The sequence below is a fragment of the Hypanus sabinus genome, chromosome 26 (assembly GCF_030144855.1).
Source record: "Hypanus sabinus isolate sHypSab1 chromosome 26, sHypSab1.hap1, whole genome shotgun sequence".
Taxonomy (NCBI): domain Eukaryota; kingdom Metazoa; phylum Chordata; class Chondrichthyes; order Myliobatiformes; family Dasyatidae; genus Hypanus; species Hypanus sabinus.
The window spans coordinates 15,239,636-15,367,744 of NC_082731.1; the positions used below are offsets into that span (position 1 = coordinate 15,239,636).

At 47.2% G+C, this 128,109-nt stretch overlaps 4 protein-coding genes across 11 annotated transcripts in view; 1 reads left to right on the forward strand and 3 right to left on the reverse strand.

The window, feature by feature from the left end:
* Positions 1–6,228, reverse strand: part of LOC132381640 (histone-lysine N-methyltransferase PRDM9-like) — a 13,995-nt gene extending 7,767 nt beyond the window's left edge. For both annotated transcript variants that reach the window (XM_059951222.1, XM_059951221.1), the window contains exon 1: positions 5,879–6,228. The gene's annotated coding sequence lies outside the window, so the exon portion shown is untranslated. The remainder of the gene's footprint in view (positions 1–5,878) is intronic.
* A 41,447-nt stretch (positions 6,229–47,675) lies between these two features.
* On the reverse strand, positions 47,676–120,620 carry LOC132381659 (zinc finger protein 850-like). Its single transcript, XM_059951262.1, has 3 exons — positions 120,542–120,620; positions 71,060–72,880; positions 47,676–49,789 (listed from the first exon to the last, which is right to left on the reverse strand). The coding sequence occupies exons 2-3, from the start codon at positions 72,091–72,093 to the stop codon at positions 48,421–48,423; spliced, it is 2,403 nt and encodes an 800-aa protein (XP_059807245.1). The 5' UTR covers positions 72,094–72,880; positions 120,542–120,620; the 3' UTR covers positions 47,676–48,420.
* Positions 68,203–97,067, forward strand: LOC132381625 (gastrula zinc finger protein XlCGF7.1-like). Of its 6 annotated transcripts, none has more exons than XM_059951160.1 (3): positions 68,206–68,283; positions 90,968–91,163; positions 95,897–97,067. In XM_059951160.1, exons 2-3 carry the CDS (start codon positions 91,054–91,056, stop codon positions 96,816–96,818), a joined length of 1,032 nt encoding a protein of 343 aa, XP_059807143.1. In that variant the 5' UTR covers positions 68,206–68,283; positions 90,968–91,053; the 3' UTR covers positions 96,819–97,067. The 6 variants fall into 6 exon arrangements, with proteins under 6 accessions (XP_059807146.1, XP_059807143.1, XP_059807145.1 ...); XM_059951158.1 differs by lacking the exon at positions 68,206–68,283 and adding an exon at positions 76,123–76,494; XM_059951159.1 differs by lacking the exon at positions 68,206–68,283 and adding an exon at positions 77,096–77,370.
* On the reverse strand, positions 114,466–120,547 carry LOC132381598 (zinc finger protein 585A-like). Of its 2 annotated transcripts, XR_009508073.1 has the most exons (3): positions 118,497–120,547; positions 116,458–116,567; positions 114,466–115,559 (listed from the first exon to the last, which is right to left on the reverse strand). XR_009508073.1 is itself a non-coding variant. In XM_059951100.1 (2 exons), the coding sequence occupies exon 1, from the start codon at positions 120,094–120,096 to the stop codon at positions 118,546–118,548; it is 1,551 nt and encodes a 516-aa protein (XP_059807083.1). In that variant the 5' UTR covers positions 120,097–120,547; the 3' UTR covers positions 114,466–115,559; positions 118,497–118,545. The 2 variants fall into 2 exon arrangements, 1 of the variants encoding a protein (XP_059807083.1); XM_059951100.1 differs by lacking the exon at positions 116,458–116,567.
* Positions 120,621–128,109: the final 7,489 nt, after the last annotated feature.

The window sequence follows — 128,109 nt, forward strand, 5'->3', positions numbered from 1 at the left end:
AGGACCCATCTGACCCCATTCCCTTCCTTTCTGTCTAAACGTTCCAATTGTATCTGCTTCCCATCACTTCCCCCAGCAGCCCATTCCAGGTATCTTAACATCTATTGATCTCTGTCTTAAATGTACTCGGGGATTCAACCTCGAGGGCCGTCTGGGGTGGATCTTACCGCAGGCTGGGATGGAGATCACACTCATATGCAATATTCCAGAACCCATCTCACCAGGATCTCGATACACTGAGTGGCTACTTTAACAAGTACACCTGCTCATTAATGCAAACATCTAATCAGCCAATCATGTGGCAGCAACTCAATGCACGTGGGGTTCAGACCAAACATCAGAATGTGACTTTGATCGTGGGATGTCTGTTGGTGCCGGAGTAGTCTGAGTATCTCAGAAGCTGTTGTTTTCATAGACAACCAATCTCCAGAGCTTACAGAGAGCGGTGCGAAAAAATAAGCAAAACATTCAGAAAGTGGCAGCTCGGGGGATGAAAATGCCTTGTTAATCAGAGAGGTCAGAGATGCGTGGCCAGACTGATTGACACTGACAGGAAGGCAATAGTAACTCAAATAGCCGCTCACTTCAACAGAGTTGTTCGGAAGAGCATCTCTGAAAACACATCAATCCTGGTCCACAGCGGCTGAACGGCACAAACACACATTCAGTGCCTACAGGAGATACCGAATAAGTATAACTGCAACATTATATATTTAAATTACTTCACAACACCTTCTGTCATCTTAATTGCAAATTCGCTTTCGGTGACTCAATGCACAAAGCGCCCAGGTCTCTCTGAACACCCTCACTTCTGAATCAGTAAGCTCTGTTTATTTCACTGAATTGGATGTGCTCACTTCGAGCCAAAGTCACAGATTTCTCAGTGTAATATTTAATTTGCCCTACTCTCATCCACCGGGGATAGTAGCACCGGTGAAAATACTTGTCACGTCCCGTCTCTGGGCAGTTCACTCACCTTTGCTCCCACTCGCGTGTCACCTGTGGCTCAAAGTAACGACATGCCTGCCCGAGCGTGCAAAGTCAGCTGCAGCAGACTGATCCGACAGTGGGATCAATGGTGAGATCTAGCAGTCAGGAGATGGTTCTGCAATGCTTCGTGAGGGGCGAAGGGCATGGCACGGCACAGAAGTCACTCTATCCTCTGCAAACAAGGAAGACCCCTGTTGTGACACTACTCGTGTGACTGGGCTCGGAGCTCTGAGGCCGACAATGGAACTGTGCTTCTCCACTTTAACAACTTGCCCGCACCAGTTTTGCGGTCACAGTCAGATAGGATGGACAATCCACCAGTCAATCATTCTCACCCACACATATCCTGTGCACTCAACCACTTTCTGTGTCCTTGTCGCAGTGCACCCAGCTCTGCACCAGCAGCAACTCTGCATACAAGGCACTCGGCCCCAAAATCACCAGTCATGGCCTGTGCAGGGTTGGGGCCCCCTGCATCCGCGTGGGTTTCCCCAGGAGCTCCCACATTTCGAAGACGTACCGGTTGGTGGGTTCGTTATAAACTGTCCCGTGATGAGGTTAAACGGGCGCGATTGTCCCAGCAGCACGGGCTCGTTCGGCTGGAAGCGCCCGCCCCATGCAGAATTGCTATGTTGGACAACCAGCGAACTCCAGGTTTCTGGCTGGCAGCAGCTCGGAGCGTGGAGTCACAGGGCAGGTGGTGAGGGGCGGTTTACGCAGCACAGGAACAGGACCTTCAGCTCACAATGCTGTGCCAAACCAGCTAAAAAGCAAATCAAAAACACCCGACCACTAATTCCTTAAAAGCCTCTAATGTGCTTGCCTCTACCATCATACCAGGCTGCACATTGCAGGCATTCGTGACTCGCTGCGTATAAAACTTACACCCCCCCCTTGAACTTACCCTCTCTCACCATCAATACATGCCCTCTGGCATTGACATTTCAACCCCGGGAAACAGACACTGTCCACTCTTATGCCTCTAATAATCTTATAAACCTCTAACAGATACCCCCCCAGCCTCCGGCACGCCAGAGAAGACAACCCGAGTTTGTCCAGCCTCTCGTGATAGAACCTGCCCTCCGAAACAGGCAACATCCTGGTAAACCTCTTCTGCACCCTCTCCAAAGCCTCAACATCTTTCCCAGAGTGGGGTGAGCAGAACTGTTTGTACTGTTATACCAGGGACGCAGCCTAACCAGAACTTCATAAAGCTGCAATGTAACCTCTTGACGCTGAAACTCAATGCCTTGACTAGTAAAAGCAAGCATTCTTAAGCACCTTATCTCCCTGCGTAGCCACTTTCACGAAGCTGTGAACTGGAACCCAAGATCTCTCTCTGCTCAGCAACACTGTTAAGAATCTTGCCCCTAGACAATAGGTGCAGGAGTGGGCCATTCAGCCCTTCGAGCCAGCACCACCATTCAATGTGATCATGGCTGATCATCCACAATCAGTAGCCCGTTCCTGCCTTCTCCCCATATCCCTTGACTCCACTAAGAGCTCTATCTAACTCTCTCTTGAATGCATCCAGAGAATTGGCCTCCACTGCCTTCTGAGGCAGAGCATTCCACAGATCCACCACTCTCTGGGTGAAAAAGTTTTTCCTGAACTCCGTTCTAAATGGCCTACCCCTTATTCTTAAACTGTGGCCTCTGGTTCTGGACTCCCCCAACATCGGGAACATGTTTCATGCATCGAGCATGTCCAGTCCCTTAATAATGTTTCAATCAGATCCCCTCTCATCCTTCTAAATTCCAGTGTATACAAGCCCAGTCGCTCCAATCTTTCAACAAATGACAGTCCCACCATTCCAGGAATTAACCTCGTGAATCTACGCTGCGCTCCCTCAATAGCAAGAATGTCCTTCCTCAAATTTGGAGACCAAAACTGAACACAATACTCCAGGTTTGGTCTCACCAGGGCCCTGTACAGCTGCAGAAGGACCTCTTTGCTCCGATACTCAATTCCCCTTGTTATGAAGGCCAACATGCCATTAGCTTTCTTCACTGCCTGCTGTACCTGCATGCTTGCTTTCAGTGACTGATGAACGAGGACACCTAGATCTCCTGTCTCCTTGCATTTGAAAAACCTCACATTTCTCTAGTCTAAACTTCACCTGACACTTCAGAGTCCAGTTCTCGACACTCTCCACAACTCCACCGATCTCAGCATCACCAGCAAACCTACTAACCCACCCGTCTACACTTCCATCCAGATCACGTACATAAATCTGTAACGCCCTGGCAAAGGTTTCCCTGCCTTTCTGTGGAAGCAGTGTTTGGGTTATGGTTCGAGATAACAGGTGCTTTGGAATGTGAGCTGGGTCTTTTGTTCGACGGGAGATGGAGAGAGAAGATGCTGGAGAGAACCAGTCGTAGGATTTGACCCATTGGGGGAGGGCCGTGATTCGATGGAGCCAGGCGCCGAGATTGGCTGAGGATCAGTGAATATGTATGTTGGGAAGAGTTGAGCTCTAACTTCTGCACATTTGATTGTTTAATTATAATAGTTCCTTTTTGTTTTCTCTTTTTTTCCCTCCCTACTAACCCTTTACTTCAGTTAAGGTTTGTAAATATAATTCCTTTGATCGTACGCAGTGTGCTGTCTGTCGTTCCTCGGCACTGAGCTGTAACAGGGTAGCGTCCACACAAACCGGGGTTTGGGGTGGGACAGCCGTCTCAATCTCATGGGTTTGGCAGGGCTGGAGTGACTCAGGCAGCCAAGGAAACCGGTGGCGTTTCACACCAGGGACAGAAGAGGTCCCAGCACAGATCCCTGCAGAACACCACTTATTACAGACCTCATTCTCCAATAAGCCTCTTCAAGTATTCAGCTCTGCCTTCTAAGCACAAGCCAGTCCTAAATCCAAGCAGCGAATTCACCGCAAACTACATGCATCTTAATCTTCTGAATGAGCCTCCAATGAGGGACTTTGTCAAATGCTTTGCTAAAATCCATTGCCCTACCTTCATCAATTTCTCATGTCACTTTTTCAAAAAAACTCAATCATGTCGGTAAGACACGACCTGCCCCACACAAAACCTCATTAGGCCATACATTCCCTCATTAGGCCATACATTCCCTCATTAGGCCATACATTCCCTCATTAGGCCATACATTCCCACATTAGGCCATACATTCCCTCATTAGGCCATACATTCCCTCATTAGGCCATACATTCCCACATTAGGCCATACATTCCCTCATTAGGCCATACATTCCCTCATTAGGCCATACATTCCCACATTAGGCCATACATTCCCTCATTAGGCCATACATTCCCAAATCTTTATACATCTTATCTCCAAGAAATTTCTCCAGGAACTTCCCTACGACTGACTTGAGACTCACTGGTCTATAGATGCCAAGCTTTTCCATTGTTCCCTTCTTAAATCGACATACAGTATTAGCCACTCGCCAGTCCTCTGTGACGTATTCTGTTGCTGGAGAGGACACGAGGATACTAGTCAAGGCAACATCAATCTTGTCTCTTGCCTCCTTCAATTACTTTGAGTTAATGGCACCAGGCACTGTACAACTCTCATTAAGTACCTGACACACATACTCTGCATCCACGTACACATTCCCTCCTTTATCTTTGAGTGGTCTCACCCTCTGCCTGGTTATCCTCTTGCTCTTGATGTAGGTATAGAATGCCCTTGGATTCACCTTAATCCTACTGGCCAAGGACTTTTCATGACCCCTCCTAGCTTTCCTAATCTCCTTTAGTATTTTTTTTCTATATTCTTTATACTCATGTGCTTCATTTGATCCTAACTTCTGAATCTTTACATACTTTTCTCACTTCTCCTTGACTATATTCATCACTTCTCCAGACATCCAAGGTTCTCTTATCTTTCCTTCTACCAGAAACATACCTTATCTGTGCTCTGTGCAATTGATGTTCAAACTCATATCTGATGAGGACTTGCCATGAGAAAAGGTGTTCCCAAATAACTCTTCTTAGTTCCTGCCTAATGTCTTCATAATTTGGTACGGTCCTCCCACAAGGGCTAGACCTATCCTTAAGGTTGAGCTGTGGTCACCATCCCCAACTGCTCAGCCACTGAAAGGTCAGTCACATGGCCAGGCTCATTACCCAACACCAGGTCCAGTACCGCACCACCTTTCACTGGACCTTCCACATATTGATCCAAGACTCCCCCCCCCCCCCCCCCCGGATACTCTCAACAAATTCTGCACCATCTAAACCCCTTACACTAAAAAGGCCCTAGTTTATATTAGGGAAGTTGAAATCCCCCACAACAACACAACCCTATTATTATTTCACATTTCCTTAATCTGCTCCTCAGAGTCTGTAGTAAAATCCCATCAGTGTGATCGAACCCTTCCTATTCCTGAGCTCTACCCAGTGCCCGACCCCCTCCCTGAGTTGAGCTGTGCCACTGATATCTGCATTCCTTTCTGCCTTGTGATCTGTTATTGTAACGTCAGGAAAACATTAACAGCAAGTCAGAGAGGTGAGAAGTTCTACAGATTTTTAAAGTTTAAGATAGAGGCATTAAATCACCCATTCCTGTCCCCTCTCTACTAAGTTTCAGCAATGACAGGAGGAGCATTCCTAACTACTCCGTATTAAAAAGATTCATCTCCTCCTCACTGTGTCTCCACCTATCCACGCCAAAGCACGTCCAACCAAAGACTTCCCACTCTATCACTGGCACAATCTGACCAAGGCCGCTCCGCTGTTGCCTACATTCCTTGTCCAGGAGCTGCAGCTGAGTTCGGGCCTCCGAAGCCGGCGCTTGTGCCGACCGTATCTGAACCTGCCCCTTTCTCCCACCGACCCCACCGTGCCCGAGCCTTACCCCAACCTGCGCTTCGATTGCACTCGCACTGCAAGGCCGCTGACGGCCGCACTTACCGCGGCTCCAGTACCGGCCCGTCCTCACTGGCACTGCAAGGCCGCTGACGGCCGCACTTACCGCGGCTCCGGTACCGGCCCGTCCTCACTGGCACTGCAAGGCCGCTGACGGCCGCACTTACCGCGGCCCGCGATCGCCGCGGCTCCGGTACCGGCCCGTCCTCACTGGCACTGCAAGGCCGCTGACGGCCGCACTTACCGCGGCTCCAGTACCGGCCCGTCCTCACTGGCACTGCAAGGCCGCTGACGGCCGCACTTACCGCGGCTCCGGTACCGGCCCGTCCTCACTGGCACTGCAAGGCCGCTGACGGCCGCACTTACCGCGGCTCCGGTACCGGCCCGTCCTCACTGGCACTGCAAGGCCGCTGACGGCCGCACTTACCGCGGCCCGCGATCGCCGCGGCTCCGGTACCGGCCCGTCCTCCGCCCGGTTCCGAACCGGCCGGTGACGTCGCCGCGCGTGCGCGCTATGGCTTCCGGTTTCCTCGCTGCCTTTCGCTGCGTTACTGCAGATTCGGGAGAGGTGGAGGAGCAGACCGTGGGGGACGCGGAACCTTCAGCAACACGCAGGAAATCAGCAGATCGGGCTGCACCTCCGGAGGGGCATGAACTGCCGCCGTTTCGGGCCGAGACCCTCATCGGGACCGGAGTGGGAGGGGGCAGAAGCCAGAACACGAAGGTGGGGGACGGGGTGGGTCACAGAGGGGTAGCAGTGACAGAGGGTCTGCCCGAATTTCCCTCCATAGTCACTGCCCGAGCTGTTGAGTTCCTCCAGCATTTTGTGTGTGTGGGTCGACAGACAGCCTCCCGAAACGACAAGGTGACCATGAAAGGATCTGTAATGTTCACTGGGGAGGAAATGTTATCCCCATCTCTGGTTCACGTAGTTGGGGATCTTTTGTGTTTCAGTTGAGAGAACAGCTCTAGTGTAGCTTGTTAAATAGTTCAGTAAAACTTGTATGTTTATTGTTTGATTAAGCACTCTTTGTTTACAGAAGTCTATGTGCAATGTTTGTGAATGGCATAGGCTATTACGCCACCAGGTCATGTGTGAGCGCCTCATGAAAGTTAAACTAAGTACGTGAGCACCTTCGGGCTCCGTGCTTTCCTCTCTGCTAGTTTCTGAGGTTACAGGACGTAACAGATGCAGTGCGAGAACCTGTCATCACCGCACTGGAGCAGGGGGCTGCACTTGGTCAACTCTTCCCAATTGGCCTGTGAACTTGTGAATGTTCAGAACAGACCCTTCAGCCCAACCCGTTCACGGCTCTCTACACTAATCCCACTTGCATCAACATAGAATAGCTACAGTATAGTACAGTACGGGCCCTTCGGCCCACAACGTTGTACTGACCTTCTAATCTTTTCTAAAGTCTTATCCTTGCCACCTATACAGCCTTCCATTTTTTTGTCTGATCGAAGAGTTCCTTAATTGACCCGGATGAATATCCCTCCGACAACTAGCTGATAACACACCAGCAAAAGCATATGAAGAAGAGGCATCCATCAATATGGGAGGAGTTGGACTCAGTCGTTGAGGATTACGGCACAGCAGCAAATCCATACTGGAGGGAGGGTGTTCACTGACTCCAAGCGGGGGGAGGGACCCACTCAGTCAGCCAGTCTGTGGAATCACTGGTGAGTCTGCAAATGACTGTAGGAGCTGGATTCCAGAGTCATTGCTCCTCAGTATCCGGGACTGGACTGGGATTCTATCCCAGCCTGGCATCCTGATTATGTTTACGGCTCCTGTAACTGGGATGAATTTTAATCTTCCTCAGCAGTGCCCAATAATTTTTCTAGATTTTGAGCGCATAGCATTTAATTAGTGCAAGTGCTGTACTCTTCACAATTTAGAAATATAACACGAGACATCATTGTTGTCTTGTGGTTTTTGAGTTTTAGATGGAATCTATTGTAGTAATGTGAGCTTTTTGGACCAGTAAACCAGGCCAGGTTGGTGGAACATTTCCACTTGGTCTAATTATGAAGAGTCCCAGTTATCTTGCATTCAGAGTCACTGGACCCCGACACTCTTTGATCTATCAACGACTGTGCATCAGCCTCCCCATGATAAACCAAGTCACGCACAGGCATTTCCCATGAAGGGATTCCACCCTAACATTTGCAGAAACAATTACAAAATCTATCCATAAGTGGGAATTCATGACGGGTGAACTGTATCTGAAACATGTAAACAACAAAATAATATTCCAAAGCTGCACAGTGAACGTCAATCAACACACACAGTGTGGAACACAGCAGGCCAGGCAGCATCTACAGGGAGAAGCACTGTCGACATTAACAACAACACACACAAAATGCTGGTGGAACACAGCAGGCCAGGCAGCATCTACAGGGAGAAGCACTGTCGACATTAACAACAACACACACAAAATGCTGGTGGAACACAGCAGGCCAGGCAGCATCTATAGGGAGAAGCACTGTCAACATTAACAACAACACACACAAAATGCTGGTGGAACACAGCAGGCCAGGCAGCATCTATAGGGAGAAGCACTGTCAACATTAACAACAACACACACAAAATGCTGGTGGAACACAACAGGCCAGGCAGCATCTACAGGGAGAAGCACTGTCAACATTAACAACAACACACACAAAATGCTGGTGGAACGCAGCAGGCCAGGCAGCATCTATAGGGAGAAGCGCTGTTGACATTAACAACAACACACACAAAATGCTGGTGGAACACAGCAGGCCAGGCAGCATCTATAGGGAGAAGCACTGTCGACATTAACAACAACACACACAAAATGCTGGTGGAACACAGCAGGCCAGGCAGCATCTATAGGGAGAAGCACTGTCAACATTAACAACAACACACACAAAATGCTGGTGGAACACAGCAGGCCAGGCAGCATCTATAGGGAGAAGCACTGTCGACATTAACAACAACACACACAAAATGCTGGTGGAACACAGCAGGCCAGGCAGCATCTATAGGGAGAAGCACTGTCGACATTAACAACAACACACACAAAATGCTGGTGGAACACAGCAGGCCAGGCAGCATCTATAGGGAGAAGCACTGTCGACATTAACAACAACACACACAAAATGCTGGTGGAACACAGCAGGCCAGGCAGCATCTATAGGGAGAAGCACTGTCGACATTAACAACAACACACACAAAATGCTGGTGAAACACAGCAGGCCAGGCAGCATCTATAGGGAGAAGCACTGTCAACATTAACAACAACACACACAAAATGCTGGTGGAACACAGCAGGCCAGGCAGCATCTATAGGGAGAAGCACTGTCAACATTAACAACAACACACACAAAATGCTGGTGGAACACAGCAGGCCAGGCAGCATCTACAGGGAGAAGCACTGTCAACATTAACAACAACACACACAAAATGCTGGTGGAACACAGCAGGCCAGGCAGCATCTACAGGGAGAAGCACTGTCAACATTAACAACAACACACACAAAATGCTGGTGGAACACAGCAGGCCAGGCAGCATCTATAGGGAGAAGCACTGTCGACATTAACAACAACACACACAAAATGCTGGTGGAACACAGCAGGCCAGGCAGCATCTATAGGGAGAAGCACTGTCGACATTAACAACAACACACACAAAATGCTGGTGGAACACAGCAGGCCAGGCAGCATCTATAGGGAGAAGCACTGTCAACATTAACAACAACACACACAAAATGCTGGTGGAACACAGCAGGCCAGGCAGCATCTATAGGGAGAAGCACTGTCAACATTAACAACAACACACACAAAATGCTGGTGGAACACAGCAGGCCAGGCAGCATCTATAGGGAGAAGCACTGTCGACATTAACAACAACACACACAAAATGCTGGTGGAACACAGCAGGCCAGGCAGCATCTATAGGGAGAAGCACTGTCGACATTAACAACAACACACACAAAATGCTGGTGGAACACAGCAGGCCAGGCAGCATCTATAGGGAGAAGCACTGTCGACATTAACAACAACACACACAAAATGCTGGCGAAACACAGCAGGCCAGGCAGCATCTATAGGGAGAAGCACTGTCAACATTAACAACAACACACACAAAATGCTGGTGGAACACAGCAGGCCAGGCAGCATCTATAGGGAGAAGCACTGTCGACATTAACAACAACACACACAAAATGCTGGTGGAACACAGCAGGCCAGGCAGCATCTATAGGGAGAAGCACTGTCGACATTAACAACAACACACACAAAATGCTGGTGGAACACAGCAGGCCAGGCAGCATCTATAGGGAGAAGCACTGTCGACATTAACAACAACACACACAAAATGCTGGTGGAACACAGCAGGCCAGGCAGCATCTATAGGGAGAAGCACTGTCGACATTAACAACAACACACACAAAATGCTGGTGAAACACAGCAGGCCAGGCAGCATCTATAGGGAGAAGCACTGTCAACATTAACAACAACACACACAAAATGCTGGTGGAACACAGCAGGCCAGGCAGCATCTATAGGGAGAAGCACTGTCAACATTAACAACAACACACACAAAATGCTGGTGGAACACAGCAGGCCAGGCAGCATCTATAGGGAGAAGCACTGTCGACATTAACAACAACACACACAAAATGCTGGTGGAACACAGCAGGCCAGGCAGCATCTATAGGGAGAAGCACTGTCGACATTAACAACAACACACACAAAATGCTGGTGGAACACAGCAGGCCAGGCAGCATCTATAGGGAGAAGCACTGTCGACATTAACAACAACACACACAAAATGCTGGTGAAACACAGCAGGCCAGGCAGCATCTATAGGGAGAAGCACTGTCAACATTAACAACAACACACACAAAATGCTGGTGGAACACAGCAGGCCAGGCAGCATCTACAGGGAGAAGCGATGTCAACATTAACAACAACACACACAAAATGCTGGTGGAACGCAGCAGGCCAGGCAGCATCTATAGAGAGAAGCACTGTCGACATTAACAACAACACACACAAAATGCTGGTGGAACACAGCAGGCCAGGCAGCATCTATAGGGAGAAGCACTGTCGACATTAACAACAACACACACAAAATGCTGGTGGAACACAGCAGGCCAGGCAGCATCTATAGGGAGAAGCACTGTCAACATTAACAACAACACACACAAAATGCTGGTGGAACACAGCAGGCCAGGCAGCATCTACAGGGAGAAGCGATGTCAACATTAACAACAACACACACAAAATGCTGGTGGAACGCAGCAGGCCAGGCAGCATCTATAGAGAGAAGCACTGTCGACATTAACAACAACACACACAAAATGCTGGTGGAACACAGCAGGCCAGGCAGCATCTATAGGGAGAAGCGCTGTCGACATTAACAACAACACACACAAAATGCTGGTGGAACGCAGCAGGCCAGGCAGCATCTATAGGGAGAAGCGCTGTCGACATTAACAACAACACACACAAAATGCTGGTGGAACACAGCAGGCCAGGCAGCATCTATAGGGAGAAGCGCTGTCGACGTTTCGGGCTGAGACCCTTCGTCAGGACTAACTGAAAAGAAAGATAGTAAGAGATTTGAAAGTAGTGCGGGGAGGGGGAAATGCGAAATGATAGGAGAAGACCGGACGGGGTGGGGTGAAGCTAAGAGCTGGAAAGGTGATTGGCGAAAGTGATACAGAGCTGGAGAGGGGAAAGGATCATGGGACGGGAGGGCCAGGGAGAAAGAAAAGGGAAGGGGGGGAGCACCAGAGGGAGAACAGGCGGAGTGATGGGCAAAGAGAGAGAAAGAAAAAAGGGCGGGGGAATAAAACAAAAACAAAAAAAAACTAAATATGTCAGGGATGGGGTAAGAAGGGGAGGAGGGGCATTAACGTAAGTTAGAGAAGTCAATGTTCATGCCATCAGGTTGGAGGCTACCCAGCCAGTATACAAGGTGTTGTTCCTCCAACCTGAATTTGAATTCATTTTGACAGTAGAGGAGGCCGTGGGTAGACATAACAGAATGGGAATGGGACATGGAATTAAAACGTGTGGCCACTGGGAGATCCCGCTTTCTCTGACGGACTGAGCGTAGGTGTTCAGCGAAATGGTCTCCCAGTCTGCGTCGGGTCTCACCAATATATAAAAGTCCACACTGGGAGCACCTGGCGCAGTATACCACACCAGCCGACTCACAGGTGAAGTGTCGTTTTGGATTGAGACCCTTCTTCAGGAAACCACGATGGGAATCGGAAATAACAAGACAAAATGCAGGACGTGTTCATTTTAGTTCACGATGTAGCACAGTAACAGGCCTTTTTGGCCTAAGAGCATGGCACCACCCAAGTACACCCACATGACCAGTTACCCATGGACATATACATCTTTGGAATATGGGAAGGAAGCAGAGTACCGGGAGGAAACGCATTTGATCATACACAGCAGCAGAATCGAACCTGGGTCACTGTAACAGTGTTATGCTAACTGATACACCACCATATAGAACCCAAAGTCAACAGATTAGTCAAGAACTCGCAGAAGTGATTTGGGTAGATTGTTTGGAGGGAAAGGGCCACCTGGGGGCAGGAGACATTTCAAAGTTTGAGGCTTTTCTCGAGAGGTCTTGGCCTGCGTGTTCCAGTTAAAGTGAAGACAGGTCTGGCAGTAGGGGAGAACTATGGAGGAGGTCCATGGCTTTCTCTACTGCCATGAGGAGATCACTCTCAGGTTAGAGGAGAAACACCTAATATTCTGTCCGAGTAGCTTCCAAAGGCACGAATATTGATTTTCCCTTCTCCCCCTTCTCTCTATTTTCATTCCCCTCTATAACTCCCTTCTTACCCCTTCCCTTCTCCTCAGCTCTCTATCACCTCCCTCTCGATCCTCTCCTCCTGCTTGTCCCCCCATGGTCCATTCTCCTCTCCCATCAGATTCCTTCTTCCTCTTCAGTCGTTCACCTTTTTCACACTTGATGGGTCCTATTTCCTCACATCTACTTCTCTTGCTCTTCACATACTTGTAGAATACCTTGGGGTTTTCCTTAATCCTGTCTGCGAGCCTTACAATCTTCAAGATCTCTATCATTACCTAGTTTTTTGAACCTTTCATAAGCTTTTCTTCTTGACTAGATTTACAACTGCCTTCGTACACCACGGTTCCTTTCATCCTTTCCCTGTCTCATTGGAACGTTCCCATGCAGAATCCCCCAAATATTTGCCACATTTCTGTCATACATTTCCCTGAGAACAACTGTTCTCAATTTGTGCTTCCAAATTCCTGCCTGATAGCCTCATATTTCCCCTTTCTCCAATTAAACACTTTCCTGACTTGTCTGCTTCTATCCTTCTCCAATGCTATTGTAAAGGAGATAGAATTGTGATCTCTATCTCCAAAATGCTCTCCCACTGAGAGATCTGACACCTGACCAGGTTCATTTCCCAATACCAGATCAATTACAGCCTCTCCTCTTGTAGGCTTATCTACATATTGTGTCGGGAAACCTTCCTGAACACACCTAACAAACTCCACCCCATCTAAACCCCTTGCTCTAGGGAGATGCCAATCGATATTTGAGAAATTAAAATCTCCCACCATGAGAACTCTGGTATTATTACACATTTCCAGAATGTGGCTCCCTGTCTGCTCCTTGATGTCCCTGTTACTATTGGGTGGTCTATAAAAAATACCCAGTAGAGTTATTGACCCCTTCCTATTCCTAACTTCCACCCACAGAGACTCCGTGGACGATCCCTCCATGTCTTCCTCCTTTTCTGCAGCCGTGACACTATCTCTGATCAACAATGCTCTTGTCTCCCACCGTGTTCTCTCTGAAACATTTGTACTTACATGTATAATCTTGAATGTGACAATAAAGATGAAGATTTGGAGGATATAATTGTCAAAGGCATTGGCTTTACTAGAAGAGAGATCCAGTCAACCAGCAGGGCTGAGGCAGGATCATCATGGGTGTGGACCAAGTACGTCCAGAGGGGCAGATAGTCGGACAGTGTATCCATCTTTTGTAAACGCTTCAGTAGCTGCATAGTTACCTGAAGAGTAGACTATCTGTTGGATGGAAGTGACCAACAACTCTGATAGGGGCAGATGCCAAGTTGTTAAGCTCATCCGTGGGAGGTGGTGCTTTCGCACTGCTGGACCACCACCTCGAGGGAGTCTTGATCATAAACGGGCCGAAACTCCTGAGGACAGGTGGCAGATCAGCTGATGATAGCACAGGACAGTTAACATCTTAGTCCACGTGTATTCTCAATTCTAAAGGCAGTCTATTATCCGCACTGATTTTGTTCTTTGACAGTCAATCAAAAGAACACAGCAGCGTATGCTGCCCGAATTCGAATGTTGATAGCCTTGAGGAACTAATGCACAGTTTTATCATATTTTAGTGGCATTGGCAGTGTTCTAATTTGTTCTGTATTTCATTCATAGTACTAACTTGTTACTCAGTTAAATGGCAGTTCATCGTTTTTAGAGCTTCCAAACTATTTTCATGAAACTTCGGCTACTCGGGGTGTTGCTAAATTGGGCCGAAACGTACCGGTCCCGATGCTTCCCTTTGAATTGGAACCCACAGTATTTGAAGCAGAGTTTGAAAGGTTCTTGATTTGTAAGGGTGTTGAAGGTTAGGAGAGAAGGCAGGAGAATAGAGTTGAGAAAGAAAATACATCAAACATGATCTCATGGTGAAGGCTCAATGGGCTGAATGGCCTTATTCTGTTATTGTCTAATGGTCTTCACGGATTTCCTACAGACTGTTCTGACTCTGGTTGTTAACCTTCAACTGTCTGGGACAGGAGTGATTTGAGAGAGTTTTGACCTGTTTCTCCTCATTCTTTCTGTTTCAGTGATCCTTGGGGCTGAGGATGCTAAGATCAGCTTCATTCGTCACACATAAATCAAAACGTACATTGAAATGCCATGCTTTGCAATATCGACCAACCAGTCCAATACCTGTGTAAATTACACCAAACTTCCAGCACTAACATAGCATGGCCACAACGTACTGATGTTAACTCTTACGTGTTTGAAATGTGGGAGGAAACTGGAGCATGTGGTCACTGGGAGAATGTACAAGCTTCTCACAGACAACAGTGGGAACTGAATTCCAATCTTACAGCTGGTGCTGTGAAGTGTTACACTGACCGGTATGTTACTATGCTGATCACATATGTATACACTTACATATGACAATAAACTCAACTTCGATTTTGAAAACTGCAAAACAGGAACTGAGTTTAGCTCTCATGAATAAACAAAACCCTCTGATTGTGTTTGCAAACAAGATATAACTATATAACAATTACAGCACAGAAAGAGGTCATCACGACCCTTCTAGTCCGTGCCGAATGCTTATCTTCTCCTAGTCCCACCTACCTGCACTCAGCCCATAACCCTCCATTTCTTTCCTGTCCATATACCTATCCAATTTTACTTTAAAAGACACTACCGAACCTGCCTCTACCACTTATACTGGAAGCTCGTTCCACACAGCTACCACTCTCTGAGTAAAGAAATTCCCCCCTCGTGTTACCCCTAAACTTTTGCCCCCTAACTCTCAACTGAGATACCAGTTAACCATGTCAACTTAGAGGGAAGATGTGGCTTGAGGCCTTGCAATAATTAGCTCAGAAAGTCAAAGGAAGGTCTCTCCTTTTTCTGTATCCCAGTATTTAGTTCGGAGGCAGAAAGGATCAAGGATCAACTTCCTTCACCAAATACATTTCCATATTTGATGAATTTGCTGTGGTGTGCTGGTCAGCATTAAATATGCAAAAAAATCAATAATCATAAAAAAAATAACTCAAAAGTTAAAGCACAGATAAGGAATGAAATGCAAAAAATGTGGTTTAATGTGCTTTCAGTTCAACATCAAATTTCTGAAAGTTTACCTTATTATTCTATTTTCTTCTCCACTATTTAATTATTTTGAAATATATATTTTTGTGTTCTATAGCTGTCACTAAACAATAAATAACATATCATATAAGTCAGTGATAATGAGTCTGATTCTGATTTTGTACCGGGGAGACAGGAAAGATTTGAGAGGAGTGTTCCATGGAATTTGTTGTCATGGGCGGCAGTGGAAGCCAAGTCATTGGGTGTATTTAAAACAGATTGATAGGTATCTGAGTAGCCAGGGGATCAAAGGTTATGGTGAGAAAGTGGGGGAATGGGACTAAATAGGAGATTGGATCAGCTCATGATGAAATGGTGGAGCAGACTCGATGGGCTGAATGGTCGACTTCTGCTCCTTTGTTTTATGGTTTCAGCTTTGATGAAAAGCCAACTTGTTATGTTGGCTGTTTGTTCCTTTGCTATCTGAATCGCTGAGCTCCCCCAGAATTTTATGTGTTGCTCAAGATTTCCAGAATGCACATAATCTCTTGTGTTTCCAACTTGAATGTTTTAGTTGGCCTAGGTCGAGGCCGTTGGTGCTGGGGGATTGGGGAATTAAACAGGCTGTAAGGACTGGGTGGGGGGGGGGGTGGAGATGGAAGTGGGTCGTTCAGGAGGTAGAAGAACAAGTTCAGGTGAAGGTACTGTGACTCTGAAACCAATGGAAATCATGTTACCATGGATACAGATAGTCATGTAATTGAGCACCAATCTTCAAGAAATAAAATCTCTTTACTATTTAACTATTTAAAAGGCAGTTAAAACCTATAGTTGGGTGAGGGACATTTTGATTGGGAACGATTGAAACTGCAGCTGAAGACAATAGATGAGCATCCATCGTAATTGTTAACCTTCCAGCTGTGGTCGGGAAGGCATTATGTGCCCATCTCCTGTATTTAACACATTGTTTAAGCAGCCGCTTCATGTACAGTGGAAAACGGGTCTGTTTTGTGATTTAGTAATCTGGATAGTGGTATAACTCTGTAACAACAGAGCTCTGTTTAGGTGCCAGAGAGTTAGTGCTCAGATCAGCTAAAATGCCCTGGGCCCCTTTAGCAGTCCGGTGAAGCCGATAGACCCCATTCACAGAAAAATGTATCTAAATATATAAAATAAAATAAGATTACAAAAGAAGCAAATTATATTGAAATCCAGTTATCAAAATATTTTTTAAAACTCATTTGTGATATAGTCACGTGTGCTTCCGTATTGAGGTATTAAATAACAAAACTATACATTTAAAATAATTAAATTTTATTTCTAAAAGACAGCAGTGTGAAGGCTGCTTAGTTTGAACCCGAACATTAAACTGTGACGTTGTCTTTGACAAGGCAACAACCATATCATGTTACATTTCAAATTGCACATCCAACTTCAGTATGTTGTTTTAATTTGTTTTCAATGTTAAGATTTCTGATTCGCAAAGGGACTTTGATGTTCGGCTCTGATTTGGACAAGGACGGGAACGGAAAGTCCCAGAAACGGTTTGTGGGATCCCGGTGACAACGGGATAAGCCATGGGGAGTCCAGTTAAAGACGAGCTCGCTAACTACCTGTGAATGTATTCGCGATGGCTAAGGACAATGAGCTCCCGGGGTCGCTACATCACCTCTAACCGGCTGATGAACTGGTAGTGTCAGGGTCGCGGGGCTTCCCTTACTTGGCTAGCCGGGATGAGGCGATTAGAGAATCTCTCGGGACACTCGGACTGATCCAGAGTTATCGAGGGCACTGAGGCTGCGGATGGTGCTCCGGAAATGGCGAATCCCTCCCGGGGACCGCAGGTAAAACACTCGCTGCGCTCTGCTCGCCGCGGCTCAGACACGAGTGTGTTCGGGTGATGGCGGCTGCGGCTCGGAATAAAACGTCAACTTCAGACAGTCGGGTGAAGTAGTGGACAGGGTCAGTCTGGGACAGCGAGTCTGCTGGATTTAATGGTTTCATGGATTTATCCGGTGTAGTGTGGACGTAGCATCCTGAGGATAATTCCGTCACGGGAGCTTTCTCTCTTCGTTTTTACCCTCCGTCCACACTAAAACGGAGTTTTTGTTTTCTTGAACTCAACCTAAAAATCTCAGAACAGTCGGCAACGAGACTGAAGTCACAAGAGTTAGAAATGTACTCACCTAATACTTTGACCCGTAACTTATTGAATAAATAAGTATACTCACTTTGCCCTGTTTTCTGTCCTTGCTCGTATGGAGGTGGTTTACCAATTTATGCAAGCACTTCTCTGACAATAGATGCGTAACAGCCTAATGTAACATTGTATGGATATACAAGAGAACACTGATGCAGGCATGTTTTATACATTTAACAAGGTGCTTTATTAATGCAACAGCGTTTGTCGTCAGCCGGGTCAAACTGTCCGTGAGCTCCCTGTTGGTTGTCTCAGTATTGTTTTTTTTTAACTTTTAAGTTCTCCTGCGCGAAAGCCAACAGCTGTCGGACGTTTTAAGTTTTTCTAGTCTGTAACTAGACAAACGGCGAGATTCGACACCGAACATGCCGCTTGTTTTCGGTGGGCGTGTCCTGCGCGTGCGCAGAAGATTCACCGAAATCTCCGTTTCAATGTGGACGGAGAAGTTTTTAAAAACGCCTAGTGTGGGCGCCTATCGTTTTTACGCGAAACCGGCATTTTCAAAATGATCTGGTCTTGTGTGGATGTAGCCTAAAAGAATGAGCACAAAAGCATCAGTGCTCCCCAGCAAGCAGTCAAGCTTGCAACAATGCATCATTAAAGACACAGACTTGCAGTAGGCCAAAGATTACTTGTTCACCCGGAAGCTCGGCATACCCGGTAAATTCATATATTTACTGCCCTCTTCATGGAAAAATATGGGCCCTCATGTTGTTTCAAATCTCTCCCCAACCACAAATCTATGGCCCTGTTTGTGGACTCCTCTATCTTGAATATGATGCTTAACCTGATATTTACGGGTGTCAGAGCAGATCGGTGATGATGAACAGCCTGCCTGCTTTTCCAATGTATTTGACCTGTATAAATAGAAGTAATGGCTGCCGCTGGGCCCAGGCACCCTCAAGCTTCAGTCCCCTTCAAGTTCCATCCCCTTCCATCCAGGTCCTATTGTGACAGAGAATGCCCCGATTTTGCTCCATTGGGGAACCATTCCTTGGCTCCTACCAGTAGCTGAGCTGCCGCAGCCTCTCTCTGCTTGGGGAGGGAACGAAACCTGACGTGGCCACCCTCCTTCCCACCGAGACATTGTCGATCTTACAGGGTCACTCAACCAGGAGCCACTCAATTTCTGAAGTTTCATCGACGTTCCGTTAACATTGATAGGGTGCTTTCTGGGGCACAGGTGCTTCTGGTTGATACTGGACTCCATGAAAAGTACATTAAAGTGTTTGGATGGAAGTCCCTGGTGTATTTGGACAATGTGGTTTACAGAAGTCACTAACTGAGAAAACTCCTGTTAACAAGGTCTAACCCTGAGGACAAGAGTGAAGCCAGAGTCCTGGCCAACAGACCTGGTGAGAGGGAAATGGATGCTGGAGAAGTGGAGAGAATGGGCGACTGGGGGAGCTCGTGGGACATGGCGTCTGATCCAAAGTTGTCAGGGGTGCTGAGGCTGCAGGTCGCACTGCAGAGATTACGACTTCCACCCGGGAAACACAGGTAATGAAACACACGCTGGGCTCGGTTTCCACGGTTTAGACATTGGAACGTATCAGGTCTTGGTGGTTGAAAACAGAATGTCACCGTGGGTCAACATTAATCATTTCACATTCCAAAACAAAACGTCACCGTGAGTCAACACCAATAGTTTCAGATTCCAAGCCGGTCGAGTGTATTGTCCTGTGGACACGTGCATGTCTGTACAGGTGTAATGAAAAACATAGCCCAGCATCACAGGTACCTGGTTTCATATAGGCAACATTCACAAGGAAAACAGAAATTAAACATGAGTTGTAACAAATTTCTACCAGAAAAGTCACATATAGAACAAAAGTGAACTTTACTGCAAAGTGGTCTGTGTTCCCAGACGGGTGATGAGGGTTGTGCTGGTTGGTTCAAGAACCCAGTGGTGAAAGGGGATTAGCTGTTCTTGATCCTGGTCATGTGGGACTTTAAGGTTCTATTACCTCTGGTCTGACAATAGAGGATTCGCTTGATGGTGAATCCAATTATGATAAACAAGGAGGGGCAATTAGTGAGCGACTGGACTTCAAGGGTGAACTCCTGTTTGGGATCTCTCTGGAATCTCGCTCCAGGGAATAGAGACCTAACCTTTGCAACCTTTTCCTATAACCCGGGTCCTAGTGTGACAGAGAATGCCCCGATTTTTCTCTGTTGGGGAACCGTTACTTGGCCTGACATTCTGTTCCTGCCAATAGCTGAGCTGCCGCAGCCTCTCTCTGCTTGGGGAGGGAACGAAACCTGACGTGGCCACCCTCCTTCCCACCGAGACATTGTCGATCTTACAGGGTCACTCAACCAGGAGCCACTCAATTTCTGAAGTTTCATCGACGTTCTGTTAACATTGATAGGGTGCTTTCTGGGGCACAGGTGCTTGTGGTTAATACTGGACTCCATGAAAAGTACATTAAAGTGTTTGGATGGAAGTCCCTGGTGTATTTGGACAATGTGGTTTACAGAAGTCACTAACTGAGAAAACTCCTGTTAACAAGGTCTAACCCTGAGGACAAGAGTGAAGCCAGAGTCCTGGCCAACAGACCTGGTGAGAGGGAAATGGATGCTGGAGAAGTGGAGAGAATGGGCGACTGGGGGAGCTCGTGGGACATGGCGTCTGATCCAAAGTTGTCAGGGGTACTGAGGCTGCAGGTCGCACTGCAGAGATTACGACTTCCACCCGGGAAACACAGGTAATGAAACACACGCCGGGCTCGGTTTCCACGGTTTAGACATTGGAACGTATCAGGTCTTGGTGGTTCAAAACAGAATGTCACCGTGGGTCAACATTAATCATTTCACATTCCAAAACAAAACGTCACCGTGAGTCAACACCAATAGTTTCAGATTCCAAGCCGGTCGAGTGTATTGTCCTGTGGACACGTGCATGTCTGTACAGGCGTAATGAAAAACAAACAGCAGCATTACTGGTTTGTGATGTTGTTGCCTGGCGAACTTGTCTGGGGTCAGAGGTGAGCTCTCTGACACCTCCTCCTAACTGCCACATGTCGGGCCCCTGTCTCCCACAACATCACTGACTTGATCTCCTCTGGGGGTCTCCCCACTACAGTCTCCGTCCTCATCATACTCCAGCACCGCTCTGCCCATTTCTACCTCCTACTCCAGATCCACAGATATAACTGCCCCAGTTGGACTCTCCATTTCCATTCTGGCTAACAGACCTGATAATTGCCCTCCACCACGATCAGAACTGCTGCTTATCCTCGGGAGCTTTTCTTTTTTGGCACCCTCACTTTCTGAGGGGGAAAAAAAAAGCTATAGCTGTCGACACTGCCACTTGCCCCAGGTCTACGTGCCTTTTCACTGGCTGTCTGGTGCAATCCATGTCCAAACCTGGAATGCCAGTACTCTGCATGTTTCTCTGTTATAGCAACAATTGCTTTCATGCTCCCCCACCAGCACCAGTGCGGCACTCGTCGATTCCTCAACGTCTCCGTCAACTTCCACCTCGCCCTCAGATTCACTTGTCGATCTCCAGCGCCTCTCTTCACTTTCTTCATCTTTGTCTCCATCTCAGAAGGCAGACCTTCTGACATATTCTAGAAAGCCACCGACTCTAGAATTCTATTGGGGTCTGGTGTGGTCGGATATCTTCCCTTTTTCAATATTTTTATTGATTTCTTGCAAAAAAGAATACAGAGTTCAGGAGGATATATATCATATATCAATTACAATATATTTGAATCACACTTTGTCTCATTACCCCATATTCATCTAAATTAAATTGAATCACAATATTGAAAAGTAATAGTTTTATTATACAAAAAATACAAACCCACTACTACGAAAAGCTGTTTGGTAAAGAAAGAAAAAAGGAAAAAAAATCCTTAACATATAGTAAAACAAATTATTAGCCAATATCTATACGATAACAAATCAAAGATTTTGAAAATAATTCAAAAAAAGGTCCCCACAATGTTAGAAATCTTGTCTTGATTCAGAAATTGAACGACGAATCCTCTCTAAATTTAAGCAGGACAGAACATCGCTCAGCCATTGAGCGTGAGTAGGTAGAGCAACATCCTTCCACCCAAGCAGAATGCCCGCCCAGCTATAAGAGAAATAAAAGCCAAAATGTGCAAATCAGGTGTCTCCAAGATAATATCTTTTCCTCCAGCAATACTGAATAAGTCAGTCAAAGGGTTTGGTTTAAAACTTCCTTTAACAAGTACAGAAAAAGTTTGAAATGTTTCTTTCCAGTATTTTTCAAGGCTCAGTCATCTCCAGAATGTATGAATTAATGAAGCCTCTCCATTGTTACATCTGTCACAATAGGGAGATATATCCAAATAAAACTGAGACACCTCAACTTTAGTCGTGTGGGCCCTATGGACCACTTTAAATTGTAGGAGGGAGTGAAGGGCACATAACGATGAGGTATTAACCAATTTAAAAATTTCATTCCAAGTTTCCTCAGAAATTGAAGTCTGTAAATCTCGTTCCCAAAGATTTTGAATTTTGTCTAAAGGAACATTTCTTATTCCCAACAACATACCATAAATATTAGATAATGATCCATTATGAAAAGGTTTCAAGTTAAGAAGTTGGATTTCAATGAAACTATTGAAAGGCCTAGACAGAGTGGACATGGAGAGGATATTTCTGATAGTGGGAGAGTCTAGGACCAGAGAGTCCAGCTTTGGAATAGAAGGGCATCAGAATCAGGTTGAAGTGTCACTGGCATATACCATGAAGTTTGTTGTTACATGGCAGCATTCAATGCAATACGTAATAAAAACTGTAAATTACAGGAAAAAATACATCTTTTTAAAAAAGTCAAATTAAGCAAGTATTGCAAAAAGAGGCAGTGTTCATGTCTTCAAAGTTGATTCAGAAATCAGATGACAGAGAGGAAGGATCGTTGCACACGTGCTTTTGGGCTCTTTGCAACTGCACCGATACGTTGGGCTCAGGATAGATCCTCAAAGATGATCCAGAATCTTGAAATTGCTGGCCCTTCCCACTTTTGATCACTCGATGAGGACTAATGGGTGTTCCTTCATCTTCCCCCACACTGAAGTTCGCAATCAATTCTTTGGTCTCACTGGCATTAAGTGCAAGGTTGTTGCTCGGACAGTGAGGGAGTCGCAGGCCCAGTTGTAGTGGGATTTACAAGGGGCCCAGGTTTTGAAGCATTCTTGATCAGAACTGCAAGAAGCACTGTGCTAAACTTTGAGCTGTTGTCAACAAACAGCAGACTGGTGTGAGTGTTAGTATTGTCCAGATGATCCAAGGCTATGAGAAGGACAAACTAAATTGCATCTGCAGTGGACATCCTGTGGTGAATTTCTCCCCTTAAACCTTAGATGTAGGTTCTCTATTAGACATTTTGACCCTGGGGAGAACTACTGGCTGGCTAATCTATCTATGTCTCTCATAACCTATTACACCCTATTGTGTCTCCCTTTGGCCTCCACATTCAAAGATGGTGTCCTCCATTGACCTACCTTTCCTGTATGCAGTATAGACTGACTGGGTGCTGGTGCTATGTGGGCCATTACTAACCTCTCAAAGTTTTTCATTATGGTCAAAGTTAGTCACTTTAATTTAGCTGGAGAAAGTAAACCAGTTGGACTTTACCATGATCCACTGATATTTATTTTTCCAAATTTCACAACCCGCCTTTCATTCTTCTCTCTCTCTCTCTCTCTCTCTCCCTCTCCCCTCTCCTGTTTGAAATACATTTCACAGGATCACAGCGATGAAGGGAATTTCAAACCAAACCATGCATCAGGGTTCTGAGTGCAGACGCGGCTTCAGCCAAGCAACCGGACAGTTGCGACACCGGAATAGTCACGCCAGGGAGAAACCGTGGAAGTGTGGAGACTGTGGGAAGGGATTCAAATACCCATGCCTTCTGGAAATTCATTACCGCAGTCACACCGGGGAGCGGCCGTTTACCTGCCCTGTGTGTGGGAAAGGATTCCACTGTTCCTCCAGCGTATCGAACCATCAGCGCACTCACACCAGTGAGAGGCCATTTACCTGTTCTGTGTGTGGGAAAGGATTCTTTGACTCAACTGCCTTGAGGATCCACATGCGTGTTCACACCGGGAAGCGGCCATTTATTTGCTCCGTGTGTGGGAAGGGGTTCAGTCGGGCATCAAACCTCACAAATCACAGGCGTGTTCACACCGGGGAGAGGCCATTTGTCTGCTCTGTGTATGGGAAGGGGTTCAGGTGAGTATCTGTTTTGAAGAATCACATTCGTGTTCACTCTGGAGAAAAGTTGTTTGCTCTGTGTGTGGAGAGGGATTCACTGAAACTAACAAACTAAGGACACACCAGCGAATTCACTGCAAGGAGGAGTCTTGCATACCTACAGGGGAAAGGATTCTGTGGGTCAGACGTCATGATGACACACCAAGAAACCATTTACCCACACCGTGTGGGTAGGATCCACTCAGTCAGCTGCTCTGTGGAATCACCAGTGTGTCCACAGGTCGCTGCAGGAGCTGGATCCCCTGTTGCTCCTGATAATTGTATCCATGGTTGGATCCAGATCATTGTCCCAGTCTGAATTGTTTGCTGATGTTTTCAGCCACTGTAACTGGGATAGATTTAATGTTCATGGGTAACAATGAATAAAGGTCCCGAATACTGTTTTTTTTTGGTCTGTTTATGGCAGCTGTTCCACTCTTATGGATGACAGGGATTGTAAGGGGTGAATGGAGAGGACAAAGGGAACCCTGTGAGTGGTTGCAATGGGGATCAGAGTCTGTTTGCTAGTGGACACAGTTGGAAGCCGATAGTACAAACACAGGCAATTATTTCTGTTTTACATCTTTAATCTTAGATGCCTTCACTAATAAAGAACCTATCAACCTTCCTGTAGAAACAGTGTTTGGGTTACAGTTGGAGATAAGGGATGCTTAGGGGTGTGGGCCATCCTATCACGAGAGCAGGCTAAGGGAGTGTCATGGTCCCGTCGGGCAATGCCCCACGTTGCTATTACCTCAGTAATCCCCTCGTTTAATTCCCTATCATTTCCATTTCCACTAATTACACACACCTTCCCATCAGTAAATGCAGGATAAAAACCCTGGAATCACAACAAGGAACTGCCGGTTTGTTGGTTGACTCTTGTTTGAGTAATCCCGTTTCATGGTTCCTTAGGACTGTCGGTTCTAAGTTCCGCATCGTTTCCTGGATTCTCTACGTGAACCTGGTCTCCACGTAAAGACTCCCCTGGAAACCTATTCCACGCTCGCTATGCTGCTAACGCGTCCCGACTCTGTCTCTGTGCCTTGGTTCGTCCCCAGCCACGCCCTTGCAACCGGCGGTGGGGGGTCTTCGTCTCAGTTCAGCGGACGAGGAAGAGAGAGGGAACCAGGCGTGGGATTTCAGCCAGTTGGGGAACACCATTCGATGGAGGGTGGGGAATATGGCTTTTGGACGATTATAAAACTTAGAAGGAAGTATTAAAGGTTCTTTGCTCCTATGTCTTATGGTTGTGGTCTTAAAGTCTTACTTGACTACAATTACCGCAGGCTAAACTTGTCAGGACGTTGCTTTTAACTTTTACCTTAATATAACTTCCACACCATCACTGTCTGGCACGCTGCCTTTTCTCTGAACAACCATCAGGTATGCAGGATCCTGAAGACCCACACTTCAGGAACAGCTCCAGCCCCTCCACCAACAAATCTCTGACAGTTCCACGAACAACACCTCATCATTCTTCTTTTTCGCACTATTGATTTATTTTGTAATTAATGATCACTTTTATGCATTTGTGCAGTATTGCAGTCATTAAACAGCAAATATCATTTCAAGTATAAGTCAGTGAGAAAAAGTCTGATTCTGATTTTGTACTGGGGGACCAATAAGGATTTGAGAGAGAAGAGTGTTTCAAACAGTCCTGGAGAAGGGTCAGACTGATATGTTTGATTGTTTATTCCTCTTTGGAGAGGCTGCCTGTCTTGCTGAGTTCCTCCGGAATGTTATGTGTGTGCTCAGGATTTCCAACCACTGTGGAATCTCTTGTTTTAAACAGAACTGTTTATTGATCGAGACTGTAGAACCCCAGCCCGGTTACCGGGGTCACTAACATCAGCAGAGCAAACCCCAGCTGTGCCGGTGATCGGTGCGATGAGCAGCAGCAATAACTGTCAATCCAGTGTCTTTCTGACATCGCAGAGACAAGGCGTTGAACTATTCCACAGGACACATGTAAACCTTCTCCCCAGTGTGAACTCACTGGGGTTTCAGGAGGGTAGTCGGCTGATGGAGTGACTCCCTTCCCACACTGGGGGCAGCTGAATGGCCTCACCTCACGATCAATGCCCTGGTGTATCGGGGGAATGGAAGAGTATGAGAATCCATCCAGAGAATCAGAATCAGGTTTTATATCACCAGCACATGTGATGTGAAATTTGTTAACTTAGCAGCAGCGGTTCAATGCAATACATAATCTAGCAGATAGAAAAAAAGCAAAATAATAATAATAATAAGTAAATCAATTACAGAATATGCATATTGAATAGATTAAAAATTGTGCACAAAACAGAAACACTATATGTTATAAAAGTGAGGTGGTGTTCACGGGTTCAATGTCCATTTAGGAATGGGATGGCAGAGGGGCAGAAGCTATTCCTGAAACCATTGAGTGTGTGCCTTCAGGCTCCTGTACCTCCTGCCTGATGGTAACAGTGAGAAGAGGGCATGCCCTGGGTGCTGGAGGTCCTTAATAATGGACGCTGCCTTTCTGAGACACCGCTGCTTGAAGATGTCCTGGGTACTTTGTAGGCTAGTGCCCAAGATGGAGCTGACTAAATTTATAACCCTCTGCAGCTTCTTTCAGTCCTGTGCAGAAGCCCCCACCTCCCATACCAGACAGTGATGCAGCCTGTCAGAATGCTCTCCATGGTACATCCACAGAAGTTTTGAGTGTATTTGTTGACATGCCAAATCGCTTCAAACTCCTAATGAAGTATAGCTGCCGTCTTGCCTTCTTTGTAGCTGCATCGATATGTTGGGACCAGGTTAGGTCCTCAGAGATCTTGACACCCAGGAGCCTGAAACCACTAACTCTCTCCACTTCTGACACTTCTGATCCCTCTATGAGGATTGGTATGTGTTCCTTCGTCTTACCCTTCCTGAAGTCCACAATCAGCTCTTTCGTCTTACTGACGTTGAGTGCCAGGTTGTTGCTGCATCACCACTCAACTAGTTGGCATATCTCATTCCTGTATGTCCTCTCATCACCACCTGAGATTCTACCGACAATGGTTGTATCGTCAGAAAATTTATAGATGTACTTGAGCTATGCCTATCCACACAGTCATGGGTATCGAGAGAGTAGAGCAGTGGGCTAAGCACACACCCCTGAGGTACACCAGTGTTGATCGTAAGTGAGGAGGAGGTCATTGGTTATTAAGGGGAGAATCCAATTGCAGAGGGAGGTACAGATGCCCAGGTTCTGCAACTTCTCAATCAGGGTTGTGGGAATGATAGTGTTAAATGCTGAGCTATAGTCGATGAACAACATCCTGACGTAGGCGCTTGTGCTGTCCAGGTGGAAGTCGTGTGAAGAACCATTGAGATTGCATCTGCCATTGACCCATTGTGGCGATAGGCAAATCGCAATGGGTCCAGGTCCTTGCTGGGGCAGGAGTTCAGTCTAGTCATAACCAACCTCGCAAAGCATTTCATCACTGTCGATGTGAGTGCTACCGGGTGACAGTCATTAAAGCAGCTCATTATTCTTCTTGGGCACTGGTATAATTGTTGCCTTTTTGAAGCAAGTGGGAACTTCCGCCCGTAGCAGTGAGAGGTTGAAAATGTCCTTGAACATTTCCACCTTGTGAGGGTTCACTCTCCTTAAAGACGGCCTAACATCGGCCCTGAGACAGAGATCACAGGGTCATCAGGGATCTTCACAGCTGGAGTTCTGTTCTCCCTTTCAAAGTGAGCGGAGAATTCATTGACTTCACCTGGTAGTGAAGCATCACTGCCATTCATGCTATTGGGTTTTGCTTTGTAGAAAGTAATGTTTTGCAAACCCTGCCCCCAACGTCGCCTCCAACCTTGTTCAGAATTGTCTCTTCGCCCTTGAAATAGCCCTCTGCAAATCATACCTGGTTTTCTGGTACAGGCCTGGGTTGCCGGACTTGAATGTCACAGATCTGGACTTCAGCAGATGACGAACCTCCTGGTCCATCCACGGCTTTTGGTTTGGGAATGTACAGTAAGTCTTTGTGGGCACACACTCATCGACACAGGTTTTAATGAAGTCGGTAACAACTGCAGCAGACTCATCCAGGTTGGAAGATGAATCCCTGAATACAGTCCAGTCCACCGATTCAAAGCAGTCCTGTAGGCGCTCCTGTGCTTCCCTTGTCTATACCTTCTTGGACCTCACTACTAGTGCTGTAGTCCTCAGTCTCTGCCTGTATTCAGGGAGTAGAAGTACAGCCAGGAGATCAGACTTCCCGAAGTGAGGGTGTGGAAAAGTACGGTAGGCATTTTTGGATCAGGGATTGTCTGTTGACCTGCTCTGTTCATGGGAAGAGATTCATTCAGACAGACAGTCTGTCGAAACACCAACAAATTCACACTGTTGACACACGATTCCCCTGTGTGCGGGAGCACTGGGGGGAGGGGTCCTTCACAGCTTCATTTGCATGAGAATAGGTTGAAGGGCAACATCATGGGTTGAGGCACCTGTACAGTGCTGGTCTGCTCCACGTTCTATGTCCATACAAGATGCTGGAAGGGCTCGGTGTGGAGGGAAATGGAGATTCTCAGGGAGATAGTGGTGAGAGGGGCAGAAGTGGAGAAAGAGTTGCCAACTGGATGAGTGAAGAGTGGGAATGGCGATGGAGGCTGCAGGGAATGAAAGGCCGCAGGTGATGGGATCTGACAGAAAAGGGAGGTGGAGAATGGAATCTAATAAGGGAGGGGGAATGAGCAGAGAGGGACAATGGGGAGAGGGGACCATGGGTGCTGGGCCATTGCGTTTGCCACACTGGGAATGAAACAGCATGAGAGGTGCCGGAGTGGCAGTAGGTAGCTCAGGAGGTAGAAAAGCAAGTTGAGGTGAAGATACTGTGAATCTGAATCAATTTAAATAACGTCAGGGATTATTATGGAGAAATTATGGATAGTGGGTATTCATTAAAATGAGCAACAGTCTTCAGTAAAATAAAATCTGTTCACAATTTACCTTCAAAACTGTTTTAAGGCTATTGAAACCTATCATTGGGTGAGGTTCCTTTTGATTGTCAATCATTGAAACTGCAGGTGAAGACCATATTAATTGGCGACCTTTTGGTTGTGATAAGGGAAGGCATTAAGCGTCCATCTCTGAATTAACACTTCGTTTAAAGGTGTATAGCTGCCTCTTCTTGTACAGTACAAAACAGGTCTGTGTTGTGATTCAGTACTCTGGCTAGTATAATCAGGGAGCCATTCACAAACCCTATCTAGTGCATTCACCTTCTCCGCACTTTCATTCGGGGGGACCATTCTCCTCTGGACCCTCTCCAACGCCAGCACATGCTATCAGATTGTCTCTGAATGTGATTCAACAAATGCCTCATAAAGCCTCAGCATTATATCCTTGCATTTATTTCTAAAACTCTAATACATCTTGCACAAACTGGGTCACCAAGTGATCAATTCTGTTGTCTGGATAATTAACATATACAGCCTCTTTTGACTGTCCACCCTGTTGCCCCCCCAAATTCCAACAGATTTGTCAGTTCATCTGCTGTTTCGGTGTTCCCCATTACTAGCAGGGTCATTTTCTAATGATCTGAAGTACTGTTGCCTCTTTAGACATCTGAAGATGTACAGTACATCTGAAAAGCATTTCAGTTTACAAGTGACTTGGATGAAGAAGTAGAAGTAAGTTTGCTGATGACACAAAGGTCGGGGGTGTTGTCAAATGTTACAGCGCGACATCGATACGATGCTGGACATTGAAAACCTACAGCACATTACAGAGCAAACACGAGGAAATCTGCAGATGCTGGAAATCCAAACAACAACACACACAAAATGCTGGTGGAACACAGCAGGCCAGGCAGCATCTATAGGGAGAAGCACTGTCAACATTAACAACAACACACACAAAATGCTGGTGGGACACAGCAGGCCAGGCAGCATCTATAGGGAGAAGCACTGTCAACATTAACAACAACACACACAAAAGACAGGTATATGTAGTTCACCACAGGGAGACAGTGTGGGAGGAGCCACGGTCAGTGGGAGGGGCCACAGGGGCAGTCAGCAGGGGGCGTGTCCAGACAGGTATATGTAGTTCACCACAATCACCTTAATTGAATGCAACATGCACGGAGCAGTGGAGGCATGGTGATGTGATCTACAGTTTGACGATGTTTTCAGGCCTTTCGAGTGACCACCTCCAAAATGGTTCTGGGAGGCACGTGGCCTTAAGGCCTGGAAAATTAGAGACCGGGCGTTAGCCCAGAATTGGTTCTGTTTCTTGCTGATCTCGCCGATTAAAGTGTAGAGGAAGATTGAAAAGTTTGAGGCAAGTGAGGAAGCCCAGTGAGTGAGCTGTCGCCGGAGGAAGGTGTGTGCGTGTCTACGGTCTCCCTCTCTGCCCCCAAGGGGAGGTCCCTGCATTCGAAAGCTCTCTCTCTTCCCCTCGAAGCTGCCGGGTGTTCTGGGTCTGTGGTTTGGTCCGCAGTCCCTGGTCGCTTGTTTTTCCGTAGATAGCAAGCACTGTGATGAACTGAGTATGGGCTCCTTTGATTTTGTGTTTTAATTTTCTGTGTCTTTTGCTCATTCTTTCCTGTTGCTTTTTGCACGATTTTTTTTTGCACGTGGGGTGGGTGGATGTTCTTTTTCCTTGTTTCGTGGCTGTCTGTGGGGGAGACGAACCTCAGGGGTGGTCTTCCCCTTGTTCCTCTGTTTAAAAAGGGAACGACGTCAGCCTCTCACCACTCCTCCGGGAACTTGCCTGTGCCGAGAGACGACATGCAGACACTGATCAAGGCCCCATAAATCTCATCTCTTGCCTCCTTCAATGATCTGGAGTAAATCACATCAGGCTTTAGGGATTTATCCATCTTAACATTCCTTTGGAGGCCCAGCACTTCATCTTCCCTAACCTGTAAACACTCTAACATATTCATACACCCAGCACTGACCTCCTGCTCCCGCACATCCTTTTCCGTGGTAAATACTGAAGCAAAGTACTGCATTCACATTCTCTGCATCCAAGCTCTTTATCCTTGAGCGATCCCACCCTCTCTAGTAACTTTCTTGCTCTTGATGTATGTATAGAAAACTTTGATATTCACCTTAATCCTACTTTTCATGGCCCACCCTGACTTTCCTAATTCCTGTTTTTCATTTTTTGTTTTTTTTGTGTGTTTTTTTATTTTTTTTTCCTTTTTGTTCTTTTGTCCTTTTCTGCCTTCTTTATACTCCATGTGTGCTTCATTTGATCTTAACTTCTGACACTTTACATACTTTTCCTTTTTCCTTGACTAAATTTATCACCTCTCTGGACATCCAGAGTTCTCTTAACCTTCCATCCTTGTTCTTCCTATTAACAGGAAAATACTTTTCCTGAATCTGTGTAATTGACCTTCACTTGTCTGATATGAACTTGCCAGGGAATAGGTGTTCCCAATTGTGTAGGCGTGTGGCCTAGTGGATAAGGCATTGGCCTAGTGATCTGAAGGTCACTAGTTCGAGACTCAGCTGAGGTTGAGTGTGTGTGTCCTTAAGGCATTTAACCACTCATCGCTCTGCGACGACACCGGTGCCAAGCTGGTGCCCTTCCCTTGGACAACGTCGGAGAGCCGAAGGCTTGCAGCTTGGGCAACTGCCAGTCTCCCATACAACCCTGCCCAGGCCTGTGCCCTGGCACAAATCCATGGTCTCATGAGACTAATGGATGCCTATATAAATTTACTCTTCTTAGCTTACTCCAATTCAAAACTCACCCGCAAGGACCATACCTGTCCTTATCTCTACTATCCTGAAAGTTAAGGATGTGGTCACTGTCCCCTAACCGCTCACCCACTGAAAGCTCAGTCACCTGGCCAGGCTCATTACCCACCAACGGGTCCATTACGGCCCCTCCTCTCATTGGACGATCCGCACATGGATTTAAGACTCCCTCCTGAATTGAACCCTTCCATGAGTGCTACCCTAGTATTTTTACACCCTTCCTGATTACACGCCTGTTCCTCAGAGACCTGGTGGGGTGTGTCTGCACCCTTCTCATTTCTGAGCTCTATGTAAACAGACCCCTCCATTACATCTTCCCTGGGTACAGCTGTGGTATTGTCCCTGATTAGTAGTGCAACTACCCCTTCCCTTTTACCTGCTCCTCCGTGTAAAGATGCAAACACCTGGTACATTAATCACCCAGTCCCACCCCGCTCTCAATTAAGTTCATCCTCTTTGCCCATGATGAGTTAAAGTTAAAGTCTGTCCAGAGCCTTATAGGCTCATTAGGCCGGTGCTTATTTCCTGTTTCCGTGGCGTGAAGCGACTGAGAGTACGAGACTCTCCCCCGGATAGGATGCCACTCTAACACGAGGTTAACCCCCAGCATTTTGCCGGTACCCATTTCCAGCTGGGTGGACTGGAGCAATGTGTGGTTAAGTGCCTTGCTCAAGGACACAACACACTACCCTGGCTGGGGCTCGAACTCACGACCTTCAGATCGCTAGTCCAACGCCTTAACCACTTGGTCACGTGCCACACACTTGCCCATAATGAGCCTTGTATTAAAATATACAGATTTCAAACTATCCGACTCTTGTTATTTCACGTTTGCCTTTCAATATCTTCCCCGACCTCTACCATCCGGTCTGGTCCTTGACTTACTGACCTGCTGTTCTGGTTCGTAGCCCCTTGCAAAACGAGTTTAAACTCGTCTGAGAGGCATCAGCAAACCTGCCGGCCAGGGTATCGGTTCCTCTCCCGCTCAGATGCAATCTGTCCCCATTGTACAGGTCACCCCTTCACCAGAAAAACTCTCAATGATCCAGGAACCTGAAACCCTGTTCCCTGCACCATCTCCTCAGCCACTCATTCATCTAAATTGAGTCAAGTTAGGAAAAGGGGAAGTACAACGAGATCTAGGTGTTCTTGTTCATCAGTCAATGAAAGCAAGCATGCAGGTACAGCAGGCAGTGAAGAAAGCTAATGGCATGCTGGCCTTTATAACAAGAGGAATTGAGTATAGGAGTAAAGAGGTCCTTCTGCAGCTGTACAGGGCCCTGGTGAGACCCCACCTGGAGAATTGTGTGCAGTTTTGATCTCCAAGTTTGAGGAAGGACATTCTTGCTATTGAGGGAGTGCAGTGTAGGTTCACAAGGTTAATTCCCAGAATGGCGGGACTGTCATATGTTGAAAGATTGGAGCGACTGGGCTTGTATACACTGGAATTTAGAAGAATGAGAGGGGATCTGATTGAGACATATAAGATTATTAAGGGATTGGACAAGCTGGAGGCAGGAAGCATGTTCCCGCTGATGGGTGAGTCCAGAACTAGAGGCCACAGTTTAAGAATAAGGGGTAGGCCGTTTAGAACAGAGATGCAGAAATTCTTTTTCACCCAGAGAGTGGTGGATATGTGGAATGCTCTGCCCCAGAAGGCAGTGGAGGCCAAGTCTCTGGATGCATTCAAGAGAGAGTTAGATAGAGCTCTTATAGATAGCGGGGTCAAGGGATATGGGGAGAGGGCAGGAACGGGGTACTGATTGTGTATGATCAGCCATGATCACTGTGAATGGCGGTGCTGGCTAGAAGGGCCGAATGGCCTACTCCTGTTCCTACTGTCAATTGTCTGTGCTATCACCCCATTTCTACCTGCGCTGGACTGTGGCATTGGGAGCAATCCAGAGATTACTGCCTCAGAGGTAGTTCTCTCCAGCCTCTTTCCTGAGTCTATATATTCTCTGCCTTTTCTGCCCATACCAATGGTGCCAATATGCACCACCACCTGTGGCTGTTCACCCTCCCCCTTGAGAATATCCCACAGCCCCAGCATCTGGGAGGCGACACACTATCCTAGTGTCTGCTTTCTGTGCCCCTAACTATCATCCCCCGTAACGACAGCACTGTCTCACTTTACCATACCCTGCTGAGTCTGAGAGGTGGCCACAATGCCTCTAAACTGGCTGCTTCTGCCGAGCCCCAATGGTTCATTCTCACCCCCCCCCCCTCCCCACCGTCCATTAGTATTGAAAGGGGTTTGTTGTCGCTGAGGGGAATGGCCACAGGGGAACACTGCACTGACTTCCTCACCCCTTCACCCCTCCTGGTGGTCTCCATTCTGCCGCCCGAAGCCCGTACTCTGCGTGTGACCACCTCTTCAAAGGTCTCATCGATAATATCTTCAGCCTCCCAGATGGTCCTCAGGACATCCGACTCCAACTTCTTCACCCGGTCGGTCAGAAGTTGGCGCACCTCCTGCAGATGCGGTCATCAGGGAAATCGTCAGGTATCCTGAATTCCCACATCTGACAGGGGGAGCGTTGCTTCCTCTGTACTCAGTACTAAAAAAAAAGAAAAGGGCTTATCTCTTAACTGTTCCTCTGCCTGTCCACGCCGAAGCCAGTTGGGCCAAACCTTTCCCACTCTATCACTGGTACACTCTGACAAAGGCCATTCCACTTGACCCTGCCTTCCTGCTATCTGCAGCCGCGTTTCCACCTCTGACATCAACATTACCACGCCTGCACAGCTGAAGAAGACCTGCCTTACCTGAATCAGGGGTGTGTTAAAAGAGCTACACTTCAATCGGGACGGCAACCGAGATTTTAAAGGCAGAGTTTTGTGGCAGCTTCGCTGAGTTGAGGAGCGAATCATCCTCAACCTCATCCTCATCCTCATCCTCATCCTCATCCGGAAGAGGTAGTGCATAAAAAAGCTGCCTTTCGGCCAGGTCCGTGTTCAAGATTTTAAAAAGCAGAGCTATGAGCCAGTTTTCTTTGAGTTGGACAATCCATATCAGGGGTGTGTAGAAAGAGCTGCTTTTTAATCAGGACAGCAATCGAGATTTTCAAGGCAGAGTTTTCTGACTGTGTTTCTAGGTTGAGGACCGACCAATCAACAAGATGGGTCTGGTAAGACCTCACTTGGAGTACTGTGTGCCGTTTTGGGCTCCTTATTTAAGAAAGGATGTGCTGACGTTGGAGAGGGTTCAGAGAAGATTCACTGGAATGATTCCGGGAATGAGAGGGTTAACATATGAGGAACGTTTGACCGCTCTTGGTCTGTACTCCTTGGAGTTTAGAAGAATGAGGGGGACCTCATAGAAACATTTCGAATGTTGAAAGGCATGGACAGAGTGGATGTGGCAAAGTTGTTTCCCATGGTGGGGGAGTCTAGTACAGGAGGGCATGACTTGAGGATTGAAGAGTGCCCATTCAGAACAGAGATACGAAGAAATATTTTCAGCCAGAGGGTGGTGAATCTGTGGAATTTGTTGCCACGGGTGGCAGTGGAGGCCAAGTCATCGGGTAAAATTAAGACAGAGATTGTTAGGTATCTGAGTAGTCAGGGCATCAAAGGTTATGGTGAGAAGGTGGAGGAATGGGACTAAAGGGGAGATTGGATCAGCTCATGATGAAATGGCAGAGCAGACTCGATGGGCTGAATGGCCGACTTCTGCTCCTTTGTCTTGTCTTATGGATCCATTAGAAAGGGCCAATAAAAATCATTCAAGTTCAGGCAGACCAGCCATTGGTTTGGAGTGTTCCAGTCTTTAGAGGGGCTTTGACAACATATGATTTAGGTGAGGTAAACCGTCTTGTTAGTTACTCTCTCTTTGTACTTATTTGTTCATTCCTCAGGGCATAGTGGTTTAGTGAGGATGGCTCCGGGAGCGGTATTACGTACTCTGTGTGGCACCAGGGCCACTCAGTTGCAGCTCCTGGGAGAATACGTTGAGGAACTGGAGCCACAGCTTGCTGACCTCCAACTCACACAGGAGAATCAGGAGGTGATAGACGGGGGCTGTAGGGAGGTAGTTGTCCCTAGGTTGTAGGAGACGTAACTGGGTGACTGTCAGGAGACGGAGGGAGAAGTGCAGAGTACACCACTCCCCTCAGGAACAAGTGTGCAACTTTGGATACTGTTGAGGGGGGTGGCCTACCTGGGGGAGTCACAGTGATTGGGTCTCTGGTGCTGTGGCTCAGAAGAGCCAAGGTGAAGAGGACTGCAGAGTTAGAGGAACAGAGACAAGTTTCTATGGCGTGATAGAGACACACGGATGGTACGCTGCCTCCCTGGTGCCTGGATCAGGGATGTCTCAGATCAGGTCCATGGCATTCTCATGGCAAGGGTGAGCAGCCAGAAGTCTTGGTATATATTGGCACAAATGACAAGGAGGTCCTGAAGAGAGATTTTAGGGAGCTGGGTAGAAAGCAGAGAAGCAGACCCTCCAGGGTAGTAATCTCTGGATCGCTGCCTCTGCCACGTGCTAGTGAGGGTAATAATAGGATGATTTGGCAGGTGAATGTGTGGCTGAGGAACTTAGGGCTGGGGTTCAGATTTATGGAACATTGGGACCTCTTCTAGGGATGGGTTACACCTGAACCCATTGGGGACCAATATCTGAGAGGGCAGGTGGCTAGAGTTGTTTGGGAGAGTTTAAACTAGTTTGGTGGGGGGGGGGGGTGTTGGGAACTGGAGTGATAGTGGTGAGGATGAGGCAATTGGTTTACAAACATCGGCAACACGAAGTGAGACTCCTACCGAGGAGAGGCCGATAATCGGGCAAAATTATAGTCAACAGGATGAGTTGCAATGTAAAAGGTCAACAAAATTGAAAAGGGTGAATAGAGGACTGAAGGTTTTTATATTTAAATGTGTGCATTGTATGGAATAAGGTTGAACTTGTAGCAAAGTTAAAGAGTGGCATATATTTTAGCTGGGAGCTTAATGTCCAGGGATACGCGTTGAATCGAAAGGATAGACAGGAAGGCAGTTACTAACAGTTTTGCTCTGTTAGTAAAAACTGAAATCAGATCATTAGACAGATTTGACAAAGGATCAGAAGGTGTTGAATCATTGTGGATCGAGCTAAGAAATAGCAAGGGTGAACAACCCTGATGGGAGTTGTCTACAGATCCCAGAACAGTAGTAAGGATGTGGTCCACAAATTACAATGGATGATAGAAAACGCAGGCCAAATGGGAAAAGTTACAATAGTCAAGGGGGACTTCAAAATGTAGATAGATTGGGAAAATCAGATTGGTGCTGGATTTCAAGAGGGCAAATCTCTAGAATGCCTATGGGACGGCTTTTTAGAGCAGCTCGTCATTCAGCCCACCGGGGGAATCAGCTATTCTGGATTGGGTGCTGTGCAATGAACCAGTATTGATTTAGAGAGCTTAAGATAAAGGAAGCCAGCGGGCAAAGTGATCATAATTCACCCTGAAATTTGAGAGGGAGAAGCTAAAGTCAGATGTATCAGTATCACAGTGGAGTAAAGGGAATTACAGAGGCATGAGAGAGGAGTTGGCCAGAATTGATTGGAAAAGAACACTGGCAGGGATGACGGCAGAGCAGCAATGGCTGGAATTTCTGGAAATAGTTCAGAAGGCACAGGAAGTATTCTAAAGGCAAGATGATAACCGTGGCTAACACAGGAAGTCAAAGCCAGCATAAAAGCCAAAGGAAGGGCATATAGTCAGAAGTTAGAGGATTGGGAAGCTTTTAAATACCAACAGAGGGCAACTAAAAAAAGATATTAAGAAGGTAAAAATGGAATACAAAAATAAGCTAGCCAATAATATTGAAGAGCCAAAAGTTTCTTCAGATACATAAAGTCTAAAAGAGAGGTGAGGGTGGACATTGAACTGCTGGAAAACGATGCTGGAAAGGTAGTAATGGGAGACAATGAAATGGTGGATGAACTGAATAAGTATTTTGCATCAGTCTTCACTGTGGAAGACACTAGCAACACGGTGGAAGTTTCAGGTGTCAAGTTGTAAAGGTGTAAAACGACCATAATTAGATAGAATGTTATTGGGAAACTGAAAGGTCTGAAGGTAGATAGGTCACCCGGACCAGATGGTGTACACCCCAGGTTCTGAAAGAGGTGGCTGAAGAGGTTCTGGAGACAAAGTAAATGATTTTTCGAGAATCACTAGATCCTGGAGCGGTTCATGGACTGGAAAATTGTAAATGTCACTCCACTCTTCAAGAAGGGAGAGGTGCAGAAGAAAAGGAACCATAAGCCAGTTAGCCTGTCCTCAGTGTATGGGAAGATGTTAGAGCTGATTATTAGGGATGACGTCTCAGGGTAAAAGCATGATAAAATAGGCTGTCGTCAGCACGGTTTCCTGAAGGGAAAACTTGCCTGAAAAATCTGTTGGAATAACCTACAAGCCTGTGGTATTGCAGGAAAGATTCTAGCAAGGATGAAGCAGTGGCTGAGGAGGCAAAGAGTGGCAATAAAGGGAGGCTTTTCTGGTTGACAGATGATGACTGGGGGTGTTCCACGGGGGTCTCTGTGGGACCAGGTCTTTTTACATTATATTTCAATGACTTCGATGGTGGAATTGAAGGCTTTGTTGTAAAGTTTGCAGATGATGCAAAGATAACTCGAGGGGCAGGTAGTTTTGACGAAGTAGAGAGGCTTCAGGAGGGCTTAGGCAGATGAGGAGAATGGGCAAAGAAGTGTCAGGTGGAACACTGAATTGGGAAATGTATGGCAAGATACTTCCGTTGAAGAAATGCGACGTTAGCATTCATTTCAAAAGAACTGGACTATAAAAGCAGGGATGCAATGTTGAGACTTTATAAGGCTCTGGTGAGGCCTGACTTTGTGTATTGTGAGCAGGTTTGGGCCCCCTATCTAAATAAGGATGTGTTGACATTGGAGAGGGTTCAAAGGAGGTTCACGAAAACTATTGCGGGATTAAATGGCTGGTCATATGAAGTGCATTTGATTGCTCTTGGCCTGTATTCACTGGAATCCGGAAGAATTTAGTTTTTAGTTTGGGAGGGGTATGGTCCAGATGAAAGGAGTTGGGTTCCAGTCCGGGGTATTTTGGATGCTGATCTGAGCGCTGGTTTTCATCAGCTTCACTGCGATCCCCCATAAAGTCACTAGGAGGCGGCTTTAAAAAGGGGAGGGGGGTGGGTGGCCTGTCACAAACGGGTTGTTTTAAAAGCTGAAGAAGAATTGTTCTTCAGTTACTGTTTTCTCAGTGTCACCCCGTGGGTTTGTGATGTCCTTGGATTGTTTATATGTCTTGTCTTTGGACTGACTGCTTTTTCACTTTATTCTGCAAGTGTTTCGGTTGATATCACGGGGATTTTCAAACTCTATATCTATCATTTTTATTCAATTTGGGATAATTTAACTAGCACTGAATTTTCAACGCATGGCGTTGTAGCTGTTGTCATTGGGCATTCTTGCTCCGTCCGGACACCGATGCTGTCCTCGTGTTCCTGGACGCCAGCCCCTCTATGCTCAGTCGTTGTCTGGTGAAACTCAAGCCGAGTCCCTCTGTGTATTATGCATGACTTCAGTTTTTCAAGATTCTGCATAGCTCGCCAGAGTTCTTGTTAGTTTTGCTGGTTATCCTTGTTTTGGTTCAATTGCCGAAGTCCCTGGGATTCCTGCACTAGTGGCCCCCGACAGAGAGAGAGCCCCACCTGCACTGGACTTAACCATCGAATGGATTTCTTGGTGTGTCAGGATGGGGGATGGCCAATTCAATCCTGTACCACATCTACAGGGACTGCGTCTCACAGTTTATATTATTATGTATTGGTCAGGGCACACCGGGTGGATGTCGTCTCCCGTGAAGTTGGAGATTGAAACTGTTAACTGAAACTGGAGACTGTTATCGACACCGCTGACCGGATCCTCTCCCGGAGACGTGTGAACTAGTACCAGAAAAAATTGGGTGCATCTTGATGAAGGGTCTCGGTCCAAAGCATCGACTGTTTATCAGCATCGGCCCTCTTCCATCGATGCTTCCTGGCCGGCTGAGTTCCGCCAGCACTTTGTGCGTGTTTCTTTAATTTCCATCATCTGCAGGTATCGTCGTGTTTATGAATGACCACTGCAGAGTGTTGGTTGACCTCAGTACATCCACTGAGATAATGATTACCAACCATTGACTGTGGAACAAGAGATGTTTTATTCTGGGAGAGTAAACCACAGCTCCAACTGGTTCTGTTGGAGAAGAGAGCGGCAGGGAGAACCCAAACGTGCCCTGCGTGTGGTGGGACTGTTTGACGAGCAGCCTGGGGAGCCACTATGCGAAATTCTATTACATCTCTGAAGGAGTAGCATGTCGTTCTCCGTAAAAGTACGAAATCAGTTGTACTGCTAGATCCTTGAAACGTGTGTACCTGTTTGGAGCCTGGACCCCATTCCATCTCTTCCCTTCCCGACACCCAGGGGTGCAAAACTGCCTGTTTGGGAGGTGAAGCTCCGTTGCTCCCGATTGTGACATAGCGCCACCTTCCATAACACTTCTTCTCGTTATTAGCATTTCATTGGAATTTTCAGAAGGGATGGGTAATTGTATCTCTGCACTCGGTCCCACCGTCTCTCCCTGCTGTGTCTGTGCTGATATGTTATGCAAATGCTCAATTAAAGGTTCAAACTGAATTTAAGGCAGGAAGACAGTGAGGGAGAAAGTAGAAAAGTCGGCTGTGAAATTTGGTTGTTTCCTTGTCCATTGAGATCGATTCAGTGATATTGGTATGACCTCTGAACTCCATTCCTCCCTGTTCCACCTGGAAAATGGTGCCAGGATGCTGTTTATCGAGTTCAGTTCGCCGTTTAATCCGGCCATCTTTCAGAAGCTGCCTTCGTCGGGTCTCAACACCTCTTTCTGTAAATAGATTTTGGACTTCTTGACAAAAAGACCAGAGTCCGTCCGTGCTGGCAGAGATATCTTCAGCTCCGAAACGCTGATTACCGGCACCCGCCTGAGCTGCGTGCTCGGCCCGCGGCTGACACATGTCTGATCCGCTAAACCCAGTTCAAACTGAGTCATCATAAAGTCACAACAGTGTGGTTGTGGCCTCATCGACAAAATGATGCGGACAGCGCCTCAACGTGGACTTGATGATTGTGGACTTTAGGATCCCTCCTCCTCTACCCCTCCCCCCCATAATAACCAACTTTTACAGGAGCACCATCGTCCGGTATAGGAATTGCGCGGCCTCTGACTGCGAGCTGCTGCAACCGTACAAAGGATTGCGAGGACAGGTCATGGGATCATATCGGAGTCGCTCTTCCTCCTCTCGGGATAGTTATCGGGAGTACTGCGTCCACATGGGCTGTCAGTGATCCCTCCCACCCATCCAACCCGTCTGGAAGGAGGTACAGTAACATTACGACAAGCACTGTTAGGGTGGGGAAGTGCTTCTGCCCCCCGCCCCCCAGGCTGGGAAACTACTGAACTTCCTGCCACCACCCAGGTCTCACCAGGTTTGAGGAGCCAGCCAGCCGAGTATACTGTCCGCTCGGTCCGCTAGAGAAAGCGGGATCTCCCAGTGGCCACGCATTTTAATTCCACGTCCCATTCCCATTCTGATATGTCTGTCCGTGGCCTCCTCTACTCGGGTGAAGACGAAGCCACACTCGGGTTGGATGAACAACACCTTATATACCGGCTGGGTAGCCTCCAACCTGATGGCATGACCATTGACTTCTCTAACTTCCGTTAATGCCCCTCCTCCCCTTCTTACCCCATCCCTGACGATATTTAGTTGTTTGTCTTTTTTCTCTCTCTCTGCTCATCACTCTGCCTGTTCTCCATCTCCCTCTGGTGCTCCCCTCCCCCTTTCTTTCTCCCGAGGCCTCCCGCCCCATGATCCTTTCCCTTCTCCAGCTCTGTATCACTTTCGCCAATCACCTTTCCAGCTCTCAGCTTCACCCCTCCCCCTCCGGTCTTCTCCTATCATTTCGCATTTACCCCTCCCCCTCCTACTTTCAAATCTCTTACTATTTTTCCTTTCAGTTAGTCCTGACGAAGGGTCTCGGCCCAAAACGTCGACAGTGCTTCTCCCTATAGATGCTGCCTGGCCTGCTGTGTTCCACCAGCATTTTGTGTGTGTTGTTGTTAATGTTGACAGTGCTTCTCCCTATAGATGCTGCCTGGCCTGCTGTGTTCCACCAGCATTTTGTGTGTGTTGTTGTTAATGTCGACAGTGCTTCTCCCTATAGATGCTGCCTGGCCTGCTGTGTTCCACCAGCATTTTGTGTGTGTTGTTGTTAATGTTGACAGTGCTTCTCCCTATAGATGCTGCCTGGCCTGCTGCGTTCCACCAGCATTTTGTGTGTGTACTGTTACTTTCTGACTTGTGTTGTAAATGCACCGTAAAGAGCACCACTGACTGGGTTGTCCCAACTGTATGTTCAGTAGTGTAGTCGACTGCCCTACTTGTGAGTGTCCGCTAATCCACTTAAAACAATAGTATCTTGTATTTCCCAACTCGGTACATTGAATGTGGATGTGTTTAGAGTAGTTTGAGAGTATTTTGTATTCCAAAGAAATTTCACAGGGCTATCTGCTACAGGGGATCTACCTGCACTATCCCACCTTGTGGTCCACACCCACATAACCGAGCCCTGACACGGTCACTGGGCACGCGGATTCCCCGTAGGTAACCCCAGAGACGGTCCTGGCATTCCATTGGTACCCCGGACGTTGTATTGACCTTCCGGAGACAATGGAGCCTTTGTTACATCCTCACCATTCCCTGCTTTGTCTGGGTTGTGGGCAATCCCTGGCAAAATGACCGCAGCTGAAACATTTCCACGGGGGTCTGGTATTCATAAGCGGAGGAATGTAGTCGTTCTGACCATGTCCTCGACTACCCCTTCTATTGCATGGTGCTGTCGAGCATGACAGTGACGTACCCTGATAGGCACCCCGTCTTCCTCCATCTTGCCACTGTTCTCTTATCGGGGCCATTTTAGAACCCTGTTTCCCATTGTTCTCCTTCGTACCTTCTCGTTCTTCCCAAACTCTCAGCATCCTTCTGAGAACCCCTGCTTCAGTATGTGTGGGACCCGTAGGGTCAAACAGTTCACACACTCCTCTGCTCTCCTCACTGTGTGACACCAGGGTCCTGAGCCAGCTACTACTCTGTCATTGAGTCAAATTCTGTCCATGGCCTCCGAAGCAGGACCATACACATGCAAGAAAACTAGACACAGCCTATCACAAATGCTCCCTTTTCTGCTCTCTGCACTCATGAAAAGCCTCCGCCAGGTCACCTCGATTAGTCCCTGAAGCTTCTAATATAGTCTCCTGTGATTTACCCAGAGTCCCCTGGCCACGTGCCTGTTTCTCTGGCAACGCCGAGGGTAACACAGAGCGTTAACTTCATCTAAACCACGAATTACCCTCTGCTGCTGAATATATTGGAAAAGTTCCCGAGGGTTGTCTCCCAGCCCACACTTTGGTACATTCGCATCTATAGGATTCAGTTGGGCCACAGTTGGCTATAGCACCCATTAAAAGGGGTAAAGTACAGTGTCCCGACTGGTCCCTCTGGCTCTGGTGACTCCTGAACTCTCTCCATCACCATGGATGCCACTGAGGCAGTGGGTGTTGAAGGTTCTACCCCCTCTGGGAAAAATCCACATGAAGACGGACCGCTTCCCTAATCATACTCACTATTACAGTGTGTCGCCTCAGACGGAGATCACCCCAGTCTACATCATCATCAGTCCTCACATCAAATACACACGTCACCCCTCTCTGAGCTGAGATGACTGTGCAGCCGTTCGATCTCTTTTAAACACTTGGTGTGATCAGAACGGCCTTTCTTTCCAGCTGATTTTCGCACGGCATTCACAGCACTCTGTAAATCCTGACACTGACTTTCCCACTTCTTAATCCCGTATTCACCCTTTCACACTCCTCTTCACTTTACTGTCTCTGCACAAACAACGTAACTATGTTGACCCCTGGCCAGCATGAATTCCACTGTTCCCCCTGTACCAATACTCACTCAGACCACTTCTCCCATTTGTAATACGGAAATAGAACCTTCCATTGGCCAGACAATTGGTCCTTTCTCTTCCAACCCCCAGCATGGGTTTCATCCTTGCAACAGTCAGTCTCTGGAATTCCTGCCCCTTTGCATTCGAAGCCCCTCATCCTTACAGTCTTCACGCATCAGTTCAATGTTGCATTTCAATCCTGTTGGCATCGTCTGACTGACCTGTGTCTGATTCCCATTGGATGTAGTCCAAGGATGACACAACCCCAGCCTTAAGTGACTTCTTTCGTCCTATTCGACTCGGGAATGAACCACTCTAACCAGGTCACAGAGGCACTAGGCTGAGATAACGAGATTACTTCTGTAAACCTGCCATTGTACATAATAAACAGCTTAACTGAGAATGATCTCAGCTTTACCAGATCAATAGCAGAAACCCCTGGTGTTCACGTTCAACTGCTCTGATGAAGTTATTCTAGAGGAAGAATCAGTTCTCCCTTGTCTCTCAGGTCCCAACATCAGCTCTTGGGTCCTCAGAAACTTCATCTTCCTCCCATCCCACCTTCCCTGCACAGCCCAGCCTTCCCCTCTCCTCAAACAATACCAACTCTCTTCTTCCCTCTAATCCCAGCTCTCAGCTGTGCCAGGTCTTCAGAACTCTCTCTGACCGAACCCTCTCCGAGACAGAATGTTCTCAGTAAACGGTTCACCCTTGTCTCCCTGTGCCCGCACCTCAGCGAGTTCCGTGCCCGTCATGACACCGAGCTCTTCTTCCACCACCTCCTCTCTGCACCGATGTCCCTTACTCCCATCTTCATTCCTGCTCCTCTTCCTGAACACCCCGCTCTGGATCCTTTTATTGCTAACTGCTGACGAGACATCAACTGTCTGCATTCTGAAATTCTAACTCACTCCTTCTGAAAGTGCTGCTCTCCACTCTCTCTGCACTGATCCTAACCTCACAACCAAATCCATCTTCCTCTTGTCCTCACCTACCATCCCACAAGCCCTCGCATCCGGCAAATAATTCTCTGTCACCTCCGCCATCTGCAGCGTCACAAAATGGCATTCCTTCGGGTAACACTGGAAATCATACAAAATGTTTAAAGCAGGTATAAAAGATGCAGAGCCAACTCGTGCACAGAGAGGAACAATAGGTGCTCTTGGATCTGAAACAGGAGAAGTGGAGGAACATGAAAACATGCGTTGGAACGATGTAGCAGATGAGATATAGTTATGACAAAGAGCCTCCTTGCGAGAATCTCCCTGCCCTGCCAATGTTAAACCAAAAGGAGCCAGTGCTACAGGCTGCACAATTACCCCTCCCCCCATTGTTACTATCAGAGAGGGAGGAGCAGGGCAAGAAATCGCATGCACTACCCTGTTCAAGGTACACCAGCTGAGGGGTATTGTTCAGCATACTGGGATACATGTGCCGGGGGGATGATTTTAGAGGGTTGTTCCAAATAATTAGTTACCAGAAGCACAGCAACATGCTAGGGGAATAAATGAGGAATTAAAGAATGCAGTGCTGTCTGTTTTGGGCAATACTAAAGTAGACCTAATAGATGAGTTATGTAAATATTACCAGAGGAAGGGAGAGCCCCCGCTGTACTTGCATCCCCTCTGTGGATGGTGTGTGGATCAATACTGAGATTACTTACAGTCAGAACTCACAAATAGATTGTTAAGAACACAACACTTAGGAGAACAATTAGAACATGGGAGCGAGAGCTGCAGGAGCTAGATTTTAACTTTAGGAATACTTCAGAAGCATCTAAATTGTTATTCCTTCGAGAAAATGTCAGCAAGACGAAGGAATTGGTTGTTGACTTCAGAAGGAGTAGCGGACCGCACGACTCCATCTACGTCGGTGGTGCACAGGTGGAACAGGTCAAAAGCTTTAAGTTTCTCGGGGTGAATATCACAAATGACATGACTTGGTCTAACCAAGCAGAGTCCACTGCCAAGAAGGCCCACCAGCGCCTTTACTTCCTGAGAAAGCTGAAGAAATTTGGCCTGTCCCCAAAAACCCTCACTAATTTTTATAGGTGCATCGTAGAAAGCATTCTTCTAGGATGCATCACAACCTGGTATGGAAGTTGTCCTGTCCAAGACCGGAAGAAGCTGCAGAAGGCCGTGAACACAGCCCAGCACATCACACAAACCAATCTTTCATCCTTGGACTCACTTTACACCACACACTGTCGGAGCAGTGCTGCCAGGATAATCAAGGACATGACCCACCCAGCCAACACACTTTTTGTCCCACTTGATGATTGTACGCTCTAGTATCAATTGTTTGGTGACAATAAAGTAGAGTGAATACACGGGATACCATGTGGGGTATGTAGGTCAAGGGAGAAGCCAGCAAAGAGAATGTAGAGGGAAGTAACACAGCCCTGGGGTGTGCCTTCACCCCATCAGGAAAGCTGTTGTCAGGGACAGTACAATTCTCAAATCTGCTGTTTCAGCTGTGGTAATTATGCTCAAAACCGTAGAGAAACTGTTCATGTAATTTAAGTCCTAACAAAAAATCAGAATCAGCTTACATAAGGGTCAGAATATGTTGGAATTTGCTTAATGTGGGGATTCCATGCTTGAAGCGTTTAATGTTGTTGACTATGCATGGTGAATCACTTCCAGCATTTCTTTGTAACACATTTCCTCAATGCCAGTGAGTTGTAACTGAATATCGTGTTAACAGTTTAAACTTCAGGAACAAGAGATTTTCTGTACTGTTTGAAGTGTGAATGGCTTGATGTAAAGTGTGGCCACACTGGTAGGTCATTTGGGGGAGACAGACACAGAGAGATGTTTTTAGGAGACTGTGTCTTTAAGAGGTTGCTTCAAAGTGTTTGGCTTGGGTAAGGAACCCCCACCCAGTAATTCTTTTTCTCTCTTCTTTGAAAAATGTGTGAAAGCTTTTCATGTTATTAACTGTCACGTTACAACTGGCCAGTTGTAATCTACCCATGTCAAACCAAACTTACCCGTTTCACTGGTAACATAAATAAAGTACGCAAAGCCTTGCGGGTGAATCAACGTTTTGATTCTCAGTCAGAGGGCCGAGTGGAAAGGACAAACAAAACAATTTAAACCTAAACTTAGTGAGGAAACTGTGAACACAGGTGCTGCCTTTGGTTCCAGTGAATATACAAGCCACTACTACTAGAACCGTTGGTTTGTCCCCACATGAATTCACAATGGGACAGTCCTTGTGCATGGCATTGGAGGCACCACTGCGAGGTAAGCAGATCAATGTACATAACCTGGACGTGAGTCATCTGAACTATTGTTTTGCCTCAAAAAAGTATTACCAGTTATAGACAATAGGTGCAGAAGTAGACCATTCGGCCCTTCGAGCCTGCACCACCATTCTGAGATCATCGCTGATCATCCGGTTCCTGCCTTGTCCCCATATCCCTTGATTCCCCTATCCATAAGATACCTATCTAGCTCCTTCTTGAAAGCATCCAGAGAATTGGCCTCCACTGCCTTCCGAGGCAGTGCATTCCAGACCCCCATAACTCTCTGGGAGAAGAAGTTTTTCCTTAACTCTGTCCTAAATGACCTACCCCTTATTCTCAAACCATGCCCTCTGGTACTGGACTCTTCCAGCATCTGGAACATATTTCCTGCCTCTATCTTGTCCAATCCCTTAATAATCTTATATGTTTCAATGAGATCCATTATCGTCAACCATTTGCAAAGACTAAGCACTGCGTCATCAAGCTCAGAGGTGCAGACATTTAAAAAGAAATTGTTTGGAAGCTCGATTTGATGAGCAGTTCAGGTATTGCTGGTTACTAATAGTCATCAAGGGAGAAAAAAAGCCACTGTGGATTCACTCTCGTCACTGTAAGAAGGTGTCTAACGGTGTGAACAAATGTAAAACCATAAGGAGATTATATTGCAAATGGGTACCTGTTGATCCAGAACAGAAAAAGGAGATTTTGTATAACTAAAGTTCTGAGTATGTGTCATTATACGAGTGTCCAAAATCACTTTTATTACTGCACTCATACCTTAACAATTGTTTCAAAGGTTATGGTGATGTCATGAAATGACCAAAAGCAGCAAATGTGAAAATATATCTGTAACCCTGAAGTCTTTATGAATTTGTAAGTTTTGTAAAAAGTAATGTAACAAATGGAACCTGAAGGATCCCAAGTCTGTGTAGGTTTTATCAAGATATGTGTCTTATGAAGGGAGATGGGTGTGTTCATGGCAGGAACAGGATAACAGATGAATGCTATTACAGAATGAAACTACCTCATTACTGTGCTCTCCAAAAGTGCTTTGAGACACAAGCTTGAAAACTGTTGTCCAGCTAATGTTGGAACCAATTTTCCCTTGCTAGTGAATAACAAATATACAAAAATGTGATCCACTCTGAATTGTGTTGTAGCTTGTTTCTGTATATTAGCTGAATGGTACATACACAAGCTCACTCCATTCACAGAGAACAGACTGACTCATAATTGATGCAGAATAAAATGTGCCTGCTGTCCTAGGGGCAAGAACCCCAAATGTGGCTGCCTGCAAGCCAATAGATCTCAAGGTGTATAATTTATACATTCTTTGATAATAAATGTACTTTGAATTTTTGAATGTGTCCAGTGACCTGGGTCCAAACCTGGATGTGATCAACAGCAGCAATAACTGCAGAATCAGTTCCTGCAGTCACTTGTGAACGCACTGCTGTCTCTGCACCTGCCGTGTTTAAATGCCCCACATAAGTACCGCACATTTGCACCGTCCCTTTAGTGTGAGCTCGCTGATGTTTCGAGAGGTGAGAAGACTGACTGAAGTTCCTCCCACAGTCGGGGCAGGTGAACGGCCTCTCCCCGGTGTGAATCCGCTGGTGCCTCAGGAGGTTGGACGACTGAGTGAATCCCTTCCCGCACTTGGGGCAGATGAATGGCCATTCCTTGGTGTGAATTCGCTCGTGCGAACGCAGATGGTACAAACGACTGAATCCCTTGCTGCACTGACTGCATATGAACGGCCGCTCTCCGGTGTGAACCCGTTGGTGCGTCAGAAGGTCAGAGGACCGAGTGAAACTCTTTCCACACTCGGAACAGGAGTAAGGCTTCTTTCCAGTGTGAGTACTTTGGTGTTTCCGAAGCTCCGATGACTGAGTGAATCCCCTCCCACACTCACAGCAGATGAATGGACGCTCCCCAGTGTGAATTAATTGGTGTGTCCGCAGTTGGGATGAATAAATGAATCCCTTGCCACACTGGCTGCATATGAACGGCCGCTCCCCGGTGTGAATCCGTTGGTGCTTCAGAAGCTCAGACGATCGATAGAATCCCTTCCCACACTCGGAACAGGTGTAGGGCCTCTCCCCGGTGTGAATGAGTTGGTGCGTCTGAAGCTCAGACGACCGAGTGAATCCCCTCCCGCACTCAGAGCAGACGAACGGCTGCTCCCCGGTGTGAATTTGTTGGTGCGACTGCAGATGAGATGAACGAATGAACCCCTTCCCGCACTCGGAGCACACGTAAGGCCTCTCCCCGGTGTGAATGAGCTGATGTGTCCGAAGCTCGGACGACCGAGTGAATCCCCTCCCGCACTCAGAGCAGACGAACGGCCGCTCCCCGCTGTGAATTAGTTGGTGAGACTGTAGCTGGGATGAACACATGAACCCCTTCCCGCACTCGGAACAGGGGAAGGGCCTCTCCCCATTGTGAACACGTTGGTGTGCCTTAAGCTCGGACGACCGAGTGAATCCCCTCCCGCACTCAGAGCAGACGAACGGCCGCTCCCCGCTGTGCCTTCGTTGGTGAGTCAGCAGGTTGGACGATCGAGTGAATCCCTTGCCACACACACGGCACTGGAATAGACGCTCTCCGGTGTGAATTTGTTGGTGCATCAGAAGGTCAGACGAACGAGCAAATCCCTTCCCGCACTCAGAGCAGATGAATGGCCTCTCCCTGGTGTGGACCAGCTGGTGTCTCTGTAGTCCGGAGGAGTTTTTGAAACCCTTCCCGCAGTGACAGGTGAACGGCCTCTCACCGGCGGAACTTTGCTGGTGGTTCATCAGGTCACCGAGTCAATTAAAGTCTTTCCAGCAAAAGATTCAGCCAGGAGGTAGTGAATCCTTCCACAGTGAGAGCAGGAGAATGGCCCCTCTGTGGTGGTTTCACCAAGTGGGATGAGAGTGAACCCTTTCCTGCATGCAAAGCAGGTTAACAGTCTCTCCCCAGCGCGAACTTGCCGGTGTCTCATCAGGTCGGATGACCGAGTGAGTCCCTTTACGCTCTTGAAGAAGGGTGTCAATGTTTCCCCGGGACCCCAGTGATCAGTCAGTAAAAAGATGACCGAATTAATTACTTTCCTCAAATGGAAACAAGGGAAAGAAGATTTGAATACTCTCAGGGAAATGGATCAAGTTTATCTCAGTCAAAAGAATGAATGTTTCACTGGTACAAAAACAAGGATGTGGTGAACACGTTCCCAGTCACAGATCAGGTGAGCTCACCTCCCCCAGCGTGTCACACACGGTCTCTCGTTGCAGTGGCTGTTCCTTTCCCAATCCGCACTGGAGTGATCACTGCCCGCTCCTTCACAGGCTGGAAGAGGTTACTCGGCTTCTCTGCAGATTGGCTCCTGTCCTCACATCAGTGGTTTCTCCCCTCTCCACTGTAGACAGTGTGTCTTTCCCCAGCTGTGTCACGGTCGGTGCCCTGTAACAGCCCTCACTGCCTGGGGTCTGAAGTGAAACAAACCAGCGTCTCTCCCTCCACGCTCACAGGCCGATGATATTCAGGTGCTGGGGAGCTGAGTGGGGTGTAGATCGGATGTGATATTCCGTCTGAGATACCCAGTCGCAATTCCTCCACCTTCGATGTCCTGTAAAAAGTTACAAAAATCATCGATAAGTTCAGGGTAGTGACAGAACAGATTATTTTAATCTCCTGGGTCTCTCTGACACTGATTGTAACAGTTATGAGAAGTTTAGATATGTACATGGGTAAGAGGGAAAGGAAGGGGTACTAGTACTATAATTCCTACTGGTGTAGAAATAGCAGGGGCTCTGACAGAAATATTTCTGCCAGTAATGATTTGTAAAGACTTCAGAATCAGGTTTATCATGACCGACGTATGTTGTGAAATTTCTTGTTTTGTGGCAGCAGTACTGTGCAATGCATAAAACTACAAATTACAATTAAAAAGATATTTTATGAATTTGAATAAGTAATGCGAAACAAGAGCGAAAATAGTGAGATAGTGTTCATGTGTTCATTGCCCACTCATAAAGCTGATACTGGAGGGGAAGAAAGAAGCTGTTGCTAAAATATTGTGTGTGTGTGTGTGTGTGTGCGCGTGTGTGTGCGTGTGCGTGTGCGTGTGCGCGTGCGTGAGTGAGTGTGTGTGAGTGTGTGTGCGCGTGCGCGTGTGCGTGTGTGTGTGCGTGTGTGTGTGCGTGTGTGTGTGTGTGCGTGTGTGTGTGTGCGCGTGTGCGTGTGTGTGTGTGCGTGTGTGTGTGTGTGTGAGTGAGTGTGTGTGTGTGTGTTTCGTCAGTCTCCTGTACTTCCTTGATGGTGCACTGTAAGAAGGTCATGTTTTGGGTGATGGAGTCCTTAATGATCGATGGCTCCTTGATGGTGGTGTCACTCATGCCCATGATGGAGCTGGCTGAATTTATAACCCTCTGCAGCTTTTTCCCATCCTGTGTAGCGACCACTCTATCCCAGACAGTTGGAATGCTCTCCAGGGTATATCTGCAGAAATTTGGTGAAGATTTTGACGTACCGACTCACCTCAATCTCCTAATGAAATGTAGCCACTTACCACCATGTCCTTGCTTTTCTGTTTTGTTTCTCTGCCATTAGCTGATCTCTTGTTAATCATCGGGCTGGTTTCTCGTGTAGGACTTCGCAGTGCAGAAGTCCCTCACTTCCTCACTCCCACTCCAAACCGGCTTTGATATCACCTGTGAATATATTCATCGGCTCTCCCTCCATTGTGATCTGGGGAAGAGAATTTCAGAAGTTTGTGTCCAGGGATTTCTAATCTTTATGCTGTGATCTGAGTGTGAACTCAGTGTGAAATTCCAACAGTTCGAAGGTGGTTCTGAAACGCCTCATGAAGAGCGAAAGGCATGACAAGGCACAGTAGAAATCATGCTTACCCACTGCAGGTAAGGAATACCCCTGTTGTGACAACTACTCATAGCACTGGGCCAACAATGGACGTGCCCCAATGCCACAGGTTTTGCACTTAATTAAAAAAATCCCCATACAGGTTTCACTGTCATAGTTGGATATGATGGATGATCAACTAGTCAAACGTTCTCACTCATACACTTGATCATTTTCTATATCCTTGTTACAATACACACAGTTGCCCTATTCTGCACCATCAGCAACTGTGGATACAAGACTCTTGGCCCCAAATCACTGACCATGGGTTGTGAAGGGTTGGGGCCCCTACATTAGAGTCGTAGAAAAGAAAAGCACAGAAACAGGCCCTTCAGCCCATTTAGTCCATGCTGAAACTGCTTGAATTGCCGACTCCCATCAACCTGCTCCGGGACCATAGCCCTCCATATCCTGCCCATCCACGTACCTATCCAAACTTTGCTTAAATGCTGAAATTCAGCTTGCATTAACCACGTGCCGGCAGTTCGTTCCACACTCCCACAACCCTCTGAGTGAAGAAGTTTCCCCTCATGTTCCCCTTAAACTTTTCACCATGCACCCTTAAACCACAGGCTCTGGTTGTAGTTCCACCCGCACTCAGTGAAAAAAGCCTGCCTGCATCCTTCATAATTCTGTAGTGCTCTGTTAAAATTCCTCTCAAATCTTTTATGTTCCAAGGAATAAAGTCCTTACCTATTCAATCTTGCTTTATAGACCCGGCAACATCCTTCTAAATGTTCTCTGTACTCTTTCAAGCTTATTTACCTCTTCTTGTAGGTAGGTGACCAAAACTGCACACACAACTCCAAATCAAGCCTCACCAATGTCTGTTACAACTTCAGCATAACATCCCATCTCCTGTACTCAGTACTTTGATTTATAAAGGCCAATGTACCAGAAGTTTTCTTTATGACCCTACCTACCTGTGACACCACTTTCAACAAATTATGCACCTGTATTCCCAGATCCCTTTGTTCTACCACACTCCTCAGTGCTCGACCAATTCACAGTGTAAGATCTACCCTGCTTGGTCCTTCCGAAGTTCAACACATCACACTTGTCCGCATTAAATTCCATCTGCAGTCTTTCAGCCCACTTCTCCAGCTGATGCAGATCCCTCTGTAAGCCATGATAGCCTCCCCCCCCCCCCGCCAATCTTGCTGTCATTCACAATTTTGCTGATTCAGTTAACCACATTATCGTCCAGATTGTTGATGCAGACGAGAAACAACAATGGACCCAACACTGCTCCCCAAGACACTCCACTAATCACAGGACTCCAGTCAGAGAGACAGCCATCTACTACCACTCTCTAGCTTCTCCCACAAAGCCAATATCTAATCCAATTTACTACCTCATGTTGAATGCCGAGTGACTGAACCTTCTTGACCAACCTCTCGTGCGGGACCTTTTCAAATGCCTTGCTAAAGTCCATGTAGACAACACCCACTGCCTCGCCTTCATCAGCTTTCCTGGAAACCTCCTTAAAAAACTCAATAAGATTGGTTAGACATGACCATGCTGTCTATCCTTAAGCAGACCCTGTCTATCCAAATACATACATAAATCCAGTCCCTTAGGGTACGTACCAATAACTTGCCCACTACTGATGTCAGACTAACTGGCCTATAATTTTCTGTTTTATGTTTAGAATCTTTCTTAAACAACATTGACTATCCTCCGGTTTCTACCCTGTCACTGGAGGTGATTTAAAGATCTCTGCTAGACCCCCTGCAACATCTGCATTTGCCTCCCCTATGGTCCAAAGGAACACCTTGCCAGGCTCTAGGGACTCATCCACCCTGATTTGCCTCAAGACAGCAAACACCTGTAACCTGTACACAGTCCATGAAGTGGATGCCATTTTGCCTCCTATTGTGTCCTGATTAAATACAGATGCAAAAAAAAAAATCATTTAAAATCTTCCTCATCTCTTTCGGCTCCACACATGAATCACCATTCTGATCTTCCAGATCTTGTCCCTTGCAATCCTTCTGTTCTTCACATATCCGTTGAATTCCTTAGGATTCTCCTGCACCTTGTCTGGTAGAGCAACCTCATGCCTTCTTTCCCACCCTAATTTCTTTCCTAAGTATTCCTTGCATTTCTTATATTCCATTAGCACCCCATGTGCTCCTACCTGCCTATACCTGTTATGCACCCCCTTTTCTCCTTAACCAGGGCCCAAATATCTCTTAAAACCAAGGTTCCCTTCACTTGTTATCTTTACCTTTTATTCTGAAACGTACAAGCTTTTTACTCTCAAAAGAAATCGTGGACGCATTGGTAATCATTTTCCAATGTTCTATAGATTTGGGAACAGTTCCTGCTGTTTGGAGGGTGGCTAATGTTGTCCCACTTTTCAAGAAAGGAGGGAGAGAGAAAACAGGGGATTATAGACCGGTTAGCCTGGCATCAGTGGTGGGAAAGATGCTGGAGTCAGTTATAAAAGAGGAAATTACAACACATTTGGATAGCAGTAGAAGGATCAGTCCGAGTCAGCATGGGTTTATGAAGGGAAAAACAGGATGTAACTATGAAAATGGACAAGGGAGAGCCAGTGGATGTAGTGTACCTGGACTTCCAGAAAGCTTTTGATAAAGTCCCACATAGGAGATTAGTGGGCAAAATTAGGGCACATGGTATTGGGGGCAGAGTACCGACATGGATTGAAAATTGGCTGGCTGACAGGAAACAAAGAGTCCCAATTATCGGGTCCCTTTCAGAATGGCAGGCTGTGACCAGTGGGGTACCGTAAGGTTCGGTGCTGGGACCGCAGCTGTTTACAATATACATTAATGATTTAGATGAAGGGATTGAAAGTAACAATAGCAAATTTGCTGATGACACAAAGCTGGGTGGCAGTGTGAAATGTCAGGAGGATGTTATGAGAATGCAGGGTGACTTGGACAGGTTGGGTGAGTGGGCAAATGTATGGCAGATGCAGTTTAATGTGGATAAATGTGAGGTTATCCACTTTGGTGGCAAGAACAGGAAGGCAGATTACTATCTAAATGTAGTCAAGTTAGGAAAAGGGGAAGCACAACGAGATCTAGGTGTTCTTGTACATCAGTCAATGAAAGCAAGCATGCAGGTACAGCAGGCAGTGAAGAAAGCTAATGGCATGCTGGCCTTTATAACAAGAGGAATTGAGTATAGGAGTAAAGAGGTCCTTCAGCAGCTGTACAGGGCCCTGGTGAGACCCCACCTGGAGTATTGTGTGCAGTTTTGGTCTCCAAATTTGAGGAAGGACATTCTTGCTATTGAGGGAGTGCAGCGTAGGTTCACAAGGTTAATTCCCGGAATGGCGGGACTGTCATATGTTGAAAGATTGGAGCGACTGGGCTTGTATACACTGGAATTTAGAAGGATGAGAGGGGATCTGATTGAGACATATAAGATTATTAAGGGATTGGACAAACTGGAGGCAGGAAGCATGTTCCCACTGATGGGTGAGTCCAGAACTAGAGGCCACAGTTTAAGAAAAAGGGGTAGGCCGTTTAGAACAGAGATGCGGAAAAACTTTTTTTACCCAGAGAGTGGTGGAAATGTGGAATGCTCTGCCCCAGAAGGCAGTGGAGGCCAAGTCTCTGGATGCATTCAAGAGAGAGTTAGATAGAGCTCTTAAAGATAGCGGGGTCAAGGGATATGGGGAGAGGGCAGGAACGGGGTACTGATCGTGGACGATTAGCCATGATCACGGTGAATGGTGGTGCTGGCTAGAAGGGCCGAATGGCCCACTCCTGCACCTACTGTCTATTGTCTAAAATTTCACTTTTCAATGCTTCCCACCGACCTTTGCCAGGAAACAGCCTGTCCGCATTCACACTTGCCTGATACCATCAGAGTTGGTCTTTCTGCAGTTTAGAATCTCAAACCGTGGACCTGACCTACCATTTTCCAGATTTGCTTTGAAACTAATGGCATTGTGATTGCTAGATACAAAGTGCTTCCCTGCACAAACTTCAGTCACCTGCCCTAGCTCGTTCCCTAATAGTAGATCAAATATCACACACTCCTTCATTGGGATTTCTACTTCGGGATTAAGGAAACTTTCCTCAACATATTGGACAAATTATTCCCCATAATAACAGCCTCGTTTCTTCCAGCAGTCTATGGCCTCTACAAATGCGTTTGGCTAAACCCCACGGACTGTTCTGTAATATACCTTTCTCAGTTCCACCCACTAGACAAGTTGAGCACTGCGACATTTTCCCTGACGACTAACACAACTCTTACTTCTTTATTCCATCCCACTCTGTCACATCTAAAACAACGGAACCCCGGAATGCCGAGCCGCCAGTCCTGCCCCCTCCTGCAACCAAGCCTGACTGATGGCTACAAAATCATGATTCCAGGTGCCGATCCATCCACGAGCTCATCGGCCTTTCCTACAATACTTCTCACATTGAGATATACACACCTCAGGACACTAACCGCACCATGCTCAACCTTTTTGTTCCTGACTCTGCCTGAAGTCTTGACAACACCCATCTCCACAACCTCTCAACTAAAAATATTGGCACATTGGCTCCTGTAACTCTAAACCCCATTGTGAAGCACTGGCAAACCTTACATCTTGAATCCCTTCAGTACAGGTCCCATCTTCCCTAGAAGAGAGCCCAATGGTCCAAAATCTTATGCCCCCCTCCTACAACTGCTTAGCCATGTGTTAAATTGTATAATCTTCCTATTTCTGGCTTCACTCGTACGTGGCAGGAGTAGCAATCCTGAGATCCTGCCCTCTAAGTGGGCACCTAACTCCCAGAACTCCCTTTGCAGAACCTCCTGATCTTCCTACCCATGTGTTCCACGACCTCTGGCTGTTCACCCTCCCACTGAAGGACGCTGAGAACTCCATCCGAGATATTCTGGACCCCTGGCACCCGGGAGGCAAAATACCATCCGGGAAATCTCGTTCATCCACAGGACATCCTTTCTGTTCCCCTTAACTAACGCACCCCCTATCACCACAACTCACCTCTTCTCCCCCTTCCCCTCTGAGTCACGGTCAGACCCGGTGCAAGAGAGCTGACCACCGACTTTCCTCTGCTAGGTCGCCCCCCCCCCCCAACAAAGTGATTGTACCTGTTGTTGGGGAATAGCCACAGGGGTGGGCTGCCCCCACATCTCAAAGACCTACCGGTTGGTGGGTGAATTACTCACTGAGGATTATGCTGCGATGAGACTGGTTCAACAGGTGCGACCTCGCTGAATCGGTAAATAACCCCCGGGGCAGGCGATGAGAGAGAGTACCGGCTCCGGTACCGCCTGTCCGCCGAACGGCCCGGCTGGTGACGTCACCTGTACCTCTGACGCATGCGCCCTGGGCTCCAGGGCGGTGGATTTGAAGCCGTCGCTGGCTCCTCGCTGCTTTACGGTCAATTATTGCAAAAGGGTTCCGGGCCTGAGGGAAGACCGCCGTATCAGAGAGAAATGAGAAGCCGCTGCATTCTCTGTCTGACCAGATACAGCGATCGGACCCGAAGCTTTCTCAATTTGGAGAACGGACCCGATTGATGATTCAGAAAAGGTGAAAGGAAGGGGCGCATCTCATCATAAACTCTTGCGGTGCTCCAATGCCGCGGTTTTGTTGAACTCATGTTTGCTCAGCTTGGAACAAATGCCGTCCATTCCATTTTCCTACACAGTTCATTTCCATGATCCTGACCGCAGTTTGCATACCACCAGCTGCCGACTACGATCAAGCACTTGCGATCTGTATGATGACGTCTACAAACAAGAAATAGTCAATCCCGATGAATTTCAAATTACAGTTGCAGACTTCAACCAGGCTTGTTTGAAGAAATCCACGCCAGATTACCACCAGCGTATAACCTGTAGCACCAGAGGCCCTAATATAGTAGGCCACTATTATTCTAAGATCAGAATGCCTACCATTCCTTGCCCAGACCACAATTCGGTAAAATAGACAATAGACAATAGACAGTAGGTGCAGGAGTAGACCATTCGGCCCTTCTGGCCAGCACCGCCACTCACAGTGATCGTGGCTGATCATACACAATCAGTACCCCGTTCCTGCCCTTTCCACATATCCCTTGACCCCGCTATCTATAAGAGCTCTATCTAACTCTCTCTCTTGAATGCATCCAGAGACTTGGCCTCCACTGCCTTCTGCGGCAGAGCATTCCACATAGCAGTCAGCAGGGGGCGTGTCCAGACAGGTATATGTAGTTCACCACAGGGAGACAGTGTGGGAGGAGCCACGGTCAGTGGGAGGAGCCACAGGGGCAGTCAGCAGGGGGCGTGTCCAGACAGGTATATGTAGTTCACCACAGGGAGATGTGGGAGGAGCCACAGGGGCAGTCAGCAGGGGGCGTGTCCAGACAGGTATATGTAGTTCACCACAGGGAGACAGTGTGGGAGGAGCCACGGTCAGTGGGAGGAGCCACAGGGGCAGTCAGCAGGGGGCGTGTCCAGACAGGTATATGTAGTTCACCACAGGGAGACAGTGTGGAAGGAGCCACGGTCAGTGGGAGGAGCCACAGGGGCAGTCAGCAGGGGGCGTGTCCAGACAGGTATATGTAGTTCACCACAGGGAGATGTGGGAGGAGCCACGGTCAGTGAGAGGGACCACAGGAGCAGTCAGCAGGGGGCGTGTCCAGACAGGTATATGTAGTTCACCACAGGGAGACAGTGTGGGAGGAGCCACGGTCTGTGGGAGGAGCCACAGGAGCAGTCAGCAGGGGGCGTGTCCAGACAAGTATATGTAGTTCACCACAGGGAGACAGTGTGGGAGGAGCCACAGGAGCAGTCAGCAGGGGGCGTGTCCAGACAGGTATATGTAGTTCACCACAGGGAGACAGTGTGGGAGGAGCCACGGTCAGTGGGAGGGGCCACAGGGGCAGTCAGCAGGGGGCGTGTCCAGACAGGTATATGTAGTTCACCACGGGGAGACAGTGTGGGAGGAGCCACGGTCTGTGGGAGGAGCCACGGTCTGTGGGAGGAGCCACAGGGGCAGTCAGCAGGGGGCGTGTCCAGACAGGTATATGTAGTACACCACAGGTTCCCGGGTTCGAGCTGACCGAGGGAACGAGAGGACTGAGAAAAGACGGTTCTGCACGTCCCGGTACCAAAGACAAAGAAGGAAATTCCTTCCTTCCTGGGAATGGTTGGGTACTGTCGACTGTGGATACTGGGATATAGGGAATTGGACGGCCACCCCGCAGTACCGGCCAGCGACTATGCGATGGGCCGACGGAAGGGTTGAGCCCACGTGAGGCGCCAGCCCTGGGCCTACCTGACTATGAGAGGCTTTCCCTGCTGCACATTAACGAGAAGCAAGGATTCGCTACCCGAGTGCTTCGCCAAAAATACGGGAGTGGCAAGCGGCCTCCTTACCTGCGGTAGTGAAGGGAACGCCCTCCTGTTTGTGAGTGGTGGCAGCCACAGCGGCGACTGTCGAAAAATCCATCCCCACAGTGCTTGATCACCCCTGCACTGTTGGTATCCCATGGCGTGACCCTGCTCCTCCTAATGCCCTAATTATTATATATTAATGATTTAGACGAGGGAGTTAAATGCGGCATCTCCAAGTTTGCGGATGACACGAAGCTGGGCGGCGGTGTTAGCTGTGAGGAGGATGCTAAGAGGATGCAGGGTGACTTGGATAGGTTAGGTGAGTGGGCAAATTCATGGCAGATGCAGTTTAATGTGAATAAATGTGAGGTTGCAAGAACAGGAAAACAGATTATTATCTGAATGGTGGCCGATTAGGAAAAGGGGAGGTGCAACAAGACCTGGGTGTCATTGTACACCAGTCATTGAAGGTGGGCATGCAGGTACAGCAGGCGGTGAAAAAGGCAAATGGTATGTTGGCATTCATAGCAAAAGGATTTGAGTACAGGAGCAGGGAGGTTCTACTGCAGTTGTACAAGGCCTTTGTGAGACCACGCCTAGAATATTGGGTGCAGTTTTGGTCCCCTAATCTGATGAAAGACATTCTTGCCATAGAGGGAGTACAAAGAAGGTTCACCAGATTGATTCCTGGGATGGCAGGACTTTCATATGAAGAAAGACTGGATTGGCTAGGCTTATACTCACTGGAATTTAGAAGATTGAGGAGGGATCTTATTGAAACGTATAATATTCTAAAGGGATTGGACAGGTTAGATGCAGGAAGATTGTTTTCGATGTTGAGGAAGTCCAGAACGAGGGGTCACAGTTTAAGGATAAAGGGGAAGTCTTTTAGGACCGAGATGAGGAAAAACTTCTTCACACAGAGAGTGGTGAATCTGTGGAATTCTCTGCCACAGGAAACAGTTGAGGCCGGTTCATTGGCTATATTTAAGAGGGAGTTAGATATGGCCCTTGTGGCTAAAGGGATCAGGGGGTATGGAGAGAAAGCAGGTACAGGGTTCTGAGTTGGATGATCAGCCATGATCATACTGAATGGTGGTGCAGGCTCGATAGGCCGAATGGCCTACTCCTGCGCCTATTTTCTATGTTTCTATGTTTCAGTTCCGCCGCCACCCAGCACTTTCCCCCGTGAGGTTGTAGAAGCTTAGCCCCTGCCGAACGGAACGTCCGCACTGGCAGCAGAACTTCTCCGCCTCGCTCGGGTAAGTCTGCACACGTTCACACTGATTCCCGTACGGGTGGAAGCGGGTCTCCTCACTTCCATCAGTATGGGCAGATTGCGGCAAGCCCAATATCTTGCCACCCAGCAGGAAAGGTGCGCATGGACGCCCGCGTGCAGGCTTGTGGTGCCACCCTGATGGGCGTGTTGTTTGCCCCCGCAGCTTGTTTTTGCCCCTGGCTCGCATGGGCAAATCAGCGTGCGATTAGCCTTTGTGAATAACTGTCACAACGGAAAGGGTAGTACGGACGCACTTGGTATGTCGGCAGGACAAGAAAGGGAAGACTCCGGCAAAGTATGATTATTTGCCCCAGCCAGAAATGCCGTTTGAAAACTTGCAGGTGGACTTTGTGCATCTGCCAGTGGAGAAAGGCTACAAGTATATATTGGTGGTAATAGATATGTTCTCTCGGTGGGTGGAGGCATTCCCGGCCAGGAAGGATGACGCTGGGACAGCAGCGAATGCCCTAATGGAGGAAATCATACCAAGATTTGGGATTCCATTGTGCAGTAATCGTGACAGGGGGACCCATTTTACTAACAGATTAGTGTAAAGGATTTCAGCGGAAGTCACACATCCCCTATCAACCTAATCCTCGGGAACGGTGGAAAGGGTAAACGGAGAAATGAAAGCTGCACTCGGCAAAGCGTGTCAGCAGAATGACCTTAAACGGCCAGAGGCTTTGCCTCTGGTAACGGATGCTTCGCGAAACCGGAAGAATGGGGGTACGGGGCTCACCCCACACGAAATATTGATGGTTAGACCAATGACAACCGGGCTGATAGAGCAGCTTTGATCTGGAACGATGAAAAAACCCTAAATTATGCTAAAGCACTGCGCCAGGAGGTGCAGAAGTGAGGGACGCCCAAATCCCCCTGACTGAAGGAAATGTTCAAACCAGGGGATTGGGTATGCATTCGATCAGTGATAAAAGCTTCTCTGTCCTAGGCGGAGAGGACCCTACCGGGTCCTGTTGGTCACTCGCACTGCAGAAGCCCCGAATAGGATACACGTCACTCGGCGCCAACGGCAGCAGGAGAAAGGAGAGGAACAATAGTGAGTAGCGCCTGTTCAGCTGCGGAGTCGAGCGAGAGGAGCCAAACCGTCACTCATCTTGCAGACTACATAAAGAAATCAGTGACTAAAATAAAACAGGTGGGCGGGCAGTTCCACAACTGTAGCCCACCCGGGGGAGAATGGTGGCCGCTTGGAACCTCTAGGGAAGCGAGGAGGAAGAGGATAACTATGATGGGGAGGAATGTCTGAAAATGCACCCCTTTCCTAAGGGTTATGAGGCCCCCGTCCCAGAGAGAGACTCAATGAGACAATATGAATGTGAATAGTGAGTGTCGATCCAGAAGATCAACAAAGAGGGATTTGTGGAGGAAACGGGTTAATAAGCCACGTGACTAGCGACAGTGGACACTGCAAAGCCTAGAAGGCATATAGGGAACAGTACATGTTAACTCTTGAGAGATCAGGCACGAGTCTAATCTGCTGCGACCAGAGAAACAGAAACTTCAATGCTGAGCTCTGCAAGATAGTTTAACTTATAACTGCTTCTTTATCTCTAAGTTCTTTTTTCTAGTGAACGGTAACATTGTTAGTGTGGTAATATTTCTATACAATGATTGGATATATTAAGTCTACTGTTACTGTGCTGAGCTGAGCTGAGCTGTAACAGGAGAGCCGAGTCGGGTGCTGGTGGAGACCAGCTCTCTCTCTCCTTGGTACCAAGTAAAATAAAAGTCCCAAAACAAGACTCAGGAGTCGAGCATTCTTTTCACACAAGGTCAAATTTCCACGACAATTTATCAAGATGCCATTAAGGGGTAGAGTACAGGGCTTGCCCTGAAGAAATGACAAAGTAGTAAATTGCAAACTGTGGTATCAGTATTTATAATTCTTCTGTGTCTATTTTGCCTGTGAATAATCAGTTTTTCTTCCGATATGCAATTGGTGGCACAGGGCATATAGCAACAGCAGCAATAAGTTTTTACCAAGGATGGAAACAATGTCCTTTGAAAGGTGTTAGGGGTCACCCTAGTTTGAAAAGGGGTCCAGAATAGACCCTATGAACTGTGCTGCGAGAGAGAGAGAGAGAGGAGAGAGAGAGGAGAGAGAGAGAGAGAGAGAGAGAACGAGAGAACGAGAGAGAGAGAGAGAGAGAGAGAGAGAGAGAGAGAGAGAGAGAGAAAGAGAGAAAGAGAGAAAGAGAGAAAGAGAGAAAGAGAGAAAGAGAGAAAGAGAGAAAGAGAGAAAGGGAGAGAAAGAGAGAAAGAGAGAAAGAGAGAAGAAAGAAAGAAAGAAAGAAAGAAAACGAAAACGAAAACTGCTCGGAAGATTGATGTTATGGTTTCTCTGCCAGCGTGGTTACCTTTTCCCCGAGGTCACTTGGCTGCTTGTAGAATTCCTGCAGAAAGTGGAGGGCAGAGCAGGTTGATGGACAGTTGGTGTCCAACATGGAGAGATAAAAGCCAGGTCCGCTGTTACACAGACAGACACACCACGAGGCACACATTGTGGACACTGAACGAGCTTTGTTGCACCCACACGAAGGTGAGGTTTTGGAGGATCAGATCGGGGAAATCGATCAATGGCTCACAGTGTGAAGAGGGTGCAACCGGTGGGGAATCGCTTGTGTGTCCACCCTGGCCTGGGTGATGATTCCACCACGGAAGAATAGTCGTACGTGTTATGGTCATAGTCGGTGACCGCAACAGGACTTCGGAAGACAACGGGAAGATCGACGGCATCAGCTCACCTCTCACCTCTCTCTCTCTCTCTCTCTCTCTCTCTCTCTCTCTCTCCCTCCCTCTCCCTCTCTCTCTCTCCCCCCCTCCCTTTCTCTCTCCTCTCTCTCTCTCTCTCTCTCTCTCTCTCTCTCTCTCTCTTCCCCCCCCCCCCCCCGCTCTCCAACGTTACTCAACTAACTACCTCGAACTGAACTGAACTCTCCATCACATCGTAAGACTGTACCCATTTACCCCTAGGTTTTAAAGAGCCTAGTTTTGTTTATATTCCCACACACCTACATATATATCATTGCAACCTGTTCAATATATTTGCATTTATATTACTGTAATGCTTAGTTACTAATAAATATTATTAGTTCATAGTGATACCGGGACTCCAACAATGTGTTTTCCATTTCTGCTGGTTCTTTAACCCGGTCACGGTCACATGACAAAGGTCACAATGTCACAGTTGATTAGAGTGAGGACTAACATTGTCTCAGCTAGCAGTAAATGTCATGACAAAGGAGAAGCTGACAATCCAACGCAGCGATACAGATTAATATTTGCGGGAATATGTTGTCATCGAGTTACCACTTTAAACCCCGCTGGTCTCCTTGGCTGCGTAAGTCACCACGCTCCAGTCCTGCCAAAACCGTGGGATTGAGATCGCCTTCCCACCCCAAACCCCCGGTTTGTGTGGGACGCTGTGTAATTTGCTACCGTCAGAACTCAGTGTCAAGAAATGACAGACGGTACACTGCGTACGATTAAAGGAATCATACTGATGAATCTTAACTAAAGGGTTAGTAACGAACAGAAAAGAAAACAAGAAGAGCCCATTATAATTAAACAGTCAAATGTGCACTTATTGCAGAAGCACAAACGAGCTGATTTGCCCACTGCCCGAATAATCTCAACCTAATCTTACAGTTCATTCTCCCAGTCCATGAAATGCCAATAAAAAGGCCGTGATTCCCAAAAGGCGAGAGAGAACCGGTAAGTTAAACCCAAGCTGGGTCCACTATTAAACTCAGTGACAGGTTGGAGTTGATGCTGAATCCACAGTAAACACTGTCAATTTAACCCATGCAATCCCAGGCATACAGATGCCAGGTAATGATGTTCGAAAATATAATTACCCTTAGAATTACATGCCTTTCATTATCTTGGTCCAAGGGATAAACTTAAGCTGCGCTGATCAATCCTGGCTGGGTCGCTCTTCCTAAAATGATCCTCGGCCAATCTCGGCGCCTGGCTCCATCGAATCACGATCCCCCAATGGGTCATATCCTATGACCAGTTCTCTCCAGTGCCTTCTCTTTTCATCTCCCGCCGAACAAAAAAAAAAGCCCGGACCAAAGGTCTCCCTCCAGTGTTCTCTCAAACCCTCTCCCAGTTCCACAATCGAATTGGATGGCACACATTCCTCAGCATCCCTTATCTTCAACAGTAACCCAAACAGGTTGACAGCAGAACAGAGGGCTCTTACAGAGCTGCTACAATGAAATACTACAGCGGAGCAGAAAAAATGTGAACCAGGGTGTTACACACTGATTTCTCACTTGACTGCAGACATGTGCAAGTGTTCAACTTGACAACAATAGACAATAGGTGCAGAAGTAGACCATTCGGCCCTTCGAGCCTGCACCGCCATTTTGAGATCATGGCTGATCATCTACTATCAATACCCGGTTCCTGCTTTGTCCCCATATCCCTTGATTCCCCTATCCATAAGATACCTATCTAGCTCCTTCTTGAAAGCATCCAGAGAATTGGCCTCCACTGCCTTCCGAGGCAGTGCATTCCAGATCCCTACAACTCTCTCGGAGAAGTTTTTCCTTAACTCTGTCCTAAATGACCTACCCCTTATTCTCAAACCATGCCCTCTGGTGCTGGACTCTCCCAGCATCTGGAACATATTTCCTGCCTCTATCTTGTTCAATCCCTTAATAATCTTATATGTTGCAATCAGATCCCCTCTCAATCTCCTTAATTCCAGCGTGTACAAGCCCAATCTCTCTAACCTCTCTGTGTAAGACAGTCCAGACATCCCAGGAATTAACCTCGTGAATCTACACTGCACTTCCTCTACAGCCAGGATGTCCTTCCTTAACCCTGGATACCAAAACTGTACACAATACTCCAGGTGTGGTCTCACCAGGACCCTGTACAAATGCAAAAGGATTTCCTTGCTCTTGTACTCAATTCCCTTTGTAATAAAGGCCAACATTCCATTAGCCTTCTTCACTGCCTGCTGCACTTGCTCATTCACCTTCAGTGACTGATGAACAAGGACTCCTAGATCTCTTTGTATTTCTCCCTTACCTAACTCTACACCGTTCAGATAATAATCTGCCTTCCTGTTCTTACTCCCAAAGTGGATAACCTCACACTTATTCACATTAAACGTCATCTGCCAAGTATCTGCCCACTCACCCAGCCTATCCAAGTCACCCTGAATTCTCCTAACATCCTCATCACATGTCACACTGCCACCCAGCTTAGCAAACTTGCTGATGTTATTCTCAATGCCTTCATCTAAATCGTTGATGTAAATTGTAAACAGCCGTGTTCCCAATACCGAGCCCTGTGGCACCCCACTAGTCACCACCTGGCATTCCGAGAAACACCCATTCACTGCTACCCTTTGCTTTCTATCTGCCAACCAGTTTTCTATCCATGTCAATGCCTTCCCCCCCGATGCCCTGAGCTTTGATTTTACCCACCAATCTCCTATGTGGGACCTTATCAAATGCCTTCTGAAAATCGAGGTACACTACATCCACTGGATCTCCCTTGTCTAACTTCCTGGTTACATCCTCGAAAAACTCCAATAGATTAGTCAAGCATGATTTACCCTTGGTAAATCCATGCTAGCTCAGCCCAATCCTATCACTGCTATCTAGATATGCCACTATTTCATCTTTAATAATGGACTCTAGCATCTTCCCCACTAATGATGTTAGGCTGACAGGTCGATAGTTCTCTGTTTTCTCCCTCCCTCCTTTCTTAGCCATTCTCCAATCCTCAGGAACTGATCCTGAATCTAAGGAACATCTAAGCAACACTTCAAACTCCAAGCTAGTGCGGAGTAATCCCACAGAAGTTTTACCAATATTTAATCATTGAACAGTTGGTTCATAATGTTGGGAAATATCAAGAAGGAGTTTGGATTTTCACATACTAATCCACCTATTTATGCTATTAAATGGTATGCATCTAGAAAGGGAATTAATTTGGCTTCCTGTCATCAAAAAGGAGAATTTTGTGTTTGTCCTGTGGATTTAGTTAAGAATGGCCTGAAGGGTTTTTTTCTTATGATAATTGTTCTCTATCTATTTTGCCTGTCGATAACAGGACATTCCTGAAATTTCCTTTGGTGAATGATACTTATTTCATTGTTACTTCAAGCACAAATTACAAAAGATCTTTAATTTTCAGTTTGATTAGCCCTTATGTCTGCCCTGCTGTGTTCTACCAGCATTTTGTGTGTGTCGTTTGAATTTCCAGCACCTGCAGATGTCCTCATGTTAGTCCTTATGTTGCGGTTTCTAATGCTCTGAGGGACTTACCCTTAGCTAGGCAAGTATCCCCCAAACCAATTGTAAAACCACCTATTGAACTGAATGTATACATCAATGATAGCACTGAGAGCTTACTTAGATATACCTCCTGCCCTTCCACCTATCCATCAATTTACTGCAGAATAGGATAGCTATTAACTGGAATGAAGCTATTATTAGATAATAGGATGAACTATTCAAGACTATTAAAGATTATGTGGATTTATTATTTTTTGCAGAGTCCACCCTTTTGGAGTAAGGTTTGGGCCTGGGGACTGAACGTCAATGTACATCTTTGGATTTGTAATATTTCACATGTTGTTATTGTTCTGCCTTTTGTTCTAATGATTACCCAATGTATTTTCCTAATTGTTTTTGATGACAACTTAATAACTTTCTGTTTATATGCTAAATACCATTCCAAATCTTTTTGTTGATTTTGTCTGACTTTATGTTGTCTTTCAGTATGATGTACTGTTACCTCGTTATATTTTGTTAATTGCTTTGATATATGGTATGAATTCAGGTATATTTTAACACGTTTCTTTTATATGCTGTTGTACTGATAATATTTTTAAATTGTCTAGTGTTTTGATGACTTTTGTATCAATGTTTTATAGTCTGATCATCTGTAGGTATCTTTATCAGTCTTATCTGATATAGTCATGAATGCTGGTGTTCCTTTTGTACAGTATTCACCCATATCCCCAGAATTTTCTGTGGATCAAAAGGGGAGAGATGTTGGCCATGGAGGAGTTAAAATAAGGAAGAAAACATTGACCTTGATTGGGTCAAGGACAGTGGAAATGGATGAACAAATAACTTGTTCTTGTCATGAGGTGGAAGGAATGGAGCTGCAATTTTGTGAAGCTGCTCTGCATCCTCCATTTTGTGAATTGGAGTTACTTGGCTTGATCAGTGTTTTAAACTAGACACAATAATGATGCAAGTAATCTGCAGGACTAGAGATAATTTTCCAAATAAGAAGTTATTTGTGAGGTGTTCTTTGGTTAGGTATAACATACAGGTTTGTGAATGGTGGGGACTGTGTCTGGCCTGAGTGATTTGAGCTGACTGCTGGTTTGGTAGCTGATTTGAAACAAAGAGGCATAAATTACCAGTTGTCACTTGCAGAAGAGAGCAATAAGTGGATGCTGGCTTGGATCCAACAAGGTGTGTCAGCTCAGTCAGATGACTGGAAGCCAATAACAGTGAAATTTGAATTGGTAAGGAATGAAAATAAAAACAGAGGATTTGAATGTTAAATAGCTAACTTCACAGATTCGTCATGACGACAAACCCCCAGCTCGAAGAAGAAGGATCGATTATCTGGCCAATGGAGATCACCTAATTCAGTGGTATAAATTGGGAAAGTGGTCTGAGTGAGTATTGTTACAGAGAGAACGGTAGAATTTGTGTTTTAAGTTGTTTGCCTGGGGTCAACATAATTATGTTGTTTGTGCCGAGACGATCAAGTGCAAGCTTTGATTTATTGAGAGTTGCATAGTGAGTTTCCTAACCGAGTTCCCTTGATGAATAGTCAACACCTTCATGAGTTTATAATCCTACTATGCTCCATGGGAAAGAATCCAGCAGAGGGAGTGTGTTATAAACAGAAAAGAGTGGTGAGCGTGTGGAACACACTGCTAGGGATGGTAGAAGGAGAAATATTAGGTGCATTGAAGAAACTCCCAGATACGCATGTGGATGGTAGAAAAAGGGCTACAAAGGAGGGAAGGATTCGATTGCTCTTAAGAATAGATTAAAAGGTCAGCACAACATTGTGCGCCAAAGGACTGACACTGTTCCATGTTCTATTCAGTCTGTCTTTTAAATCTGGTGATTCCTCAGCATATAGTGTTGCCAGGTCAAACCTGAAAAAAGGCATAAAAAAGGCCAAAGACATCCACAAGCAACTGGTAGAGGACCACTTTAACAGTGCTAACAATCGGAACATGTGGCAAGGCATCAGGGCTATTACTGACCACCAGAGTAACCCTGTCTGCCCCCACAGTGATGTCACACTGGCCAATGAATTCAACACCTTCTTTGGCCAATTTGAAATTGGCCAACAATGTGAGGAGTGTAAGAATCACTGCCATAGAGGATGAACAGGTTCTTAACGCTGAGCACATGCTGCAGAGGGTCAATCCACAAAAACCTGCAGGCCCAGATGGAGTTCCAGGATGGGTACTTAAAGACTGTGCTGAACAACTGGCTGATGTATTTACGAGAATTTTCAATCTGTCTCTATCTCAGGCAAAGGTCTCCAAGTTCCTGAAGTCAGCCATCATAGTGCCTGTCCCGAAGAAAACAAACATCAACAATTTGAATGACTATCATCCAGTTGCCCTCACACCAGCAATAATGAAGTGCTTTGAGAGATTGGTCCTCTCCCACATTAAAGTCACCATCCCTACTATACTGGACTCACACCAGTTTGCCTATAAAGCAAACAAGTCTGCGGAGGATGCCATCTCATTCGCTCTTCACACTGTCCTGACACATCTGGAGGGAAAGGGCAGATACATGAGGATGTTGTTCGTTGATTATCACTCTGCTTTTAATACTGTCATCCCCAGCAAGCTCATCTCCAAACTCCACCAGCTGGGCCTCAGCTCATCACTCTGCAACTGGGTACTGAATTTCTTGTCAGAGCTTTCACAGTCAGTGAGACTGGGCCCTCACCTGAACTCCACTACTATCCTGAACACTGGTATGCTACAAGGTTGTATATTGAGTCCCATACTCTGGTCCCTCTTCGCGTACAACTATGTACCTGTATTTAACACCAATACCATCGTCAAATTCACAGACGACACAACAGAGATTGGGTTGATCTCCAACAGAGACAAATCAGCGTACAGAACGGAAGTACAGAACTTAGTGAGCTGGTGCTCAGAGAATAACCTGTCTCTTAATACAGCAAAGACTAAGGAGCTAATTATCAACTTTGGAAAGTCACAGGATGATGAGTATGCTCCAGTCTTCATTAACGGAGACACAGTGGAGAGAGTGTCCAGTTTCAGGTTTCTGGGAATACACATCTCAGAAGACCTTACATGGTCCACTAACACCACAACAATAGTTAAGAAAGCACAGCAACGCTTGTTTTTCCTCAGGACGCTGAAGACAGCTGGTCTACCTGAACAGATGCTGGTGACCTTTAACCGCTGCACCCTAGAGAGCATTTGAACACACTGCATCTCTGTGTGGTATCTCAGTCGTACAGCAGCTGATAGGAAAGCGCTTCAGCGGGTCGTCTCTAGTGCACAGAAGATCATCGGGACACAGATCCCAGCCCTGGAGGACACCTACAGCCCACACTGCCTAAGGAAAGCTACAAGCATCTGTAAGGACAATACACACCCATGCAATCATGTGTTTGAACTTCTTCCATCTGGCAGACATTATAAGATTTTCTATGCCCGCTCTTCCAGACTGAAAAATAGCTTTCTCCCCAGAGCTGTAATTGCTCTGAACCAATCGATAAAGTATCATCCATAAATTTGTGATATTGCTACTTTTAATACTGGTTTTAAGGCTGTCACGCATCGGAGTCGCACTTTCGTACCGCCGGACGTTGCTTGTACTGGCTGGTTACTGGATTTTATCTATTGTTTATTTATTTTATTTGTTGTTTTATAGCATTGAGTACGAGAGTTGCAAACATATTTTTGCTGTATCGGTGCATGAAAATTATACTATGCAATGACAATAAAGGTATTTCATTTCATTTCATAACTTGACTTTCAGTCCTGTTATCATCCACGCGATGACACAGGCTTGTTCTTGCCCATCCCTTCAGCTCATCCATATCCCCACAAAGTCTCTCCACATCCTCCTCAGGCCCAGTTCATTCACACAGAACAGATTTATTTATAATCGATGCAGAATACAAATGTACCTGCAGTTCCAGGGGAAACAACCCAAATGTGTCCAGTGACCTGGGTCCAAACCTGGATGTGATCAACAGCAGCAATAACTGCAGAATCAGTTCCTGCAGTCACTTGTGAACTCACCACTGGCTCAGCAGCTGCCGTGTTTAAATGCCCTGCGTACATTTAAAATTTCCCTTCAGTGAGAAGTGAGTTTGTTGATGTCAGCAGAAGTGAGATGACTGAATGAAGTTCAACAGGGCAGGTGAATGGTCTCTACCCAGTGTGAATTCGTTGGTGTTTCACAAGGCTGGAAGACTGCATGAATCCCATTCCACATTCTGAGCAGACGAACGGCCGCTCCCCGGTGTGAACCCGCTGGTGTATCAGTAGACTGGACGACTGAGTGAACCCCTTCCCACACTCGGAGCAGGTGAAAGGCCGCTCCCCGGTGTGGACTCGCTGGTGTCTCTGCAGGCTGAAGGAATGATTGAAAGTCTTCCCACAGTGAGAGCAGGTGAACGGCCGCTCCCCGGTGTGGACTCGCAGGTGACATTGCAGGCTGAAGGAGTGCCTGAAACCCTTCCCACAGTGACAGCAGATGAAAGGCTTCTCCCCAGTGTGAACCCGCTGGTGAGCCAGCAGATTGGATGACCGGGTGAACCCCTTCCCGCACTCAGAGCAGCTGAACAGTCTCTCCCGAGTGTGAATTTGCTGGTGTATCAGTAGGCTGGACGACTGAGTGAACCCCTTCCCACACTCACAGCATCTGAATGGCTGTTCATCAGTGTGAATTCGTTGGTGCGTCAGAAGGTTAGAGGACTGGGTGAACCCCTTCCCGCATTCGGAGCAGATGAACGGCCTCTCCCCGGTGTGAACTCGCTGGTGAGTCAGTAGCTTAGTCAACCGAGTGAATCCCTTCCCACACTCGGAGCATATGAATGGTGTCTCCCCAGTGTGAATTCGCTGGTGCCTCACAAGGCCAGACGACTGAGTGAATCCCATCCCACACTCGGAGCATTTGAACGGCCTCTCCCCGGTGTGAATTCGCTGGTGCCCCAGGAGGTCGGATGACCGAGTGAATCCCTTCCCACACTCGGAGCAGATGAACGGTCTCTCCCCGGTGTGGATTCGTCGGTGAGTCAGAAGTTTGGACGACTGAGCGAATCCTTTCCCGCACTCGCAGCAGATGAACGGCCTCTCCCCGGTGTGAATTCGCTGGTGCCTCAAAAGGCCAGATGACAGAGTGAATCCCAATCCACACTCGTTGCAGGTGAAGGGCCTCTCCTGAGTGGCAGTTCGCTGACAATCCATCAGGTCACTGTGTTACTTGAAGTTTATACTCCTGTTGGATGTGTCACTCCCACAATGAAAACCGGAACATGACCTCTCACTGGCACGTCGCGAAGCGGGATGAGAGTGAATCCTTTCCTGCATGCAAAGCAGGTTAGCTGTCTCTCCCCAGCGCGAACTTGCCGCTGTCTCATCAGGTCGGATGACCAAGTGAGACCCTTCGTGCACCTGAAGAAGGGTGATAATGTTTCCCCGGGACCTCAGTGGTCAGTCAGTAAAAAAGATGACCGAATTAATTACTTTCCTCAAATGGAAACAAGGGAAAGAAGATTTGAATACTCTCAGGGAAATGGATCAAGTTTATCTCAGTCAAAAGAATGAATGTTTCACTGGTGCAAAAACAAGGATGTGGTGAACACGTTCCCAGTCACAGATCAGGTGAGCTCACCTCCCCCAGCGTGTCACACACGGTCTCTCGTTGCAGTGGCTGTTCCTTTCCCAATCCGCACTGGAGTGATCACTGCCCGCTCCTTCACAGGCTGGAAGAAGTTACACGGCTTGCCTGAAACTGGCTCCTGACCTTACACAAGTGGTTTCTCAGCTCCCCGCTGCAGACAGTGTGTCTTCTCCCCAGCTGTGTCACGGTCGGTGCCCTGTAACAGCCCTCACCGCCTGGGGTCTGAAGTGAAACAAACCAGCGTCTCTCCCTCCACGCTCACAGGCCGATGATATTCAGCTGAGTGGGGTGTAGATCGGATGTGATATTCCCTCTGAGATACCCAGTCGCAATTCCTCCACTCTTGATGTCCTGTTAAAAGATACAAAAATCATCAATAAGTACAGGGTAGTGAGTCAGAACAGATCACTTTAATCTCCTGGGTCTGCTGTGACTCAGTTGGTAGCTCTCTGACTGTGACACTCTGTAACAACTTAGAGAAGTTTGGTTAGGTACATGGATGAGAGGGATAGGGAGGTCTATGGGTAGATGAGTCCCAGCATACACAGACTAGATGGGCTGAAGGGCCTGTTATTGTGCTGTAGTGCTCTATGATTATCCTGCCTCTGTGTCAGGATCAGGGGCTTGTGTCCCGTTCCAGAAACTCGAGCACAAGACTGGACAGAGAGGTCAATTAGTTCCCACTCAGATCATCGATCACCGCATAAAGTTTAGAAATCCCTGACAGAAACTTCTGAAATTCTTTGCCAAGCTGGTAATAGTGGTGGAAACACAGGTGATATCAAAGCACCTTTGGGCCGTAAGGAAGCCGAGGATTTCTGCACTGCAAAGTCCTACACGAAAAACCAGCCCGTTGAAGAACAAGAGGCCTGCTATTCGGGGTGGAAACAACATTATTGACCAGGACACGAGGCACAACTGCCCAGCCTTCTCCCAAACATCAGCCCAGAAAGGCAGTGCTCTGACATCTAAATCAAAACCTCTGATCTGATTTTCAATCTGGATAAAATCAATGGAGAATAAAACCAAATTAATGCAGATTTAGGGTATATAGTCCACATGTAATTGTGTAAAAGAGCCTCTTTCTGTGCTGTATCTCTCTAGGACTTGAACATAGACTCATGAGAAGAAAATGCAGGTCGACTTTAGTTTGTTTTGCTGGTGTTGTGATCAGAACAGAAAAGGGTACATATAGATAGAGTACCTGATTTTCAGAAGGACTTTGAAGGTTCTGAATAAAAATTAGGGTAGCATGGCAATGCAGTAGTTAGTGTAACACTATTACAGCGACAGAGACTCTAGGGTTGGATTCCCACCACTATCCGTCAGTAGTTTGTACGTTCTCCCTGTGATCTTTGGATGCTCAGCTTCCTCCCACTTCCCAAAGCTGAACAGTTCAGCGGTCTAATTGGTAATGGGTGTCGCTGGCCAGCATAGGCTCACTGGCCCCGAAAGACCTGTAATCCTGCTGTATCTCGAAAAAATGAAAAAGAGCTTGGCAATATTATAAAAAAACACAAAATGCTTGCAGAACTCAGCAGACCAGACAGCGTCTGCAGGAGGAGGTAGTGACGATGCTTCGGGCCGAAACCCTTCATCGGGAGTGAAGTAACATGGGATGGTCGAGGGGGGATGAAGTAGAGAGCTGGGAAGTGATAGGCTGGAGGGAAATGGGCTAAGGGGGAGGTGGACAATTATGGGAAATAAAAGAGAAAGAAAGGTAGGCCTGGGGGGAGATTATAGTGAGGGGGGAAAAAGAGAGAGAAAGAGAACCAGATTAAAATAATAGATAGGGATGGGGGTAAGAATGGGGGGCAGGGGTATCAACGGAGGTCAGTGAGTTGGATGTTCATGCCGGCAGGAAGGAGGCTATCCCTCCCCCCACTTCTTATCCCCCCTCGACCATCCCATGTTACTTCACTCCTAATGAAGGGTTTCGGCCTGAAACTTCGTTATTACCTCCTCCCACAGATGCTGTCTGGCCTGCTGAGTTTTGTCAGCATTTTGTGTTTTCTATTTATTTCCAGCATCTGTAGATTCACTGGTGTTGGCGCTATTATATTGGTGAGAGTTCAGGCTTGCATAATGGAAATCAAATGATTCGAGTAATCAGGGTTTTTCCAGGTCAGGAAGCTGTAAGGATTGATGCAGCGGGGCCGTGATTAATGATTCGAGGCCAATTGTTGTTCGCAGTGCAGAACTGGGCAATTGTGTGTGTTTTAACAATGATACAGCTATTTATTCATTTTGTTAACATTTGAGATGTAGTGCAGAATCAAGTCACGGCACCCAGCAATCCTCCTACTGAACCCTGGCCTAATCCGGGGACAACTTACAATGACCAATTAACCTACCAACGGGTACGTCTGGATTGAGAGAAAACCAGAACACCCCTGTGATCTCAGGGAGAATGTACAAACTACTCACAGACAATGGCAGGAATTGAAGCTGGATCACTGGTACTGTAAAGCATTGTGCTAACTACCACACAACCCTTGCCACCCATATTCAGTGAGGAGCATACACATTTCCTCTGGCTCCTCAGAGATGTCCTCTTTGGTTTATGGAGGGGCGCTACAGCCCACAAAAAGGTCCTTTGATCCAATTACATGGTAACTACACACATTAAATTTGTATCAGTTATATTTTATTCTCCCTTGATTTAAAAATCTAGATCAAAGGTTTATTTTCTTTATTTACCAGTAGTATAGTTCAGTTCTGCTTTATCCAGTCTGAGATCCCGCTGCTGCATGCCCAGATTTGGGTCTGGAAGCCTCACCACTACAGACACCCCACCTCTCCCGCAAATTCCGGAGAGAGAACATCCTGATTGGTCTCTCTTTGTGCTAAGTAGACCTATCAGTTTTCTCTATGGGTGGGCTTTACCACCAACCTCTCTGTCCTGGATTATGTCTCAACTAACCTTGAAGGACTGGTGCCAAACTACAAAAGTCTGCCAGTTGATGGGTTCTGGGGGAAGCTGCCCAAAGTAAAATCTGTGAGCAGAGGGCAGCTGAGATTCAAAGAGCTCTGCCAGTCAATGAAGCTGCTTTCGGTGCCGCCAAATTCTAATTGGGATGTCAGATTCAGCACAGTGCGTCACGTTAAGGCAGAATTCAGAAGTCAGCTGTCTTGCAAAATTAACAACTTCACTGACACAGACTGCCGTGAGGTTGAGACTTCCGGCAAAGTGCTCAAATCTGCCCAAGCAAGCCACAAGGAAAGTACAAGGAAAGTTTGCAAAAGAAACAGAAAACCTGTTTGCATTAACATTTAGCTATTAGCATTGAGGCTGCCAACAAAATACTCAGCAAGGACTTTGTGTGTGTGTGTGAAAAGTTTCAATATGTGATCAAATAAATTTGAATCTTTCACAATCAAATGCCCTTGGGGTCGGCCGGGGTGTGATGGTGCTACCCCCCTGAAGGGAGAGTTTGCAGGGTGGGATGTCTGCCACTGGGTCCCGCTGATGGAATGAATGGGGGCCTCGCTACCCACAATCCACTCGAGCAGCTCCACGCATGCGCCACCGCGCAACATTTCAGGCCTACACTGGCGCCTCGGGCCGGGGGGCGACAGGGCGGGCGGGCGAGCGAGGGATGGAGGGACGGGAGAGGGGGCGGGTTTAACCTCACCGCGGCGACTGCGGAGCCCGTCCCGGATCTTCCCCTTCCCCTTGCCCCCAGCCGGGAGCCCCTCTTCGGTGCCGACGGGAGCCGCAGGCCCCCCCCCCCCCCGGCGCTCGGCTGCCCACCGGCCGGGCGGCTGACGTCACGCGCATGCGCCCCGGGCTCCGGGGCGATCGCTGTCCTGGCGAACTGTTCGCAAAGTTGCATTGAGGCAGCGCCGGTCACTGTTCCGCCGCTGCTCGCCCCGACGGGCCTTACTGTCGCCAAGGCCACCTCCTGTCCATTCTGCTCGCTGCGCCAATCCTGTGAAGCCAGGGTTCACGACACTCGCTACCGGTAAGCTAATTGCCTTATTCACGGGACCAGACAAATAACAAACAGTCAGTAAACCCATCGAGTTACCTACAGTGTCCGCGCAGACCTTCAGTCACTGCGCCACTCTTCTCGGTCGCAAGCCAGTTACTGTGAGCCGGGGAGACCGAGTGCTTTCAGCTCGCTAGGTTCATGTTCGACCGGCACACCGCTGGGAGGGCTGCAATGCTCCTTAAGCGGGTCAATCCCCGGCCGGCAAGGGGGATGAAAATGCACTGGGTTCCGGAGTAGGAGAAAAAGAAAAGCCTTAGCAACACCGACGAAATGCTGGAGGGACAGGCAACATCTTTGGGAATGAATATAATAGGGGAAAGGCGACAGAATAAAAGGGTGGGGCGGGGGAGGAGGATAGAGAGAAAGTGATGGGTGAAGGCAGGTGGGTGGGAAAGGTAAAGGGCTGGAGATAAATTAATCTGATAGGAGAGGAGAGTGGACGATAGGGGAAGGAGGATGGGAACCAGGGAGAAGATAGGAGAGAAGAGGTAAAAAGCTAGAAAATAGAAGAAAAGGAAAGGGGGGGGCAATTTTTTTAACCAGATGTTGAAATCAATATTTATGCCATCAGGTTGGAGGCGAGGCAGACAGAATATAAGGTGCTGTGCCTCTACCCTGCGAGAGAGCACATCCTAATACAATAGGAGGCCATGGATCGATGTGTCGGTTTGGGAATTGGAATTAAAATGTTTGGCCTCCGGGAAGTTCTGATTTTGGCAGAGGTGCTTGACAGAAGGATCCTCTGATGGGTCTCACCGATGGCCACTTGGGGAGCACTGTCACAATAGGTCTCCCCAGTGGATTCGCAGGCAAAGCGCTGCCTCACCTGGAAGGACTGTCTCAGAGGTGAGGGAGGGGACGAATGGGCACTTGGGCCACCTGCAGGGATAAATGCCCAAGGGGGATTAGTGGGCGAGGGGCAAATGGACTAAGGAACTGCAGAGGGTGCAATCACTGTGGGGAGGTAAAAACACAGTTGCAAGCAAAAGTTTGTGACACATTTGCAATTTCTGCATTAATTGCTGTTAAAATGTGGTCAGATCTTCATCTGTCAGAATAATAGACAAACACAATCTGCCTAAATGAAAAACACACCAACAACTGTACTTTTCATGTCTTTATTAAATACATTGCTTAATCATTCACAGTCCAGACTGGAAAAAGTATGTGAAACCTTGTATTTAACAGCCGGTAGAACTACTTTTGCAGAAGTAACCACCAACAAACGTTTCCTGTAGCTGCTGATCAGACTTGCACAGTGGCGAAGAGGAATTTTAGACCATTCCTTCATAGTGAACTGTTTCAGTTCATCAATATTTCTGGGATACTTTGCATGAAAAGCCCTCTTCAAGTCATGCCACAGTATCTTTAATTGGGTTAAGGATTGGACTCTGACTTGGCCATTTGAAAACACAAATCATCTTTTTATACCATTCTGTTGTTTTGTGTTTCAGACTTTTGTCTTGTGCATCATCCAACTTCCAGTAACAAGTCAAGTCAAGTCACTTTTATTGTCATTTCGACCATAACTGCTGGTACAGTACACAGTAAAAACGAGACAACGTTTTTCAGGACCATGGTGTCACATGACACAGTACAAAAACTAGACTGAACTATGTAAAAAAAACAACACAGAAAAAAAAACTACACTAGACCTATAGACTGCATAAAGTGCACAAAACAGTGCAGGCACTACAATAAATAATAAACAGGACAATAGGGCAAGGTGTCAGTCCAGGCTCTGGGTATTGCGGAGTCTGATAGCTTGGGGGAAGGAACTGTTACATAGTCTGGTCATGAGAGCCCGAATGCTTCGGAGCCTTTTCCCAGACGGCAGGAGGGAGAAGAGTTTGTATGAGGGGTGCGTGGGGTCCTTCATAATGCTGCTTCCTTTGCGGATGCAGCGTGGATCACTACCCTGACATTCTCCTGTAAAATGTCTTGATACAATTTTGAGTTCAGGGTTCCCTCAACAATTGCAAGTCGTCCAGGCCCAGGGGCAGCAAAGCAGCCCCAAGCCATGATGCGTCACAGTTGGGATGAGGTTCTGGTATTGGTGTGCAGTGCCCTTTTTCCTCCAGACATAGCGGTGTGCATTTCTGTCAAGAAGTTCAACTTTTGTCTCATCTGTCCACAGAACATTATCCCAGCAGTGTTGTGGTATTTACAAACTTGAGATTTACAGCAGTGTTTTTCTTTCGGAGAGCAGAGGTTTCCTCTGTGGTGTCCTTCCATGAATACCATTCATGTTCGGTGTTTTTCTTACCGTGGACACATGAACAGAGACTCTAGCAGCCTAGAGATTTCTGCGGGCCTTTTGCTGTTACCCCTGGGTTCTTTTTCACCTCCCTCAGCACTGCACTTTGTGCTCTTGGTGTGATCTTTGCAGGACGCCCACTCCTAGGGAGAGTAGCAACAGTACTGAATTTCCTCTGTTTGGGGATAATTTCTCTTACTGTGGGCTGATGAACACTCAGGTGTTTAGAAATGTTTTTGTTGCCTTTTCCAGCTTCATACATCTCTACAATGCTTCTAAGGTCCTCTGAAAGTTGTTTTAATTGAGGCGTGGTGCACATAAACAGATCTTCCTTGAGAAGAGGGAGCTCTGTCAGTAACCTGACTTTGTGTGTGTTATAGGGCAGGGCACCCCTCCAACCCACACCTCCGATCTCATCTCACAGACTGGAACACCTGTCTCTAAATAGCTTTTGTATGAGGCTTCACATACTTTTTGAACCTAGACTGTGACTGTTTCAATGGTGTACTCAGTATTGACAAGAAGACGTAAAATTGTTTGTTATTAGTTTAGGCAGATTCTGTTTGTCTATTACTCTAGATGAAGGTCCAACCACACATTTTATGAGTGATTAATGCAAAAAAAACTGTTGGTAATTGCAAAGGGACCACAACTGTTTGTTGACTGGTAGCTTCTCTTAGGGAATGGCAGAAGTCATGGAGGCTTGTGTATAGGGTGCAGAGATTCATGTGGTGGTAGGTAAGGATAGAGGGACCCTTAAGGCTGTGGAAAGATGGGATGAGTCCGGATGATCGGAAAACGCATTTGAGGGCAGCATCAGTAGTGGAGGGAAGGAAATAGTGGGAACAGATGTGATGGAGGCGATGGTACTGAGTATAGGATTTTTACAGGTGATATGGTGGGAACCCATGGGAGTTGGTAGGTTTATCAAAGGTGTTGGTTGACAGTTTGCCTCCGGATCGAGAAAGGGGAGGGAGGTGGCAGAAATGGACCGAGTGAACATAGGGGTGGGGTGGAAGTTGGAGGCAAAGATGATGAAATCGACGAGTTCAGCATGGTGCGCGATGCAGCCGTCAGAGTAGAGGAGGAAGAGCTGGGCGGTATTACTGGGGAAGGCTTTGAATGGACTGTTCTACGCAGACGGCAGGGAGACAGGCACAGCTGGGGACCGTGTGGGTGCACCCGGCTACCTTCGAGCCTGGAGAAGCTGAAGGAAAAATAAAGGGTGATGGCCAGTCCTGCTGGATGGAGAAGACTGGTGGTGGAGGGGAATTGGTTGTGTTTTTTTCATTAAGAGAGCTTTGGGGCCTTCTTGATGGGGATGTATGTGTGCGTGGACTGACATCCAAGGTGAAAATGAGGTTGGCAAGTCCAGGGAATTGAAAGTTGTGGAGGAAATCGAGAGCATGGGAAGTCTTGTGGATGCAGGTGGGAACGGATTGAGTGAAGGGGCATAGAATGGAATCGAGGTATGAGGACATGTTCAGTGGGGCAGGAGCAGTTACAGCGGATCTTGGGTAGGGGGTAGAAGCGAGCCGTGCAGGGTTAAGGAAACGGAGTTTGGTGGCGGTGGATCCGAGTTCTCCGGAGTGGAAGAGGTCACTAGTGGGGGAGGAGACTATTTTCTGATCGTCTGGAGTGGGGTCCTCCTCAAGGGGTAGGCATGAGGAGGTGTCTGAGAATTTCTGCCTGGTCTCGGTGAGGTACAGGTCAGTGAGCCACAGTACCGCGACACCCCCTTTGTCGGCATGTTTGAAGCTGAGGGTGGAGAGAGTGGAGGGCAGTGCGCTCAGCGGGGGTAAGGTTCGAGGGTGAGAGAGGAGTGCTGACGTCAAGATGGTTGATGTCTTGTTGGCAATTCAAGATGAAAAGATCCAGAGCAAGGTGTCTGTGAAGAGGAGAAGGGTTGAATAGGGGAGAAAAGTGTGTGGAGTGGAATTCTTGCTAAAATTAGGGATATAAACATAGTAACTCACACAAAATGCTGGTGGAACACAGCAGGCCAGGCAGCGTCTACAGGGAGAAGCACTGTCAACATTAACAACAACACACACAAAATGCTGGTGGAACACAGCAGGCCAGGCAGCGTCTATAGGGAGAAGCACTGTCAACATTAACAACAACACACACAAAATGCTGGTGGAACACAGCAGGCCAGGCAGCATCTACAGGGAGAAGCACTGTCAACATTAACAACAACACACACAAAATGCTGGTGGAACACAGCAGGCCAGGCAGCATCTACAGGGAGAAGCACTGTCAACATTAACAACAACACACACAAAATGCTGGTGGAACACAGCAGGCCAGGCAGCATCTACAGGGAGAAGCACTGTCAACATTAACAACAACACACACAAAATGCTGGTGGAACACAGCAGGCCAGGCAGCATCTACAGGGAGAAGCACCGTCAACATTAACAATAACACACACAAAATGCTGGTGGAACACAGCAGGCCAGGCAGCATCTATAGGGAGAAGCGCTGTCGACATTAACAACAACACACACAAAATGCTGGTGGAACACAGCAGGCCAGGCAGCATCTATAGGGAGAAGCACTGTCGACGTTTCGGGCTGAGACCCTTCATCAGGACTAACTGAAAGAAAAGATAATAAGAGATTTGAAAGTAGAAGGTGGAGGGGGAAATGCAAAATGATAGGAGAAGACAGGAGGGGGTGGGGTGAAGCTAAGAGCTGGAAAGGTGATTGGCGAAAGGGATACAGAGCTGGAGAGGGGAAATGATCATGGGACGGGAGGCCTAGGGAGAAAGAAAGGAGGAGGGGAGCACCAGTGGGAGATGGAGAACAGACAAAGAGTGATTGTGAGAGGGATAGAGAGAGAGAAAAAAAAGGAGGGGGGTAATAAATAAATCAGGGATAGGGGTAAGAAGCAGAGGAGGGGCATTAATGGAAGGTAGAGGAATCAATGTTCATGCCATCAGGTTGGAGGCTACCCAGATGGAATATGAGGTGTTGTTCCTCCAACCTGAGTGTGGCTAAACATCGTGGTGCTTTTGCATAAGGAGATGAAAGCAATAATTAAAAAGCCTGCTCGATCACTGAGACAGCAAAGCTGGGATCGGGAAAAGCAAGGACGGCATTTATACAAAACTCAGAGGATGGTGGGAACTCAACTGGAGATGGGTATAATAGGAGGGAGGAAGTTACACTTGATGATGACGAGGCCTCGGCTGGTCAGTGTCGACCACGGATGTTCTGTCCTAGCCGTCTGCATACGCAAGCCAGGGTAGCACAACATGGAGAGCAGGCTGCTGCCCCCTCTCCGTGTATCTGATGGTTCCAAAGGAATGGCAGAGACCAATACAGTTTGGTACCAGCAGCCTCGCTGGATTTAACCAGTCAGCATTGAATTCAACGTAGGACTGCCTTAGGGACTCCTGCTCCGGACTTTTCCATCAGAGTTTTCCCCATTTAACAAACTAGGTTGAATAATTAGGCATCCATCGGTCTCGTGAGACCATGGATTTGCACCTTGGAAGGTTTCCAGGGTGCAGGCCTGGGCAGGGTTGTATGGGAGACCAGCAGTTGTCCAAGCAGCAAGTCTGCCCTCTCCACGCCACCGATGTATTGGCAAGGGCCGATACAGCTTGGCACCGGTGTCGTTGCAGAGTAATGTGTGGTTAGGTGCCTTGCTCAAGGACTCAACATGCTGCCTTAGCTGAGGCTCGAACTAGCGACCTTCAGATCACTAGACCAATGCCTTAACCACTTGGCCACGCACCAATTACTTATTACTTACTCGGAATTACTTATTCGGAATTAATATGACTTGTCGAGAACCGGTGAAGCATATATTGTTTGAATGCAGTTCCCCTGAGGTGAGAAGGAAACATCTCATTGCTAAATTGAAATCTTTGGGACATGGAATATTTGTTAGGGTATCACTGACATCGTAATGTATCTAAGTGCGTATTTGACTTTCCGAAGAGCTTGATTTGGTGTTTTGATATTTGAGGGTTTTTTTTTGGGAGGGGGAATTGAGTGGATATACTTCCTGTATCTTGCTCCACACTCCAACTTGGTAGGTGTTGATAACACACCTTGTGTTGGTCTGCCAGTCGTCATTAAACTTTGCAGGAAGATGATTCTGTGGGGAGTAAAGTGTATGAGGGACAGTTACTTGGCCGAGGGCGGGGACACAAAGTCCCAGAAACGGTTTGTGGGATCCCGATGACAACGGGATAAATCATGGGGAGTCCAGTTTCAGACGAGCTCGCTAACTACCTGTGAATGTATTGATCTGTATTCCCCCCCCCCCCCCCCGACCCCATGGAATGCTGACGGCCAAGGACAATGTGCTCCCGGGGTCGCTACGTCACCTTTAACAGGCTGATGAGCTAACGGGGCGGAGGGAACAGGTAGTGTCAGGGTCACTGGGTTTCCCTTACCTGGCTAGCCGGGGTCACCCATGTGACTGGAGAGTGTACATTCGATTAGTTATCGAACTTTTGATTGGCTGAGCTTCTGTTCGAGATCTGCCACCAGCGGACGAAACAAAACTAACGTATTGGGTAGGAAAGTGTGCGGGAACACGGGTTTCAGACGCTGCAGCGGACCTTGTCAGAGAAGAGCCGAGGCAAGACCAGTTGAGGGATTAGGGGAGAATCTCCCAGGACACCAAGGGTAAATCATGCTTGACTAATCTATTGGAGTTTTTCAAGGATGTAACCAGGAAGTTAGACAAGGGAGATCCAGTGGATGTAGTGTACCTTGATTTTCGGAAGGCATTTGATAAGGTCCCACATAGGAGATTGGTGGGTAAAATCAAAGCTCATGGCATTGGGGGGAAGATATTGACATGAATAGAAAACTGGTTGGCAGATAGAAAGCAAAGGGTAGCGTTGAATGGGTGTTTCTCGGAATGGCAGGTGGTGACTAGTGGGGTGCCACAGGGCTCGGTATTGGGACCACAACTGTTTACGATTTACGTCAATGATTTAGATGAAGGCATTGAGAATAACATCAGCAAGTTTGCTGATGATACTAAGCTGGGTGGCAGTGTGACGTGATGAGGATGTTAGGAGAATTCAGGGTGAATTGGATAGGCTGGGTGAGTGGGCAGATACTTGGCAGATGACGTTTAATGTGATTAAGTGTGAGGTTATCCACTTTGGGAGTAAGAACAGGAAGGCAGATTATTATCTGAACGGTGTAGAGTTAGGTAAGGGAGAAATACAAAGAGATCTAGGAGTCCTTGTTCATCAGTCACTGAAGGTGAATGAGCAAGTGCAGCAGGCAGTGAAGAAGGCTAATGGAATGTTGGCCTTTATTACAAAGGGAATTGAGTACAAGAGCAAGGAAATCCTTTTGCATTTGTACAGGGTCCTGGTGAGACCACACCTGGAGTATTGTGTACAGTTTTGGTATCCAGGGTTAAGGAAGGACATCCTGGCTGTAGAGGAAGTGCAGTGTAGATTCACGAGGTTAATTCCTGGGATGTCTGGACTGTCTTACACAGAGAGGTTAGAGAGATTGGGCTTGTACACGCTGGAATTAAGGAGATTGAGAGGGGATCTGATTGCAACATATAAGATTATTAAGGGATTGAACAAGATAGAGGCAGGAAATATGTTCCAGATGCTGGGAGAGTCCAGCACCAGAGGGCATGGTTTGAGAATAAGGGGTAGGTCATTTCAGACAGAGTTAAGGAAAAACTTCTTCTCCCAGACAGCTGTGGGGGTCTGGAATGCACTGCCTCGGAAGGTAGTGGAGGCCAATTCTCTGGATGCTTTCAAGAAGGAGCTAGATAGGTATCTTATGGATAGGGGAATCAAGGGATATGGGGACAAGGCAGGAACCGGGTATTGATAGTAGATGATCAGCCATGATCTCAGAATGGTGGTCAGGCTCGAAGGGCCGAACGGTCTACTTCTGCACCTATTGTCTATTGACACACAGACTGATCCAAAGTTATTGAGGGCACTGAGGCTGCCAAGCATCCTCCAGAAATTGTGACCACCACTTGGGAAGATATAACAAGATGGAACCTAATTCCTTTTTTTAGTCTCAGTTCAAGGATTGAATCCATTAAAATGAATATACTGCCCAGAATATTATATCTCTTTCAGACCCCACCAGTAGAGATTAACCAAAATCAATTCAATGAGTGAAACAAAATGATATCGAGATATATATAACAAGGTAGAGTTTGACTCAAAACTTTGCAATTGGCCAAGGAAAAGGGGGGGGGGGATGGGGCCTACCTTCTCTGAGAGATTATTATTTTGCAGCACAGTTGAGAGCTGTGATATGCTGATGCAACCCATCATATGACGTTCAATGGAAAAATATTGGATTTCCCCATATCCCTGTATCCCCATACAGGCAATTTTCGATGATGATAACCTACAAAGTTACATAAATACTATTGATAACCCAGGGGTGAAATGGACTCTTAAAATATGGAAAACTATTATAAAAGAATATAAACTAGAGGGAGATATTGCAATTCTTAAATGGTGTGCATATGATTTGGATTTTACACCAAATAAACTGGATGCTAGATTTAAGGACTGGACAGCTAAGGGAATAACAGTTCTTTAGAATATAATGAAAGAGGGAACACTGTTCAGTTTTGAAATGCTTAGAGAAACACTTTTTTTTTAAAAAGCCTTTGTTGGTATTTACAGATGTGACAATATGTTAATAGGATGGTTAAAAATGTCACCAAGGCAAGTACATGTTTGATAGAGCTATTTAGAAAAGCTTATAATTCAGATAACAGTAGTAGAATCATTTCAAGCGTCTATAAGTGGTTGTCAAATCTTAAAACACATTCGCCTTTATACATTAAAACAAAATGGGAGAAGGAAGGAGGGATAATTATATCTGAGGAAGAATGGACAACAATATGGAGATATCAATGGAAGTGTACCAGTTCACAGAAATGGAGGAACTTTGGATGGAAAAACTTGATAAGATATTTTATTACACCCTCTCGGAAATTCCATTATGATAGTAACCTCCCTGTTTGCTGGAGGAATTGTGGAAATCAAAATGCAAATCATTATCATATTTTTTAGGAATGCCCTGTTATCAAAGACTGTTGGAGTGGGATACACAATGCCCTACAAGACATCTTTAAATGTGAAATACCCTTAGAGAGTAAGACTATATATTTTGGATATATACCTCAAGAATGGTTGAAAAGAGATAAATATTTAATGAATACACTGCAGGTGGCTGGTAAAAAGACTCTTACCAGGAAATGGCCATCACAGGAGAGCCCAACTTTAAACGCTTGAATGGAAATTACAATGGACATTTACAAAATGGAGAAGATAACCGCATTAGTTGAAACAATTTGATTCATACTGGGGAGGAAAGGTTTAATTACATAATACCTCATAGGCCTGATTTTATTCTCACAAATCAATGAATATGTTGTAAAAAAAAATCACTCCCTCCTTGTACATAGTTTTCTCCTTTCGCTTGTTCTTTCTTTCCTCTCTTTTCTGTAAGTGTCTACCTCAGATAGTGGAGATTTGTGGCAAATATCACTACATGATATATATGTATAGTATCTGAAATACATCTTATGGAAATGTTTGATGATGAACTTAATTTAAAATTAAAATTTAAATTTAAAACTTAATTTTTTAAAAATTACAAAAAGAGAAACCTATCAAATATTTGAAGGCCTATATTAGAATGGATGTGGATAGGATCTTTTCTGTATTGGGGGAGTCGAGGATGAGAGGCCACAGACTCAGAATCAAGTACATCCCTTTAGAACAGAGGTGATCAAATGATGGATCAGAATTGATGGCCAATTGGCCTAATTTTGCTCCTCGGGTTCTTTTAAATCTTTCCCCTGTTCAGTCTGTGTTGTCTAGTTGTAGCCTCCCCTGCACTGGGGAAAGGTCTGAGCAGTCACCTAATCTGCTCCCATCACAAACTCATACACCTCCCTACAGTCATCCCTCAGCCTATATCCCAGAGCAAGAAGCCACAAGTTATCCAGCCTCTCCTGATAACTCATGCCCTCCAGACCCCATAACATCGACATTTACATGTCACTAGTTTTGATTTAAATACACTGTCTGCTGCCTCCGTCTGATGCCTGTCATGATCAGACAGCATCAGGTTGTATCTGTCAGCATCCACACAGAAAGATCCCTCTCAACAATATCAAGTTGATTGGTCAGAAGTTGAAATGTTAGCCTCAAGCCCCTGTGGACAGAGTTTGTTGATCATGTTGGGAAAGGTTCCCACCCTGAGGACATACCAGTGTGATTCATAGCCAATGATGAATTTGGAATGAGAGGTCAGAGGGATACATTAATTCAATGGGGTGGGGGTGGAAGAAAGGATTTTAATCAGGGTTCTGGTCCAGTTAGACCTGGCTATAGTACTTAACAGGATGTTTACAGAAGGGCCTTGAGGCGAATTCACTATAAAATGGGGTATACCGGAGCAGACAGATGAAAACTGTTTCCTCTGGAAGTTCAGGCTTCAACTTGCTGTCCTGATAAATGTTCAGATTCTGGACCTGCTGGTATTTTCTCTTTTGGCACTTCTGTTGGTTTTGGATTTTATTTCCTGGCTGTATTTGCCCAGTTCACACATCCCAGTCAGTCTGCCTGCCTTTCCCAATGCAAGGACAGTATTCTTGTGTGAATGGACACAATGGTCGCCACCCTACCCAGAATCCTCTGCACTCTTAGGAACCTGTCTTTCTGTCTAAAACAATGTGGGTTCCACTGTCAGCCGCCTCACAGTGAAACCAGTTCTAGGTATGCCCCAGTGTGACTGCTCGTGGTGTTTCTGGAGACTGCATCAGTTCTCTCCCATCTGCAGACTGCTCCTCGGTGCCAAGTGTGTTGATTAAAGTCACAGCCTGATGCCCCACTCCTATCTGGTCCTGAGTTCCCGCGGTGTCCCTCCGCCCGGGGAGTGAACAGACGCTGTTGTGTTCCTGCCTCTTTCTCGCCGAGACTTTGACGGGTTCAGGAGCTGCTCAGTTTATGACGTTTGGTCAAGGCTCGCATATTATTGATAGGGAGCTTTCGGAGGCCCAGGAGCTTCTGGACCTGGTTGCCGTGGAAGGGACTTAAAAGTTTTTAAAGTGTTCCTTTTGCAGACTGAGTCAAAGGTCAAAATACTATTGTCAAAGTACATTGATGTTGCCATATACAACTCCAAGATTCAGTTTCCCGTGGGCATACTTAACAAATCTAGAGAGTGGTAACTATAACAGGTTCAAAGACAGGCTGCCCAACTAGGCCATTCAACCAGAGCGCAGAAGACAAAAAGACTGTGCAAATGTAACTATAAATAAATAGCAATAAATAACGAGAACATTAGATGAAGAGTCCTTGAAGTGAATTCGTTGACTGTGGGAACATTTCAATGATGGGATAAGTGTAGTTATCCCCTTTGGCTCAAGAGCCTGATGGTTGAAGGGTAATAACTATTCTCGAATGTGGTGATGGAGGTCCTGAGGCTCTTGTACCTTCTACCTGATGGCAGCAGTGAGAAAAGAGCACGGCCTGGGTGGTGAGGATCTCTGATGGTGGATGTTGTTTTTCTATGACAGCGTTTCATGTAGATGTGCTCATGGTTGGGAGGGCTTTACCTGTGATGGACTGGGCTATATCCACTACTTCTATAGGATTTCCTGTCCAAGGGCTTTGGTGTTTCCCTATCAGGTATATAGGGAGCTATACACATCTATAGAACGTCTATATACAGCCAGCTATACACATCTATAGAAGTTTGTCAAAATTTTAGATGTCATGCCAATTCCCCACATATGCTTAAGGAATTAGAGGTGCTGCATGCTTTCTTCGCAATTGCTGGGCCAAGGACAGGAACTCTGAGGCAGTAATAGCTGGAAATTTAAAGTTGCTAACCCTCTCAGCCTCTGATCCTCTGACGAGGACCTTTGCTTTCCCTCTCCTGAAGTCTATAATCAGTCCTTTACTCTTGCTGACATTCAGTGAGAGGTTGTTGTTACGACACTAGTCAGCCAGATCTCCAGTCTCCCTCCTGGATGGTGATTCGGCCCACAACAGTGGTGTTGTCAGCAAACTTGAATATGGCATCAGAACTGTGCGTAATCTCACAGTCATAAATGTAAAGTGAGTAGAGCAGAGGGCTAAGCACACAGTCTTGTGATGCGCCTGTGTTGATGGAGACTGTGGTGGAGATGTTGTTGCTAATCTGAACTGATCAGGGTCTGCAAGCGAGGAAATCCGGGATCCAATTGCCCAAGGAGGTACAGAGGCCAAAGTCTTTGAGCTTATCGAGTAGTTTTGAGGGGATGATGGTATTGAATGCAGAGCTGTAGTTGATAAAGAACATCCTGATGTTTGCATCTTTGCAATCCAGATGTTCCAGGGTTGGGTGAAGAGCCAATGAGATGACTTCTGCTGGACCCACTGCCCTGGTAGGCAAATCGGAGCAGATCCAAGTCTCCACTCTGGCGGGAGCTGATACGTTTCATCACCGACCTCACAAAATGCTTCATCACTGCAACTGAGCGATAGTCATTGAGGCAGGTCGCTGTGCTGTTCTTGGGCACCGGTATAATTGAAGGCTGCATGAAGCAGGTGGATACCATTCTGCTGAAGTGAGAGGGTAAAGATCTCGATTGATCAGCACAAGTGGCCAGGTACCCCGTCCGGTTGAGTTGCTCACCTTGGCTTCACCATCCTGCAAGTCCGCTTCGGAGACTGAAATCATGGTATCGTTGGGAGATGTGTGAGCTTGCGATGGTTCCTCCGTGTTTTTACGGTCAAAGCGAGCAACAAGGCGTTGAGATCATCGGCAAGTGAAGCACAGCTGACTCCAGTGTCGCTATGTTTAAATTCAAGAGAGGTGACAGCATTTAAATCCAACCACAGGTATTGGGATGGACAGTTCCTTGTTTGCTGTCAGCAGTGTACAGAGTTGCAAACGCGTGACCATAGTCAATCGTATGTAAACTGTGGTCAGAATTACAGAGAAGTCCCTAGGTAAGTAGAACGGACTGCATCTCACCACCAAATGTTCCAAGTCGGGGGAACACGAGTTCAACAAAACAGCCCTGTCAGAGCACTAACAAGAGTTTATCATAAAGCACACATCTCATTCTTTTGCCTTTCCCGAATCAGCAGTTTGGTCCAATCTATAAATCGAGAATCCTCCTGGTTTGACGGCTGAATCTGAGGAGCCCAGAGAAAGCCGCCTTTCAATAAAGCACGCAATTGAGCATTCCCTCTGTTGTTTCTGATACAGTAGTCTTGCCTTCAGGTCCCTAGTTTCGTTCTCCAGTGACTGCACGTTTGTCAATAAGATGCTGGGTGGAGGGGGCCTCATCCCTCGGCATTTCAGCCTGGCTTGGAGACATCCCGCCCCTCTCCTGCCTTGCATTCAGCCGTGGCAGTGAACCTCTTAAAGGTGCCAGCCCTGTCTGGTCTGAGTTCTTCAGTGGATGGTGAGATAGGAAGATCAGTGAGTTAATTTAAAGGTCCTTTGCTTGGAGGGAAGTTACGTGCTGCAGATTGCAATAAAAGGAATTCAAAAGAGGTATATTTAAGAGAAGCAAACACGAGGAAATCTGCAGATGCTGGAAATTCAAGCAACACACACAAAATGCTGGTGGAACACAGCAGACTAGGCAGCATCTAAAGGGAGAAGCACTGTCGACCTTTCGGGCCGAGACCCTTCGTCAGGTCGAGTCCTGACGAAGGGTCTCGGCCCGAAACGTCGACAGCGCTTCTCCCTATAGATGTTGCCTGGCCTACTGTGTTCCACCAGCATATTGTGTGTGTATTTAAGAGAATTTTGGAACAAATTTCTGCAGCCCACAGAACACCACCATTGATCACCAGCTCCATCTTGATCATGAGTCAGAACGGGTACAGAGGCTATTCAGAGCCTGAGCTGAACCCACATTTCAAACAGCAAGGCTGCAAGGAGTATGAGAGATGTGGCTTAAACTTCCAAAGGGACGGAGGCAGGCGCTAACCTGAACTGGTCCAGGGGAGAAGATTATAAAAGAAGGTCCATTTTCAGACAAGCTCACTAACACTTTGCGTCTGCACTTATGTGTGTCCAGTAAAGACCCTTGCAATGCTGAGGAGTTAACGGGAGTGGGTGAGGGCAGGCAGAGTCAATGTTGGACGATGAAAATCCTGTATCATTTATTGAAGCTTCTAATGGGGTAAACTGTTCTCAGGATCTGCCACCGAGGAAAAGAATGACGCCGGTGTCCCGGCCGACAGACGTCATGAGAGGGGAGCAGATGCCGCAGGAGTAGAGAGAATGGGCGACTGGGGGAGCTCGTGGGAGACGACGTCTGATCCAAAGTTGTCGGGGGTGCTGAGGCCGCGCGTCGTACTGCGGAGATTACGACTTCCACCCGGGAAACAGAGGTAATGAAGCACGTGCCGGGCTCGGTTCCCACGGTTTAGACATTGGAACCTGTCAGGTCTTGGTGGCTCAAAACAAAATGTCACCGTGGGTCAACACCAATCGTTCCAGACTTCCAAGCCGGTCGAGTGTATTGTCCTGGGCACAAGCACGTGTTTGTGCAGGCGTACAGGTTTCCCCCGCTATCCGAAGGTAGAGCGTTCCTATGAAATGATCCGTAAGCCGAAATGTCGTAAAGCGAAGAAGCAATTACCAATAATTTATACGGGAAAAATTTGTGAGCGTCCCAGACCCAAAAAAATAACCTAACAAATCATGCCAAATAACACACAAAACCTAAAATAACACTAACACATAGTAAAAGCAGGAATGATCTGATAAATACACAGCCTATATAAAGTAGAAATACTCTGCAATCATTGCAGCACTGTCTAGCACTCTTGGTGGAAGCGCTCTCTCCAGTAACCTTTAAGCTACGAAGCTGCCATCGCCTCAGAAACCGATCAAACCACCCATGACTACCTTTAAATTCCACTTTCGCAAAAAATTCATACGGGAAAATTTTTTTCCAATAAATTGCGGTTTCGTCACAGTTAAACCCTTGCTTATATGAATAACCACCTTCTGTAATTATTTTCTTCAGTTCTGCTGGGAACATTTCGGCAGCTTCAGTATCAGCCGAAGCACTCTCTCCAGTAAACGTTAAACTATGAAGCTGCCGTCGCCTCAGAAACCGATCAAACCCACCCATGACTACCTTTAAATTCCACTTTCATCACCATCGTCCAGTGCTTTCTGTTTCAGCTTATTAAAAAGACTGACTGATTTCTCCTGAAGTATAACAGAACACCACGCTTTGTACACCTGTCAATCCACTCAAGCAATAGACTTCCCATTTTATCCATTACTGGATAAGAGAGACCACTTTGCTACGAGCAGAACCAACAGTAACATCGGCAGCTTTCAAGATTCTTTCTCTCTGCGTGTAAATAGTGCAAATGGTGGCGCGGGCAATTTTAACGCACGGGCAATGTCTTTACTTCGTTGACCGCGATCGAAACGCTTAATTACGTCCAGTTTTACTGTAAGTGTAGCACCCTTACGAGCTCTCTCAGGCTTTTCCGATACCTCAGAACTCCTCTTGCTAATGTATGCACAAAATAAATCGGGATAAAGCACAGATGCTCACAGACATGTGTTTAAGCAATGGCAGCTAGGGTGCAGCTCCGGGGGAGGAGTTTGGCTGCTCGGGGCGCGCGCTGCCTTTTTATCGTAAAAAGCGAAAACACTCTTCGGCTGGCGAAAACGGATAACTAATGTAGGTCTTTCGTAACAGCGGGCTGTCGTAACGCGAACGTTCGGAAAACGGGGGCCACCTGTAATGAAAAACCTACAGCAGCATCACAGGTACCTGGTGTCCTATAGGTAACGTTCGCAAGGAAAACAGAAATTAAACATGAATTGTAACAAATTTCTACCAGAAAAGTCACAAATAGAACAAAAGTGAATTTTACTGCAGAGTGGTCTGTGTTGCCAGACAGGTGATGAGGGTTGTGCCGGTTGGTTCAAGAACCCAGTGGTGAAAGGGGATTAGCTGTTCTTGATCCTGGTCATGTGGGACTTCAGGCTTCTGTACCTCCTGCCTGACGGTAGATGATTGACTTGATGGTGAATTGGCACAAATCCCAGAATCTAATTAAGATAAATAAGGAGGGGCAATTAGTGAGAGATTGGAGCCCAAGGGTTCAGCGGTTCCACTCTCTGAATACACTGCACTCCATTCACTCTGCTCCAATCCCAACTATTGTAGTCTGTCTGAAGCTGGAGGTCAGCTCTCTGACACCTCCTCCTACTTGCCGCTGAATTAGACCCCTGTCTCCCACCCCACCACTGACCTGAACCCCTCCGGAGATCTCCACTCTACAGTCTCCGTCCTCCAATCCCTGCCCTGCCCATTTCTCCCCTCTACTCCTGATTCACAGACCTAACCTCCCCAGTTGGCCATTGTTTCTGACTCCCGCTCCACTGAAGCTGTGACCTTGTATCTCAGCTCCATCTTGTTCCATTAGTTCAGTCCTTTCTGACCCACATCCATGTCACCACTTCAGCAACATGCAGTTCCCTGGCCTCGATTTTTTTTTTCCACCATGGATGTCATGTCTCTGTACACTGTTATCCCCTCTGAGGAAGACATTGGGTCTCTCCACTTTTATTCTGGGTAACAGGCCCGATGATTGCCCGCCTCCATCTGGCAGAACTGGTGCCTACCCTCAACAACCTTGCTTTCTGGCCCCTCTCTCTTTCTCAGGTCCAAAGGGGTAGCCACGAGGACCGTCACCGGCCCCAGGTACACCTGCTTTTCCACTGGCTATGTGGAGCAATCCACGTTCCATGCCTGGGCCACCGGTGCTCCGTAACTGTCTCTGCTACATTGGGGATTGTGTTGGGGCTGCCCTCTGCACCAGTGCAGTGCTTGTCAATTCCTCATCTTCCACCCTATGCTCAGATTCACCCGGTCCATCTCTTGACACCACTCTCATCTTTACCTTCATCTTGGGAGACAGATCTTCTCTGAACTTCTACAAAGCCATTGACTCCATTTCTCCCTCGACTGCAGCTCTTCCCACCCAGCCTTGTGTGAGGATGAAATTCCCTCTCCCAGTTCCCCTCCAGAGTTTAGAAGACGAGCAGTGGTGGTGGTGATCTTATTGAGAGCTCTTGAATATCAAAAGGCCTGGAGAGTGTACATGGACGGGATGTTTCCATTGTGGGAGAGTCTAGGACCAGGGGGCTCAGCCTCAGAATAGAGGGGCATCCGTTTACAACAGAGGGTGGTGAATCTGTGGAATTCATTGCCACACACTGCTGTGGGGGCCAAGTCATGAGGTATACACAAGGTGGAGTTGATAAATTCGTGACTAGTAAAGGTGTCAAATGTTATGGGGAGGAGACAGGAGAACGAAGTTGGGTGGGAAGATGAATCAGCCAAGGTGGAGTAGACTCAGTGAGCTGACTGGCCTCACTCAGCTCCTGTGTATAATGGTCTTCACTGTATCCGTTCTCACGATGAGGCTTTGTTTCCACTCCAGCATGTCTGAGATCTTACGTTTTCGGAATATCGCTTCCCAGTTTCATGCATAATTCCCATTCTCCTCTTCTCTCCCCCTCCCATCTGCCCATGAAATACCAACAATTCTTATTGTACCCCCTTTCTCTCTCTCCCACCTTCACACCCTTTTATAATGGTTAAGTCCCCGCCTCCTGTCCAGATCTGAATTGTCAGCTGGATGCTGGCTGACTTGCTGAGTTCCCGCAGCTTTCTGTGTTGATGTAGTGGTCAGAGATGTTGGAAAGGGTGCAACGTTGCTGTTCAGTTACCACAGCAAGATCGGGATAAGCCAAGCACCAGCCACAGTGAGATGGAGATTTGAAATGGCAGGGAGGGGTTTCTGAGTGAGTCCTAGGAATGGGAATGGGGAGGGGCCAAATTTGGTTGGGTGGATGGTGTTGGGGAGGTTTTGAGGGGTGGGGGTGATTTGCACAGAGATGATTGAAGTGGATTAAGGAAGTGGCAGCTAGAGGGGGTGGGGAATTTGTATGTGGAGAAGGACAGAGGCAGAAACGGGGAGACAGAGAGAAGCAATAGCTGTGCTGTAGGCTGAGATCACCGAAGATGAAACGCACGGCTTTGTCAGCTCCGGCCCCACCCAAACACCTTCACGTCTCCCGGGAGAGGCAGAGTCCAGTGTAAGCCTGACCAGGAGATGGGCTCCCTTCCCTGAAGGACGTTGAGTTCAGATGAATTTACTGCCATATACACCAGGGTGCAATAAATTCCTTGCATGTAGGTGACAGAGTGAACAGTCCATGTTTATAATAAACACAGTGAGGAGCGGACGGGTTGGTGGGAAGTACAGCAATGCCACATGACCAGACACAAACAGAAATGATCCAGTGACAATAACAACAATGGAGAACGTGTCACCCCCCCTCCAGGAAGGGGATGTGAGAGAGCTGACTGGTAGCGGTGGGGAAGAAGCTGTTCTTGAGTCTGGTGGTCCCAGATTTCAAACTCCTGTAACTTGTCCAGGGAGCTAGCAGAGCAGGAATGGCCAGAGTGACAGGCATCCTTGACGATACAGGAACAGGCCCGTTGGTGCACAATGTTGTGTTGGAGTAATTAAATGCCTAACCCGTCTGCCCACAAATTGTCCATATCCCTCCATTCTCAGCATATTCATGAGGCTTTATAACAGCCTCTGTAATATTTGTTCCCACCATCACCCCGGCAGTGAATTCCAGGCTGTAAATCTGCTCTGCTCCTCTGCTTTGAACTTGCACTTTAAGTTTCTGTCCTCTGCTCTCAGACATTTTGACCTTGGGTCAGAGCTTCTGGCTGTCTACTCTTATCAATGACTTGCATGATCTTATTAAGCTCCGTTGGGTGTCCTCTCGGCCTCCACAGCGAGAGATGGCGTCCTCCATGTGGTATAGATCGACTGGGAGGCGAGTGACGATGTGAGCCATTACGGACTCTTAAAGCTCTTCATTATGGTCAAAGTTAGAGTTACTAGTCAGTAGCCACTGAGAATAGTTACTTGATTTACCCAGGGAAAGTGAACCAGTTGGACTTTATCATGGCCCACTGATACTCAATTTTCCAACTTTCACAACTTGCCTTTCATCCTTGTCTTTCTCTCCCTCCCCCTCTTCCTGTTCTAAATATATTTCACAGGGTCTCGGCAATGAAAGGAATTTCAAACCAAACAGCACGTCAAGATTCTGAGTGTGAACGAGGCTTCAGCCAAGCATCCGGGCAGTTGAGAGGCCAGGATAGTCAAACCAGAGAGAAGCGGTGGGAATGCGGGGAATGTGGGAAGGGATTCGATTACCCGTGCCTTCTGGAAATTCATTACCGCAGTCACACCGGGGAGAGGCCGTTCATCTGCCCCGTGTGTGGGAAAGGGTTCCCGCATTCATCCCACTTGGGGAAGCATCGACGCGTTCACACTGGTCAGAGGCCGTTTACCTGCGCTGTGTGTGGGAAGGGATTCTCCGATTCATCCAGTTTGAGGAAGCATCAGCGTGTTCACACTGGGGAGAGGCCGTATATCTGCTCAACGTGTGGAAAAGGGTTCTCTCAGGCAACCAGCCTGAGGTACCACAAGCGAGTCCACACCAGGGAGCGGCCATTCATCTGCACTCTGTGTGGGAAAGATTTCTCACACTCCTCCAACTTGTGGAATCATAAACGCATTCACATCGCTGAGAGACCGTTTACCTGCTCCGTGTGTGGGAAAGGTTTCACTCATTCCTCCAGTCTGAGAAGGCATCAGCACGTCCACACGGGGGAGAAGCCCTTTGTCTGCTCAGTGTGTGGGAAGGGGTTCAGTCAAACATCGAATCTGAAGAATCACAAGCGAGTTCACACGGGGGAGAGGCCGTTTGTCTGCGCCGTGTGTGGGAAGGGATTCTCTCATTCCACCAACCTGAGGAAACACAAGCGAGTTCACTCTGGGGAGAAGCCGTTTGCCTGCTCCGTGTGCGGAGAGGAATTCACCGAATCTAACAAGCTAGTGACACACCAGCGAGTCCACTGCGAGGAGGGGTCTTCCCCTCAAGATAGGGGAAAGGATTCTGTGGGTCAGACAGCATAATGACACACCAAGAAACCATTTACCCACACCGTGTGGGTAGGATCCACTCAGTCAGCTGCTCTGTGGAATCACCAGTGTGTCCACAGGTCACTGCAGGAGCTGGATCCCCTGTTGCTCCTGATAATTGTATCCATGGTTGGATCCAGCTCATTGTTCCAGTCTGAATTGACTCTCCCAATGTTTACAGCCACTGTAATTGGGATAAACTTTTATGTTCTTGGGTAACAATGATTAAATGTCTTGAAAACAGTGCTTTGTCTATTTAATGGCTGGTGTTGTACTCTCCAGAATATTGATTTGTGTTACGGCTTTTATTGAAGATTACTAATGGACAGAAACTATTAAAGTTTCAGGTGGAAGCACCTTCATCTGAACTGAGGGAGAGAAATACAGTAGTTAATTTAAAACGCAGGGGTAGGACAAAAGGAACAGCTGCCGCGCTGGAGTGTTTGCTGATGGACACAGTTGAAAGTTTATAATACAAACACAAGTTGAAAGTTACTGTTTGGCCCATTAGTGATCCCGATAGTTATGTCCTGGAATTATTTCTGATTTGCAGCATCTTGGAATCTTACATATGTTTGCCAATAAAGGACATATCAACCTCTACGTAAATGTATCCAATGACTTGACCTCCTCAGCCACCTCTGGCAATCGATTCCACGGATTCGCCACTCTCTGGCTAAAATCAGCCTCCTCTGTTCTGAAGGGACATCCTTGTTTCCTGAGGCTGCGCTGGCTGGTCCTAGACTCTCCCAGTACTGAAAACATCCCGCCCATGTCCAGTCTCTCCTGATTTTCCAATATTTGGCAGGTCTCTGTTGCATACGTGGGTTACGACCAAAGAAGAGAATGGCTCGAGTCGCTTAGCACTTTTGTGCAAGAATGTTTATTTGGTGTATGAAAAGGCCAAACTTACAAAATTTAGCAAAAAGAAAACTGCTAATATTTACAAAAATATATCTAACAGAAAACACCATTACAACTACATACTATTTTCAGTGTGAATTCTGTCTCTCATTGCTGAAAGCGATCTGCCTCATTTTTTTGGCACCAGGCCATAACATCTTTAATTACCCACAAAATTAACAAGGTTACTCATGATTGAGAATATAATGCACTCCACAATGTAGTTACAATCATATTAAAAATATACAGAAGCATCTACCCTTAATTCAGTATACAAACAATATAGACACGTTTAAACCTCTCCATTACTAAAGAAATGGTATATTCCACAGTGTATGGGGCAAAGTCACCATAAAGCCAGTCTATAAATCGAAGCAAGAGGCAGAGAGGGAGGAAGTAAAGGCATCTCGGAGAGAAGCTTTTTTTTTAAACTGATCGGAGCAAAGAGGCTAGAGACTGCGCAGGCGCGTGATGTAGCGCACCAAAGGTTTTTAAAAAAGATGCCATATACAGCAGCCATCGTCGGAGTGAACTGAGGCAGAGTGGGACGGCTTTGGCTCAACAGGCTTCGACGAGAACAGGCAGAGGCAAGGTTCGAACGGGGTACGACTGCGCAAGTGCATGAAAGTCGGCATTTGAGATCAGCGGGGGGAATTTAAAAAGCGAGCAGAGGCTGAGGACGAGCTTCTCTCCAAGTGAGGTAAGGCCAGGTAAGTTCCTTTAATTAATCTAATTAGTTTAGGAGTAGGTAATGGAGGCAGCAGTTAGGGCAGTTGAGTGCTCCGTTTGCAGTACATGGGAAGTCAGGGCGAGCACAGCTGTCCCTGATGACTACACCTGCGGAAGGTGCATCCAGCTGCAGCTCCTGACAAACCGTGTTAGGGAACTGGAGCTGGAGCTGGATGAGCTTCCGATCATTTGGGAGGCAGAGATGTAAATAGACAGGAGTTTCAGGGAGATAGCCACCCCTAGGAGTCAGGAGACAGGTAGTTGGGTGGCAATAGACAATAGGTGCAGAAGTAGACCATTCGGCCCCTCGAGTCTGCACCGCTTACAGATACTTACATCTGTCAGGAGAGGGAAGGGGATTAGACAGAATGAGCAGAGCACCCCAGTGGCCGTTCCCATCGATACCATTTTGGATACTGTTGGTGGGGACGACCTACCAGGAACAAGTTGCAGTGGTTGCGTCTCTGGCACCGAGACTGGACCCTCGGCTCAGAAGGGAAGGAGGGAAAAGAGGAGAGCAGTAATGATAGGGGATTCGACAGTTAGGGGCACAGATAGGAGGTTCTGTGGAAGAGATCGAGAATCCCGGATGGTCTGTTGCCTCCCTGGTGCCAGGGCCCACGATATCTCGGATTGAGTTCTCAGTATTCTCAAGAGGGAGGGTGAGCAGCCGGATGTCGTGGTCCATGTAGGGACCAATGATGTGGGTAGGAAGAGTGAGGAGGTCCTGAAAGGTGAGTTTAGGGAGTTAGGCACCAAGTTAAAGGACAGGACCTCCAGGACAGCAATCTCAGGATTGCTACCAGTGCCACGTGCAGGTGGGTTTAGAAATAGTAAGATAGTGCAGATCAACACGTGGCTGAAGACATGGTGCAGGAGGGAGGGCTTCAGATTTATAGATAATTGGGCAGTTTTCTAGGGAAGGTGAGACCTGTTCCGGCAGGACGGTTTACATCTGAACTGGAGGGGGACAAATATTCTTGCAAGTAGGTTTGCTAAGAGAGGCTCTAGTGGATTTAAACTAGATACAAGGGGGGGGGGGGAGGGGAACCAGAGTCCAGGAACAGATGTATGGGAGAAGGAAGAAAACGAAAATAGTAAAGTTGTTTGTGCCATTAAAGACAAACAGAGAGGAAGAGGTGGAGAATTTCTTAAATGCATTAATTTTAATGCTAGGAGCATTGTAAGAAAGGTGGATGAGCTTAGAGCATGGATTGATACCTGGAAATATGATGTAGCTATTAGTGAAACATGGTTGCAGGAGAGGTGTGATAGAGGGACAAGAGGGGGAGGTGTTGCATTGCTTGTCAGAGAAAATATTACAGTGGTGCTCTGGCAGGATAGATTAGAGGGCTCGTCTAGGGAGACTATTTGGGTGGAATTGAGGAATGGGAAAGGTGTAGTAACGCTTATAGGGGTATATTATAGACCACCTAATGGGGAGTGAGAATTGGAGGAGCAAATTTGTAAGGAGATAGCAGATATTTGTAGTAAGCACAGGGTTGTGATTCTGGGAGATTTTAATTTTCCACAGATAGACTGGGAAGCCCATACTGTAAAAGGGATGGATGGTTTGGAGTTTGTAAAATGTGTGCAGGATAGTTTTTTGCAGCAATACATAGAAGTACCAACTGGAGAAGGGGCAGAGTTGGATCTACTGTTAGGGAATGAGATAGGTCAGGTGACGGAGGTATCTGTTGGGGAGCACTTCAGGTCCAGTGATCACAATGTCATTCGTTTCAATATAATTATGGAGAAGGATAGGACTGGACACAGGGTTGAGATTTTTGATTGGAGAAAGGCTAACTTTGAGGAGATGACAAAGGGTTTAGAAGGAGTGGATTGGGACAATTTGTTTTATGGGAAGGATGTAATAGAGAAATGGAGGTCATTTAAAGGTGAAATTTTGAGGGTACAGAAAGGTTGAAAGGAAAAGTTAAAAGTCAGAGAGCTATAGTTTTCAAGGCATATTGGAAATTTGGTTCGGAAAAAGAGAGATATCTACAATAAATATAGGCAGCATGGAGTAAATGAGGTGCTCGAGGAATATAAAGAATGTAAAAAGAATCTTAAGAAATAAATTAGAAAAGCTAAAAGAAGATACGAGGTTGCTTTGGCAAGTAAAGTGAAAATAAATCCAAAGGGTTTCTACAGTTATATTAATAGCAAAAGGATAGTGAGGGATAAAATTGGTCCCTTAGAGAATCAGTGGACAGCTATGTGTGGAACCAAAAGAGATGGGGGAGATTTTGAACAATTTCTTCGGTATTCACTAAGGAGAAGGATATTGAATTGTGTAAGGTAAGGGAAACAAGTAGGGTAGTTATAGAAACTATGACGATTAAAGAGGATGAAGTACTGGCACTTTTAAGGAATATAAAAGTGGTTAAATCTCCGAGTCCTGACAGGATATTCCCTAGGACCTTGAGGGATGTTAGTGTAGAAATAGCAGGGGCTCTGACAGAAATATTTCAAATGTCATTAGAAACAGGGATGGTGCCGGAGGATGGGCATTGTTTAAAAAGGGTTCTAAGAGTAAACCTAGCAATTATAGGCCTGTCAGTTTGCTGCCATATACACCAGGGTGCAATAAATTCCTTGCATATAGATGACAGAGTGAACGGTGTCCATGTTTATAATAAACACAGTGAGGAGCGGAAGTCAACAGGTTGGTGGGAAGTACAGCAATGCCACATGACCAGATACAAACAGAAATGATCCAGTGACAATAATGGAACAACGGAGAACGTGTCACCCCCCCTCCCCCTCCGGGAAGGGGATGTGAGAGAGCTGACTGGTAGCGGTGGGGAAGAAGCTGTTCTTGAGTCTGGTGGTCCCAGATTTCAAACTCCTGTAACTTGTCCAGGGAGCTAGCAGAGCGGGAATGGCCAGAATGACAGGCATCCTTGACGATACAGGAACAGGCCCTTTGGTGTACAAAGTTGTGTTGGAGTAACTAATGTAGTAATTGAATGCCTAACCCTTCTACCCACAAGTTGTCCATATCCCTCCATTCTGTGCATCATGCATGCCTCTGTAATATTTGTTCCCACCTCCAGTGAATTACGGGCACCCAGCACAGTCTGTGTAAATAATCTGCTCCACATCTCTGCTTTGAACTTGCCCCTTACTCTCCAAATATATGTCCTTTACCCTGTGAGACAGCTACTCTATCTACGATTTGGATAATCTTAAGTTCCATTGGGTCTTCCCTCGGCCTCCACACTGAGAGATGGTGTCCTCCATAGTCCTATCTTTCCTGCATGTGGTACAGATTGACTGGGAGGCTGGTGACAGGGCGCTGGAGCAGGGATCCAATCACAGACCCAGTACTGAGCACACAGTGATATTAATGGAGTAATAAATCCCCAGGTGCAAACAAAGTCGGCGATAAACTTCAGGCGGGGATCAAAAACATCCGGAGAAATCTAAAAACCAGAATCAGGAAACAGGCAGAGTCGATATTCAGACAGACAGAGTACAGATACAAATGCTGGAAAGGCTCAGGAAAACTCACCGGCAGAATCGGGCCACCAACAGGTGAAAACACGGGACCGAAATACACTGAGCAATAAACAGAGAGGCAGATGATAGGTGGAGCACCGTGAGACACGGGTGGCAGAAATACAGGTAATAATGAGAAACAGGTGAGGGACGGAGTACTCGGTGATACAGGAACCGGAGTAGAGCAGGAGCGGGGAAAGGAGCCCATGGCAAAACAAAACCACAGACTGACGGCTGGGGGAAAACACACAAAACAGACGAAGTTCAACTGGAGGTACTGACAGTACCACCCCCCCCCCCCACCCTCACGGACGCCGCCTGGCAATACATCAGGTAGGGCTGGCTGCTGGCGATGAAAGTCCCTGATGAGAGGGGTCTAGGATGTTACGGGCGGGGACCCAGCACCTCTCCTCAGGACCGTAGCCCTCCCAGTCCACAAGGTACCGGAGGCCTCGGCACCGAACGTCTAGCAGTTGGCACAGTGGGAAGGCCTCGATGAGCTGTGGGGGGGGGGGCAGGAGTGGGGACAGGACACGGGGGGTGGCTCATGAAAGGCTCGATGTGGGACACATGGAAGGTGGGATGAACGCGGCAGAGAGTGGAGGGGAGCTTGAGAAGGATGGCAACAGGGCTGATGACTTTAGCAATGGGAAAGGGGTCGATGAAGTGGGGGGGGGGTGAGCCTGCAGGAATCCACCTTGAGGGGGCAGGTCTCGGGTTGAAAGCCACACACGCTGTCCCTGGCGGTAATGTGGGGGCTTGATTTTGTCGTGGTTGCTTGAAATGACCAGGAGACACAGACAATTCTTCAAGAAAAGTAAACCTTTATTTGCAAACAAAGGCTGAGGCAATCAATGAACTTGTCACCGAAAGCCCACCGAGCTCCGGTGTACAGCATTCTTTACAGTAATTTCTTATCTCAGTTACATTTCGGTTTTATTAGCATACCCAATCGATTTTTAGTTGCATATCATCTATATATGAATTAATTAATCGCTCTTGCCTAGCCCGCGGTGAGCCACCATTATGTACCACCCGTTCGCATTGGGGCCTGAGTCTTTGCCAAGATTATATTCTCCAGACAACCCCCCTCACATTACAATCCCTCCCGTAGCATCCTGCCCGACACTGTTATCTCATACTGAACAAAGGCTGAGTGTAATATACGGGATATATCTCAGCTAATAGTGCTGCAAAACAACAGGTGTTCTGTAAGTGCCATAATATGCAGCTGAAAGAGTATCTAGTGAAAACAACACATAACAAAATGTGTCTAGAAACTAATATATATTAATATAGTACCTGGAAGTGATTACATAGTATAGTAAATAGCTAATACATAGTGATTATATTTCAGGTATATATATAGTGGTTATGTCAGGTATATTTCTCAATAATCCGAGCGGAGGCACGGAGAAGGGCAGAGCGAGTGCTCCTCCACGTTCGCTGACAATGGCGGATGAATGCCTCGACAGATGGAACTCCAACCTCCTCCTCCTGGGCAGGAAACAGTGGAGGTTGGCAGCCAAGGCAGCTCTCGAAGGGGGACCAACCAGTGGATGAGGACAGACGAGAGTTTACTCGGCCCAGGGTAGCTGCTGACTCCATGCGGAGAACATACAAGGTAAATGGTAGGACACTGAGGAGTGCAGTAGAACAGAGGGATCTGGGAGTACAGATACATAATCCCCTAAAAGTGGTGTCACAAGTAGATAGGGTCGTAAAGAGAGCTTTTGGTACATTGGCCTTTATAAACCAAAGTATTGAGTATAAGAGTTGGAATGTTATGGTGAGGTTGTACAAGGCATTGGTGAGGCTGAATTTGGAGTATTGTGTGCAGTTTTGGTCACCGAATTACAGGAAGGATATTAGTAAGGTTGAAAGAGTGCAGAGAAGGTTTACAAGGATGTTGCCAGGACTTGAGAAACTGAGTTACACAGAAAGGTTGAATAGGTTAGGACTTTATTCCCTAGAGCATAGGAGAATGAGGGGTGATTTGATAGCGGTATCTAAAATTATGATGGGTATAGATAGACTGAATGCAAGCAGGCTTTTTCCACTGAGGACGGGGAAAAACCAGAGGTCATGGGTTAAGGGTGAAGGAGGAAAAGTTTAAAGGGAACATTAATAGGGGCTTCTTCACACAGAGAGCGGTGGGAGTGTGGAATGAGCTGCCAGATGAAGTGGTAAATGCGAGCTCACTTTTAACATTTAAGAAAAACTTGGACAGGTACATGGATGAGAGGTGTTTGGAGGGATATGGGCCAGGTGCAGGTCGGTGGGACTAGGCAGAAAAATGGTTTGGCACAGCTAAGAAGAGCCAAAGGGCCTGTTTCTGTGATGTATTGTTCTATGGTTCTATGGAGGGGTTCTGGGAGACCAGACACCACAATACTGTCCCTAGCTGTTGGTTGGCTCACTCAGTCTGGCCATTGGTCTGTGGGTGGAATCCTGAAGACAGACTCACTGAGGCACCCAGAAGATTACAGAATGCCCTTCAGACGTTGGATGTGAATTGATAGCTCCCGTCTGACCCAACATCCAAACATAAAAACATGCAGTACTAGTAATTTGGCTGTTTCTTTGGCAGAGGGGAGTTCTGGTAAAGAAGTGAAGTATACAGACTTGGAGAAACGATCAACTACTGTGAGAATGGTGGTGTTACCATCTGATGGGGTGACAAAATGACAAAACCAGTGACAAAATCCAGGCAACATGGGACCAGGGTCTCGTGGGGATACACAGGGGTTATAACAGGCCAGCGGGTGACCGGTTAGAGTTCTTGCCTTGAGCACAGACTGAGCAGGCTGAGACGAAGTTGCAGATGTCATCTCCCATGGAGGGCCAGCAGAACCACTGAAGGCCTGAGTACGCTTGGTTCCAGGGTGACAGGATAAGCAGGAAGGGTGGCCCCAGTGTAATACCTGTGAGCGGACAGAGCTGGGAACATAAACAGTTAGCGGGGCATTGACCGGGGGCAGCCTCACTCTGTTGAGCAGCTTGCACCATGGCTTCAATGTCCCATTGCGCTGGGCCCACCAGACAGTGAGCATCGGGGGTCTCTTCTTTTCTCTTTCTTTGCCTTTTAGTACGTATCTAGTGCAATGGCAATGAAGCTCTGGTTCATTGTGTGGGATGTAGGGACTCCGGGAGACCCCTAGTCTCCCTGACAACTACACCTGCATGAGGTGTATCAAGCTGCAGCTACTTGGAGACCAGGCTGAGGAACTGGAGCTGCAGGTAGATGACCTTTGACTCACAGCGACTCATAATGGCCGGACTCCGGAGCAAAGGCGCCCAGGTTCAAATCCAAGTCGGGACACCCCCGAGCACGCTTCCCACCCCTGCCGGGTTGAGTGTCGACCTCGGCCTCGTAAAAAAGAACAAGGGGTCGAGTCAAGAACATTCATACCGTGACCCGGTTAATCCGGAAAGAGTCCAATCCTGAGTCCGCGCGCCGGGCAGGAATGGCTGACTGGTGCGACACGCTGGAAAAGCGGAGGACGAAGTGATGGAGATGGTCACCCCTAACTTGCAGGAGGCAGCTAGCTAGGTGACTGTCAGGAGAAGAAATGGAATAGGTGGCCAGTGCCTGTTGTTGTTCCACTGGGTAATGACAATTCCACTTTCGACACCGTGGGTCGGGGGTAACCACCTAACAGTGGGAAGCTGTGGCAACTGGGGGTTATGCATTGGGTCTGGTTTAGTGACTCGCAGGGGAAGCGGGGAGAGGGGGAGTGCAATGGCGATAGTTCGCGCAGCAGACAGGAGATCCAGTGGATCCGAAAGAGCCAGATCCGGGGAGGAAGGTGAAGAGCCGGAGGCCATGCTACATATTGGTAGGAAAAGGAATTAAGTCCTAAAGATACAATATAGGGAGCGAGCAGGCTCTCCAGCATGGGCAAGAATAGGGGTACTGGGCAGATGAATGCATGGCTGAGAAACTGGAGCAGGGGGCAGGGTTTCATATTTTCGGATCATTGTGATCTCCTCTGGGGACGGTATGACGGGTGGGTTACACCTGAACTTGAGGGGGACCAATATCCTTGAGGGCAGGTTTAGTAGAGCTGTTGGGGGGGGGGGGGAGGATGGGGACCAGAGTGATAGGGCTGAGGGTGGGGAAGTTGCCGTACAACTAGACAAGTATGTAGTGTGTCACATACCAACAGCAACACACCACAAACTGAGTCAGGGTTTAATGTTAAACCACTGTATCTATTAGTATCTACTCAAAATATAGACAATTAAACAAACTACTCTTCTAAATAGAAGTTAACAGTGTTTTGCGTTGCAGCTCCCAACTATCAAGTTTAGGAACAGTTCCTAAAGTTTTAAAATGGCAAGCTGAAAAGTTCCAGTAACCCACGGAATAACTGATGGGAGAAACTTGTAAATCCACTTTAAAATGCAACGAGGAGGTGATCATGATGAATTCCACAGGTTCCACGCTGGGAAAACGGAGTAACACTCACAGAAGATCTCAGCCGTCGAGCTGTATTCCGAAATCCACGTAGAGGCATTACAAGGTGACGGTCACGGAATATTCCTTAGCGCAAGTGGTCGCCACATAACACACCCGAATCCATGTAAGGGTTAACGAGAGCGGTCGCCCACAGAATACTCCAAAAATATGCACTGTGTGCTGCTCATTCACCCAATCCTTTGGGCATGGGAAAATATCAAACTTCACCCATTACTGTAGCAAGCTCCTGCTCGCTGTCCAACGTCTGTCTGTCTGTCTGTCTGTCTGTCTCCCCCCCTCCCGTCCCAGCAGTCTGTCCGCATTTTGTTATATTGGCGTTATAATCCTGCCTGGTCCAGGCTTTTAAAGTGACGCCCACGCGAAACGAAACCCGTGGTCACGTAACAAATGAGACTGTGAGGAAGGACGGGCAGATGATAGGGCTGATGCACCATCAATAACTCTCGGAGACGGGAGGCAAAAGATAGGCTTTTATTAGCTGCAAACGTGAGCACAACATCCTGGAGACTGAGGAAGGAGCAGTGCCTCCAATCGCCTTTATACAGGGGTCTGTGGGAGGAGCCACAGGGGCAGTCAGCAGGGGGGCGTGTCCAGACAGGTATATGTAGTTCACCACAGGGAGACAGTGTGGGAGGAGCCACGGTCAGTGGGAGGAGCCACAGGGGCAGTCAGCAGGGGGCGTGTCCAGACAGGTATACGTAGTTCACCACAGGGAGACAGTGTGGGAGGAGCCACGGTCTGTGGGAGGGGCCACAGGGGCAGTCAGCAGAGGGGCGTGTCCAGACAGGTATATGTAGTTCACCACAGGGAGACAATGTGGGAGGAGCCACGGTCTGTGGGAGGAGCCACAGGGGCAGTCAGCAGGGGGCGTGTCCAGACAGGGATATGTAGTTCACCACAGGGAGACAGTGTGGGAGGAGCCACGGTCTGTGGGAGGGGCCACAGGGGCAGTCAGCAGAGGGGCGTGTCCAGACAGGTATATGTAGTTCACCACAGGGAGACAGTGTGCCACGGTCTGTGGGAGGAGCCACAGGGGCAGTCAGCAGAGGGGCGTGTCCAGACAGGTATACCCATAGTTTACCACAAGGGCCAAATTGTAGTCAGTGGGATGACTTGAACTGTGAGCCGGGGCAAAATCAAAAAGAGTGTTGAAAACAGCACTGAAGGCATTATATTTAAATGCAGACAGTATACAGGGTGAGGTCGATGATCTAGTGAAGTTAGAGATTGCCATATTTGACCATGAGGCCATCACTGAGACTTTGCTGAAAGAAAATCATAGTTGGGAGCTAAACATCCGAACGATCCACACTGTATCAAAAGGACAGGCAGGTGGGCAGAGGAGGTTGTCTGGATCTGTTGGTAAAAAGTTAGAGGTGACATAGATGTGGAATCGTTGTGGGTACAGTTAAGGAATTGCAAGGATAAGAAAACCCCAATGGGAGTTAAATATAGGCCTCCAAATAGTAATGAGGATGTGGGTTACAAATTACAAAGGGAGAGGGGAGATAGAAAACACACCTGAAGATGGTGGTGTTTCAATAGTCATGGGAGATTTCAATATGCTGGTCGATTGGGACAACTGAGTTGGCACTGCATCCCAAGACAGGGAATTTGTAGAATGCCTACAATGTAGTTTTTTAGAGCATCTTGTGTTTGAGCCCACTAAGGATAAAGCAATTCTGGCTTGGGTGTTGAGTAATGAAACAGATTTGATTAGGGAGCTTAAGGTAAAGGAATCCTTGGGGGTCGGTGAGCATAATATGATGGCATTCACCCTGCAGTTTGAGGAGGAGAAGCTACAGTCAGATGTATCAGTTCAAGTTCCAGTTTAATTATGATTCAATCATACAAGAATACTCACAAATACAGCAAAATGAAAGAGAGTTACTCCAGGGCCAAGGAGCAAAACGCAATACCAACAATCATGCACAGCAGAAGGCACATATAAGAAAGCAGTAAAACACAGTTTTACAAAAAACAATGTGTAGTCCAAGTCCTTGAGCCCATGAATGTTCAGCAGACTGCAGTCAAACATGATACAGCCTGTCTTCTGCCGAGCAAACACCGGGGGCAGCACCAACTTCAGCTTGGACGCCACAGCACACCACCTCCAAAGACTACTGCTGGAGGCTTGAGGCCTAGTCCTCGCTACAACCAAAGCCACTTCAGACCCCAGGCAGTGAGGGCTGTTGCAGGGCACCGACCGTGACACAGCTGGGGAGACACACTGTCTACAGTGGAGAGGGGAGAAACCACTGATGTGAGGACAGGAGCCAATCTGCAGAGAAGCCGAGTAACCTCTTCCAGCCTGTGAAGGAGCGGGCAGTGATCACTCCAGTGCGGATTGGGAAAGGAACAGCCACTGCAATGAGAGACCGTGTGTGACACGCTGGGGGAGGTGAGCTCACCTGATCTGTGACTGGGAACATGTTCACCACATCCTTGTTTTTGCACCAGTGAAACATTCATTCTTTTGACTGAGATAAACTTGATCCATTTCCCTGAGAATATTCAAATCTTCTTTCCACCTGTTTCCATTTGAGGAAAGTTATTAATTCGGTCATCTATTTACTGACTGATCACTGAGGTCCCAGGGAAACATCGTCACCCTGCTTCAGGAGCAGGAAGGAACTCACTCAGTTGTCCAACCTGATGAGACACCGGCAAATTTGCACCAGGTTCAACTGCTCTGCGTGCAGGAAAGGATTAACTTGTTCATCCCACTTGGTGACACATCAAGTCAAATCAAGTTTATTGTCATTTTGACCACAAACTGCTGGGACAGTGCACAGTAAAAATGAAACAACGTTCCACCAGGACCCTGGTGCTACATGAAACAACACAAAACTACACTAGACTATGTGAGACAGCACAAGACTACACTAGACTATGTAAAACAACTTAAAAACTGCACTAGTCTACAGACCTACACAGGACTACATAAAATGCATAAAACAGTGCAGGGCAATACAATAAATAATAAACAAGACAATAGGCACAGTAGAGGACAAATTACAATATAATAATAAATGATGTAGATGTCAGCCTAGGCTCTGGGTATTGAAGAGTCTGATGGCTTGGGGGAAGAATCTGTTGCCCGAATGCTTTGGTACCTTTTGCCAGACGGCAGGAGGGAGAAGAGTTTGTGTGAGGGGTGCATCAATGCATTCACACCAGGGTGAAGCCATTCTCTTGTTCTCATTGTGGGAGGGGGTTCATTCAGTCATCCAGCCTCCTGACACATCCAACCGTAGGAAGGACTTAAAGTAACCCGACAACATGATGAACTGCCAGAGAATTCCAGGCAGAGAGAGGTGTTCACCTGCTCTTACTGCGGGAAGAGTATACAAATTCCTTCAGCTTGCCGAGACACCACCAAGTCCACACCAGGAAGCAGACATTCACTGGCTCCGAGTGCGGAACAGGGATTCACTCTTTCATCTGACCTTCCAACATGCCAACAAATTCACACCTGGGAGAGTCTGTTCACTTGCCCTGACTGTAGGAGAACTTAACTTCTGGAGACAATGACAAACTCACAACAAAGGAGAAGTTTAAAAGTTCATATGTGTGACACTTAAACACTGTGGCTTCTAAGACAACGGTGAGTTCACAAGTGACTGCAGGAACTGATTCTGCAGTTATTGCTGCTGTTGATCACATCCAGGTTTGGACCCTGGTCACTGGACACATTTGGGTTGTTTCCCCTGGAACTGCAGGTACATTTGTATTCTGCATCGATTATAAATAAATCTGTTCGGTGTGAATGAACTGGGCTTGAGGACGATGTGGAGGGACTTTGAGGGGATGTGGACAAGCTGAAAGGACGGGCAAGAACACGGCAGATGGAATCAAAATTGGGAAAATGGGAGGTCATCAACCTCTGTGGGATACTCCGGATGTTAAAGGGATCACAGGATATCAGAGGGCAGGAAAATGGTGTCCAATCACTGACAGTCAAAATTGTGGACTAGTGGAGCAGGTGGGAGGACACAAATGGCCTGTTCCTGTGATATGACGGATGCACAGAGCAGGGAGCACAACCCACTGTGGGTCTTGCAACATCTGTTGTGAGTCAACGATCTGGGTTTACTGATGCAGGGTCTCAACCGGAAACAGCAACATGCACCTTCATCATCCAGAGACGCCGTTTGACTCTATCAGCGTCCTGTTTTGTGGTTCCAGGGTCCGGAATCTGGTTCCCCTGGGGAAAATGGGCCAACTGCAGAGTTGCATTTTTGGGAATTTAAACCAGAGCAGGACTTGCACAGTGGATGACAGTGTCCTGAAGAGTACTGGAGAATAGAGAGACCTACGTGAGCGGAGTTCCCTGGAAGTGGCGATGTGGGTGTACAGGGTGCTGAAGGTGTTTATCTCACTTACCCTCATCGGTCGGGGGTTGAGTCCAAGCGTCAGCACGTTGTGTTGAAACTCAACAAGATGTCAGTGACACCACTTGTGGAGTTTATGTACAGCTCTGGTCACCTATCTATAGGAAGGATAACATTAATAAGGCAAAGATGCCTTATTAGTTTCACAAAGATGGTACCAGGACTGGAAGGCTTGAGTTATTAGGAGAGACTGGGTGGAACATAGAACACTACAGCACAGGGTAGTCTCCTTGGCCCATAGTTCTGCCGAGCTTTTAACCTACTCTAAGATCAACCTAATCCTTCCTTCCTACACTCCCCTCCATTTTTTTCTATCATCCATGTACCTATCTAAGAGTTTCTTAAATGTCCCTAATGTATCTGCTTCTACCACTCTGTGTAAAAATACATTTTCCTCTGCTGGTTATTCCCTCTGGAACATAGCAGGTTGGGGCGTTACCTACGGAGGTTTATAAAATGATGAAAAGGTGGATAATCACAGGAGGAGAGTGCCAAACTAAAGCGGATGGGTACCAGGTGAGAGAAAGATTTAAATGGCTCTTTGGGGGCAAGTTCTTCCACACAGAGTGGTGGGTGTCTGGCTTATAATGGTAGAGGAAGTGAGAGAGGCAGATACGGTTACAGTTTCTAAAAAACTTTTGACCAGTTCCATGGACAGGAAACTTTTACAGCAGGGGTTCCAAATTTGGGGTTAATGGACACCTCCATTAATAGTATTGGCCAATGGACACCACGATTTATATTATTGGTCAATGGACACCTCCATTTATATTATTGGTCCACAGAATAACTATTTTGGGGATCTCTGGTTTAGATGGATCTGGGCCAAATGCTGGTAAATTGGACAAGTTCCGCTTGCACCTCAGTCAGTTTGAACCAGTCGGGTTGAAGGACCTATTTCCATGCCTTGCACCTCTGAGACCGTCTGACATCCCTTATGTCTTCACACAGCCCACTGGGAAGGGCACTGAGGCAGGATAGGGAGGGGTTTCACCCTGATGTCAGTGTGATGCACACATCCACCGGCCTCAGCCTGACAGCTCAGGGTAGTCATGGACCCGCTGCCTTCTCAGTCTAAGGATCAGTGTGTATTAGCCCCCTCAATGCCACCTGCAGTGGGGTGGAGATCATGAATATCTATACCAATATTCTATATATCTGTTCCTGCAGTTTTTGCTTCATTTTGAAGGGCGATATATCATCATGGTGATCGCAGTTTGTTTTACACCCGAGTTCTACCTGGGTGTCCTTGCTGGATGTGTTGTCTTTGCCATAACAGTCTCTGTAATCATGCTTACTGGTCCATAGTTCCCAAGGTTCTCTTCCCAGCCGTCATAAATAAAAGTACAGCTTTAACCATCCACCCGTTTTCCAGCACCACCTCTGTCACTAACAATACAAATATCTCAGCCGAGGCTCCTACGATTCTTTACCATCTTCCTACAGTGTTCTTGGATACACCCGACTATGTCCTGGAGGTTTATCTACCTCGATACACATTATAATACCCAGCACTTCCTCTGCTTCCCTCGTCCTGAACCTTTCACGATGTTTTCCATGGTAAAAGCAGTGCAGAGATATTCAGTGAGGAACATACCTGCGGCTCCACACCGAGATCTCCTCTTCGGTCTTGCAGCCGCCCTATTCTCGAAGGGTCTCAGTCCCAAGTGTCAACTATTTATTCCTCTCCATAGATGCTGCCTGGTCAGCTGAGTACCTCCATCAATTCAAGAGTCCCTCTCTAAATACTCTTTACCCCTTCATTGGACTTTTCACAATGTTAAACCGATCTCAGTACCAACTTTTTGTGCTTCTGATTTTGTCTACCCAGTCCTGCATCCCCAAAGTCCTCTCGCGTTTCACTTGGCCCCAGCTGCCTGTACCTGACCCATGTCTCCTTCTTTCTCCTGACTAGAGCCTCAAATGCTGGAGCATCTCAGCATCCGTGGAGGGGAAGACACCGTTGAGGCTCCAGTCCAAGACCCTTCACCAGAATTGAAGAGGGCAGAAAATGGTAAAATATGGTGGGGGGGGGGGGGAAGGGGAGGGAGCATGAGCTGGCAGGTGAAGGGTGAAGCCAGGTGAGCGAGAGGGTAGATGAAGTGAGACGCCGGGAGGTGATGGGTGGAAATGGTAGGAGGCTGAACGAAAAGGAATCTTGTAGGAGAGTGGACCATGGGAGGAAGGGAAGGAGAGGCTCCAGAGGGAGGCGAGGAGAAAGGGTGGAGGATCCAGAATGGGGAATAGAAAAGGGGGAGAAGTGGGAGATGGGAAGTTAGAGACATCACTATTCGCACTGTCCGGCTACTCAGAGGGAACTTGAGGTGCTGCTCCTGCAACCCGAGAGTGGCCTCGCTATGCAGAGAGGAAGGCATGGATCTCATTCATAGCTCCTTCCTTGCCCTTCACGGGTACCAGCAGACCAAAGGCTTGAGGTTTTGAAAGGCCTCCCTCTTACCGGGCGTCCCATTCCCTGCAAACAGTCTACCCCCCGTCAACCTCGGCAAGTTCATGTCTACTCTGTTGAGTTCGGGGGGGGGGGGGCACAGAGTGGTGACCAGCATAACTCCAGTGCAGCGCCAGCAATCCAGGTCGGTTCTGCCATCGTCTGTAAGGGATTCGTACATTCTCCACATAACTGCATGTGCTCCCTCTGGGTGCTCCAGTTTTTTTTTCCCACACATTCCAAAGACAGATGGGTTAGTAGATTATTCAGTCACATGGGTGTAACTGGGTGGTGCAGTGATGTTGGGCCAAAAAGGGCCTGTTACCATTTTGTACTTACAAACAAAGTAGGAATTTAAAATTCTAACATTTCCTTGTCATTTCTGATTCCCAGCATCGGGAATACTATTGTTATCATTTGCATACTTCAGATGTACAGTTCAATCATCATTAATTCCAAGAGCAAACACGAGGAAATCTGCAGACGCAGGAAATTCAAGCAGCACACACAAAATGCTGGTGGAACACAGCAGGCCAGGCGGCGTCTATAGGGAGAAGCACTGTCAACGTTTCGGGCCGAGACCCTTCGTCAGGAAGGTCCACGTGAGTACCACGTGGAACTGTCCCACCTACCTGCTCAGGAAATAGACAATAGACAGTAGGTGCTGGAGTAGGCTATTCGGCCCTTCTAGCCAGCACTGCCATTCACTGTGATCATGGCTGATCATACACAATCAGTACCCCATTCCTGCCCTCTCCACATATCCCTTGACCCCGCTATCTGTAAGAGTTCTATCTAACTCTCTCTTGAATGCATCCAGAGACTTGGCCTCCACTGCCTTCTGGGGCAGAGCATTCCACATATCCACCACTCTCTGGGTGAAAAAGTTTTTCCGCATCTCTGTTCTAAATGGCCTACCCCTTATTCTTAAACTGTGGCCTCTAGTTCTGGACTCACCCATCAGCGGGAACATGCTTCCTGCCTCCAGCGTGTCCAATCCCTCAATAATCATATATGTCTCAATCAGATCCCCTCTCATCCTGGCCTGGCTTATTGGTCCAAAACTCACACTGGTATCACGGATTGTATCTATTAATAAAAACCACCAAAACGCCTATGATATGTTAAATATCTGAACTTGGAAGTCTAACATGGGTATTAATTAGACAAAACTTTATGTGCTCAAGATCAAGATAATTTATTGGACATTAAAAATTGATCCCAGTTACAGAGGCTGTAAACGTCATCAGGAGAATGCCAGGCTGGGTTAGTAAACCTGGTCCAATCCCAGATACTGAGGAGCAATGACTCTGGAATCCAGCTCCTACAGTCACTTGGGGAGTCAATCTCTCCCCCAACTCGGAGTCAGTGAACACCCTCTATCCCAGGGGTGTCAAACTCATTTTAGGTCACGGGCCGGATTGGGCAAAATGCAGCTTCATGCGGGCCGGATCAGTCGGAAGCGTGTGAACGCAGCTTTCATTGCCTCCGTTTTTTCAGCCTGTTCTCATGTGTCTCAGTCTCTGCTATAACTACAAAGTGTTTCACTTCACAAATTCCGTTTCTTATGAAGAAGACTGCTGAGCAAGCATTATTTTTATGATTGGTATTAACTTACAATCATAGGCTTCATATCGCCGGGCCATTAATAATTAAAATAATAGATCTATCTAAAATGATCCCACGGGCCGGATATAATTGTACACCAGGCCGGATAAGGCCCCCGGGCCTTGAGTTTGACACCTATGCTCTATCCAGTATGAATTTTCTGGTGTGATGGAATCCTCTGTGACTGAGTGAAACCCCTCCCATTGTGAAGGGGAAGGTCTCGCTAGTGTGTACTTAGCTTGTCAGACCTAGTGAATCCTTACCCACACACAGGGCAGTCGAACATATTTCAGCAGCATGAACTAGGCGATGTACCATGAACACGTCAAGCTGAATGAGCAGGCAGACAGTCTCTCCATGGACTGAACGTGCTGGTGTCTGGACAGGGTAGATGAATTGGAATACAGTTTCCCACACACAGGGCAGGTGAAGGGTCGCACTGCGGTGATGACTTTCCAGACGGGACGGGTAAGAGGATTGCCCAGACTCCTGTCGTTGCGGTGGCTCTGGGGTCTCAGCAGCGCGGACGCTTGTCAAAACCTGACAACGGTTTCTGCCGCTGCTTTCTCCCACATCCCAAGGATGGCGGTGCACAGATTCCGGTGGGGTGAGCAAGTCTGGCTGATCTTGGCATGTTGCTTGGATCAATCCTCCCCATTGCCGACACCCTGCAAAATAGGTTTGGAGCGGGAGCAGGGAGAGGGGAGAAAAATGAAACACAAAGATTAACCCATGAGCACTACCTGTCATTACTGCCCCTTTTCTCCCCACTGCTTATCTTTAGTAACATAGTAATGTTTCATGTCTCACACTGAACTGCTGATGCAAAACAACAAATTCCACTAGATACTCCATTTTATTAAGCACACCTGTACATTAATGCTAATGTCAAGTCAGCCAGTCAGCAACTCAATGGACAAAAGCATACAGACATGGTCAAGAGGTTCATTTGTTGTTTAGACCAAACATCAGTACGGGGAAGAGATGTGATCTGTGACTTTGATCGTGGAATGACAGTTGGTGGCAGAAGGGGTGGTTGGAGTGAGTCAGAAGCTACTGATCTGCTACTTTCAGGGACAAGAGTTTCTAGAGAATGGTGCAAAAATAAATCCCAGTGAGCAGCAGTTCTCTGGGCAAAACCATGTTGTTAATTAGAAAGGTCCGGGGAGAATATCCAGACTGGCTGAGCTAAAATCAATGTGTGTAGCATCAGTGGTGTGGAGAAGAGGCCAACACGTCAAACCTTGAAGTGACAACACACACAAAATGCTGGTGGAACACAGCAGGCCAGGCAGCATCTATAGGGAGAAGCACTGTCGACATTGGAGTCCTGACGAAGGGTCTCGGCCCGAAACATCGACAGTGCTTCTCCTCATAGATGCTGCCTGGCCTGCTGTGTTCCACCAGCATTTTGTCTGTGTTGTTGTTTGAATTTCCAGCATCTGCAGATTTCCTCGTGTTAAACCTTGAAGCTGACAGATTACAGTAGCTGAAGAGCACGAACTTGCATTTAACCTTGCATATAAAATTATGAAAGGCATTTATAGGGCAGTTAGAGTGTTTTACCCAGGGTGGAATCCTCAAATACTAGAAGTGAAGACACAAGAGACTGTGGATGCTGGAAATCTGGAACAACGCACAAGGGAGCTGGAGGAACTCACCAGGTCGGGCAGCGTCTGTGCAGAGAAATGGAGACGTCAATGCTTTGGGTGGACGTTCCCTCTTCACCCCTCTCCCACTGGGCAGAAGATACAAAAGACTGGAAACGCATACCACAGGCTTGGGGACAGTGTGTACCTCGCTGTAATCAGACTATTAATTGAGTCCCTGGTATGATAAGATGGACTCTTGACCTCACAATCTACCTTGTTTTGATCCTGCACTATGTTTACCCGCACTGCATTTTCTCTGTAGCTGTTACACTTTGTTATTCTAACTTGTTCTCCCTCGATGCACTGTGTAACAATAATAAATTAATACCAATAGCAATCAGGACAAGAGCACTCAGGGTTAAGGTGGTAAAGGTTTACTATGACTGCCCACCGGTACCCAGATAGAGTGAGCAGCTTTTGTTTAGTGTGCCCTCCACACAGACCTGGCCACACATCGTTCAGGGTCAAGGTTCAACCTTATTCGCTGTCACAGAGCAGCCGTGAGACAGGGTCGGCAGACAGTCTGAGGGTTAAGGCATGGAAAAGGTCCTTCAGCCCGACTGGTTCAGACTGACCGAGTACCGGCCTGAACCCGTCCGGTTTACCAGCTTTTGGCCCAGATCCCACTGAACCTTTCCGGCCCATGAAACTGTCCAAATGTCCTTCAGACATTGTACTTGCACTAACGGCACTTTGTGCATTACTGTGAAATTCTGGTGCTGCTGCAACTTATTTTCTGCTACTTATCTATTTAATACTGATTTTCTATCACTGTCTTGTTTGTATCTCCCGCTTTGTTTGATTGCCTGAGAGGAAGCCAAAGAGTTTCATTGTATCTGTGTATAATGACAATAAAGATCATTCAATTCAATAATTGCTCCTACCTCTACCACTTCCTCAAGCACTGAGCCAGACACCCAAACTTGCCCCTAAAGAGCCATTTAAATATCTCCCTCACCTGACACAGATGCCCTCTAGTTTGACACTCCCCTACCCTGAGAAACGGCTGTGATTGTCCACCGATTGAAGCCCTTCGTCACTTTATAAACCTCTTTATTATAGAGTCTTTTTCTTTTTTTTTTACCCTGCCAGAGGCTGTAGAGGCAGATACCTCAGGAGCATTTAAGAAACTCTTAAATAGACACATGGGTGATAGAAAAGTGGAGGGCTGTGTAGGAGGGAGAATTAGATTGATCATAGAGTAGGTTAAAAGATCGACACAATATTGTGCACCAAAGAACCTACACTGTGCTGTCGCATTCAACGTTCCACCCAGTCTCTCTTCATAACTTAAGCCTCCCAGGCTAGGCATCATCCTTGTGGTTTGACTTCCCAAAAAGGAATACTTGGCACGGGATTTTGTTTCACCTGCCAGTGCTTGGTTCAGGTGAACCAGATTCTGGACCCCGGAACCACAAAGCAGGATGCTGGAAGATCTCAGTGGGTCGAACAGCATCCGTGGAGGGAAAAGCTTTGGGTAGCGACTCTGTGTCAAGAGACAAGATTGTCTTCTCACACCTTCTGCCTCCACTGATGGTGCTGGACCCTCAGCTCCCTGCTTTGTGTGACCATCCGACCACCGGTAAAGGCCATTCAGCCCCACTCACCTACCCCACAGCTGACAGTGGCTGGACAACATTTTCCTGCCGTCTGACACCCCATGCTCCCTTTACTACCAGGGTGACCTCCCATTTTCCAACATTTGACTTCATCTGCCGTGTTCTTCCCCGTCCCTTCAGCTTGCCCATATCCCCTCGAAGTCTCTCCACATCGTCCTCAAGCCCAGTTCATTCACACAGAACAGATTTATTTATAATCGATGCAGAATACAAATATACCTGCAGTTCCAGGGGAAACAACCCAAATGTGTCCAGTGACCAGGGTCCAAACCTGGATGTGATCAACAGCAGCAATAACTGCAGAATCCGTACCTGCGGTCACTTGTGAACTCACCTGTCTCAGAAGCTGCCGTGTTTTAACGCCCCACACACAAACCGCACATTTAAACTTTCCCTTTTTTGTGAGTTTGTCGGTGTTTCGACAGGTGAGACGACCGAGCAAAGTTCTTCCCACATTCAGGGCAGGTGAACGGCCTCTCCCCGGTGTGAATTAGTTGGTGCCTCAGGAGGTCAGACGACCGAGTGAATCCCTTCCCGCACTCGGAGCAGGTGAAGGGCCACTCTCCGGTGTGAATTAGTTGGTGCATCTGAAGGTCGTATGATCGAGTGAACCCCTTCCCACACTCGGAGCAGGTGAAGGGCCTCTCCCCAGTGTGGACTCGTTGGTGTGTCAAAAGCTCGGATGATCGAACGTACCCCTTCCCGCACTCAGAGCAGGTGAAGGGCCACTCTCCGGTGTGAGTTCCTTGGTGCATCTGAAGGTCATATGACCGAGTAAACCCCTTCCCGCACTCGGAGCAGATGAATGGCCTCTCCCCGGTGTGAATTCGCTGGTGCATTAGAAGCTTGGATGACTGAGTGAATCCCTTCCCACAGTCGGAGCAGGTGAACGGCCTCTCCCCGGTGTGAACCCGCTGGTGGGCCAGCAGATTGGATGACCGGGTGAATCCCTTCCCACACTCAAAGCAGGTGAACAGTCTCTCCTGGGTGTGTATTTGCTGGTGTATCAGTAGGCTGGACGACTGAGCGAATTCCTTCCCACACTCAGAGCAGGTGAACAGTTTCTCCCTGGTGTGAACCCGTTGGTGTATCACGAGCTGTGACGACTGAGTGAATCCCTTGCCACAATGACGGCAAGTGAACGGCTGCTCCCCGGTGTGAATCCGTTGGTGCGTTCGAAGGTCATACGACTGAGTGAATCCCTTCCCGCACTCGGAGCAGATGAACGGCTGCTCCCCGGTGTGAATGCGTTGGTGCCTCCGAAGGTCAGAGGATTGAGTGAATCCTTTCCCACAATCGGAGCAGGTGAACGGCCTCTCCCCGGTGTGAGCCCGCTGGTGTATCAGTAGGTGGGATGACTGAGTGAACCCCTTCCCGCACTGTCGGCAGCTGAATGGCCTCTCCCCGGTGTGAATTCGTTGGTGCGTCTGGAGGTTAGACGACTGAGCGAATCCCTTCCCGCACTGCGAGCAGATGAACGGCCGCTCCCCGGTGTGGACTCGCTGGTGTCTCTGCAGGCTGAAAGAATGCTTGAAACCCTTCCCGCAGTGAGAGCAGATGAATGACCACTCCCCGGTGTGCAGCCGCTCGTGCCTCTGCAGGCTGAAGGAGTGCCTGAAACCCTTCCCGCAGCAGGAGCAGGTGAACGGCCTCTCCCCGGTGTGAACCCGCTGGTGAGCCAGCAGGTTGGACGACCGGGTGAACCCCTTCCCGCACTCCGAGCAGGTGAACAGTCTCTCCTGGGTGTGAGCTTGCTGGTGGATCAGCAGGCTGGACGACTGAGTGAATCCCTCCCCGCACTCAGAGCAGATGAACACCTGCTCCCCGGTGTGGCCTCTCTGGTGTGTCTGCAGTCTGAAGGAATTCTTGAAACCCTTCCCGCAGTCAGGGCAGGTGAACGGCATCTCCCCCGCGGGAATTCCCTGGCAGTTCATCGGGTTGCTGGGTCGCTTGAAGTCCTTATCGCGGTCAGATGTATCAGGAGGTTGGATGACTGAATGAAGCCTCCCACCCCCACCCAGCGAGAGCAGAACGGCCTCTCCTCGGCGTAAGACTCAATGATTTGTCACCAAGTGGATGAGTGAGTGAATCCAGAGGTGGTGAATGGCCTCTCCCCTGTGCGAATTTGCCAGCGTCCGATGACTGAGCAAGTCCCTTTCATGCGCCCGAAGCAGGTGATAACATTTCTCCGTGACCTCAGTGATCAGTAAAAAGATGTCTGAATATTTTACTTTCCTCAAAGGAAACAGGTGGAGAGAACATTGGAATACTCTCAGGAAAATGGATCAAGCTTATCTCAGTCAAAAGAATGAATGTTTCACTGGTGCAAAAACAAGGATGTGGTGAACACGTTCCCAGTCACAGATCAGGTGAGCTCACCTCCCCCAGCGTGTCACACACGGTCTCTCGTTGCAGTGGCTGTTCCTTTCCCAATCCGCACTGGAGTGATCACTGCCCGCTCCTTCACAGGCTGGAAGAGGTTACTCGGCTTCTCTGCAGATTGGTTCATGATCTCACATCAGTGGTTTCTCCCCTCTCCTCTGTAGACAGTGTGTCTTTCCCCAGCTGTGTCACGGTCGGTGCCCTGCAACAGCCCTCGCTGCCTGGGGTCTGAAGTGAAACAAACCAGCGTCTCTCCCTCCACGCTCACAGGCCGATGATATTCAGGTGCTGGGGAGCTGAGTGGGGTGTAGATCGGATGTGATATTCCGTCTGAGATACCCAGTCGCAATTCCTCCACCTTTGATGTCCTGTTAAAAGATACAAAAATCATCAATAAGAACAGGGTAGTGACAGAACAGATCACTTTAATCTCCTGGGTCGGCTGTGACTCAGTTGCTGGCTCTCTGACTGACACTGTAATTGTAACATTAAAGAGAGGTTTGGATAGGTACATTGATGGAGGGGTGGGGTGGGCTGTGGTCCAGATATGAGTAGATGGGTGGGTCCAGGCAGAAAACCCAGTAGCATATACTAGATGGGCTGAAGAGCCTGTTATTGTGCTGAGGTACTCTATGATTATCCTGCCTCTGGGTCAGGATCAGGGGCTTGAATCCAGCTCCAGATTTGAGCAGAAGACCAAGCAGAGAGGTCAATCAGTTCACACTCAGATCACAGATCACCACATAAAGATCAGAAATCCCTGGACACAAACTTATCAAACTCTCTGCCAGAGTTCACAATGGGGTTAGTGTCATGAATATATTCACAGGTGATATTGAAGAGCCTTTGGGCTGTATAGGGCCAGAGGAAGTGGATTTCTGCACAGCTAAGACCTACATGAAGGACTCTTGAAAATTTCTGCGAGTGTACAGTGGCAAGCACACTAACCGGTTATCCGGGACAGAGGGGCCACGGATCAGATTTGGTAAAAGCTGAAAGATGTTGTGATCTCACACAGGTCCATCACAGCAAACAGCCTCTCCACCTTCGAGAACACCTTCAAAGAGAGATGCCTCAGAAAAAAGCTGCCATCTGTCATTAAGGGCCCCAGCCAGCCAGGACATGCCCTCTTCTCACTGCCACCATCAGGAAGGGGGTACAGAAGACTGAGGACACACACCCAAATACATCGGAACAGCTTCCTCCCCTCCACCATAAGATTTCTGAATGGACAATGAACCCATGAACACCACCTCACTATTTTTGCTCACTTTTTTAAAACTTTTAAATATATACTTACTGCAATTTGTGTTTATTGCACTGCACTCTAGCTGCAAAACAACAAATTTCATGACATACGTCGGTGATGATAAACCCGATTCTGAAGTCTTTACAAATCATTACTGGGACTCAGCTGGTCCATCAGGAAGGACATTGAGGGGTCTGTGAGACTGTAATACAACTGTAATGTCACAGGGATCATGATTATCTGGAGTGCCTGGAGCAGTCAGTGAAATTCCCCAACAAGCAGGGACTGGATAGAGATATTCAAATTGATGGGCTGATTTTAGATGAGATTGGGAGAACAACGCAAGAAGTGGCAATCATTCCTTTACCCTGGATCTCTCCCATCAGTGCATCTTCACACCAGTCCATAGAGTTTAAAGAAATGGCAGAAAAAAACAAAAAATGTACAGTGAGCAGCAATTCTGTGGGCGAAAATGCCTTGTTACTGAGCGAGGCCCAAGGAGAACAGCCAGACTCAAATAAGACACAATATATCAAACCTTGAAGTGGATGGGCTACAGCAGCAGGACAGTACGAACATACACAGTGGCTACGTATTGAGATACAGGAGGCACAATAAAACGGGCAATTGCAGCATTATATATTTAAATTATTTTGCAATACCCTCTGTCATCTTAATTGCACATTCACTTTCAGCGACTCCTGTACAAAACTCCCAGGTCTCTCTGAACACCCTCACTTCTGAATCTGTAGTCATTTAAAAAGTAATCCACTTTACGTCACTGAATTGGATGAGCTCATAGACTTCCCCATCTGATATTTCATTCACCCTGTTCACTCCCACTAGGGGTAGCACCTCAGGTGAAGGGGCTTGAATGTCCATTCTGGGGAGTCTCACTCACTTTCGTTCCACACCGGGCACCCAGCTCTCACCGGTGGCTCCAAACAGATGCTTGCACGCAACGGCGGCCACACCCCGGTGCACCGCTCCCACGTGAAGGCTAAAGCGGGTGAGGGTAGCTGGTAGCCTCATACCCCAGTGAGATAGGGCCGTGTCTGTCCGAGCATGCAAGTTCAGCTCTGGCAGACTGGGCGGATGAGATCGACAATGAGATGGAAAGTGGAACTGCAGTGCTTCGTGGAGAGTGAAGAGCATGACATGACAAGACACAGAAGTAGTCATGGTCTTCCACAGCAACCGAGGAACACACAAGTTGTGATGGCGACTCATCCCACTTCCAAGGTCAAGACAGTGGGGCTGTCCCAGTGCAGTCATTTTTCCACTTTAAAAATTCTCCTGCACAGGTTTAACTGTCAAACAGGACAGTAAACTAATCAATCATTCTCACCCACATGATTCCCGTCTCAGCACTTGATAACTTTTTGTGTCCGTGTTACGACAAGCACAATCACCCAGTTTGCACCATCAGTGAATACGGATATAAGTCATTGATCATAGCTTGTGAACAACTGCATCAATCCTTATATCTCCCTAACCTGGAAACAACTAATCCTCTGGCCTATTTATATTATGCATTCCCCAATTCACATCACTATAATATCACCAGCCCTGTTTTATTTTAAATGGGGCATGTAAACAGGCCCTTCCAACCCTGCACTGTCTAATTATGCCCATCTGACCAATTAACCTAATAAACAGTTCCTCTTTGGAAAATGAGAGGAAACTACTGTACCCGAAGGCCACAGAGAGAACGTACAAACTCTTTACAGACAGTGGCAGGAATTGATCCTGGTCACTCGAGCTGCAAGATCATTATACTAACTGCCCTAATTTTGTTTCTTAACTTTGTGTGGCACCTTTCAAATCCTTCTGAAACAACAGATACACTATATCCACCCTTTTCTGTTCTTCCAGTTACAAGCAATCCTCTTTTTAAAAAAAATTGTCAATAATCATTTTCTTAGCATAAATGTGCATTGGAGTCATAGGCAGATACTGCACAGAAGGACCTTTTACCCAAATTGATGCCAACCATATACACTAAATCTATATTAATCATGTTTTGGTCTCCCTTGATCAAGTCGTCACTTTTTATTGTCATTTCGACCATAACAGCTGGCACAGTACAGTAAAAACAAGACAACGTTTTTTAGGACCATGGTGCTGCATGAAACAGTACAAAAACTACACTGAACTCCGTAAAAACAACACAGAGAAAAAAAAACACTACACTAGATAAAAAATCCAGATCACAGATTTGTTTTATTTGCTAAGAATTTAACTCAGTTCCTCTTTGTCCAGCCTGAGTTCCAGTTTCAGCAGTTGCATAGCCAGATTTGGGCAGCGAGGGGTCGACGGGGTGCGGAAGCCTGATCATCGGCTCGCAATTCATCCGCCTGTGCACCAGGAGCAGTAGAATCAATGGCCGCTGCGTTACCCACAATTCCACGCGAGCTAGCAACCGCCCTACTCTTTGGATAGGTATATGCCGGCCGCCATTTCAGGCCGCTGGTGACGGCTCGGGCAGAGAGTCCCAGGACGGGGGGGGAGGGGTTAGGAGGGTTTAACATCGCCGCGGCGGCCAGCGATGTTTGTGGCGCTCGTACCAGCTCTTTCCCTCGGGGACGGTTCCTTGACCTTCATTAAACTGACAGCCTGGAGCTTGGCTTCCAGCCGCCTTCCAACCACCGTCTGCGTCGGACTCCACTGCGGGTGACGTCACGTCCGATGTCAGGCGCATGCGTTCTAGCTTCCTGAACTATCCAGCGCCTGCAAAGTTGTGTTTAAGTAGCGCCTGGTTACTATATTATGGCTTCCATCCTGTGTAAAGGCCTTGATTGTCACCAAGGGCTTCTCATTCTCCCTTCTAGCTCGCTTAATCCATTTTTCAGTTCCTTGTTCGCGACCTTGTAACTCTAGAGCCCCGTCTGATTCTTGCTTGATAAACCTTAAATAAACTAATTTCTTCCCTTTGATTCGATATTCCACTTATCTCGTCAACCATGGTTCCTTCACCCACCGTCCTATTCCTGCCTCAATGGGACAAACCTGTCCAGTAGCCCCGTAAGTGCTCCCTGTACAAGGGGGACTGGTTTTGCCTGAGCCCAAGAGAGTCCATTATCCTTGTGAGCAGGGTTAGCATTCGGGGTGGGAACCGGAGTGATAGTGCTGAGGATGGGGTAGTCGGTTTACAAACAGAAGCAATGTGTAGTGAGACTGCTACCAAGGAGAGGCTGATGATGGGGCAAAATTGCAGCCAACAGGATGAGCTGCAATGTAAAAGGTGGACAAAATTGAAAAGGGTGAATACAGGATTGGTGGCATATCTGAATACGTGCAGTATACGGAATAAGGCAGATGAACTTTTAGCACAGTTACAGATTGGCATGTATGATGTCGTGGGCATCACTGAATCATGGCTGAATGAAGATTATAGCTGGGAGCTTAATGTCCCAGCTATCAAAAGGGCAGGAGAGTAGGCAGAGGGGTTGGCGTGGCTCTGTTGATAAAAAATGAGATCAAATCATTAGAAAGAGGTGACAATGGGCTGGAAGGTGTTGAATCATTTGGGTAGAGCTAAGGAATCTGCAAGGGTAAAAAGACCCTGATGGGAATTATATGCAGACACCCAGACAGTAGTAAGGGTGTGATTTATAAATTACAATGGGACACAGATAATACATGCCAAAAGGGCAGTGTTACAATAGTTAGGGGGAATTTCAATATGCAAATAGATTGAGAAAAATCAGATTGGTGCTGGAATCCAAGAGGGGAGTTTATAGAACGCCTACAAGATGCTTTTTAGAGCAGCTCATTGGGGATCACCTATTCTAGATTAGGTGTTGTGCAAAATTGATTAGAGAGTTTAAGGTAAAAGAAAATTTAGCGGAAAGTGATCATAATATGATCAAATTCACCCATAAAGTTGAGAAGGAGAAGCTAATGTCAGATGTGTCAGTATTACAGTGGAGTAAAGGGAATTACAGAGGCATGAGAGAGGAATTTCTGGAAGCAATTCGGAAAGCACGGGATACATACATCCCAAAGAGGAAGAAGTGTTCTAAAGGCAAGATGAGACAGCCATGACTAACAAGAGAAGTCAAAGCCAACATAAAGGCCAAAGAGACGGCATTTAATAGAGCAAAAATTAGTGAGGTTAGAGGATTGGGAAGCTTTTAAAAACCAGCAGAAGACAATTAAAAAGTAATTAAGAAGGTGATGCACCATCAATAACTCTTGGAGACGTGAGGCGAGAAATAGGCTTTTATTGGCTGGAAGAAAGCACAAGCAGCAAGTGACCATCACACAACATCCTGGAGACTGAGGAAGGGTCTGTGGCTCCAATCGCCTTTATACCGGGGTCTGTGGGAGGAGCCACAGGAGCAGTCAACGGGGGGGGGGGGGGGGGGGCATGTCCAGACAGGTATATGTAGTTCACCACAGAAGGTAAAGAAATGTAAGCTAGCCAAAAAGATGAAGGAGATTCTAGTCAAAAGTTTCTTTAGACACAAAGTGTAAAGGAGAGGCCAGTGTGGATAACAGACTACTGAAGAGGTAGGATGGAATACAGAGTCGGGAAATGTATGGTCATGCATTTTGGTAGAAGAAATTGAAAGGTAGACTGTTTCCTAACTGGAGAGAAAATACAAAAATCTAAGATGCAAAGCGACTTGGGTGTGCTTGTCCAGGATTCCCTAAAGATTAATTTGCAGGTTGAGTCTGTGGTGAGGAAGACAAATGTGATGTTAGCGTTCACTTCGAGAGGACTAGAATATAAAAGCAAGGATACAAAGCTGAGACTTTATAAAACACCGGTGAGGCCGCACTTGGAGTATTGTGAACAGTTTTGGGCCACTTATCTTAGAAAGGATGTGCTGAAACTGGAGAGGGTTCAAAGGAGGTTCACGAAAAGGATTCCAGGATTGAACAGCTTGTCATATGAAGAGCGTTCGATGGCTCTGATTCTGTATTCACTAGAATTCAGAAGATTGAAGGGTGACCTGATTGAAACCTGTCAAATGGTGAAAGGCCTCGATAGAGTGGATGTGGAGAGGATGTTTCCTTTGGTGGGACAGTCTAAGACCAGAGAACCCAGCCTCAGAATAGAGGGGCGCCCTTTTAGAATGGAGATGAGGAGGAATTTCTTTAGCCAGAGAGTGGAGAATCTGTGGAATTCTTTGCCACAGGCAGCAGTGGGGGCCGAGTCATTGGGTATATTTAAGGTGGAGGATGATGGATTCTTGATTGGTTGGGGCATGAAAGGATGCTGGGGGAAGGGGGGAGTCAGGAGTTTGGGGCCGAGAGGAAAAATGAATCAGCCATGATGAAATGGCGGAGCAGACTCGATGGGCCAAATGGCCTAATTCTGCTCCTATATCTTATGGTCTAAACAACTCTCATGTTTCTGTTGTTCATTCCCCTGAATACATCCATTCCCAAATTATTCTCCCCAATTCTTGATTAATTGCATCGTAACTCCACCTCCTCCAATTAAATACTTCCCCTACATCTTCGCAGATGCAGTGAAAAACCTTGTTTTGCATGGCATCTCTACAGATCATATCAAAGCGTCATTCATTACATTGAGACAGTAAAGAGAAAATCAAGATTGGAATGAAGAACATACAGTAATTGTAGGAGTTCCATAGAAAACGCAGGGCAACGAGATGCAACTTACTCTAAGATGCAAGGGCACAGCAAGGTAGATCATGAGGTCAAGAGCCTACCTTTATCATTGCTGTGTGAAATCAGGTTCACGGGTTTGATGAATTGGATCGGAAGACACTGACGACTGGACAAGACAGACACTAACCATTCAGTAAATCCTTCAAGTTAAATACTTATCTGCACTTGGACATTCTCTGTTTGCAACACACTCCCATTCTTCCCCCAGCCCCGGTCATGACCCAGAGAGCAAAAGAAACTGGGTGCCTTCGGTCTGCTAGAGTTATCCTCTACTAGCTCCACGGCATCATCAGATTGAGGACTGTAGTGGCTTATCAACTAGCGATGAAGGCAGTAGGCAAGATTTGAACAAAAGATGGGAAGAATTTACGGTACTGCTGAGTCTCGAATGTCAATCTGTTTCTGATATCAGTCCAATCTCATTAACTAACGATCTGAAAAAAAACTGTTAGGAGATATTGTCAGTGCAAAAACCTCAAATAAGTGAGGTAATCTTACAGGTTTGTAAATGTAGTAAGCAATGTGAGAAAGCATTGAGAAAGGAAGTGTTGAAGAAATGGAAAGGTTGCAGAGAGACGTGGTCAGAGGGCAAAGAAATGGCAGATGAGATACAATGTTGAGAAATGTGCGGTTGTACATCTTGAAAGAAGAAACAATCAGGCAGATTATT

Excerpts from the sequence above, each read along its gene's own strand:
- LOC132381598 (XM_059951100.1), bottom strand. The coding sequence starts at position 120,096 with ATGAACTGCCAGGGAATTCCCGCGGGGGAGATGCCGTTCACCTGCCCT.
- LOC132381659 (XM_059951262.1), bottom strand. The coding sequence starts at position 72,093 with ATGGATTGTCAGCGAACTGCCACTCAGGAGAGGCCCTTCACCTGCAAC. Across the intron at positions 49,790-71,059 it reads CACCAACGAATTCACACTGG|GGAGAGGCCATTCATCTGCT; the intron begins GTAGAGACCATT and ends GGTCCACACCAG.
- LOC132381625 (XM_059951160.1), top strand. The coding sequence starts at position 91,054 with ATGGGCGACTGGGGGAGCTCGTGGGAGACGACGTCTGATCCAAAGTTG. Across the intron at positions 91,164-95,896 it reads CTTCCACCCGGGAAACAGAG|GGTCTCGGCAATGAAAGGAA; the intron begins GTAATGAAGCAC and ends TATATTTCACAG.